Raw genomic sequence first — 144179 nt, forward strand, 5'->3', positions numbered from 1 at the left:
ATCATTAAAACAAAGCAGTAATTGCAATCACCAACTTTCTCCTCCGAACGCGTAAATATTTTGTTGACGCCGACCTACATAGGGAAAAATGATCATCATAATAAAATAAGGGAAATCAGAGCTCGCACCGAAAGGTATAGATGTTCGTTTTTTCCGCGGTCTGTTCGAGGTTGGTATAATAGAGAATCATTGTGAAGGTGGTTCGATGAAATCTCTGCCAGGCACTTGAGTGTGATTTGCAGAGTATCCGTGTAGATGTGGATGTAGAGGTATTACGGAATAGCTTCGTTAACTCAAACGGGAATCCCTTGAGTGAAGAAGTAGCACTTTACGTCCAATACTATTGAGAAAGTATATAGAGCAGGCATTTGTGACAGATTGCAGAACGATTCTAAAGTGCACTATGAACCGGGTTAGTTGTTACAGATTTGCACACCAGATGGAATCGTTTTGTCATGGCTAGTTCTCCCAAAGATCTCCATAATTCTGACAGATACGACCTCGAAAATAAGAATCGTTCTTGACAGAAATCTTCACAACCTCCCGAAAGGAACTGTTCCTGGTGACGTATCATACTATAGTTCCCAACAAGCTGAATTTCTATGTTATTTTATAGCGAGTATCCCTGGTCCGACCTTACTAGCTGCTTTGCGTTTCCGAACAACTGACTTCAGAATAATCCTTTTTTTAAAAAAAAAAAAAAAAGTCTTCTCGATCGCTTCTTTTTTCTTGGAATAACGATAGCAAAGCAGCAAGCGAGTGATTTAACAAACATTTTCGGGTTACTCGTAGAAGTAGTTACAGTTATCCAATCATATAGAAATTTTCTTGTATGAAAAGAAAAAGAAAGTAGGTAAGCCAGAAGTTTCAATTTCATGTCAACATCGAGTTCAACGGTCTGGACATTTACCTCCACTGATTATGGAAACACGTAAAAGAGTGCGGCCGGATGAGGATTTAAACCCTGCTCGTCCACAGTGCGAGCCCTGTAGGCAGTCTTAATCAGTGCGCCAATTCATTGGGTTTTCCCTGTGCCATACTTAGTTTGAAGTCTGTATTAGTTTCACTCTTTCGTGGTACTGAGTGGTATAGGTCGTTTCTTATCCATTTCTCAGCGTTGCCATGTCGTGCTATGAAGATACGAGATAACGAGTGTATACAGTATTTGATTTACGGCGCGAAACTTAAATTTTTGATTCGAAAATGGACAACAGATTTTTAAAAAATAACCTCGCTGTCAAGTCACCCTAGAAAAATTGCACGTTTTTTTATCATGATTGTCTAGTACGTCGACTTCTTACGGTCTATCGATTTGGCAATTGAGTAAGTAGTAAAGCAAAGAATTGTCTGTTTTATTTTAAAATTGTGTCAGTATTTCATATGACCAAACAGTTTATCAACAATGAATCATGACTTATCGAAACCTTGAAATGTACTGCACGATGTTTCCTGGTGTATGATCTATAGCAGCGTGAGAGTTCTGCAATATCAGCAAAATGAAATTACTTATATTTTCTTTTCGATAAGAAAGTGTAGTGTTGCCTTCATTACTTACCGTCTTAAACCCAATATATAGCGGTAGATTTCGTAAACTCCCCGTGGAATAATAAAAATTATGCGGTAGACATACGGGGGAAAAGCGCGCAATAACACATTACTACGTGTGTGGATATGCTTTTCGGACATAACCGCAACTGCAGGTGAAGTCTATGTCTCCGTCCTAAATACAAATGATAATCTTTTTAAGTTCAAAATATTGATGTGGTTTCTCGCTAGTTTAGGCGCACAAGTATGCACTGTACTACAGTGTAAAGTTATAATGACTGTAAAGAAATTATAGGTCCGCAAACTTTGGAAATTTAGTTTCATTCCTCAATACGCAGTTTGCAAATTAAGAGATGGGTTCTAGTATCCTGCGCTAGAAGTTGCTTACCGAACTCCAAATGAATCGAGCGTATTTTCAGCAATTTTTCATCGCACTCGGTTGCAAAGACATTCTTGGCTAACGCAATGTTGCAGTACTCATCCGTACTTGAGAGAGAGAGAGAGAGAGAGAGAGAGAGAGAGAGAGAGAGAGAGAGAGAGAGCGCAGCGCATTCGAGACCAGAAAGGCAGGCTGGATGGAGCGTGATATAGAGAGGCGAAAGAGAAGAGAATGTAGAGAGGAACTGGCCGAAGAAGGGGCGGGCAAACAAGCGGGAATGGAGGGGCTGAAACGAGAGAGATAGTGGGGGAAATGTATCTGGCCTGTGATTGGCTATTCCATGGAGCGCGTTCAGTAGCCCTCCATGGAGTCTACATATCGTGTGTAGTATAAAGTCGATAGCCGTCGTTTACAAATTACATTTTGCATGTAGTGATAACCATTCTACTTTTATAACATAGGGAAACAATTATCACAGAAAAAAATGAGCGCTAAGGTGAGCTCTGCGCACTGCGTCAAGGGCAGAAATTGTAGTTTTCTGTGTACTCTTCACTTTTTTTTATCTCCGCGTTCTCTCTCAGATCAGATTAGCGCATTTTAAGTTGTGTATGCATTACGACGATAAAAAAAAGTGTCTGGGTTTAAGAAAAATTATATAATGCTCCGGAAATTGGCTCTATTATACCATTATTGGTGTGAAGTTAGTGTGACAATTGTAGCACGTGATGGTTGATAGAGGTGTGGAATAATCTTTGACAATTTGCAGTACACTGAAGTATTGTACGTCTCACTCGCATAAGACTGAACAGTGTGTCGCAAGAACATATTACTGTGCCTGATTACTAAACCAAGTTGGCAGTAACATGAGTTGTGTTGTCTGTTTGCCTACAGGCAAACTACTTCTGTATTGAACCTTAACGATAGAAGTATTTTTGATGGAAACACCCAACAATGGTGTACACCTGGAACAGTCAGAATTCCCACAAGGATAATGGGAACTGCAGTACTGCTAAGTTCCATCCAGTTTCGTGAGTTTTCTGGAAATCTGTATACTATGGTTTCCTGCCTGGTAACTACCATCCAACAATGTTTTAGAAACGTATATAAGAATTCTTCAACAAAGGTGAAGCGCGTTCATTTGGCGCCAAGTGATCAGCACTTGTCACCCGAACTATAACGACAAAGCTTTTAGTAGGTTTCAAAATTAGATGCAATAATACATTTTATCACGTGATGAAAAAGTCTATAGATCATTGGACAAAAGACCCTCACTTATGTCTTGCGGGTACGTCACAGTACTAGGGTCACGTGACTCGTGGTCGCCATCTTGCCAGTTTCAGGTTGTTCAGGGTTAGTGACGTCGTGTCCTAACAAAAATTTGTAGTGGTAGCTTGTCACATTTTCGCAAAGTATGTGACGTTGAAATCGTAATGTATGGTGTAACAGAGATAGATGCTAACTTCTGATGAGTTGTGCAGCTCGCGTATTTTAATCCACGCCGTTGTTCTTGCGTATCTTTGCTTTACTCTTTCCCTGCTGGCGGCAGATGTCTTTTTAGGCGAGGAAATGGCGGGAGGTCAGAAATGTAACGCAGGCTTAGTGCAAGTGGACTAGTGCCTGTCATTCATCCCCCTAAAGGAGTAACTTTTAAAAACGGTAAGACATTCTGTAAGGCGGTGAACTATTAAGTGTGATGTATGAGCTAGTGCCATCTATTTGAAGTTGCAATGTGTACAACGTGTTGGGTGCAAAATAATAATAATAATAAAAACAACACCGCTGTGCTCTAGCGAGTCGCGATTCGAGTGGTGTCGGGAAGCAAAATAATGTTACTGACAGTCGCGAGGTGGTGAAATGTGATTCGAAAAACATTTTGACGAACAGTTGATTTACCTTTTTGTTTAATTAGTGCTCATTAACATTAGCCCATTGACAGAAAGAAATTTCAGTCCATAGAGTTCTGAAATTGTATTTTATTTAGACGGTGAGTACAATGGTGCCTGCGTGTTGTACTGTAAAACATGGTGATACCATAGTGATATTAATTTGACGAACCGTGACAAATTGTAATGTAGAAAATAACATTGTAGGTATTCGCTAACATCATTTGACGCATTGCAAATCAGAACGTCGCATACGACAGTTCTTGTATGAAAAAAATAGTTTCGTTCACACACACATACACACACACACAAAAATAGTCATGTATACATAAGGGCACGCCATCTTGAATAATCAGTAGAATATTATACGTAAGGTGTCACCTAACCAAGTAAACTAGTATACTTTGTTTAAGGTTAAGAGATACCTGACGTCTCCATGGAGGCTGTGATGGGAGAAGCAAATGAACTTCAGCCGGAGGATAATACTACGGCGTCCCGTGATATAGGTAACTGGAAACTTGTCATTTGTTGTATGAGTTGTTGTTTCGTATCTGATCATATAATTTTGTTATTTTGTGCTGATTTTGTATCATATTCCTGTATTTGTGGGTCTACGGTGTTATTAGGGTACTGTGCCCTAGCCGAATGAGATCGCGAAACACGGCGTGTTTCTTCCCTACGTACAGCATTTGTACTAAACTTACTCCTCTTGACGCCCTCGCAGAAGATCGTACGTACGGTGATACTACGTGTTCAAGTGATGACAAGTGCAGAATACTTTCGAGACGCCGCATTCCGTAGTTTGTCACGCCTGTGTGTGCCGATCTAGCCTTTCTTGGCATGTGCCAACCATATAGATCGTTAGCATGATTACAGAGGCGGAAATAGTTTTTGTTTATCTTTTAAGCGCACTAATAGATTTTAGAAATAGCTTGTCGCAGAGAAACATGTTACATGCCTTTGCAATATAGGCATGCATCTCATTGCAGTTCGATGGTTGCAGAGCACGAGTAATTATTTAAGAGCAGTTGTGAACCGCTTGTACTCATAATCAGCCAATAATGTGCAAAATCCTTAACACAGAGAATAGTGAAAGATTAGGCTTACACCTGCTATTCATCGCTCGTGAACTTCCTGTGTAAACATGGCCATGTTGTATTATTTTGTTTAATTTTTGCCTGTCAATGAAATAGTTAAAAGAGAAGGGACTAGATTACTTAAGAGTGGTATTATTAAGAATTATGGAAGATCTGTGACTGTGCTACACTCCGTGAAATTTGACCTGAAACTTTTGATACTCGGGTAAATACTAAGAAGAATGTGTAGGTCCTATGCTCTACCAGATTGCTATAGCACAGGAAACCCTAACATTCAACATATATAGTTTGACGAAACAAATTTATAGTTTTGTATTATGTGGCTAGTTGAATTTATTGTTTTTACTGTTTTGTTTTATTTTTCGGTTGTGGGTGTTCTAGAACTCTCAGCTTTTATGAATCATGTAGTTTAACTTGTATAGATTTAGTATTCTGTGTTAACAGCACCTATAAAATAGCTTCAGGATACACAATTCATGTACCATTTTTTTCCCTAGTGTTACAAGGATTGTCAGGAGCAGATGAAGCCAGTGCTGCTATGTCCCCACCCGCAGATTGCCCAAATCAGGGAGATCCATAGTGCATTGTCTTATAAGTTCTGCTTCAGTTTGACAGTGAGCTTTGATTTCTGAGAATGAGTTTGTCTGCAGTGCCCATGCATCAAGAGGATTATTTGATACTAATCATCAGCTTGAACCGTTGGTTTATCGTTAATGGCTGCTGTGTCATCACATTTTGGTGCAAATGTTCAGTTTTGTTAGTTGGCAGAATCAGTGTTTGTGGTGACAAATTGAGGGACTAGTGTAGCAGGGGATACAACCTGTCGGCTTTGGACAATGTCACAAGTGGCCAATCGAGAAGCGATTCTTCTTAGTGTTGTAGCTCCCTTCAGTGGCTGCTAAGTGTTTTTTGGCTTTTTTAAAAAAATCTCACGAGATAGAATAAACAGATCCACTTTATTAAGCAATCAGTAAAAAAACGAAACTGAAACATAACAGCAAAAGCGAAAATGGTAAACTGCTCTCTGGCGACGTGTGACGTCATTGTCCAAAGCCGACGGGTTGTATCCCCTGCTGCACTAGACCCCAAATTGATCTGTAGCCTAGCTTTAGTTTAAAAGGTGGCAGGTTATTTATTAGTTGAAGTCAACGAATATGAATAGAAGAACACTTGATTGTGGTGACAGATTGACCTGGTGGCTTAGCCTGTTTGAAAAAAATTATCATGTAAATAATGTTACAGTCTCCTTGTTGTTTATGCCATTTGTCGCATGTTTCCTCAAAGCCACAGACTTGGATCGAATATTCCTCTTTATTATTGCTTACAGCAGTCAAGCAACTGCTCCATCACCTATTTTACCACAGGTGAAAGCTGCCTGTAAAGAAGGGTTGCAGAAGTGATGTGCAAAACAATTGTCAAGTAGCTATCCTTGACACCCATTTGTTGTAGAATTTTGAGACATACTCTGAGATCAAACATAATGAGGTATCTTGAACAGAACGACCTCGTCCATGCCAACCAGCATGGATTTTGAAAACATAGATCACATGAAACTTAACTTGTATTTTTCTCGCATTACATCTTGAAACCCGTGAATCGAGGCAGTCCGGTAAGTGCAGTATTTCTTTGTTCTGAAAAGCATTTGGGTCAGTACCACGCCTAGGCCTATTATCAATAGACAATCCTATGTTGTTTCAGACAAAGTATGTGACTTGATTGAGGATTTCTTGGTATGGAGGACACGGCCTCAGGGAAGTGTATTGGGTCACTTGCTCTTCATATTGTATAAATGTTCTTGTGCATGATATAAATTGTAACCTCTTACTTTTAACCGATGATAACAGTTATCTATAACAAATTTTAGTCTGACTGAAACTGTATAAATATTCAGTCAGACTTTGACAAGATTTCAAAGTGGTTCAATGATTGGCAGTTTGCTAAGGGTGTTAATTATTTGAATATTAGTCCATATAAATTATAGATGTTCTGAAAACTCCAGCTAAACTACAGCCCCGAGGAAAGGAAAGTCGTTACGGGGAGTAGCTCAACGTAGTACTGAAAATTCTTCATCTCTCTATTGATACAGATCTAGTGAGTCATTTTCCAAGAAAAAGTATGTACATTGCAAATTAATTTGCTGCTTATGCATAGACTTAATCATTTCTGTTGACATGCAGAAAAATATGCTCGCTCTTTCTTCCACTTTCTTACAACCTGAAATTCCAGTTTTGTAATGAAGTGCCTCACGCATGGTGCATTTCGTAACTAGCAGTGTGTAATTTAGTTAGATGTCTTCTTGGTGTTTGTAATTTTCTTATCACACACTTAACTTGCATGTGTACGAAAGTGGTGGCAGACAATCAGTCTCTCGCAAATACCTGGTGGGTGCCTTGGAGGCATTAGTGAGATGTCTCACTAGTGCCTTTTTTTAGCTTCAACACTTAATTGTTATAGTGATGTGCGTGTAAAATGTTGGGTGGTGACATCTTGGCTTTGGGATTTTATGTTAGTGCTGATGTGGTGAGCCACTGTAGTGTTCATTGTGGTTATTATGAGCCAATCACAAGTGTTACATTAATAATGATAGCTGTAGTTTTGTAAGTGTATTAATTTTTAAGAGAGATTTGGAAATGAGAAGAATGTCCCTATGTATGGCATTTCCTAGTAATATCAGTTGCCTTGGGAACAACTGGAGCATGTCGTGCGGATCAGAGCTAGAGAATATGTGCTGGTTGACAGTGTTACATTGTACATCCTGCCCCCATTCCAATGAAGGAAATGCACTCGAACATTCCAGTTTCAGTCCATGCCAGCGAATGTAAATGTGTGATAAATGTTGAGTTAACAGTTTGATCTTGTATAACCTGATGTGTAAATTTGCACCATATTTAATGCTTTCTTCTTATTTTAAACAAATTTATTTAGAAAAAGAACTGCAAGGTGAATTCAGAAAACCTTTATTAGCTAATTCTAATTTCTGTCTAGTATTTTGATGTGTATTATGTAAATATATTATAGATTAACTATGGAAAATGCAAGGAGGTTCCAACTGTCTAATTTGACAGTGTTATGCTAGTGTCGCCTCAGGCTAACACAGTGGAAACCTGGGAACGTAGATCGAGATAGTGCAGTTTTGTGTGACTATATTGACGGCTGTTGCCATATGACATATGGCAGACATCAGTGACTTAAAGAGCTCCATACAAACAAGTTTTGGTGTGTTAAAACCATACTCAACATATTAGGAAAAACAGATCCCCCCACCTGACCATCCAGATTTATATTTGCCATTGTTTGTCTGATTTATTCACGGAAATTACAGGGATGGTTCCTGTGAAAATGACATGACTGTACTCCATCCATAATGACCTCCTCATCAATGATCTGTTAAACCCATAATTATAGATTTTGAAAAGGGCTTTTGTATGGAATATTCTCTTTATAAATCTGAGATAATAAGGCGTAACATACAGGGATTGAAAGATTATCTACAACTTGTGCAGAAATTAGTCTGCTGTTGTGTCAAAGGACATAAATGGGAAGCAGTAGTCAAGGAGAGCTTAAGATATGGTTGTGGCTAATATCTGATATTATTTAGTCTTTACATATATCCAACAATAAAGAAACCAGAGAGGAGAAATTTGGAAAAGGAGTAGCTCAGGAAGAAGAAGTCAAGACTATAAAACTAGCTGGGGACAAGAATTCTGTCAGAAACACCAAAGTACTTGGAAGATCAGTTGAATGGAATGGTAAGTGTCTTAATAAAGAGGCTATAAAATAAATACCATTGAAAGGGAAACAGGATTAACAGTATGTGATGCGGGTGGAAATGAGATCAGGGAATGAGACTCTTCAAGTGTACTATTTCTGTTATTTTCACTACAAAATAACTGATGATAGCTGTAGGAAAGACGATATAAAGTGCTAACTGGGAATAGCCAGAAAATTTTTCTGGAATAATAATAATATAAAAAACCTTTAACATTGAGTTAACTTAGAAGATGCAACAAACTCACTAAAGAGACAGCTTACATTACACTTGTCTGTCATTTGCTGGAATATTGCTGCGTGGTGTGGGATCCTTACCAGGTAGGATTGATGGAGGACATCGAAAAAGTGTAAAGAAGGGCAGCTCGTTTCATGTTATCGCGCAATAGGGGTGAGTGTCACTGACATGATATGCGAGTTGGGGTGGCAGTCACTGAAACAGAGGTGATTTTCTTTAAGAAATTTCAATCACCAACTTTCTCTTCCGAATGTGAAAATATTTTGTTGACACCCACTTACGTAGGAAGAAATGATCATCATAATAAAATAATAGAAATCAGAGCTCAAACAGAAAGATTTAGGTGTTCCTTTTTCCCACATGCCATTCGAGAGGGGAATGATTGGGAAGTAGTATGAAAATGGTTCGATGAACCCTCTGCTAGGCAGTTAAGTGTGAATTGCAGAGAAACCATGTAGATGTAGAGTATAAATTTAAGCCATAGGAATTGTTTCCAATGTTCATTTGTCTGGTGTGTAGCCTTGTATGAAAATGAAATGTTGGGCAGTAAATGCTACAAACTAGTTGAAAGTTGAAGTGCTACAAAATGATGCTGAAGATCAAATGGGTAAATCGGATAACTAATTGGAGGTACTGAAAATCAAACTGGAGAAACACAAATTTGTGCTCTAACTTGGCTTAAAGAAATTGGTTGTTAGAACGCATCTGGAGGCATCAAGTAATCATCAGTTGGATAATGGAGGGAGGTGGGGAGAGTAAAATCATGGAGGGGGATCAAGGCTTGAAAATAGAATGCAGGTGCAAATTGATGTAGGTAACAGTAATTACACAGATAAGGTGTCTTGTACTGGATAAAGCTAGAGCTGAAAGCAGCATCAGTCTGTCTTTGGACTGAATAGCACAGCACAGGTTGAAAAATGGTATGAGAGGGAGGTGAAGGAAGACATTCCTTAACTCATAGAAGAATTGCTTTGACTTGCATGACATTCACTTAAAGGAAGATAGATATTTCTGTTATGAAATCTGAACCATAAATTAACAATTCGAAATTTGCACTTTCACCTTGTGAGAATAAGTAATAAGACTTTATAAGTGCAGTATTGCATACATTGTTTGTATTTGTAGTTCATCCCACTCTTCTTTCTCGTTTAATTCTGTATACTTCTTGGTGAAAGTTTTATGTGATCCTCCATTTGAAATAAACATCCCCAAAAAGTGTATGATCTTATTTACTGATATTTTTTAGTTTGAAACATAAAATAATCTGTTGTTATTGTGTTCTGTTGGATAATGATTTTTTTTAAAAAAATAGTAGGTTTGAAATGGGGAATAAAAAACAAAGAACAACTTATGGGATAGTTGAGCTCATCTATCACATTTCAGCATGAAATCAGAATCATGTGACAACTTCGAATCTGTCGTATGCTATTTACTGTGTAGTGGGTACAGTGGGAATATAGAAAAGTGAACAGAAAAAGAAGAGGACACAAGGATATCATCAGCTGTAGAGGGTATAGTATTTCTGTTGATGCCGCCATGTTTTGGTGAAAAATTTTTATCGTTCCCTCTCCAAGGGTCTGTGGGTAAAGCAGTCATGGAATGATAAAAGTTTTGTGTGTGGCTTGGTTTTAAGTGGTTTCTTCTGTAAGAAGTAACAGTGAGAAAGCCGATAACTGGTTTGGAAAAAATTAGTTCGCTCACATTTCACATACTGCCTCCAGCTGTCTCATAGCAACTTCTGCCCATGTCCTACACAAAGATAAAATGGGAAGACAGTTTTAGATCAATAAGGAGCTGGTCGCAGAGGGGGAAAAAAATTCACAGAAACAAATGTAATGTATCTGTTTTGTTCATTGAACTCAAATTCCAGATATCTACTGGATCGGCAGTCTGCTTTTGCTCCTAGAGTGCATGCTCTCTCAAACTTCGCCGATCACGTAGATGACTGGAAATGAAATTAGAACTCTACACTCATGCACGGGAACACACGTGCAAACTCTTTCAAGCTTACCCAATTGGGAAAGTAACCTTTTTTTGATCATGAGGGATTACCAACTTGACTTCTAAGGTGTTGACCTCTATAAAACACAACATCCACACCATAAGGCCTATGATGTGCCACGTACACCCATCAAGGGCTACTGTCCGAGCCCTCAATTTATCAAGCCCCGAACCACTCCATGAAATTATTTTACATACATGCCATAATTCCAGTGCATTTCAGAATCGAGATACAGGCATTTCAGTGGACCATTGCCTGCTTCTCACTAATTGCTCTACTATGTAGAGTGCTGCTTCTGCTTCCTACCAGGACTTTCAGTAGTTTCTTTCCAACATATATTGGAAAAACACCTGAAGCGCAGTGTTCTATGTTGTTAAGTCTAAGTTAACTCATCAGGCAGTTGAATGTTCCCTACAAACATGTCTCTGTGAATCATGGTAACTGCCTCCATCGTTTGATGTTTCAAAGGAAAGAGCTCTGATTTGTGTTCTGTCTCTGATCTTAAATACAGTTCTCTTTTCTGCATTAACTTATATTGACAAAAAAAATATTGTTAGCCATGTACACTACAAAAATCATTTCCCAAAAATACTGAGAGAGTGACAAACTCTCCTCAGAAACTCCGGCCTTCCAAAAACAAATTTGTGAGGACTTTGGTTTCTACAGCATCCCACAAAATGAATAAAATGTAGTGTGTCCAGCAGATTCAGCACTTTCACAGATTGTAGCATGTTAGTATGTTGCTGATAATGTTGTACAAGACACTTGAAATGAAACTGTGTTATAACATCCATAATTCCTTGATCAGTGTGCTGAGTTTTGCTGGTTGTTTTGGAATGAAAACTAGTAGATTGTTTTGCAGTGAGACACCTATCAGGTGTTGTTTACGAGAAGTTCCTCTCATCATTTTGCGGTAAAACAATATCAGCCAATTCACTGATTGTACTCCTATCATCCAGGCACCTTAGAGATTCTTGCACATGTACGGTTTTGAAGCGATGTGGATTTGCAGATGGAAAGCAATTTCAGTTTCTCCTCTCTGTAAGCATTATTGGAAGCGGGTACTACACTGTCTTTGCTGAGCTTTCCATCACCAGAAATTTCTTTATAGGGTGCAAGACTTCGTAGGCACAAGTTTGAAACAACATGAAATTCATACCTATTAAGTATGATATGCTTTTCATACTGTGACATCAATCCTGCTAAAACGCCATTTGTCCTGTTAGTAAAAACATCTTTGTTTATGGATTTTTCAGTAAACAATTTCAGAACATTCCTCAAAACTATTGACGCAATCCATAGGCAAAACAAAATTTTCTATTCTTATCTCGCTGGAAGTTTATAGAGTCTTTGCTAGAGTTATTCATCCACTTAGAGTTATTCATAATGGGACCCCATTACTTATATGCACAGAACTAAATCCTTTTTTCAGATAATCATATATCCCAGCTTTCATTTGCTGGTACTTTGTTATCCCATCACGAGCAATATGGGGATATGTGCACATGTTTGCATGTTAGTGTAGAGATACAAGAGTAATTGCCAATGTAGCCAAACGAGATGACTAAGTTCTATCTTTGGAAAAACTAACACTGCTCAGCTCATACTGAGAACAAATGATAACTTGATACTCAGTGGAACTGTCTTTTACGTACTCACCATTAATACAAAAATTTAAGAAACTTAACTCCCATGATCAAATCATGGCAACAATCTTTTAGAAAGTGACATATCTTGTCGCATTTTTGCCTGAGACTGTAACTGCTGATGTCTACTGTGAAATATTACAAAAGCTGTGAGCTGTTCATAACAAATTGTAGAGATGTGTTATTGCTGTGAATTTGTTCACTCCATGATAATACACACTGCATGTGGCACACAGGATCTGATGTAATTCTCTAGGTAGGTAGCTTTGGTATTTATTTCACACATCCCATATCTTGTGCTAAGTGACTCTTGGTTGTTTCCAAAGTTAAGAGAAATTCTTGGTTGGGAAGGTGTTGTAGATAAGTGTTACAGGGGTCAGATGCAGCATTTCTGTGGTGATGTGCTTTGTACCTTTACCTTCCAAATATACTGCATCTTTTTTCCCAGTATCCGGCAGCAGAGCTACCTTTATCATCAAGTCTGGGGCAGTAATATCTCAGAGTGATAGCCCACAAAGGTCGCTCACTGCAACGTAAGTAGCCGGCCGGTGTGGCCATGCGGTTCTAGGCGCTTCAGTCTGGAACCGTGTGACCGCTACTGTCGCAGGTTCGAATCCTGCCTCGGGCATGGATGTGTGTGATGTCCTTGGGTTAGTTAGATTTAAGTAGTTCTAAGTTCTAGGGGACTGATGACCACAGATGTTAAGTCCCATAGTGCTCAGAGCCATTTTGCAATGTAAGTGGACACTGCTGTCTGAACTGGGAAAGTAACATTATCTGCTAAAACAGCCTAATGAGTTCCCTTTCCGGAAAACACATTTAATAACTGTATTAAATTTACAGGTAAACTGTCAGATGAAACTATATTTCACAAAATAGTGTTGTACAAAGTATTGAAATTTATTAGAGTAAGGAAATCTGAAGCAGAAATTATCCTGTGAAGAAATGTTAAATATATCTGTGGTTGTCACAGTTGAAGTGTGGTGCAAAATAAATGTTTGTGACAGTGAAGGAACTGAGTTCTGATGGTCACTGATCCATCTTTACTGAGCATGGTGCCACAATGGTAAGGCAGTGGTTTGAGCCCCCGTCTAGCCAGCCATATTTTTGTTTTCTGTGGCTTCTCGAAAACACTTTATAGCAAAGCTGGGATGTTAAATGAAACAACAAGTTTACTGTTACCAGTCACCGTGATGGTGGTAACAGCAAACTTGTTGTTTCATTTAAAGTCAATAACAGTCACGGTAAAGCCTAACCTAAAATGTTCGCATTTAAAGCTGGGAAGTTTGCTCCATGACTGATTTCGTTAAGTTCAAGTGTTAATATCTTGTCAGCCAAGTCTGGTATCAGCATCCGCATTAGACTGTCCATAAGATATTTTCAATATTACTGGCCTTTTATTTGCTGTTGACTGATACAGTGAGATGGAGTTGGAGAGAACCTGTGCTGAAGTATATCATTAACACATTGAGGCACAAATATGTCTGTGAGGCTGGTGCCAGTGCAAAACACTTGTCTGTAAATGAAACTTGTAGAACAAACAGTGAAAATTAAATAAATTACATATGGCAAGAATAACTGGGATTGGTGGACTTCCCTGCTAACCACCAGATTCACACACATTGGTCATAAAGAAATTCATAATAACCTAAAATAAATAGTGCAGAGTAGCCCATGTAGTAGTAGTAGTAGTAGTAGTAGTAGTGCGTGGTGACTTCAGCCTGTGCAGTATCAGTTGGTAAAACATAGCATACATTATCTATACGAAGGCAAGCAGTCCTGTAGATTAATAGTAAACAACTGCCTCTAACAACTAATCCCATAGCTCAAGTATGGAAAAACATTTTAGACAGGTTTAGTGACTATGATGTTATTATAGGAAGAACGATCACAAAAAGAAAACCATAAAGCAAGTTAGGAGCACATTTAGTGTAGATCTGGCAAACAGAACGGTTGTTGTTAAATTAAGTCATAAACTACTGTCTAGATAAATATTTACCAGACAAAGAAATAAAAAGCTGTAACAATTCACTGTAGATAAATGGCACCATTCAGAGAATGTTGTAAAAACAAACTACTACACTCTTGTTGTTACAAAAGAGACTACAGGAAGACTGATGTGGCAAAATTAATAGCACGTTCTGCGTCCTTAAGGACCATGCATGTGGCGTACATTAATTTTTAAGGCTATGGAAACAGGATCTGTCAGAAAATCTTCGGACATTGTGGTAGTACGTAAAGTCAGTGAACAGAAGCAAAACTTGCTTTTCAATCTCTTGTGGACCCATGTGGTGTTGAAATTGAATGCAACAGACATGAAACAGAAGTATTAAATTTTACATTTAAAGATGTATTTATGGATTAAGTTACTACAGTACCATTGTCTGAATGACACACAAAATCTTGAATAAGAGAAATTGATGTTTGTGCTACTCGAAATGAAGTCCCATTCTCCTTGACAGAGTGTAGGGGAACAATGCGGGAGACCTTCACTGCCATACTAGGCAAGGTCCTAATGGAAGTGGTTTACCGTTGCCTTCCTCCAATGGTAATGGGGAGGGGGGATGACGACGACACAGTAACACCCAGTCATCTCGGGGCATGTGAAAATCCCTGACCTCGCCGGGAATCGAACCCAGGACTCCGTGCTCAGGAAGTGAGAATGCTACCGTTAGACCACGAGTTGTGGACTATTCGCATTATTAGTATTGAAAAATAATCTCTGAAGAGAGTGCGAGGTCCTGACAAAATTCCAGTTAGACTTAATGTAGAGTGCCCTAAAGAATTAGGCCCTTTCCTAGCTCATCAGCAACAGGTAGTCCGAAATGACAGAAAGTTGTGTGACTTGCTCTCGTTTTAGAAGGAAAACAGAAGATGGAATGCGCAGGATTACAGGTTAATATTGGATGAGAGAAACAACAACAATGATTTGACAAGGCATTGAAAGACCTAAGCCAAAACATGGCCTCTGGAGTAGATAGTATTCAATCAGAATTATTGAGAGCCCACCATGGGAAGTATTCTTCCCACTGCCCTTCCTTGGAGTTAAATGACAAAAACAACTTTTTCAATATATGTCACATTTATTTGATAAATTTACTTCGTTTGTTACAATGATTGTTCACAATTACTTGCCATGAAATTTTCTGAAACATGGTTCTATGCAAAGTGGTATGTGACAGTATGTACAAACACAATGAGTGCGCTTTTCTGCAGCTTTGGTACTATAATGACGGCACCTTCTGTAGGTTTCTCCTAAAATGGGTTGATGCTCCCCTACAGCCACATGATGAACATCTTCAGGTACTTTACCCCTTTTTGCCAGAACGACAGGTTTTTGTCCACGCCTTTTTCGGGATGAGAAACCAACGATCAATTGTCTGTCTAGATGGATCCTGTATGTGAGTTGATCATGCTGTCCACTTTCTCTTTTACTTATTTTCCACCAGGAAATAAAATATTCTGTGCCACCATTTTACAGAACGTCTGCCAAAAGCATACCTTTCTCATAATTGATCAAACTTATGTTGTATTCTGCCACAACTTCAGGACAGGAAATCTTTGTACTAGTACCATCCTTGTTTTCCCTGTTCACTGTGGCTGTTTCTCTTGGGCCATGAATTGAGGACAGGAAAGTGACTGGATGGTTATCCACCCATTTTACTGCAGAAATGGCTCCTTTTGTTTCAAACTGGAATTCTCCTCATTCCAATTTTACGTTTTCCGTCATAAATTTGGGTAAATATTTCCTGTTAGTCTTCACTTCCACATCCATACACACCCCTCTTCAAAAGTGATTATGTATTTCCTTTGTTAGATTTACTACAACCCTTTGGCCCAATGTCAAGCTACTATCTGCCTTACACTTGCCTGTGTAAACGTCAAAGTTCGTTTTACATCCAGTGAGTGCATCTGACAAGCACCACATTTTGTAGCCTTGTTTCACTGGCTTCATTGGCATATACTGTTTCATAGATGATCAAGTAGGTAAAAAGGCGAGGGCTAATAGAAATCTTTGGGTAACAGAAGAAATATTGAATTTAATTGATGAAAGGAGAAAATATAAAAATGCAGTAAATGAAGCAGGCAAAAAGGATTACAAACGTCTCAAAAATGAGATCGACAGGAAGTGCAAAATGGCTAAGCAGGGATGGCTAGAGGACAAATGTAAGGATGTAGAGGCCTATCTCACTAGGGGTAAGATAGATACCGCCTACAGGAAAATTAAAGAGACCTTTGGAGATAAGAGAACGACTTGTATGAATATCAAGAGCTCAGATGGAAACCCAGTTCTAAGCATAGAAGGGAAAGCAGAAAGGTGGAAGGAGTATATAGAGGGTCTATACAAGGGCGATGTACTTGAGGACAATATTATGGAAATGGAAGAGGATGTAGATGAAGATGAAATGGGAGATACGATACTGCGTGAAGAGTTTGACAGAGCACATAAAGACCAGAGTCGAAACAAGGCCCCGGGAGTAGACAACATTCCATTAGAACTACTGATGGCCTTGGGAGAGCCAGTCATGACAGAACTCTACCATCTGGTGAGCAAGATGTATGAGACGGGCGAAATACCCTCAGACTTCAAGAAGAATATAATAATTCCAATCCCAAAGAAAGCAGGTGTTGACAGATGTGAAAATTACCGAACTATCAGTTTAATAAGTCACAGCTGCAAAATACTAACGCGAATTCTTTACAGACGAATGGAAAAACTGGTTGAAGTGGACCTCGGGGAAGATCAGTTTGGATTCCGTAGAAATGTTGGAACACGTGAGGCAATACTGACTTATCTTAGAAGAAAGATTAAGAAAAGGCAAACCTACGTTTCTAGCATTTGTAGACTTAGAGAAAGCTTTTGACAATGTTAACTGGAATGCTCTCTTTCAAATTCTGAAGGTGGCAGGTATAAAATACAGGGAGCGAAAGGCTATTTACAATTTGCACAGAAATCAGATGGCAGTTATAAGAGTCGAGGGGCATGAAAGGGAAGCAGTGGTTGGGAAAGGAGTGAGACAGGTTTCTGAATCACTTTCATCAGGTATTGAAAATAATACATTGTAAATTTCGTCAACATGTTTAGGATTGCTGAGGTCTAGGGAATGAGACATCTGAAAGGAAAGCAATGCAAAGAAATAGAAAACTGGAGGGTGTAAAAAACACTGCGTCAATTCAACAGAAGTAAGCACTTGGTTTGGTATGGTAAACTTGACATTCTTTAGTAACATAATGATCTGTGCATTATTTCTGAAACCCACTAAGTCAAAAATTTCAAATAAATGTGGCAAAATATAGAAATATTCGTTCTAGAGACATAAAACAATGGGCTATCAAAGAGGCGATGGGAAGGATCACAAAATCAAATACTGCAAGTAAAGTCCACAAGTAATGTCAGTAAAACACATTTTGCGACAAACAGGAAACACCAAACAATAAGACACCATAGCAAAAATCAAAAGTTTACCCTATACTATAGCTTTGAGGAAAAAAAATCACAAAATGTCACACAAACAGCACTGAAAGGCCCCTCTACAGAGCAACACTCAGCCATACAATGCCTCTGCACGAAGGTACAGCAAAAACGGCAGGAACTTCCGATTGAAAGTAGTACCCTAAACTGTTCTCTAGGTGGCAGCACCATACAGAGGTGGAGCTGTGAATCCCACGGGGCTAGGAGCGAGTTCATTGTAGTGGGAAGTATGTTTCCCATGGCTCATGAAAGGGTTAATAAGTCATAATTGTAAGATACTGAAATGAATTATGTAGAAGACTAGCAGAAATTGACTTTGGGTTCGGGAGAAATGTAAAAACACACAAGACGGAATTGAAACTATGATTTATTTTTAGAAAATATGGTAAAGAAAGGCAAACCAGCATTTATAGCACTTTTAGAAGTAGAGAATGCTTTTGATAATGTTGACTGGGATACATTCTTTGAAATTCTGAGAGTAGCAGGGGAAAAAATATAGGGAGTGAAATATTGTATACAGCCTGTGCAGAACAAGACTGCAGTTACAAGAGTCGAAGGACATGAAAGGGAAGCAGTGGTTGAGAAGGGAGTGAGACAGGGTTATAGCTTATCCTTTGTTATTTAATCTGTACATTGTGAGCAATCAGTAAAGGAAACAAGGAGAAATTTGTAAAGGGAATTAAAGTTCAGGTGCGAGAACTAAAAACTTAGAGGTTTCCCTATGACATTGCAATTCTGTCAAAGACAGCAAAGAACTTGGAAGATTAGTGTCTTGGAAGAGATTATAAGATGAACATCAACAAAAGTAAAACAATGATAATGGAAAGTTGTCAAATTAAATCAGGTGATGCGGAGAAAGTTAGATTAGGAAATGGTACTCTAAAATTTTGAGCATCAGAAGAAAAGAGGAATTTAACATCTAATATAATTTTGAGTGTTGGGAAGTCTTTTGTGAAGGTATTTGTCTGGAATGTAGCCTTGCACTGAAGGAAATACGGATGATAAGCAGTCAGATAAGAAGAGAACTGGGTGCTACAGAAGAATGCTGAAGATTAGTTGGGTAGATTGAGTAACTTCTGATGAAGTTGTAATGACCCAGTAAATTAGATACATTAACACAATTTAATTTTTCTTTCTTTTTAGTTATTAATTCAGTTAATAATTAACACTGAAGCAATTCAGTATGTGTGCCATTGTTTTTCGAAAATAACAACCAGTGTCACCTGTTATTTGAATGGGAATTTTTTTCACATTTTATATTGTCTGTGCAGAGTGATAATATTTTTTTATTACTTGACAGTGATTCACTAATAATTATTTTATCAGTGAATTAAATATGAAAATCTTAAGTCATTTATAAAAAAAAGGCTAACATTTGAGAGAGAGAGAGAGAGAGAGAGTTGCACTACTTAGATAAAAAATTGTTTTGTTATTGAACAAAGATGAATTGTTAGTAGTTATGAGTCAATGACCAGCAGGGTGCATACAAGGCCTGATTTGTGAATGGCGATGGATAGTGGCCAATACAGATATTAATTTTTGCGGAGGAAACCATTTCATACAAGGAGAGAGAACATTTGTTGTTATTGGTAAGTCTTTGAGGGAGTTGTTTAACTTTGTGGTGGACATCAACTATGCACTGAACTGCTTTACAGTTAAGCACCTAACATATTGTAAAGTCAGACCAATCTCACAGTTTTGTTTTGCCTAGAAATGAGTAATTACAACTGCTGACAACAAATTCATTTTTAAAGAATAACTGTTCCCGCATCGCCATTTCTTAACATTACATTGACAAAAAATATCTTTGTTAAGATACTGTTAATGATTTTTTTCTTTCTGGATTTGTGTTTGAATGTGACTGAGATACTGCCATGTTTTCATTATGTTATGTATCATGTGTAAATGAAGTGTTGATTACAGATAAAGGATTGACTTGATTAATATTAGACTACTAGAAACCAGTGTTATGCAACAAATGTTCTTCAGAAATGAAAGTATCACTGCATGTGCCCCAAGGAAACATAGCAGAACATCTAATACTATCAGTATACATATAACAACATTGACAAAATTATTTAATTGGATAGATGAAAAATCTACATCTTGGGATCGTGGTCTGAATTGGTTTGAGGTAGGGTTCAATGTCAGGTTTGCTGTTGGAAAGGTTTTGGGATTGGGTTGCAAACTGATATTTCCAATGGCTGACTTGTGAATGAAAGTAGGTCCTTCCAAGAATTCCTCGCATCGAGCATTGCTTCATCACCCTCCCTCAGGTCTCTACAACATAACCCTAACCTGTTCTCTGCAGAACTCCAAGCTCTATGTTCCTCCCAGTAGACAAAGGATCTACCACTGTAGTACTAGACTGAAAGGAGTATGTTAATGAAGGTTTACACCAGCTGTCTGACCCCGCTACGTACAGTGTGTGCCATCAAGATCCCATCCATGTGATTCAAACTGACCTGCAGTCCCTCCTTAAAACGGCAGACCCCTCACAAGGACTAACACTACAATCCACAGAACTTCTCACTCCACCCAAACTACACACCCCCATCTTTTACCTTCTTCCTAAGACCCACAAACTCAATCATCCACCAAACGTGTATCTGCCTTAGCTGATCAGCACCTGCAACCTGGAGTCAAAGACCTCCCTCCTATAACAAAGATATCTACCATTTCCTAGATCTTCTGAAATCCCTACCCGTCCTGCTCCCACCACACACCTTGCTGATCACCATTGATATGCCACCTCTGTCTATAGCAACATCCCCACGTACATGACCTGTCTGCTGCTGAACATTCCCTCAGCCAGCGCCTGCCTGATTCCAAACCTATGGCATCCTTCCTTCTCACCTTAATCAACTTTATACTCACCAACTACTACTTCACCTTTGAGGGGTAGACATACAAACAGATCAGGAGTATGGCCATGGGAACCAGGATGGCTCCTTCCTAAGCTAACCTTTCCATGGGTCGCTTGGAGGGGCCTTTCCGGTTCAGCCCCTGGTTTGGTTAGATACATTGATGACATCTTTACCATATGGACTCAGGGTGAGGCTGACCTGCTAAAATTCTTCAAATCTCTGAATACCTTCTCCCAAGTAAATTTCAAATGGTCCTATTCTGAATCCCATTCCACTTTCCTTGATCTCATCCTCACTGAGGGCCAGCTACACTCTTCCATCCATGTTAAACTGACAAACGACATTTTGACAGCTGCCATCCTTTGCGTGTCAAATGTTCCCTCTCATACTGCGTTGGGATCCAAGGCAAACATACTTGTTCGGATGGAGACACTTCACAGCAATACACCATTCTCACCACAGCCCTCACTGCATGTAATTACCCCACTAGGCTAATTAAAAAGTAGATTTTGTGGGCCATCACATCCAATCGTGGTACTGCTGATCCCTTCAAAAAACAGGTTTGGAGCACACCATTGGTGACTCAGTATTATCCTGGTCAGGAATGTGTTAAATCAGCTACTTTGACATGACCATGACTTCCTAAAATCATGCCCTGAAATGAGATCCATTCGGTCTGGAATTTTGCCCACTATGCCTAGAATAGCTTTCCTGTGCCCTCCCAATCTTTACAATATTCTTGTCTGACCCTATGCTCCTTCTGCACCCATCTCCCTACTCTATGGCGCTACCCTGTGATCGTCCCCGCTGCAAGACTTGCACTATGCACCCTCCTACCACTATCTATAATAGCCCTGTAACTGTCGAAACATATACTATCAAAGGGAGAGCCACCTGCGAAACAACATGTCATATACCAGCTGTTACGTAAACACTGTTTGGCTTTCTACATCAGCATGACCACTGTCAAAGTATCAATTAGGATGAATGGGCATAGGCAGAGGGTGTATACTGACAACTCGCAATATCCTGTTACAGAGCATGCTTTATAACATGACATTTGTGACCTCGGCACCGGTTTCACCACACACGCCATATAGATTTCTTCTGTCCCAGCATTTCTTCGCTGTAACTACTTTTTGCTTCACTCTGTTTTAACTAATGCATGATGTTTAAGCAGTAATCTCTGTCTGCATATTACCCTGTCTTCCAGCTTTAAGCTCTCAGGCTTTCAAATCGCACCTGATGCAGTCCCCAACAATCAGTCTTTCTTTCTCATCCTGTATGGTAAATCTCCCCTGACCTAGGGCTCTGGGTGACTTTTGTAAACTATCCGTTTTCCTAGACTTCTCCAGTCCCTTTCCTTCACCTCTTTTCTGTCATCTTCAACCCTTCTTTCTGACTTCTTTTAAGGGGTAGAGAAGTATGTGTAAAACAATATGTCCGTACAATGATTGCAAAATTATGCTATAGTAGAGTTGGAAGGTAAAATATAGATTATATGTGCTCAAGTGCTTGGTGTCGACATTGCCTATATCAGTCACTACTTGGCCCTGTGTTCATATAGGCATCTGAAGAATTTCTCAGGCAACTACCACCATCATTTCTTCTCATTGGGGATTTCAACTTACTTAACATATTGCCTCTGTTAACACTTGCCCCAAGGGTGAGTTATAAATGCTTCCTCTTTAGTCTGTGTACAGTGGGAAAGAGATCCACCTCAGCACTGCTGCAGATTTGATACCAGGCACTAGTCATTCCTGCTCTCCTATTCTTACTGCTCAGTGGAAAGGTCGTGGTGATTTGTTCTGGTGACCATATGCCAGTGTGGATTCACTCTCCTGAAAGTAGATCACTTTCTGAAGTGTGGCAAGATGAAATGGACACACAGCCATTGAAACAAGAAAGGATGTTGGACATAGTCGACCACAATACTGGGGTGATTCTTCAAGCATCCGTCCCAAGATCGGTAGGCCGAACAGGTGGCAGTGTATTCTATAGTGAAGTGGGCAGTGATATTCCAAAATCCAGGACAAGTGAGTGTTTTGTCTCGACAAATTGCAATCTTTAAACCCTGTCTTGGTCAGGTGTCCTGTTGTTCCTTCTTTCTTCATGTCACTTGGTCACAATTCTCAATGTCAGGCAAATATAAAATTCAGGAGATGGAAGCTGAATATCGAGATACAATGCCCAGTCACATTAATGAGACCACCTGCCGCAAACCGGAATAATCACCTTTTGCAGTGCGGGCCACTGCGAGATGTGCAGGAAGATAGTCAGCGAGGCTCTGGAAGGTATTGACAGCGATGCGGAGCTGTGCTAACACCAGCCCATGGCCAGCTGTGCTAGTTTCATGGTTGAGGATCCACGGTGCGTACAGCCTGATCGAGATGGCCCCACAGGTTCTCGAATGGGTTTAAATCCAGGAAGTTTGGTGGCCAGGGGAGTATGGTAAACTCATTTTGGTGCTCTTCGAACCACAGCTGCAAGCTGTTGTGCATTATCTTGTTGGTAAATGCCGCCATCTTGAGGAAAAACACATGTAGGAGAGGACAAGGTCCCCAAGGATAGATGCCTACTTACGTTGATCCATTGTGCCCTCCAGAATAACGAGATCACACAGGAAAGGAAAAAAAAAAAAATTCCCAGACCATAACACTCCCTCCTCTGCCCAGGACCCTTCCGATCATTCTTGCAGGGTGTTTGTTTTCAAATGGCCATCTGTCCGATGGAGCATGAAATATGATTCATCCAAAAAGGCCGCCAGTTGCTACTCATGGATGTCCAGTTGCGGTATTGGTGTGCTAATTCCAGCTTTTGTCGCATATGAACAGCAGTCAGCATGTGTGCACGAACCAGGCACCTTCTGGGTAGGCCCATATGCTGCAAAGTTTGCTGAATGATTGTTGAGGAGACACTGTTAGTAGCCTTTGTCTCATCTGGGCGACAGGTGCTTGACATTTGCACATCTGTTCACCCATACACATGTTTGCAGCTGACATTCCTCCTTATCAATGGCCTATGGAGCACCACAGTTGCCTTGGTGCCACTTTTGGTTAGCTCCATTTTGCCACACATGGGACATCAGTGCAGTACATACTCAGAATTCTGTTGTCAGACAGTACAATGATGGAGGAAACACAGTACCATCAGCAACTTCACTCTGAATTACTAGAGCAGCATATGAAAAACAGTGTCGTGATTCCATTTGCTCAGGAGGAAGTAAGGCTGACTGTAAAGAAGTTACAAAAGAAGAAAGCCCCAGGGTCTGTTAAGAATTATGGCAGAAGTGTTGCATCAGTTTGAGGATGAAATTGTACCATGTATAACAGTGTTAATCAATGAATATCTTCTGTGGGGACGTGTGCCCAGAAACCAGAAAATCTCGAATACGTTTATACTAAAAAAAAGGGAAGACAAAGACCCAAAGAAGCAAAATTTTAACTGGCTGATTTTGCCTGGTTAAAGCTTTAGCCAAGATTCTGTGTCATCATCTGAGGGACCACAGACAGGTAGGAGGCATGAGCCCCCTGTACTACAGTTTCAGGAAAGGGAAATCCACTGAGTATGCGATAGATCCCGCAATGAACATTGTGAAAAACTCAGTGTTTATAGGCATATCTATCAATATAGCTGGGGCATTAGGTAATTTGTAATGGCCTGCCCTGTTCAAGAGACTGAAACAGGTGGACCGTCACAGGTGTGTCTATAACAGCCTATAAGGTTATTGCACAGACAGGTACAATTACAACATCCCGGAAAGAAAATTGTGAAAAAACATCACCAATGGCTGCCCGCAGAGCTCCGTTTGCAGTCCTGAGTTCTGAGATGTTGGCGTAGAGCTGTTATTGAACCAGCTACAGAGTATAACAAACACTAGATACTGCATCGCCTACACAGGCAATCTCCTAATTATAATATATGCCAACTCAAGGGCTAAATACGATGAAAATTGTAAGTTTGTTCTTGAGGGACCAAATAACTGTTGTGTAGGAAACAAACAGTAGCAGCACACAAACCAACCTGTGTATTATTAAAAGGAACATTATCAAGGATGAGAAACCTCACAATTAGCATGGATGACCAACATGTCAAAAGAAGGAAGTATGTAGGAACCTTGGTATAAATATGGATGAAAAGCAAAATCTTTATTTTCTACAAGAGAGGCATTAAACTTGTGAACAAAATAGCAACAATTGGCCAAAGAAAATTTCAACTGCCGTTAAGTGCAACCAGAATGTACCACAACACAATCATAATCAGTGTAGAGTGTTACGGATCAAGCGCTTGGGGTCATAGTCAGAAAGGTGAGGACATCGCAGGCTCTACAGTGAGCACAGAGAATTTTACTCCTGCGCCTCTACATCAAATAAGGAAATAAAGGAGTGAGAATATTAAGAAAAGGATAAGTTGCCACTCACCAAGAGTGGAAATGTTGATTCGCAGATAGGCACAGCAGGAAGAATGTGAAGTAAGTAAGCATTTGGCCAAAAGGCCTTCTACTGGAGTAGACAGCAGGGGTACACACACAACTACACACACACAACTACTACCTGTGGCTGCCAAGGCCAGACTCAAATAAAGGCATGTGCTGATACAGAATGGCAAGAAATCTGGAACAGAGTGAAACAGGGAGAACTTCTCAGTTCCTTCCTAACACAAAAGAAAAGTTAAGAGCGTTTATACTTCCTTCTGAAGAAGGGATCTAGACACCAATTGTTGGGACATGGCCGATATCCTAGTTACTTACTGACAATACAACAACATATTACAGACAATTGTGAATGTGGAGCAGTTAGCACCCTGGACCATATCATCTGGGAATGTGCCATTAGACATGATGTTACAGACCAGCACAGGAATGTCTTTGCTAATATGACAGTTTATAGCATAATAAAGAATGGGGAACTGTGGCATGAGTTAAACTTGCTGACAGTTAAAACAACAGCTTATGAACTGCAAGCCTACATAGCTCAGAAACCACCAAGAAGAAGGCATACTTCGTGACAATGAAACACACAATGGCAGAACATTTACCTACAATGCCAAATGTGTGCAGAGTGAGAAGCGGGCTTAAAGGTACTGGATTTGCATTCAGGAGGTGTGTGGTTCAAATCCTCACCAGGCTGTCCAGGTTCAGGTGTTGCATGGTGTGAACGTCTTATTCAGTAGGTGGAAGTGGTTGTTGTTGTTGCTGTTGTCGTTATCTTATTAATATGTGGATCATTTTAACAAAAATATTGGACATGTCATGGTTTTACAATTTAAGAACAGCAAAGTAACATAATTTGTATGTACATATATTTATATACTTACATATATGTTTACATACTTAACATATAGTTGGACAAGGATGGGACAGATAATTGCCAATGGCCTTATAGTAAGGATCACCCGTAATTATCCCGACATAATTTAGGAAAACCACATAAAACCTAAATCAGGATGTCCAAATGAAGATTGGAGCCTCTATCCTTCCAAATACATTGCCTGGTTGATTTAAACAGTAGTACCTCATTTGGTTTATTCCTAGTATACAGTGCTGTCTTGGAACTAAGTTATGTGAAAGGCTTCTGATATACTGTTCATTTATTTCACACTACCAGTTAAATGCTCTCACTATTTCATAATCTTAACACGACTCACTGTAAGCTGTAGGTCCAAAGTTACTTTGGTTTTCATTTGATGTACTGCAACTTTCCATTTGCTAGCCTGGCAAATAGTCAGTGTTACGCTGTAAGCAATGAGATATTGAGTGCAGAAAGAGGATAAGATATTAGCTCTATCCATTGCAGAGCTTTGGTATAACGTCTTCCAGAAAAAGTAAGGGAAAAAAGTACAGTGTGAAATGACAAACATGTTTTGTTGTTGTTAATAGCCTTTGTTACATTTTTTCCCCAAGTAAGCCTTCACTTGTGTAGAATGTATTGCTTAAAAGATAATTTTTTACTGTCTTTTTAAATAAGTTTATTTTAGTAATCTCTTTTTTGCATTTTATTGTACAACTTTATTAGTAGAAAATGAGATTTTGAGTTTTACATTATTCTTTTTTGGTAATTGTAAGTTCAGTTCTGTGCTCATGGGAAGAGATTATTCATGCAGTAATCATCAATGTTATTTTTTAAGTGCTTACATGTGGCAGTTAAAATCCCCAGTATGTTGAAAGGATCTTTACAGTGAACTCAATTACAATTTTTGATTATTATTATTATTATTATTATTATTATTATTATTATGGCCCTTTTCTGTAGCTTGAAGACTGTTCATATTTTGTAAATTTGTTCTCCAGGAAAGAATTCTACAGGATGCTGAAACATCATAGGTATGTTCATTAATTGATGTATTAATGGAATTTGCTGAAAAAGTATTCCACTTTCTGCCAGAGGTAAAAATATGCTGTTGTAAGCTCTCAGAATCTAGTGTGGGTACAGGAAAAGGGGAGGAATGATCAAACACGGATAACTTTGTTGTTCTGGAACATTTATTAGGATATGGTCCCTGGTCACAACATGTATTCAATATAGTCTCCCAACTTGCAACATACTGCATCCATAACATAGCATGGTCGACATATCCAGTGTAATCATATGCTATCCTTCACATCAGGAAGATTCCAGATACATGCCTAATAGACATATCCTCACAACCAGAAGTCACATGGATTTAGGTCGGAGGATCTGGAAGGCCACACATCTTGAAATTGTCCAGTGATGCTGCGGTTGTTGCCAACGGTTTCCCAGAAGTAAATATTTCACTTGGTAAGCGCCTTGTGCTGTTGCACCAACTTGTGTGTGGACACAGTGTGGTGTGGACACAGTTGCATTCTTGCAAAACTGGAATGACATGTCACACAAGGACCTCCTTATAACATTCAGATGTAATTGCACACTTAACTTGTCCACAAGGTGTCATCCCCTTGAAGAAAAATGGACAAAGAACGAAGCAGCTAGTGAAACTATGCCACACAGTCACATAAGCAGAGAGCAGTGGATGTTCCTGCACAACATGTGGCAGAGTAAAACCCCATAGGCAACAATTTCGTGCATTCATGGCACCATGCAAAATAAACGTGCCTCATCCGTCCAAAGAATATTCCCTGGCCATGTATCATCCATTTCCATTCGTGCCAAAAAATGAAGGGCAAAGTTATGATGCAGCCTATCTTGGGACTTCATTTGGTGTACATTCAGAATCATGTGGAGATACCAATGTAAAATGCGCTGCTAAATCTGTTGAACTGTTGACTTGTGGGCAGAGTGGGGGGTGGGGGTCGGGGGTAGGACTCCTGTGTGACAGCTCGAGCACTGGTTTGCAGAAGAGGCACAGTCGACTATAGCTACAGCAACTTTGTCAACTGCCATGGGAATGGACCACTTCCCTTTACCAGCTGAACGACCTAATTTGTCTGTTTCGTCAGATTTCTCAATTTATTGTTTAGCTGATTTATTGACGTGAGGCCTCTACACAGCTGTTTCTGTTGGCAGTATTCCATCAATGCAGTGCTGTTATTGCTGCTTTTCCGATAAATCAATTTTACCAGCAGTGTATGGTCTTTCTTCTCAATAGCCATTGCATTTTGTGCTGAAAACTTCAGCCTTCTTAACTGTTTACACCGTCACTTCACAGAAGGAATCAACAAATGCTGCTAACCGACAAACAGCATACTGGCGTCAAAACAGAAAACATTGTACATTCTGATTCCTTCAATGATGTATTTTTTCTTGGTGGCTGAAACTGGAACTGTTATTTTTTTTGGTGCACCCTGTGAGCACACCAAATAGTGAATATACCTCTGATGTTTCAGCGTCCTGCGATGTATACAGCCCACACTGTAGCACTTGGAACACTGGTTAATTGTAACCACCCAGGGTGTGTGTGTGTGTGTGTGTGTGTGTGTTCCAGCTTCAAACTGAAATTCATGGCATTTTTTCTCTTTATGATCAGTGTAACTTTATTGCATATTGGCCAGTTGTAAACTACTTTGAGGTTTTCATTTCTTTATCTGCAAGGAGTTGTCTTAAATTTTTCTTATTAACTATAATATTTAATCCTGAAACATAATTTTGATGATCTAATTTGGCTTTTTACCATACCGTAGGTTCTTAGTTTTGTACCTTCATAATACGTTGCGTACTCATAATACGTAAAAGAAGGAATGTTCTTTTCTCTGATCCCGAAATAATACACATTTACTACAAATAATGAACGAGCAGTAAAGAAAGCCAAGGAGAAACTTCAAGGTTTGCTGAAGACGTTGTGCTCTTGTTAGAGACTGCAAAGGACTTTGAAAATCAGTTGAATGGCATCGATAGTGTCTTGAAAATAGGTTATAAGGTAAATATCATCAGCAAAGTTACTAGATTGTGCTTGAAGAAATAGTTTGGTGCAGGGGGGAGGTATTATATTTGGATAAGGAATCTTACAAGTTGACAAGTTTTGCTATTTGATCCACAATATGGCAGAAGTAAAGAGGATACAAAATGCTGTTGCCAAATTTAACACTGAATATAAGTGTAAGTGTTATGAAGTATGTTATGAAAGTATTAGTCTGGAGTGTAGACTGCTAAGGAAGTGATATGCGGATGATAAACACACAGACAAGAAGAAAATAGAAACTTTTGATATGAAGAATGCTGAAAATTAGATGGATTATTGGGTAATAAATGAAGGCTTGTATTGTATGTTAACTGTGGGCCTAGAAATGACAGAGAGGCTCCGTCTCCACTGCAGCCGCAGTGGTCCATAACCCCACGACGACTACCGCAGTCCACTTCAACCCTCCCCCGCCCCACACTGAACCACTCTTTCAGGGTTATTGTGCGGTTTGGCCCCCCCTCCCTCCCAAGGGAACGTCCATCTCACACCAGATGAGTGTTTGCTTGGTGGAATAATGGTGGTGTACGTGTACGTGGAGAACTTGTTGGCGCAGCAAATGCCGACATAGTGTAGCTGAGGCAGAATAAGGGGAACCAGCCTGCATTCACAGAGACAGATGGAAAGCCGCCTAAAAACCATCCACAGACTGGCCGGCTCACTGGACCTCGACACAAGTCTGCTGGGCGGATTTGTGCCGGGGACCAGGCACTTCTTCACAGTTTGGAAAGCCGTGCGCTAGACTGCACGACTAACCGGGCAGGCCAAAATGAAGACTTACTGAGTCAAATTGGGGAGAACAGAAATTTTGCTTGCATTTTTGCTTGGGGGGGGGGGGGGAGGAACAGTTGATAGGATATATTTTAAGCATGAAGAAATCGTCAGTTTGGTAAAGGATATAAGCTTAGGGAGTAAAAATCGTTGAAAAAGATCAAGACATAAAAATAAAAGCAGTTTCAGTTGGATATAAATTAGCAATGATGAAAAGGCTGCCACATGATAGCATTGCGAAGAGAGCTGCATCAGACCTCAACTACTACAATTACCTCTGATGTGCAGAAAAATTAAAATTTAAGTAGGTATTAGGGTTTTTCTGATAATTTACTCTTTGTATACGCAACACAGCACTCAATAGAGAGTCTGCTTTATATGATGGAATGTTTGTTATGTAAACACAAGGTTTATTTCCTCTATGTGGGAGTTACTGGAGTTAATAAAGCAAGATTTTACTCGTAAAATTATTTTTTTGCTGTGACTTGTTATGGCATCATAATGACGTCCATTCATAATGCGCTTTTCTCTTTCTACATTATACAACAGGGTTTTTCCTGTGATCTTCGAAAGATTTGCACTAAAAGACAACTATTCTGTAATAACAATGTTGTCTACCACTTTTATTACAAAATAGGGCTGAGTAAGTTTCCATTATTGACCTGAACTTGTGCGTTTGAACTGCAAATTTTAAATGCGGTCTGCTCTGTGCCTTAGAATTGAAAATTTTAAATGTGGTCTGCTCTGTGCCTTAGAATGCAGTCCTACCATGAATATAGCCCTGCCATTGGTACTGTACTGTTTCGTTTAGGGAAATTTAATATGGTCCATTAAATTCTGTTATCTAGTTGGCGGGCATGGTTGTAATTGCAATTTTTCTCTTGTTTGCAGATGTCCATGTTAATGGAGAAATGAATGGAGTTGAAGCAATGGAAGTATGCAGTATTCGTAGCCCAGAAAAGCTAATTTCAGCAAAGAAATTATCAGACATTTCTGATGACTGTATGGATGATAGTACACTGGCACCCAGTCCTGAAGAAAAAATGAACAACAGTGAAGAATGTGAACTGACGACAAAAGAAATCGACATTAAGGAAGATTCTGCATCAGAAGCTTCTTATGAAGGTAGTGGTGAAAGCCAGGAAGAAACTCAGCATGAAGAAGTTGGAGAGGACAAAAGTAATCAAAGGTCACTGTCATCTTTAGAAAATCCAATGCCCACGGAGAAGAATGTGCTCAGTCACCACCCATCTGAAGATAGTTTATACTGTGGAATTGATGCAGAAAATTCTTGTGAGTCTAGAGACGTTGACAATTTCCTTAATGGAACGGAAGAAGAGGATTGTAGTGAAGGGAACTTTGATAGCGAAACACCAATGGAATTGGGTGGTACAAGTGAAAATGAGAGGGAAATAAAAACCAGTGAAATTGAGGAGGATAATATTTCAGCAATGATTTTAGACAAGTCGTGTAATTCACAGGACAGTGACATTTCAAAAGAAGATAATGAAGACAATTTTTATCATATTTCAAGTGAAAGTAAAGCAGAACAAATTGTAGAGAATCTGAAAGAAGATTCTTGTACAGAAACTGTGAATAAAGTAAGTACAGCGAGTATCATTAGTGAAGATTCTGTGGCAGACAGTGTAGATAATAGTGTAAAAGAAATAGTTAATTCCAAAGATTCTCATCAGTCTGAGAATATTACCAGTAATTATGAAGTTCCTATGGAACATATGTCCAGCACAGAAGATACTGAGGAGAATCAGCCTGTAAGTATTGACAAAGACGACAGTAGAGATAGTGTCAATGCTGCAGATTTAAATATAAATGACAGTGCAACAAGTGTGTGTGATGATCAGCAAACAGGTAACAGTGCTTTAACAAGTGTTTCTGACAAGAGAGATACTGGGGATTTTAGAGGTGTGTCAGTTGAAGGTGCAGCTGTCATGTCAATCCAGGAGCAAGACAGTGGTAAGAATGATGAGAACTTTTGTGTTTCAAATGAGTGTGTCAGTGAACAAGAAAGTGCTCAAAGTGATTCTAAAGCACTCAGTGAAGATGATGAGGGTGTACAGTCTAGTGAGAACAAATTTGTGCAGAACAGCAGTGAAAGTGGAAATAGTTTAGATAAAGTGAGTGATAAGGAAGATCTTGAAAGCAAAACTGATGGGGACCCATTAGGAAAAAATAAGAAGAAAACCAAACCCATCGTGGCACCTCTAACACCACGGCGTAGTTCGCGTAATTTGAATAAGCAGAAAAGTTACATAGAGAAGGAGGACGATCCAGACATTCAGGAAATAGCACCTGTAGACCCATTGGCGATTACAGATCCCTTAAGAGATGACAAAGAAAACAGCAAATATAGGAACTCCAAGAAAACTACTATTGTTGTTAATGACACAAAACGTTTGGCAGAAATTGCTGCGGGTACAAAACACATTAAGGGTAAAAAAGAACCAACTTTGGTTATCATAGACACAAATTCAATACTAGCTGGTAAGGGGCCAGTACCTTTAACTCAGGAACCACCGCCTTTGGCAGGTCCTTCATCCAATTCTACTTACTCTGTTTTACCAGTTGCTATCCCTGCTCAGGGTATGTATCCTCGCATGAGCAATCCAATTATTTCTGCACATGCACCTCGGTTAACTACACCACTGCCTCCTCCGCAACTACCGCCACAGCCACAACCACAGCCTCAGCCACCACCACCACCACCACCCCCACCTCCCCCTCCTTCTACTCCGCTGCTACCTACTCTGACTGATGACATGTTTGTTGTAGAGGCACCATCATTTATTGTTCCTTATGTTTATGAAAAACCCCCACTCAAACCCTTGAAACAGTTCATTGCTCAGCTGAGAAAACAATTGGAAGAAGAGAACAATAAAGAGAAAAATGATATACCTGCCTCACACTCTAAAAGTGAAAAAGAGGCAGAAAAAGCTGGTGAGAGCATAAATACTGTTGGCACAGAAAAGTTGGCAAATGAAGAAACATGTGGAACAAATGAATCAAAGACCACAAAAATAAAAGATCAAGAAAATAAAATAAAAACTGAAACGTCTGAGACAAAGCTGGGCGCTGTTGAGGAAAGGAATCCTAAAGATCCTTTGACTGTAGAATCTGCTATAAAAAATGTGGACATGGAGAAAAAAGAAGAAAAAACTGATGAGGACAAGGAAAAACCTCATAGCTTTTTTGATGAACCTACAGGAAAATTTTTTATTGACATAGGAATGAGCCTCGTTCATGAATATGTGCAAACAGAACTGCTAAGAACTCAGAAACGAAGAAGGGATCGTGAAGGTGGAAGGCCGAACACAGAGACTCAATTTGCTATAAATTCTTTACTTAAGACACTGGAAAGTAGCAAAGAAAACAATGAACCATTTCATATGGAACTTAAAAAATGCGAATACTGTAGTTTTAAGACTGAATCATCTTTAGTTATGGCACAACATTTAGAAACTCCACATATGCGTAATTATGTATATAGGTGCAATTTTTGTCCATTGGAAGTTCGAAGCCCTCATGATATATTATTTCACATGGAGGCTGATCACAATGTACGGGGTCGCCTCGAACGAGCACCAGCATTTCATCAGTGCCCTAATTGTCCTTTTGAAGATAATCAGAAAGGAAAACTTTCTAGACACTTGCTATCCTGTGCAAAGAAACACAAACCTGAACGAAACCAGGAACCACCCATAGATTGGGAACCTCCAGCAAAAATACCCAAAGTTCCGAGAAGTCGTGCTGCTCCACCACTTGGGTTAGGTGCAGCTACATATCAAGCAGTACAAGGGAAAACTTATTCCCAACATCCATTGTTGCCCAAACTTGTTCAGGGTGCACCACTACCACCACCTGTTGGAGGACTTATGCGAAGGGGTAGACCACCTCTGCATAGCAGGTTCTACACACCACAAGATCTGAGGCCTGCGCCAGTGCAGCCACCGCCACAGCCACGTCATGTTGCACCAACACAGTTAAGACAAGGTGAGCACTCCGTCTAACAGCTGTTTTTTACCCAATGAAAATAAAACAATAGTGATGAAAATTTGCTTGTTATGCACAGTTCCACACATATATTAGTATGTGGTAATGTCAATGTAAGTAGTTGAAACATAAAAAGACTTGTGTGTTAATCTACACCTCTCATATGATCTGTTGAAATAGTGTGAAAAATGCTACACCCGAAATAAACTTAGGTAATTCATTTTGACAAAATGGAGGATCACCTATCAAATTCATGACCAATACAATTAGGCACATCATTCACTGACAGTCATTGTATTAACTCAATAGTGGAATCCAGTTTGAAATCACAGGATGTCTACCAGCAGTTTCTGGTGACATATCCTGCAAAGAATGTTTGTGTGCTGCGTACTGTAATTACTATCACTAACTCTTGATTACCAGCACTACAGACTGCACTGGGTGTGTTAATTGGTAACAGATAAACTTTTATAATACACTGCAGTTCACCATGTTAAAGCAGAAATATGTTGGTTATTGATAGAAAGAAATATACAGTGCAGTTGGCAACTTCATATCGGACAATTGCTGAGTTTAATTAAAAATTACATTTGATAACTTTAAGTGTGTTTTATAATATAAACGTTATCAATATAATGGAAGGAAACATTCCACGTGGGAAAAATTATATATAAAACCAAAGATGAGGTGACTTACCGAACAAAAGCGCTGGCAGGTCGATAGACACACAAACAAACACAAACATACACACAAAATTCAAGCTTTCGCAACAAACTGTTGCCTCATCAGGAAAGAGGGAAGGAGAGGGGAAGACGAAAGGAAGTGGGTTTTAAGGGAGAGGGTAAGGAGTCATTCCAATCCCGGGAGCGGAAAGACTTACCTTAGGGGGAAAAAAGGACAGGTATACACTCGCACACACGCACATATCCATCCACACATACAGACACAAGCAGACATATTTAAAGACAAAGAGTTTGGGCAGAGATGCCAGTCGAGGCAGAAGTGTAGAGGCAAAGAAGTTGTTGAAAGACAGGTGAGATATGAGTGGCGGCAACTTGAAATTAGCGGAGATTGAGGCCTGGCGGATGACGAGAAGAGAGGATATACTGAAGGGCAAGTTCCCATCTCCGGAGTTCGGATAGGTTGGTGTTGGTGGGAAGTATCCAGATAACCCGGACGGTGTAACACTGAGCCAAGATGTGCTGGCTGTGCACCAAGGCATGTTTAGCCACAGGGTGATCCTCATTACCAACAAACACTGTCTGCCTGTGTCCATTCATGCGAATGGACAGTTTGTTGCTGGTCATTCCCACATAGAATGCATCACAGTGTAGGCAGGTCAGTTGGTAAATCACGTGGGTGCTTTCACACGTGGCTCTGCCTCTGATCGTGTATACCTTCCGGGTTACAGGACTGGAGTAGGTGGTGGTGGGAGGGTGCATGGGACAGGTTTTGCATCGGGGGCGGTTACAAGGATAGGAGCCAGAGGGTAGGGAAGGTGGTTTGGGGATTTCATAGGGATGAACTAACAGGTTACGAAGGTTAGGTGGACGGCGGAAAGACACTCTTGGCGGAGTGGGGAGGATTTCATGAAGGATGGATCTCATTTCAGGGCAGGATTTGAGGAAATCGTATCCCTGCTGGAGAGCCACATTCAGAGTCTGGTCCAGTCCCGGAAAGTATCCTGTCACAAGTGGGGCACTTTTGTGGTTCTTCTGTGGGGGATTCTGGGTTTGAGGGGACGAGGAAGTGGCTCTGGTTATTTGCTTCTGTACCAGGTCGGGAGGGTAGTTGCGGGATGCGAAAGCTGTTTTCAGGTTGTTGGTGTAATGATTCAGGGATTCCGGACTGGAGCAGATTCGTTTGCCACGAAGACCTAGGCTGTAGGGAAGGGACCGTTAGATGTGGAATGGGTGGCAGCTGTCATAATGGAGGTACTGTTGCTTGTTGGTGGGTTTGATGTGGACGGACGTGTGAAGTTGGCCATTGGACAGGTGGAGGTCAACGTCAAGGAAAGTGGCATGGGATTTGGAGTAGGACCAGGTGAAACTGATGGAACCAAAGGAGTTGAGGTTGGAGAGGAAATTCTGGAGTTCTTCTTCACTGTGAGTCCAGATCATGAAGATGTCATCAATAAATCTGTACCAAACTTTGGGTTGGCAGACTTGGGTAACCAAGAAGGCTTCCTCTAAGCGACCCATGAATAGGTTGGCGTACGAGGGGGCCATCCTGGTGCCCATGGCTGTTCCCTTTAATTGTTGGTATGTCTGGCCCTCAAAAGTGAAGAAGTTGTGGGTCAGGATGAAGCTGGCTAAGGTGATGAGGAAAGAGGTTTTAGGTAGGGTGGCAGGTGATCGGCGTGAAAGGAAATGCTCCATCGCAGCGAGGCCCTGGACGTGCGAAATATTTGTGTATAAGGACATGGCATCAATGGTTACAAACCCAATCATCCCGGCCGCCCCATTGTAGCTGGTTACCAAGCCCCCACTGAACGTATCTCTGCCTACGTAGATCAACACCTTCAACCCATTACATGCAGTCTCCCATCCTTCGTCAAGGACACCAACCACTTCCTTGAACGCCTGGAATCCTTACCCAATCTGTTACCCCCGGAAACCATCCTTGTAACCATTGATGCCATGTCCTTATACACAAATATTCCGCACGTCCAGGGCCTCGCTGCGATGGAGCATTTCCTTTCACGCCGATCACCTGCCACCCTACCTAAAACCTCTTTCCTCATCACCTTAGCCTGCTTCATCCTGACCCACAACTTCTTCACTTTTGAGGGCCAGACATACCAACAATTAAAGGGAACAGCCATGGGCACCAGGATGGCCCCCTCGTACGCCAACCTATTCATGGGTCGCTTAGAGGAAGCCTTCTTGGTTACCCAAGTCTGCCAACCCAAAGTTTGGTACAGATTTATTGATGACATCTTCATGATCTGGACTCACAGTGAAGAAGAACTCCAGAATTTCCTCTCCAACCTCAACTCCTTTGGTTCCATCAGTTTCACCTGGTCCTACTCCAAATCCCATGCCACTTTCCTTGACGTTGACCTCCACCTGTCCAATGGCCAACTTCACACGTCCGTCCACATCAAACCCACCAACAAGCAACGGTACCTCCATTATGACAGCTGCCACCCATTCCACCTCAAACGGTCCCTTCCCTACAGCCTAGGTCTTCGTGGCAAACGAATCTGCTCCAGTCCGGAATCCCTGAATCATTACACCAACAACCTGAAAACAGCTTTCGCATCCCGCAACTACCCTCCCGACCTGGTACAGAAGCAAATAACCAGAGCCACTTCCTCGTCCCCTCAAACCCAGAATCCCCCACAGAAGAACCACAAAAGTGCCCCACTTGTGACAGGATACTTTCCGGGACTGGACCAGACTCTGAATGTGGCTCTCCAGCAGGGATACGATTTCCTCAAATCCTGCCCTGAAATGAGATCCATCCTTCATGAAATCCTCCCCACTCCGCCAAGAGTGTCTTTCCGCCGTCCACCTAACCTTCGTAACCTGTTAGTTCATCCCTATGAAATCCCCAAACCACCTTCCCTACCCTCTGGCTCCTATCCTTGTAACCGCCCCCGATGCAAAACCTGTCCCATGCACCCTCCCACCACCACCTACTCCAGTCCTGTAACCCGGAAGGTGTACACGATCAGAGGCAGAGCCACGTGTGAAAGCACCCACGTGATTTACCAACTGACCTGCCTACACTGTGATGCATTCTATGTGGGAATGACCAGCAACAAACTGTCCATTCGCATGAATGGACACAGGCAGACAGTGTTTGTTGGTAATGAGGATCACCCTGTGGCTAAACATGCCTTGGTGCACAGCCAGCACATCTTGGCTCAGTGTTACACCGTCCGGGTTATCTGGATACTTCCCACCGACACCAACCTATCCGAACTCCGGAGATGGGAACTTGCCCTTCAGTATATCCTCTCTTCTCGTCATCCGCCAGGCCTCAATCTCCGCTAATTTCAAGTTGCCGCCACTCATATCTCACCTGTCTTTCAACAACTTCTTTGCCTCTACACTTCTGCCTCGACTGACATCTCTGCCCAAACTCTTTGTCTTTAAATATGTCTGCTTGTGTCTGTATGTGTGGATGGATATGTGCGTGTGTGCGAGTGTATACCTGTCCTTTTTTCCCCCTAAGGTAAGTCTTTCCGCTCCCGGGATTGGAATGACTCCTTACCCTCTCCCTTAAAACCCACTTCCTTTCGTCTTCCCCTCTCCTTCCCTCTTTCCTGATGAGGCAACAGTTTGTTGCGAAAGCTTGAATTTTGTGTGTATGTTTGTGTTTGTTTGTGTGTCTATCGACCTGCCAGCGCTTTTGTTCGGTAAGTCACCTCATCTTTGGTTTTATATATAATTATAATATAAACGCATAGATAAAGAATCTACTCACCAAGTGGCGACAGGGGAACATACAAACAACAAGATTTAACTTTTATAAGCTTTAGGAGCCGGTGGCTCCTTCTTCTGGCCGAAGAGTTGAAGGGGAAGGAAAGAGGGGTGAAGAAAAGGACTAGAGAGGTTTAGCGAAAGGGAGGGGTACAGCTCAGAAAAGTCACCCAGAACCCCAGGATCAGGGGAGACTTACTGGGGTTCTGGGTGATATTTCTTAACTTCACCCATTTCCCTAAATCTCTCCAGTCCTTTTCCTTCACCGCTCTACCTTCCCCTTCAACTCTTCTGCCAAAAGAAATAGCCACTGGCTCCGAAAGCTTGTAAAAGTTAAATCCTTGTGTGTGTGTGTGTGTGTGTGTGTGTGTGTGTGTGTGTGTACATGCTTGTTCATCATTGCTATTATGAAACACATCTCTTCGGTTCAACAACTGCTCATATGTTGTAAGGTATGTATTAGAGCCCATGTTTAGCAAGCTTTTTTGCTTCAAATGATCTTTCCTGTCATATACCTGAATATTGACCATTCCTCCTCAAGACATCCTGTGTAAGTGTCGGGAAAGTTGCAGAACAGTATACACACACACACACACACACACACACGCACACACCTTACTGATATACGATTAGATGTAAATTTATAAAGATTTTGCTGTAATTCCGTGTTATTAACAATATTAAGTAACAATTTCAATCATGATGGCATTCGAGTTTATTTTCCATTTCCCCCTGTAAGCAATATAATAGATATTCTCTGATAACGTGTAAAAAACAGTGGTTGGGTATGGAATATCATATAATGTGCTTGTTTACTAAAAGTTTTTGTCTGTTAATTAGTGGATGAAATGACCCAAGTAAGCAAGCGTGAGATTGCTACGAGTGTAAAAGTATATTTTCTACTGTGGGCTTTGCATGAACAAAATAATCAAATTAAAGTTGATATAATGTTTTACATTGTAGCTGGTGTCAGTCTTGTATTTTTTTCACTGCTTGTATGTTTAATATCCTTGTAGGAATGCTCTACCGACAAGCAGTACCTCCGAACCAGTCTCAGGTGTTACTTCCAACTACATACCAGTTGAGTAACAGTCAGCTGTACCAGGTAAGCTACAAAACACAGTGCAAGTTTCGTACTTTCAGGATGTCTGAGAATATTTCTAATGATTTCCAGTTTTGCGTTTTAAGTATTTTGGAAAGAATGAAAAAAGCAGAGTGCTGTTTTGCTGGGTGTACTATATTGTATTTGATTTTTGGGTTTAACACATTATACCTAGCAGCCTTAGCTGTGTTCCTTTTGATTTTTGTGGGAATTATTGTATTTTAGGGTTTGATCCATTAGAGTGTTGCAGTCATGTGGAGGAGGATATCTGCAGTAGTAACTAGTTTGTGGACAAAAACCGCCGTGCGGAGTGGCCGCGTGGTTTGAGGCGGCGTGTCACGGATTGCGCGGCCACTCCCACCGGAGGTCCGAGTCCTCCCTCGGGTGTGTGTGTGTGTGTGTGTGTGTGTGTGTGTGTGTGTGTGTGTGTGTTGTCCATAGTGTAAGATAGTTTAAGTAGAGTGTAAGTCTATGGACCAATGACCTCAGCAGTTTGGTCCCTTAGAAATACCACACACATTTGAACAAAAGTCTGCGTCAGTGCTGTCTTCAGCAAGATTCTCTTTGGCTATCTGCAATAATAATTACTGTGTGGTTAAAAGTTACAGCACTGTTATTATTATGGTTTTTGTCTGTTTACATTATTTGTGATTTATAATACGTAAGTTTGTTTGAGTCACAGTTATTATTCATTAGGGGTAGAGTGCCACTGGCTAGATTGACATGGATGCTCAGTGTCCGTGGAAAGATAGATGCAGTCTCAAGACCTGCAGGAGCTTAAGATGTTGACATGTTCCTCCTGGTTTTCCACATAGTTGTATGTGCATCCTGATTTCATTGTACATATGTGTTCTTTTTGCTTCATTTATAATTACAGAGGCCATTTATGCAATCAGCGATAGCTATTACAAAGCTATCCAAAAGCTCTTGTAGGATACTCCACTCATTGTAATCTTTCCTTCATGGTGTGACTACTATATGTGTATCACGTTCAATACAAACAGTGTTCTGTATAAAATCAGCCTATCAATGCTCCTCTGAACTAACAAGTACTCAGGGCAGTGGGGGTCAAAAGGAACAAAAAGTATAAAATTAACTAGGCAAGAACCAAATGGAATGAAAATGAATTTGACCATATTTTATCAAACAATAAGGATTTTTTACATTGCATGATACTGCAAACTGCTTTCAGATTGTAAGAAGCAAGGTAAGAAAAAACACAAAGAAATAGTCATCAGGTGAGAAGTTGGAAATATCATTTGTGAATGGTGAAGCATACCAAATTAAAGTAGAAATGTTTCATATCTCAGGAAATTAAAATTGGACATAGATGAAAGGGGTAATTATTTGTATTTAACATAAGTGCATAGCCAAAAGCAAAAGATATTGCAAGTATAAACAAAGTAAATCTCAAAATGGAATAAATCAACTCAGAAGATGAGAATTTTGAGTTATTGATGATAGGAACGTGATAGAATATGCTGAGCTAAACAAAACTATTTCGAAATATCCGAGAGGGTGTGAGGAAATACAACAGAAAGTTGGGTAGAGAAGAGACTCAGAATAGTACAAAAAAGGCAAAAACAGAACCTTATGCTGGATTAAACACATTTGGATCTAGGCATCTTTCTTATAGTACTTACATTGACAATGATAACACTATTCCAGTGAATGTTTCTATTTAAAAGAAACAACTACGCCTTGAAAAGTATGCACTGGATTCTGACAAAAATATTTAACATATGTGTGTGTGTCATAACAGTGAAAACTGATAAGTGAAAGTATGTGATAAGACAAAAACATTTCAGTAAACATAAGTCTGCCAACGAGCTGCTTGGGAGCTAATTGTGAATGTGTGGTTATAAATCACTGACTTCATTATGAAATGGCATCCTAATGGTGTGCTTCAGACTATATAACTGAATTGTTGTTTCCATTTTATGCACAATATTTCGATGGCGGGCCCAATTGTCTTCAAGTGCTGAGAGTTATGCTGTTATTTGTATAAATTGTACATAAAATTGGAACAGCAATTTGGTTGGGCATCTGGAAGTGCGCACCATTTAATCAGTCACAGCAAGGGTGCCTGAGAGATCACAATAATGTCTACTAGTTAGTGCAGATATTGTTTGAAATGTTAACTTCTCAATTATGTCTCTGTCTAATTTTTCTTATATTATGTCTCTGTCTAATTTTTCTTATATTTCACCTGCGGTTAAAGGTTAGGGAATATGGTAGATCCATGATGGGGTACCAGCAGACATTGCTACTGCTGCTGTTAGACGAAATCATATGCACCAAGAGGGAGTGATTGAGCAAGGCCTGTACTTTGGCCTCCCACTCCACCTTAGTCATTTAGATTTTTGTGTTTGTGGTTATTTAAAGTGTATAGCGTGCCTGTTGAAACAGTTGAACTTAAGTGGCAAATTGCAACATCTTGTCAAGATTGTGAAATGATCTGTGGGTATTTCAAGAATTTGTAACTCAATGCAGATACAAGTGCAGTATTGGATCCATATATAAGAAAATTTATAAATTTAACATGTAACTTACTGAAGTGCTGAGCCCAATTAGACCAGGAAATTGACATTTCAAATATATTTACTAACTAGGACAATAATTCATAAGGAAATTAGTTGCAGTTTATAACCACATGTTTGTAGTTATAGCACAAACAGCTAATTGAGGATCCGTACTGATGGAAGTTTTTTGCTTCTATTATTGTACATTTTCTCTCATGTCACTTCTGGCACTTAAGCTTCTTGTGTGCGTCTTGACCAATAAATGAGGATCATTCAAAAAAGGCTGAGACTGGAGCTGAAGAAACTTTATTGCCAAATAATCAATGAAAATAGATGTTTTCCTCTTTAATAGTGTCACCATCTCATCATCTGCATCAGCTCTCGTACTTAATCAAATATCCAAAAATCTTGTCTGACACATCCATTACAAATTGATGCTGTATCATATACGTATATCATCCAGAAACACTTCTAAAATTTAATATCCGTTGCATTGTACATTTTCACTTTGCTATTGAAAAATTATATGTGGACACCAATTATAGAGCCAGTATTTCCAAGGAGTTTGTCTAGAGAGAAACCACATTGGGGACACTGTGAATGAGGAAAATGTTGTCATTTGCCAGGAAAGCTGTGTTGAAATACGTGTAATTGGTGGAAGTGATAAAACAGCGCAATTGCTTTTTGTCTCCAGTGAAAAATAGGTGGAAAAAGCACTAGAATCTTTGGAGTCTCTTTGATTGGTTAATCAAGAGACCTTTATTATATCATACAAGTCAGCTTTTGACAAATGACCATTGCACTTTAGATTTCAAGTGATTGTTGCCAACTACTGTTGTGTTTCAATGTGGAACTTTTGTGTTTTTGGGGCAAGTTATGCATGAAGAGTTTTACAGTGCATTTGTACTTTCTCCAAGAAAAAAGGGAAGTCAGAATTCCCTTTCAGCCCTTATACATAGAAAGTCTGAAGGTTGTTCAATATTCTGAAAAAAAATTCTCAAAGTGCTGACTTTTTTACAGTATTTTGAAATGTATTTTATGGGACACTGAACAAGGAAAATTGTATTTCACACTGTCGTGTTGTATCACAAATATTGTATGGAAGTGTCATAGTTCTGTAACAACAGTGCAGGATTTTAAGTGTCCAATATTTGTTTTGTTAATGGACAGATATGTATATTCATTAACATTGAAGCAAAGTTGAGTGTGGAAAATGGTTTCATTTTATAAAAGTGTAATGCTAGGCATGTGCTTAGTATACAGTAGTACTGTTTAATGCCATATGTAAGGTGTAAAGGAAAAACAGAAATAATTATGTGAAATTTGCTTACAGTCTTAAGATTTTCTACTTGTTTCCATTGAAGCAACTCCTTATACATGCCATGTAATTTCAGGGTTCAAAGTACCTACTTGCCAGCTCACCAATGGTGAGTCATTTTAATGTTTACTTGCAACAAGTTGGCTCGGTCTGTCTTTCCAAAATCTCCCTATCCTGACCCTTTCTGTATCTTTCCACTTGTAGTTATGTGGTATTTATTTTCAATATTGATGGTGTATAAGTTATATACAGTCCTTTTTCCTTTTTGTAACAACATTCTATTAGTTTTGCATAAGCATGGGAACTTTGCATGGTGGACAAAATAGCTTGGAAATTACAGACTTTAAAAGAAGCACTTCCAAAAAAAAAAAAAAAAAAAAAATCATGTCCGGTTTAAAAATTGAAACTGAATGGTAGGATCCTGTGATTTACTATATGTATAACCAGTTTTGTTACAGTTGATAGTAGCTCTGATTTTAAAAATTGTTTGCACACAATTTGAGGCTGTCTTTCATTTTGAAAAAAGTGTTACGTTAACTTGAAAAAAATTTCTACTTACATGACCTGCTGAGTGTTCATGTGCAGTGGAAAACTGTGAGAAGCAGAAGAGTCAAATAGACAGTGCAAGATCACATGAACAACAAAAACAATGCTAATGATCTTGATTGTTATCTTGGTGCTGTCCACCACTGCATTAGACAATTATTAATCCCTGACTACTTGAAATATATTAGATGTTTACATCAGTGAGATTGAATTGTATGCTGTGTTTGTTGTTTTAAGTAATAAGTTTAAAGTATTAGTGAATAAAGAATAGGCTTGTGAATATTTTCGATTGATAAGAAGTCTAGTGCTCATTTTGTTGTTTTAGTTGATTGAACTGTGCTGTAAAATATGAAATTGGTGCTGCAGTATTTTAATCAGTTTCTCACATGTTGATAGAGTGCAAAAACAAAAATTTCAGTATATCTCATTGTAAGTAAATTGTTCAGTGTTCAGTATTGTTTGTATTTGTGAAGAATCAAATCTTATTACGATATGCTTAGGAACAAAATTTTAATGCAAACCATTGGCGGAGGTACGGCTTGTCGCGATAGTGACGTTGTGAGAATCTGTGATAAATGTAAAGGTTGGGAAGTGTTTCTTTCATGCATGTGAACAGTTGTACAACATTGTTTCCGCATGTTGTGTAAAAGCACTAGATTTAATTTTTTGGACCTAAAACATGCTGGAAGTTACAGGAATTTTCTTGTAACTTGGGAATTGCTACAAGTATTAATGTATGAAGCATCTTTGTTCAGATAATGTCATTCTACATTTGCATATATACTCTGCAAACTACTGTGATGTGCGTGGCAGATTGTACTTCCCCTTGTACCACGTATTAGGGTTTCTTCTTGTTCCATTCGCATATGGAGCCTGGGAAGAATGACTGCTTAAATGCCTCTGTACACACTGTAATTCGTGTAATCTTGTTCTTGGGGTCACCAAGGTAGAAACGCCTAAGAGGCTGCATATGTTTCCAGATTCCTCATTTGATATTGTTTCATTAAACTTTGTAAGTAGACCTCTGTGAAGTAGTTAATGTCTGTCTTGAAGTTTATATCGGTTCAGGTATTCCTACATTTTTGTGAGCTTTCCTGTAAATCAGGCAAGCCTGTGACAATTCTTGTTGCTCTTCTTTGTATATTTGCTGTATCCCCTATTATTTATACTTGGTATTGATTATACACGCTTGAGTGATACTTATTGGTAGTTTGCATGATTATTTTGTAACCAAGCTGCCGAATTATGTGAGAAATTAATTCCTTTTAGTTCTTGCCGATAAGTGCTAGAGAGGTTTTGTTGTTTGGGAAGTCAGTCTGTAGTTGCTTTCAAATTTTGGTTCTTCATGTTTGTGTCTCTGTCTTGTTTCAAATATTGGAAATTCACGAGTGGAACAATATGTAAAATAAGGGAAAGACAGTCGCTCACCTGTAGTGGGCTGATGTGTGGAGCATAGAAACATTAACAGCAAAAAGTATTCTCTCTAGCTTTTGAGCTCTTGCTCTTTTTCCATTAAAAGTGTACACATTCACATGCAGGTGTGGGAGTGATAGTGTGGGTGTTCGCATGAATGTCGCTAGGAAAAAAAAGCAAGAGCTCAAAAGCTGATGTGAATACTATTTGCTGTTATGTGTGTCTTGTGTTCCACATTTCGGTTTGCTCTAGATGAGTGTTTACATCGCCCTTATTTTATGTGTTTTGAATATTGTTTGTTATTGGAGAAATAGAGAGAAAATAGATGTGGAAATTTTAGTAATGGAAATAGAGAGAAGGGCTTGTCTTTGTGATATGAGAACAGAATAGTTAAAGATCTGAAATTTGATGCTTATTGTTTCCAGATTTCAAAGAGCATTTAAGCACTAGTTAAAAGTTTCTTAGATCATTTGAAAGAGTCTTCGATCAAAATGATCAGGTACAATTCAGTTTACAGGCTATGTATACATGCGTAGTGCTATCCATAATGAACCCATTATTTTTTAGTCACACTCATTTGTTCATGGAATAAGAGTTGTTCAGGAGAATTAATTTTAGGTTAGATTTAAAACTTTGCTGCCTGTCAGACATATTATTGGGCAAGTGGTCAAAAATTGTTTTGCTATGTATTGAGCTCCTTTCTGAGGCAACAACAGCTTTAATAACGGGTAATAAAGATCACTTTTTCCTCTAGTGTTGTAGGTATGGACGTAGCTGTTCTTCTCAAATTGTGATGGATTATTCATGACGATTTTTATATATAACATTCCACGTGGGAAAATATCTAAAAACAAAGATGATGTAACCTACCCAACGTAAGTGTTGGTATGTTGATAGGAGACAATAAAAAAACACACACAAACACACACACAAATTTCAAGTTTTCGCAACCCACGGTTGCTTCATCAGGAAAGAGGGAAGGAGAGGGAAAGATGAAAGGATGTGGGTTTTAAGGGAGAGGGTAAGGAGTCATTGCAATCCCAGGAGCGGAAAAACACACACACACACACACACACACACACACACACACACACACATATATCCATCGGCACATATACAGACACAAGCAGACATATGTAAAGGCTCACATTTGTGCAAACAGTATTTTCTTTCTAAGCGGTGAGTTACCCCCAGAAAGTTATTTCATAACACATTATTTAGTGGAAATATGAAAAAAAAAGTCTGGAGGTTGACGTGTTTGTTTCAAAGGCAAGCACTTACCCAGAGAGCTGAAAAACGTCTGATAAGTATTCCTTTGTAGCAGTTCATAAGTAATTTATCACAGAATGCTGTTTAAATTGCAACTGAATTGGCTCATTACACAATTTTAATTAGAGAACTATTATCATTGCTGAGGTTTGAGAAATGTATACGTTTCTCGTTGGAATGTAAGACACTGTTTTGCCACAGTGCGGCAGTTGCAAATTACAGAGTAATGTTGTAATTCACATGAAATCCAGCAAGCCAGTATTTTTTTAAACATGCAAATTAATACAAATTGCAAATGTGTGAAAATTTGGTTGTTTGTAGAAAAAGAAATACCTAATTTCTTCACTAGATCGCTTAAACACGTGCAACAAGTGAATGGCTTTAACCATGAAATCACAGTGGCAACATACCTTCTTTCCTGGTACCAAAGAGGGTACAACATTTAGTCTGACCTTTGCTTTTTTTTTATGAAGAAAAGTTATAATGGCATTGGTTCATTAGTATTGTAGAAATAATGTCATATATTCAGTGTAGGCAATAACATAGATAAACAGTTAAATAGAATAGAAGCTTTATTGTCACATGACCTGTCACATTCAATCATTTGAATGACACATTGTTGACATGTCAGTATATCTACATAAGTACAGCATAACCCTGCTTTTATGTTCCTGGAGTTCATAAATATATTAACTCACTGTTTTATATTTTTTAATCATTTTGTCAAACACTCTATGTGCAGAATGATGATTTCCACCAGCTTTTGTGTTATAGTGTTTCCACCATTTAGATGTAATGAAAAAACATTAAATTGAGATATGATACAGGAAAAGCATAAGCTTTCAAGTAGTGCTTACAAACATTACACAATATATTTTCTTTAGCTTTCACACTTAGCAAGGTGGTGCTTTGGTTAGCACACTGGACTTTTATTCGAGAGGATGATGATTCAAACCTATGTCCGGCCCTCCTGATTTAGGTTTTCTATCATTTTCTCTAAATTGCTTCAGGCAAATGCGGGGATGGTTCCTTTGAAAGGGCATGGCTGATTTCCTTCTCCATCTTTCCCTGATCCTCCTCCTCCTCCTCCTCCTCCGCTTTCAGCTCCTTAGTTCTGAATTGGTAGAAGTTGTTAAAAGTGTGAACAGTTCCCAGTGTTAGTGCTTTATCTCCTAACAGTGCCAAACTAACAGAGACTATTCTGTGTGTAGTGTTGTTCATAGTTGCATTATTGAAAGAAGTGTTGGTTTTGGTTAAAACTACAATATTAGTCTGAATATAAAAAAAGCAATAACAATAAACAAGAGCTATGGTAGCCTCTCATTTAGCTAATATACAAAACTGCAGTCAAACTGTCACCGATGTGGCACATCTTGCAAGAAAACTGTGAAGCAGACTGGAAGTTTTGGCATATTATTTCATTAAAAGAATTTTTATATGCACCAACTTCAATTTGCAGTGACACATTATGAATTGATGTATGCTGCACTGGTGTTGTGTTTTTTTTTATGTGGTGATTTCCAAAACAGTGGTTAGTTTGGAAAATAATAGCAAGCAAAGCCTAAATGATTTAAAAACAATTATAATTGTCGCTCACTTTCGGTGCTTCTTTTGGAACAGGTTCCTTTTTCTGAGGTGTTGGTTAAGATGAGACCTGACTGCCGAGTTACATTTTAACTGCTAATTCCTCTCTGTATCATGTCCTGCAGAATTACATTTCTTTATACTGCCACATATCTTCATACTGATGTACATTTAACTTCGTGGTGATGTTTATAAGACAGAATTCTGTCATTGGGTCCACACACACACACACACACACACACACACACACACACACACACACACGAAAGTGTCTGCAGACAGTAAAATGTGTCAAAGGCCTTAGGATGAAAACTATTCAATACTTCACAGCAACAAACTGCTTTCAAAAAGTGTGACATCACAACTGTTTACATTAAGTTCGTTTGAGCACTTGTCAGTGGACTTGTGCACATGCACAGAGCTGAAGTCTGTATGAGTAACACCTTCTCCTGCTCTTGGTTACTTGAAGTGTAGCTGTTAGCTGTTTGAGTAGTTGCAGCAAGCAGCCAGATGCCATCCAGAACAATTTCACTGGAATATCCAACGTGCCAGATTCGTGCATCTGCAGAGCAGTCAAACATTGTAGTAGAGAGGGTCTATTTTGACGTGACGTGTATTCTCATGATTTTTTGCTGTTTTCTCTTCGTCTACAGCTCTCATATCAAATGAAAACAATACAGGTTTCTGTGACGGGAGCTATCAAGTGAATTAAAGTACATTCATATAATCATGAAAGACTAAAATATGTCACTAGTTTAAGTTTTAAGATTTTTTAAAATTTCCATGTCATTGGCAATCAAGCATTCATAGTCTTGCAGAAAAGTCATGTTATTCTCGTCAGTTTGCTAAAGAAATTTGGCTTTTATTAAGCTTTACTGCATGGGCAGTCAGTTTATTTGGAACAGTGTCATTCCACACTGTTGGCTAGTTTCAACTGTTCGCTGAATTTCAAGTGTATGTTTTCATCTTCTGATACATACGGCATTACGCCATAATAAAGAACCAAGTATGAGATAAGATACTAGAACTCCAAGAAAACTGACAACACAAAAACCACACTGAAAAGCTTAATACCAGGTAGGGGCCTACTTCAGTTTGAATCCGAATATAGGAATGTGTACGTTAAGCCCAATTATACATTTTAGTATGGCTTACAAGATTCCAATGCTCCTGGTGTATTGTCTGATATCCCGTTCCTTTTATAACATACTGTAAGATATCTTAATGCTATATATGTATGAACAGACGTAAATGTTCACTTGAAGATGACTAAACAGGCAGATTTGGTCAGTAGTATTGAACAAAATTTTTGGTTTCAAGTATATTGACAGCTTTAACAAAATTTTAAAAAGCTGCATTCCATGAAACACAATGTGTCATCATTTATGTGTTACCTGTTCTAGGCATAATGATGTTTCTTAATTTGTGTTGTTTACATCTTAAATTTACAGAATGCCAATATTTAGTAAATTATAGACTGGTAGTACACTTGTGTTTCATCATCATAACTACCCGCATGGGTTTATTCCAGGAAGGAATAGAAAAATCGGTTGTCCTTAGTTCTGATATATAAAGATAACTAATTTTTATTTTTTTTTAATTGTGAGAAATCTGTATTTCTTCTTACTAGCTTTTTGCTGCTATGAACAGTATTGCAGAGTGCAAATTTAAAAGAAAAAAACTCATAAAGTCACCCCATATCAAAACTTTTAGGGTACTTTGAGTTGTAGAGTCTAGCTTTGAAATGACTATTACGCCAAGGACTGCTTTCTTATTTCACATTCCTTATCTGGATATTATATTATAAAAAAGTTGTCCAAGTACAGAACTCCATACATCCCCTCAAAACAACATGCAGCTGTGCTGCGCATGTTCACATGGTCCTCCAGTGTGCACGAAATTCCAAACAGAAGTGCGATGAAAGGCGTATGAGTAGAGCAAACGCCAAATATGGGCTTCCTATGTCATCATAGTTGCACAAGCGCAGTAACGCCTGTTTCCTGGTGATTGCTCAAACAAACCTATTTCTAATAGATCAAGGGAAAAATATTTTGAATGACTGTTTGAGAGGCGTCACTTTCAACATAAATCTCCTTTTACTCAAGATAAATCATGTTGCGAGTGAGTGTGTTTGACTCTCGTTCAGAACTTAACACTTTTGAGACATTTCCACTCAGAAAAAATTCCTATTCTTCAGGAGAAAGGAAAAAAACGTTGTTTCACTAAGTGCCTAGCATCCAGTGTTCGTTGGTCTATCGATTATTCATATGATTTTGAAACGCGTCCTTGTTGATTTTTTAACATTTTTGAACATATTCTAAGTTGATTTTTGAATGCTTGCGTAGTGTACGTGATGTGTCTGCCAGAGGAATCCTGTTCTCATCTAGAAATATACTTTCCTGCAGACAAAAGGGGACAGGGCTATACGAGCTGAGTGGAATAAAGCCAAATGGGTGAATGCCAATAGCTATTGGTTATGTGGTTGACTGGGTTTGCGAATGATCAGCTTTTTTATAATTACTATCGAATTCCATAGATTCAGACTACCAGAGTTGAAATAAATGACAAACAGGAATAACAGATAAGAAACATTGTGTATTATCTTCACTGTGTGTCCAAGAAAATAAAATTCTGACAGAAAAGTTTTGGCCTGATTGCTACGCTAGTAAGAGTCAGTTGTACAGGCCCCAGCTAGCAGCCGCTTAAGTTCAATTCTCGGATTAGTGCAGAAAACGCGTTGTACGAACACGTAATAACGCCGAACAGGAGAATAAATGCAGGAGAACTAAACCAGTGATTGTGGCAGGGGTCGTGAAGTTTACCGGAGAATGAGTCTTGACACTGGCAGGAATAGTTACAGAATTAGTGATGACAAGATTGTTAGTTAGACCGAGGTAGGAGAAGAATCGGTGAAATCACACAAATTATGGAAGAATATGACGACCCCACATTTATACAAAAATTTCGTACTACTACTTTCCGATCTCATGCTTGAGAAGCTTGAGCATATGAATTAAATGTGAAACTACTTCCTAACATAAAGCTTTTTGCTTTTAGTAGGCCTAATAGGCATTTGATATTGGTACTTAGTGAATTATATTCTGTTGTGCTATAAAAATGACAATTTGTGCCAAAACAGTCTCGTTTATTTGCTGTGTGTTACTGCTGCAATATTAGACAGACCTATTTCACTTCATGTAGCAGACAGTGACAAAAAGACGTAATCAGATCGAGAAATATCACCAGTCTTGGATACTATTTGTATTAACAGCTTTTTCAGTATTAGACAACGACATTCTGATTTTTCATGTAGCAAAATGTTTGAAGAACTTTGAGGTAATAGATCCTTTTGCAGAAAGGAAAGCATGTCATGTAAAACTCTAGCAATATTAGAGAGAAAAAAATGCTAGGACCTAAGGATTGAAGAAATGTGTACTGTTATCTTGTCTCTGGTCTTTATGTATCCAATATTTGATTTTATGTCACACAAAACAGCACATTATTAGCTAATAGGCAATAAAGAGTGCAAATTTTCTGAAGAGTTCTTATTCTCACGGTTACAAATAATCCCATCCAGTATTAATTGTGAGGGCAAACCGGCTGACTGGGAGCAGGAGAGGCACCACAGGACATTTTAATTTACACTGTCATGAATATAATTTGATGGCATCCATTACAAAATATACATGTTTGAATGCCACAGAGCGTAATACAGTGATGTGCGATAGAAGAATGTTGTGTGAAGAGGTGTGGCACTGCACTTTGGCACACTTAAGACCAAATGACACGTCTTACATTTCCTTGAACATATGTGTTTTATGTATTGGACCGTTCAAAAAGATGTGTGCTACAAAATGAACATTTTTTGAAAAGTCGATTTTTTAAATTTTTGGTGTCTTATCTCTAACACTTGCTTTGGGGGGGGGGGGTGGTAATTCGGAATTATTGTAGATCTGGGGCAGATGCGCAGAGCAGTCTGGGTTATAGTGGGGAAGTGGGTAGTCTCCACATGACCCTTGGTTACATTTAGTGATTTTGCTGTTTCCTCTTTGTTTACTGCTCTGACTTCAAATGAAAACAAAACAGATTTCTGTGGCCGGGACCTACCAATTGAATTAAACTACATTCACGTAATTACGGATTAATTATTAGCTTCAGATCTTATTTTATTTCCACATTTCTGACAGTCAAGCATTAATCACTTTGCAAAACAATGAAGTTATTTTTGTCTGTTTGCTAAGGAAAGTTGACTTTGATCTTTTCTGTCAAGGCAGTCAATTTATTTGAAACAAAGTGTTTAATTCCGTGCTTTTAGCTTGTTTCCACTGTTCATTGCATTTCAAGTACACTTTTTATCTTCTAGCGCTTATGGCATTATGCCACAATAAAGAACCAAACATGAGATAATGCAGTACTGATACTCCCAAGAAAATTTACATCCTGAAAACCACACTGAAATGCTTGATATCAGATCGAGGCCTACTTCATTGGGAATCTGGACATGCGAATGTGCACTGTAAGCTGAATTATGCATTTTAGTATGGTTTAGGAAATTCCGATGCTCTTGGAGTATTTATGAAAATATCGTAAGATCTTGTAATGTTTTACACATTCAAACATACGGGCTTCCTACATCATTGTAGCTGCGCAAGCCCAGTGATGCATGTTAACTGGCGCTCTCTGGCAACTGCTGGAATGGACCTATTTCTAACAGGTCTCGGGAAAATATTGCGAATGGTGGTTTGAAAAGCGTTAAGCCTAGTTTACACGATGACTTTGGGTTGCGCAACTCATTGTGTTGAATGAGTTGCATGCAAATTGTTTCATATATCACTGTAGACGTGGCGAAGCCAGCATACACTTCAGTTTCATTGTTTGGTGGGTTTCCGAGTCGTGTCTGAAATGAAAGTTTTGGCAGCTGCATGTTGCATGAGTTGTGATGGAGTTAAAGTTTGTTGCGCGGAATCGCTGCATCAGGGAAAAAAAGAAACATTTTGATTCATGACTGGATGAAGAAAATATGTCAGCTCAGTTGCTCAGCAATCTTGCTGAAATAATTTATAATGGAAGACCCAAGAAGTTCCGTTAATTGTATTAGAATGTCACCAGAACTGTTCACATTTCTTCTAAATAGAGTTAATTGAACTGTTCACATTTCTTCTAAATAGAGTTAATTATGCGATACGCGAAAGATACTGCGATGCATGAAGCTCTGAAATTTCATAGCACATTATGTGCGTTACTATCTAGAACACTCGGCATGCTAAGAATATGCAGTTTTAGTTGGTGATGATGCTCGCTCATTAACACCAATAATTATCATCTTTAATACTAATAATTATTAACATTAACGGCAGTAATTATTCGAAGCAGGCCGCATGAAGAAGAGAATGGTTTGCAAACTACTGTCTTGAAGATAGATCTGTACAGTGGCACCATTTCAAAATTCAAACATATGTGAATGGGGAGCTTTGCTGCAATGTATTAAATAGATGAATATGGAATAAAGAATGCAGCTTTTTGATTTTTGTGCCCTTCCCTCATGTCAAAAATATTCCTTAAAAGAGTCGGCCAACTCAAACGATTGGATTTTAATCTTGTAGACGAGAGAATTTCTACTGCCAGAATTGTACTTGCTTGCATTTTTCTGAATTCAGTTGTATATGTGCTCTTAATTCAATAAATTTTGGCCTGCAGCACAGATATTGTCAAACCATCTATGTTCTGTGACCACACATTATGATCTCAGGTGCATCAATATGTTGCCTATTTTTGTAATCGACATCACTGAAATCCCACAACACCTATACAAAGCATAGGTATTCGAAAAGCGAACGTTATTCTCCGTTCCCCACTTCATATATCAGTTTGTCCACACACTATGAACACACGCAAACTCAAAGCTCGTGCAACTAGTGTCGCCAAAGTTTGAACACACCATAAGTGTTTAGCTGCACCAACAAGTTGGGCAAACGTGGCGCGCATGTGCAGTGGCCAGTAGCACAGTTGCCTGCAATCTAGTGTTGTCCTGTAAACTAGGCTTTACTTTCAAAGTAAATTTCTTTTACGCAAGATGAACTATGTGCGAGAATGTATGATGAATTTCGTAAATCGCAGAGCGTTTGACTCTCATTTAAAAATCAAGTCTTTGAGGGCAAGCCATTTAGAAGAATTCAAGCCCAGAAGATCGGACATTTTTGTTGCTATTAAAAATTTTACTGGTGCATTTGTGTGATGTATCTTAAATTGTATCACACACAAAAAAGGTCAACATTATATGTGAAAGCTTTGCTTCTCTTGCATTTTACTAATCTGTGGGTAGTGGAGAGCGGGCGTGGTAATTACAACGATAAATAATCACTTCCGTCAATTACTATGAATACTTTTAATTCTCACAGCGTATACACAATGCGTGTAGCATAGTGTGTGTACTACAGAGAACTGATCTGGTAGACACAGTTGTTCTCGCTGCGGTAGGGTAGCGATATTGTCACATAGAAGGTGTAATTAGATGAATGACGAACACTGACTTCACTTAATGAAGGTTTATTCAGCACTTGTACATAGAAGAGCGTCGAGCAAACTGCCTCTGGCCAGAACACATACAGTATATATAAAACTACAGAGCATTCCTGTACAATGATTCTTGACATTTGTGGATACTTCTAGAATGTACTCAAACCGAATGGAGAAATTAAAATTGTACAGTCCAGGTGAGTTTTGAACTCACGACACCCTCCATGCCTCAGTTTAGTATCATAACCACTACACCACAGTGCTACTCAGCTTCTTCTGCGACAATATTATTGGAGGGTGAGCCAGTGGTTCTACATCCTCACAAATCTTGGAGATCAATGTTATATGTGAATGCTTTGCTTTTCTTGTAGCAACACTATTTATATTAATTTAAACTATTAACTCGTCCTATTTGTGTGTTCGCGCTACTTAACAGTGATGTTGCTGTTGGCTGACCATTTCACTTGTCCTTTACTGTGAATATCCACTGTCATTGGCTGGTGAGATAACGTCACAAGCTGTGACTGGCTTACAAAAGCGCATCGTAATCTCGATTTCAATGCTTCTGAAAGTAACATGGCGGTGTTTGGTGGAATTCACATTTATACTTTCGTAATATGAAAATATGCAGCGAAAATGTTGCTGCACATCAAAGATCTTTCCAAAACTGTTTTTTCCCTGAGTTTCGTTTTCTAAAGCGCTGAGAAATTCTACGCCGGTATATAAAACGATAGCCATTCAAAGAATCGATAACTTTTAGAGTTCTGAGGGAAAGTATACCGTCACTTAACATGGAAAAAGTGTATTTTCACCCAGGAAAAAATGTGTTTTTAATCGGGAAAAGTACAGGAAGTTTTTTTCCTTGTCCGCGTGTACATCGTGCTGGAGAAAAAATGGCGATACTTCCCAACCCCACCCCTCCCCTCAGGGCTCTGTATATATTAATTTCAACAATTAACTGTTCCTGTTTGTTTGTTTGCGCTGCTTGAGAGTGATGTTGCTTTTTACTGACATCATCACGTTAGCTGTGTTGGTTGACAAAAGTGCATAGCAATCAAGATTTCACTGCTTTGGAAGCTACCATGTTGTGCTAGGTGGAATTTGTCTTTATACTTTCATAGTATGAAAATATGAAAAGTACATGTTTCTGTGGATCAAGGATATTTTCAAAACACATTGTTTTTTGCAGGGTTTTGGATCATGAAATGCCAAGAATTTCTACACCTGTGTATAAAATCTTTACCTTTAAAAGGATTGATAAGTTTTACAGCTCCAAGGAAAAGTATACTGTCACTTAATATGGAAGTGTATTTTCACCTGGGAAAAATTTATTTTTATATGGGGGAAAAGTCAAGGATATGTTTTCTTGCCCTGTATGTACTGTGTATACTGAGGCACAGAAGAAATACAAGCACAACATACTGCAGATATGACCATCAATTACCCTAACATCATGACTGTCACTCCCCCAAACCGTCTCACTACCGTGCTCTCCCGTGGTTCCTACGTTCTTCGGGAACCACTTTCTGCACCTGGCTGGAGAAACGTTGTTTTGTGACATGTACCTGTGACAGTGCTCCCACTTGGGATCGATCTTCCCAATAACCCGCAGATTGGAGGCCCAATGCCAAGCAATAGCTGAAGGAGCTATGGCCTGTGCGTTCCATTGCTGCCCGCTCTTCATTTGTCCCCACACGCAATGCAGACAGCACCTTGAATGAATCTTGCCCACCAAAGGGCACCGAGGAAAAGAAGAAGAATTGGTACAATGCTCCTCTGGTGCCCATGTTTGTGGATATGATTCATCTCCACTGGTGAGCAGTGATCCTGCAGTGTGACCGCCTCTCCTGGCCCCTTCCCACCTAATCTGGCCACCAATTATTCAGTGAAATTGTAATGGTTACTGCTGTTACCTGCCGGACTGCAACACTTTTCTTCTTCTTCTTCTTCTTCTTCTTCTTCTTCTTCTTCTTCTTCTTAAGTTTGCATTGTTCGCCAAGAAATGCACTTCAGTGATGACAATCCTCCAATTCTCTCTAGTTATTGTGTGTTCTTTTGGAATTGCACTGGTCTCGAGGGGTCATCTGGAGGGGTCTGTACTTTGGTTTGTACAAATGACATTAGTGAATGGAAGCTCCTTCAGACCTCATTGGAGACAATAGCGGTTCTGGTGCAAATGAGTTCAGCAATTAACAATTGTAACATTTACCTACCTCCAGGTAGGCCACTTTGATATGTTGAGTTGACCACATTAATCCAACAACTTTTTCTCTATGTGTTCTCAGTGAAGTTTCTTGTACCCACTTCAGTGCTGCCCATGTCACCTTTTCAGCTATCGATCTAATGATCTCTTCCCTTAATTTTGTTGCTTCACTGCAGTGGTCACTGCACAGTGATCTATGTGACAGTGAACACTTTCTGGCAATCCTGTTGTTTTCTTGCAACCACCAGACAGAGTGACCCCCACGCTTGACATTTACAGAGCCAACTAGCCTTTACACACGTCTTCTATTACATTCGCTGCCCCTCTATCGGATTGTAGTGATGGAGGTGTGTAAGGTCTCTTGGAAGCAATCATTCACGATGTTGTATTGCTGTTCCCCTTTCTATAGGAGGTAACTCCCCCCCCCCCCCCCTCACACACACACACACACACACACACACACACACACACACTCACACACACACACAAGCAGCAGCAGCAGCAGCAGCAACAACATCATTAACCAGTGCAATGATAGACCAAAGACACTGCAATAGCAAGTCAAGATCGCTGACGAGCCCTACAGTGATCCAAACAACATCCTTTGCAGACAAACCTTATCACTTTTTAGTGACTACACACTAAGGCTATTTAATCAAGCACAGTAAGAAAGACTGCTGGTAGCCCTATGTATCCTCTCTGGGAATGCATCTCTTCATCTCAGAAGTGGGCCTAGCTCCTTGGTCTTACTGGGCTGCCAATGTTCAACAGCTGTTACAAGTCTTCTTGTACAGGATGGTCTTCGTACCGATTCATCCATTCTTGCAGGCTCTTATCTCATCCCACGACCCAGCCAGAGGCTCAGATTCAATTCACAATCAGATGATAAAACACTTCACTAAAGCGAGGTAGCATAGTTGTCCTAGTTCTTAAGCTAGGCAGGAACTTAATGTCTCTCAATAATTATTTGGTGATTATCCTGACCAGTGCACTCTGTAAGCTACCAGAAAGGATAGTTGTCTGCAGATTAAGTTGGGTTGTTGAATCTCAGTACTTTTCGTCTGCCTATCAGTGTGGTTTTTGGGAAGGACGATCCACTACCAGCCATCTGTTTAGATTCGAAGCAGTAATCCGACAGGCTTTTTCTAAATGCCAGCAACTTGTTGCAGTCCTCCTTGTCCTGTGTAAGGCATATGACATCACCGTGCGTCATCACATTTTGCTCACCTTCCATGACTGGGGCTTCCAAGACCTCTATCAATTTTTATTCATCAGTTTTTATCCCACTGGTTGTTTCAGGCTAGAGTTGACAGTGTAGTCAGCTCCCTGCAGGTCCAAGAGAATGGCATCCCAAAAGGCTCTGTCTTAAGTGTCACTCTTTCCTTGTTGCCTTTAATGGGTTTGTGAACTGTGTTGGGCTGCTGGTCACCCGTGCCTTGTATGTCAATGATTTTTGCATTTGGTACAGCTTCCAGTAGGTATCCTCTCATGAACACAACCTCCAGGGTGCCAGCATGGGCTCTTTCCCATAGTTTATAATTCTCTCCTCAGAAATCGGGTCATGGATTTTTGCCATTGTACCACAGTCCATCCTGACCTGGGACTCTACTTAGGCATCTTGCTCCTGGAGGATGTTAATGTATGGTCCCATTTCTTTTGCCTCGTTTTTGATAGAAAGCTGACCTGGCTGTCCAGTATTTGTCACCTGAAGACTAACTGCGTGCAGAAGCTTAACATTCTCTGCTTCCTTGCCTCCATGTCGTGTGGTGAGGATCGTGCTACCCTTATCCGTATTTACTGGGACCTGGCTTCATCTTTACTGGGCTATGGTTGCCAGGTTTATGGCATAATGGCTCCTCCAGCTTCACAACTGGTAGATCCAGTCCACCATTGTGGCATGTGTCTAGCCAGTGCTGCCTTCCGGACAGGCCCCACAGAAAACTTTCTTGGTGAAAGGGATACCTCATCTTCAGTGGTAGCAGCTCTTGGACTCATATGCAATCACCATTAAAAAATTCCCTGATCATCCCAAGTGTCCCATTCTCTTTACTTATGATGGGTGTCATCTTCCTGATATCTGTCCTGCATGGGCGCTGTCGGATGAGATATGCTTTCACATCTGCCGGTATGGAATGTCATTTGCTGCCAGGAACATGTAGTGTGTGTGTATGCCACAGTTGACACCCACAAGCAGAACCCTCCATTTTATTAAATTAATACGTACCAACTCAGTGAGCAGTCTCCAGGCTATTGACTGATGCTATGCTTGCCAACGCTTTGGTTACAGCTATTTGTGATCTCACTGATCTTTGTCATGTTGTCTGCTCAGTTGTCTTTGGTTGGGTTGATTTGATGGAAGAGACCAAACAGCGAGGTCATCGGTCTCGTCAAATTAGGGAAGGATGGGGAAGGAAGTCGGCCGTGCCCTTGTAAAGGAACCATCCCTGCATTTGCCTGAAGCAATTTAAGGAAATCACGGAAAACTTAACTCAGGATGGCTGGACACAGAATTGAACCGTCGTCCTCCTAAATGAGAGTCCAGTGTGCTAACTGCTGCGCCACCTCTCTCTGTCAGTTGTCTTTCTCTGCCTCCAAAGTTATGTGGGTATCCCAAGGAATGAAGTGGCAGACAGTTTGATCAGTGGAGCACTTACTTACACCCCGTTTGCTTTGTTGACACTATTGTGGATTTGTGGATGCACACATGATCTCTGCTTGCTCGGAAATTGAACAACATCTGGTGGGTTATTGTGCTCCCCTTCCAATTCTCCCAGCAGGAATCAACAGTCTTATGTTGTCCCCATATAGATAATACCAGGTTAACCAATAGTTTTTCGTGTGTAACAGGCCACCCCCACATTGTGGTTATGGAGCATTACAGACATTAGCTTATTTCTTGGTGGAGTGCCCCCTCCTTTTGGCTCTCTGTGCCAAGTACGGTCTTCCACACTCATTGCCTCTAATATTGGCCGATGATTCACGGTTGGATGAACTGGTTCTCAGTTTTCTCCGTGAAAGTTTTTTATTCTCAGTTAAAAGGTTTTAATCTACCTCTAGAGCGTGGCCTGGATGGTCGAGAATGGGGCGTCTCGCATTATGTGCTAGGTCTCGTGGATTCCCAACCCTATTTTGTTGACTAATCCTTCATCCCTCTCGTCCTCATTAATCACTTTTAGATTCTGTTTGCCTCCATTCTACTACCGCACCCAATTTTCTATTCCGGGTGTTGCAGTTCTGTTGCATAGGGTGCACGCTTGACTGTAACCTACATGATTACTCTGTAATTCACATTTAAGTGCTTGGAAGAGGGTTCATCAAACCACAATCATACTATCTCTCTACCATTCCTCTCCAGAACAGCGTGCGGGAAAAACGAACACCTAAACCTTTCTGTTCGAGCTCTGATTTCTCTTATTTTATTTTGATTATCATTCCTACCTATGTAGGTTGGGCTCAACAAAATATTTTCCCATTCGAAAGAGAAAGTTGGTGACTGAAATTTCATAAATAGATCTTGCTGCGATGAAAAACGTCTTTGCTTTAATGACTTCCATCCCAACTCGCGTATCATATCTGCCACACTCTCTCCCTTATTACGTGATAATACAAAACGAGCTGCCCTTTTTTGCACCCTTTTGATGTCCTCCGTCAATCCCACCTGGTAAGGATCCCACACCGCGCAGCAATATTCTAACAGAGGACGAACGAGTGTAGTGTAAGCTGTCTCTTTAGTAGACTTGTCGCATCTTCTAAGTGTCCTGCCAATGAAAAGCAACCTTTGGCCCGCCTTCCCCACAATATTATCTGTGTGGTCTTTCCAACTGAAGTTGTTCGTAATTTTAACACCTAGGTACTTAGTTGAATTGACAGCCTTGAGAATTGTACTATTTATCGAGTAACCGAATTCCAACGGATTTCTTTTGGAACTCATGTGGATCACCTCACACTTTTCGTTATTTAGCGTCAACTGCCACCTGCCACACCATACAGCAATCTTTTCTAAATCGCTTTGCAACTGATACTGGTCTTCGGATGATCTTACTAGACGGTAAATTACAGCATCATCTGCGAACATCCTAAGAGAACTGCTCAGATTGTCACCCAGGTCATTTATGTAGATCAGGAACAGCAGAGGTCCCAGGACACTTCCCTGGGGAACACCTGATATCACTTCAGTTTTACTCGATGATTTGCCGTCTATGACTACGAACTGCGACCTTCATGACAGGAAATCACAAATCCAGTCGCACAACTGAGTAGATACCCCATAGGCCCGCAGCTTGATTAGAAGTCGCTTGTGAGCAACGGTGTCAAAAGCCTTCCGGAAATCTAGAAATACGGAATCAACTTGAGATCCCCTGTCGATAGCGGCCATTACTTTGTGCAAATAAAGAGCTAGCTGTGTGATGTTTTCTGAAACCATGCTGATTACGTATCAATAAATTGTTCCCTTTGAAGTGATTCATAATGTTTGAATACAGTATATGCTCCAAAACCCTACTGCAAACCGACGTCAATGATATAGGTCTGTAGTTCGATGGATTACTCCTACTACCCTTCTTAAACACTGGTGCAACCTGTGCAATTTTCCAATCTGTAGGTACAGATCTATCGGTGAATGAGCGGTTGTATATGATTGCTAAGTAGGGAGCTATTGTATCAGTGTAATCTGAAAGGAACCTATTCGGTATACGATCTGGACCTGAAGACTTGCCCATATCAAGCGATTTGAGTTGCTTCGCAGCCCCTAAGGTATCTACTTCTAAGAGAGTCAGGCTAGCAGCTGTTCGTGTTTCTAATTCTGGAATATTCCATTTGTCTTCCCTGGTGAAGGAATTTCGGAAAACTGCGTTCGATAACTCCACTTTAGCGGCACAGTCGTCAGTAACAGTACCATCGGCACTGCGCAGCGAAGGTATTGACAGCGTCTTGCCGCTTGTGTACTTTACATACGACCAGAATTTCTTCGGTTTTTCTACCAAATTTAGAGACAATGTTTCGTTGTGGAACCTATTAAAGGCATCTCACATTGAAGTCCGTGCCAAATTTCGCGTGTCTGTAAATTTTAGCCAGTCTTCGGGATTTCGTGTTCTTCTGAACTTCGCATGCTTTTTCCATTGCCTCTGCAACAGTGTTCGGACCTGTTTTGTGTACCATGGGGGCATTTGCATAGTCAGTTCAGAAGGAATGGAGATTGTCTCTTAGGAAGGCTTCTAGTGACACTTTATCCACTTTTTTTAAATGAAATTATTTTGCGTTTGTTTCTGGTGGATTTGGAAGAAACGATATTGAGCCTAGCTACAACGACCTTGTGATCACTAATCCCTGTATCAGTCATGATGCTCTTTATTAGCTCTGGATTGTTTGTGGCTAAGGGCTCAAGTGTGTTTTCGCAACCATTTACAATTTGCGTGGGTTCGTGGACTAACCACTCAAAATAATTTTCGGAGAAAGCATTTAGGACAATCTCGGAAGATGTTTCTGCCTACCACCGGTTTTGAACAAGTATTTTTGCCAACATATCGAGGGAAGGTTAAAGTCCCCACCAACTATAACCGTATGATTTGGGTATTTATTTGTTACGAGACTCTAATTTTCTCTGAACTGTTCAGCAACTATATCATCGGAGTCTGGGGGTCGGTAGGAGGAGCCAATTATTAACTTACTTCGGCTGTTAAGTATAACCTCCACCCATACCAATTCGCACGGAGTGTCTACTTCGACTTCACTACAAGATAAACCACTACTGACAGAGACAAACGCTCCACCACCAATTATGCCTAATCTATCTTTTCTGAACACCGTCTGAGACTTTGTAAAAATATCTGCAGAACTTATTTCAGGCTTTAGCCAGCTTTCTGTACCTATAATGATTTCAGCTTCTGTGCTTTCTATTAGCGCTTGAAGCTCAGGGACTTTCCCAGCACAACTACAACAATTTACAACTACAATTCTAACCGTTCCTTGATCCAAGCACGTCCTGTATTTGCCATGCACTCTTTGAGATTGCAGCCCACCCCATACTTTCCCGAGGCCTTCTAACCTAAAAAACCACCCAGTCCACGCCACACAGCCTCCGCTATCCTTGTAGCTGCCAGCTGAGTGTGGTGAACTCCTGACCTATTCAGCGGAACCCGAAACCCCACCACCCTATGGTGCAAGTCAAGGAATCTGCAAAACACGAGCGGGACAACTGTGAGTGGGATGTTTCTTGTCATATGCAGAGGCCTGGGGATGCCCACCTCTTGACTTCTTTATCTTCTTCATTTTACTTTTATTATTGACAGTACAAAAAATATCCATTACATTTTTACTCTCCCGCTATGAATCTCCCGACTAGACCAGAAAATGTTCTCAGTGGACGTCTCTGCTCCCAGATGCACCACTCTTGGATTGAGGGACTGATGACCTCATTGTTTGGTCCCTTACCATCCCCTCCCCCACCCCAAATCAGCCAGCCAGCCAACCAACCAACAGAAATGCTGAACAAACTGCACTGGAATTCATTGGGCCCCCATACGTATTGCTCCCATAGTGATTATGAGGACGAGATTAGATTAATCTACACTAGTGTTTTCTGTACAGAATTTGAATAGTTGTGCAGAATTTTTGGGAAGAATTGTATTTGGGAGAACATTAATCATGTAAAAAATTAGTTACCTGATTTGTGAAAAAAATGATCATCACAATTCTGAATAGATCCCCAAGAGTTCTACAGAAAATCCTAATGATGCTTTTTTATACAGATAATAGCTTATGAGGTTATTACAATAATGAGAAGCTTATTTTCGCTACGTAAAATACACACGGTCACATTAGGATGAGAGACCCACTTCACTAACATGCAGCCTTTTGATCAGAAAAGTGAGTTGATACAAATCTACGCACTTGCAACATTAGCAACACGTACTCCCCCCCCCCCCCCCCCCCCCCCCACACACACACACACACACACACACACACACAAATTCATGTGTGTCTAGACAGTACAAGTACTTTTTGTACACTGACAGTGTTGGAAGATAGGGATAACAACAGGTCTTCTTTGTTCAGAGGAGGTAAAAGAATAACCAGTTCATGCAGTTAATTTAATTACTTTACATCAGTTCTGAAACATACAGTTAATGGAGCACCAGTAATCAGTAGTTGGAAATAATCTGTTTTACAGGAGGGTGAGCATTATCGTGGTTGAGATAACTTGGACCAGATTTTTGGATGTGAGCATGCCGCCCCCCCCCCCCCCCCCCCCCCCCCCCTCCCCACCCTACACGCGCGCGCGCGCGCGCACACACACACACACACACACACACACACACACACACACACACACACACACCACACAAGTTTTGGAGACATGTTATCCAGATCTTTGCCTTTGTTTTACCAGAATTTCAGATATCCTGGAGTTGTTGTATGGTCATGATAATCTTCCATACATTAAAAATTTTACTGCTTCCAGTAGGTAAATGTAAAGAGCACTGCAGTTCTTACCAGAACGTCTCCATAGTATGTCAAATTCTAGAACCTTCACTCTGAAAATTTTGCCCTCGGCTAACAAGAACACACAGTCCGACCCTCAACTGGTTAGCAATCTGCACAATATTAGGTAGTGTTTTTGTTTTTTAAGTTAGCCGTTTACAGTAAAAATTGTGGCAAAGGTAGATTTTGTAGCATTTTTAATGATCGTGGTAATGTACATTTAATTTGCAGTGCAAAGCCTTGTGGACTTAGAAGAACAATGGAAATGCTGTAGTGAGAATTCACAGTGCTGTTTTAATCCATTGACTGGAGGCAGTGAAGACTTATTTTCATGTTCGGAAGATGAACGTGATCTCACACTAGTTCCAGTATACTCATTTAAATAATAATAAAAAAATCATAGAGTTCTGTAAAAACAAGACAAAGATTTGGATGATATGTCTTTGAACCTTGTTATTCACAATGAAATTAGACTAAGAAGGAAGACATGTAGCTTGTTCTAGGGTCTGACCTATGTGACTAAGAACAAGGAAGGAGCAAAAGAAAGAAAAATTATGTTTTGCTAAAGTAAGTTGTGAAGAGTTGGCAGTGACACAAATGTCACATGAAACTTTATTAGCATTAGCAGAACGCAGCATGTCATTCTCAATGGAGAGAAGTCTTCCGAAGTAAGAGTGATTTGAGGTGTGCCGCAGGAGAGTGTTGTAGGACTGTTGCTATCCACAATATATATAAATGACCTTGTGGATAACATCGGAAGTTCACTGAGGCTTTTTGTGGATGATGCTGTTGTATATTGAGAGGTTGTAACAATGGAAAATTGTACTGAAGTGCAGGAGGATCAGCAGTGAATTGATGCATGGTGCAGGGAATGGCAATTGAATCTCAATGTGGACAAGTTTAATGTGCTGTGAATACATAGAAAGAAAGATCCTTTATCATTTAGCTACAATATAGCAGGTCAGCAACTAGAAGCAGTTAATTCCATAAATTATCTGGGAGTAGGCATGGAATGACCATATAAAGTTAATCGTTGGTAAAGCAGACGCCAGACTGAGATTCATTGGAAGAATCCTAAGTAAATGCAGTCCGAAAACAAAGGAAGTAGGTTACAGTACACTTGTTCACCGACTGCTTGAATACTACTCACCGGTGTGGGATCCGTACCAGATAGGGTTGATAGAAGAGATAAAGATCCAAGAGAGCAGCGCACTTCGTTACAGGATCATTTAGTAGTCGTGAAAGCATTACGGAGATGAAAGATAAACTCCAGTGGAAGACTCTGTAAGAGAGACACTCAGTAGCTCAGTATGGGCTTTTGTTGAAGTTTCGAGAACATGCCTTCACCAAGGAGTCAATCTTGCGAAGAGACCCTGAGGATAAAATCAGAGATTAGAGCCCACACAGAGGCATACTGACAATCTTTCTTTCCACAAACAATACAAGACTAGAATAGAAGGGAGAACCGATAGAGGTACAGAAGCTAGCCTCCGCCACACACTGTCAGGTGGCTTGTAGAGTATGGATGTAGATGTAGATAAGATAAACCTTTTTCTGATGTGGAAGAAATTGTTAAACTTGCTCTCCAACTATCTGCATGCCCTTTTAATAATAAGGCTATTTTAAAAGACAAGCTAAAAAGGAAAGGGGGAGGGGGGTGCTGTATCAGGGCAAATAGTTAAAACAAAACTAGGAACACTCTCAGGATGTATCTCTGGAAGACCTTGTCCATGCTTGCACTTCTTTTTTCTAACTTTAGATTAATTAACTGACATGTGATGTTGCCCAGTTTGCTGCTTTTATAACAGGCATTGATGTTAATTTTAACATAATCGAAAAACTTGCTAGGCTGGAGACACTTTGTGCTAAAGCAGGAGGATGAGAAATATTTGAGAAAGTCAAACTATGCCTACCAAAATTTAGAACTAGATGACAGTTATGTCATCAGTATATATATACTGACAGGTAAGGTGTCAATGATAGGTACAAATCAACTGCACTGCAACTTCGGTTGAAAACTTTTTAAATTGTCCTGTTCTATAACATTACTGCATTATACACTGAGAGACACTGTGTGGAAAAACCTTAAAATCTGAAATATACAGCATTTTATGCCATCGGTTCAGAAATATGTGAATAAAATTAGAGCTAGGGCATGAACTATACGAGAATTCTGAGGGTACTGTGAATAGTTGGATTTAAAGTTTGGTGAACTTGTGTTTTATTTGGACCTGCAGCATTTCTAAAGAAAAGCTTCTGAATATATTTTGGCAATTGAAAAAAGATGTTTCAACAATGTCATGAAAAGAATAGTTTGCTACTCACTGTAAAGATGACATGTTGGGTTGCAACAGGCGCATGAAAAAACAGTTACGCACTGAGCTTTTGGCCACAGCCTTGGTCAGAAAGGAAAGGAAAATACACATTCACACAAGCAGGCAAACCTCATGCACACTGGACTTTTATCTCAGGACAGTCTGCTCAGAGTGGCCGGAAATAGTGGTCATGTGTGTGAGGTGTACCTGCTTGTGAATGTGTGTGTTTTCTTTTCTGAGGAAGACTTTGACCAAAAACTCAGTGTTAAGTCTTTCCATTCTGTCTGTCCCAACACCACGTGTCATTTTTACTGTGAGTAGCAGTGCATCTTCATAATATTGTTTATATTCCAACCATGTCTTAACATTGCTTAAAAATGCTGTTTCTGGCTTTTTTTTTAACAGAAAAATATGCTACCTGAAGAAAGAATCCTGTTATGACAAACACTTTGTTTTTGCATATTTAGTTGAAGTTAGTTGGCATCCCAGAGCCTAGTTTTAAAAAAAGAAGGCGGAAGCATCAGTTCATTTAAAATTATATTAAAACTGATCATCTCTGACTTAGATAACTAGAATTTGTGTCAATTTATATTCCCACAAGAACAAGGTGAATGTGCTGTGGAAGCAGCACTTTCACCAAACATACTGAAAAACCTTAATATTGCACAGAGGTCAATTAAAGTCATTTCCATAAGTTTTAAACCTGGTTTTACATAGTGAACGAAATGTAAAGTAGATCCCTGGTGACATAGAAACATGGCTGATTAGTTTAAAAACAAAACCATTATTAAGAAGGAAATTTGTAAGCTTTTTTATACAGAAATGATTGTGCAGTAATTAATTTTGGGCATTCATTACATAGTGAACATTTACTAAAGTGAAGGACATTTGCTTGTAGTTATTTAAGCCAAAGTCTCTTTGGGACAACATACAAAGAAAGAAGAGACTAACTTTATTAAAGTCGAAACGAGATCACAGATATCTGCATCAGATTTATGGTAAACAAGGTACGTGTGCTGTAATGGATATTGTTGAGTGCAGTGTTAGTGTGAAATGGATGAACTGGTGAAGAATATCCAGTATGATTGAAATATATTGTAGAAGATATAATTCATCTTTCTAAATTATTGAAATGCGGTCTTGTGTATTGTGAAGAGATTTTTGCTTTTATGATGCTGCTGCCTTTTGCATTTTCAAATTCGTATTCAGGAATCACGTGTGAATGAAATGTCTAGTTTTGATGAACAGTTTTGGACAGCAGCACAATTTGTTTTTGCTGTTTTTGTTTCTTTTGAAACATTCTCCAAACCAGTAAATTTGTTAAAAATAAATTCCAACTGAACATTTATGCAAACCGTCATCTGTAAGAACTGTGAGGCCACCACAAGACAGGACTTCATTCCAACCAGAATGTTCTATATCTGTAGGAGGACATTTTATAACACTGGATGATGTTCCCAGTTGTTGTCAGTTCTTTGTGCATTATGCAACGTAGCCAGCCAGGTTGAGAAATTCTTCTGCCGAGAAGTCACACCTTCTTTTACAGCAGATTTTTTTGGTGCATGTTGAAGAGGAAAGTTAATATCCTGCAGCTCTCTTTCACGGTGGAGAGTGTTCCTCGTACCACTACTAATTGATTTCTTTCCTGTTCAATTCACAAATAGAATGAAGTAAGTCTGTATGAGCCCTAATTTCTTTTATATTCATGGTCCTTACGTAAAACGTACGTTGATAGCAGTAAAATTATTCTCCAGTCAGCTTTAAATGCTCGTTCTAAAAATTTTCTCAGTAGTGTTTTTTGATTTCCCTCCAAGAATTCTCATTTTAGTTAGTGAAGAATTTCCATAACACTATCTTGTTGATCAGATCCACCAGTAACATATCTAGCAGTTCACATTGCTTCAGTGCCCTTCTTTAATACGACCTGGTTGGGATCCCAAACACTTGAGCAGTGCTCAAGAATGGGCCTCACTAGTGTTCTGTACGTGCTCTCCTTAATGCTGCATTTGGACATTATGGGATTGTTTTTCCCACTCTTCTGCATTAATTTATATTTTTGTGCACTTAGAACAAGCTAGCTAGCATTCACCACACTAACTATAAATTCTGTGTGTCATCTTGTATTGTCTTAGAGTCTTTCAGTGATGACATCTTCCCCTATGGCCAAGCGTCATGAGCAAACAACTGTGGATCGCTGCTACCATGTCAGTCAGATCGTTAATGTATGTTGAGAAGAAGAGCGGTCCTGTCGCATTTACTTAGGTCGCTCCTGATGATACCCTGGTTTCTAAACACTTGCTGTTGAGGAAGTGTACTGGGTTCTATTGCATCAGAAGTCCTCAAAGCCCATACATATCTGGGAACCAAATCCATATGCTCGGACTTATGTCGAGCCTGCTGTGGGGCACCATGTCAAACACTTTCCGGAAATCTAGGATTATGGAATCTGGCAGTTGCCCTTCATCTATGACTCACAGAATTTAATGTGAGGAAAAGGCGAGCAGAGTTTTTCAGGAGCAATGCTTTCTAAAATGGTACTGATTTGTGGACAGGTGCTTTTCTGTCTCAAGGAAATTTGATGTATTTGAACTCATAATATGGTCAAGAATTCTGCAGCAAACAGATGTTGAGTATATTTGCCTGTAACTTTTTGGCTCCATTCTTTACCCTTCTTATATATGGGGGTCACCTGTGCTTTTTCCCAGATGCTAGGGACTTTATGATAGGCGGATAATTCATGATAAATGCCACAGAGTACTCTCTGTAAAACTGAATTGGGATTCTATCCAGACCTGGTGACTTATTTGTTTTCAATTCTTTCAGTTGCTTTACTGTGCCAAGAATGCCTGTCCACCATATAGCAGTCTGTGCAAATATGAAACAGCAGTATGTTTGTACAGTACTCCTGCATGGATGATTAGCTGTTGCTATACCATGCTGGTCAACAAGTGACAAGATACAAGCCCTTGATCCATTTAGCGATTTTACACAAGACCAGAATTTTTTTGGGTTCTTGGCAAGATATTTTGCTAAGCTGTCGTCATTTGTGTTTTTTCTTTTGAGGAGAGTGCAACTGTCACTGCTTCCTCAACATTTTCTGAGTTTTGTTTTTAAACTACAGTGGGCCTTTTCTGTCCTTAATCCAGTTGCTCGGCACACTTTTTCAGAGGGTGATTTGCTGTCAGTTTAAAAATTGTCCAATCTTCTACATCCTTCATATTCTAGCAAAATGATGTCCATTCATTGTTTAAATGAGATTCCAAAAACTGCTTAGTTGCTGTTTCTATTAAAAATGCTCTCCTAGCCTCATTCGGTTTATTAACATTAGCAACCATCATTGCTATGATGACCCCATGATCACTAATCCGTCTCTATACCGACACTGTCAATAAGGCAGGTTTGTTTGCAGCTATGAGCTTAGAAATTAATTCCATTGTGAGTGGGCTGTCGAACTAGCTTCTCAAGACATGTTTTCAAAAACATGTTCAAAACTACTGTAAAAGACTGCCTGTCCATACCAGCTGCAATGAATTTGTCGACATTCCAGTCTATACTTGGTAGGTTAGTCACTTTCAAGTAATATTGCATAATCTAGGAACTTCTATGCTATACAGTGTAGATTACTTTTGAATGATTCTCCATCTGTCACAGTGGGATTTAGTGGATGGTAAAATTATCCAATAACTTAAATTCACATAGGCCTGTTTCTCGCATCCAGAAAACTTGCAGCTACACTCAATTTTGACAATATTTTTGTGACTGCAATGAACACTACTCCTGTGGTGTCTATTCTGGCTTTTCAGGATACGTTCTATTCTTCGCTAAATATTTCAGAGCTTTCTACTTCAGGTTTCAACCAGTTATAGGTTCCGAGAATAATTTGAGTGCAATAACTTCAGTTACTTTACTGTGTTTCTCTCCATACTGAGGATTGGGAAATTAGGAATTCGTTCCCATCTTATTGAGCCGTTTCCAAACATATCAATTTTTTTGTGCTGCGGTTGAATACTACTGCAACAACATTGTTGCCAACATTATGTATGGAGCAGGTAAATTGTGTTTACCTGTAAGTCAAAAATGTAGTGGATTGGTTGCTTTCGTCTTGAAAGTAAACTGTGTACCATTAAAAATGACATGTTATTGTTTGATCTTACAACATAATCTTCAACAGAATTGTGTTTGTATGTAATACTACTGCCTAAATTTATTTTGTCAAATAAGAGCGCACACACACAGTTTAAACTTTTGATGATACAGATGACTGGGAGCACACCAGGAAAGCATCTGAAAGGACGTGATGTCCATGTTTTCAGTGTTGATAATCCTGGAAGTGGGAAACCAACTTAATCTGTGAGAACAAATAACACTTCTTAAATGCAGCACGAAGTGTAACAGCTGTGCAAATGTCTTTTCTTCCACTGCACTAGCTTCTTTCGATAGTTTGCTGTTGTTTTAATTTCTAAACACAATGTTTCAACATTAGTTTTAAGGACTTTTCACTATACATCGTGTTTGTAAACACAGCTGTCTGTGTTTTGTTCCTACAGATTTGTTTACTATCAATCTCAAACTCGTCTGTAGCTGTTGTCTCTCTTTTTTTGGGGGGGGGGGGAGGGGGGGGAGGAGGGAGGACATTAACCAAGTGAGGGAAACATTCCACGTGTGTGTGTGTGTGTGTGTGTGTGTGTGTGTGTGTGTGTGTGTCTATATATATATATATATATATTGGGGGGGGGGGGGGGCATTAACCAAGTGCCCAAGAGCATATTTCATTGTCTTCCTTGCATGCAACCTGCCTGCCCTATTTGGTGAACTGTACCATCAGCAATTGTATTACAGCTTGCACCGAGAACACTTCGTTGTATGCTTACACTTGGCACTGTGTCTGGCCCTAAACATTTTTGTCAGCGATAGACTAAGAAGTTCTGCTTTCAAGTCACATACATAATCATCAGGCTTGAAATATAATGGACACATGGTTTGTGTCCTTACATTGAAGGAATATTTTCGATGGCGATTCATAATCCAGACTTCCTGCTGTATGAAAGGCATGCTGTTAGTGCACAGCTAGACATTTTAAGACAAAACTTCTGTTGAGTACCATAACACCGCCACAAACAAAAAAACTCTGTTACGTGTGTTGATAACAAATTGAAGCCGTATGCTCTTGTTACTACATAATTGCACAGCACAACAAAATGTTGAGCAATTTGTTTGTTTCATTTGGGCATGGGCTCGGGCTCTCTTGGCTAATAACTAGTTTAAAAAAATGGTGTAGGTGATATCTGCAGTTTGTAATAGTAACATTCCTGTTAAAGGTAAAAGCAGTTTGACACTTAGCAAGAAAACAAGATATGAAAGACAAAAATGGCACTATTTGCTGTGTCCTAGATATTGTTTGATGTGTTTGCAAGTACATATTTTCTCGAGCAGATAAAATTTATATGTTCTGAAATGTTTGATGACACATTTCCAGCCCTATCAATTCTCTGGAGAGTAAAGAATTTATCACACGACATTTGACAAGAATTTCTACTACGAACTCTGCTTTGCTTATGAATAAACTCTATCATCATTGCTTATTACTACATTGTATTATTATATTTAAATTTTTTTCATAAAAAGAATAGTCTCTCGTAAGCTCACTTTCACAGTTCAGAAGCCAATTGCTTGGCAGACAGCTCTCACAACACTCTCACGGACGTGTAGACGAAAATGACGACTCAAAACAGACAAGACTCACAAGGCGAGGCCCCCAGTAGTGGGACTGACTTTTTGAAATAATCTATGAAGTGATGTATGTTAGTGTGTCAGTTATCACACCGTACAGCCACTCTCCCTGGTGAGGCTTTGCTTGCAAGTAATTGATGAACTTGGAAAAAGAGAAGAAAAAAATTGCATGACACTCTGCAGCTTTAAAGAAGGGACGTTCAATGGGCTGGTTCCGCAGAGGAACGGTCAAGGTACAGAACTCTCATGGAAAAGATTTGCATCTTGCCAGGTGCTCTGAATTTTTTATTGTGAAATCTTTACCAAAATGACTTTGAGCATTATTGTTATGGATTAAATGTATTTTTTTTTATTTCTATTGTCATGTCATTTTAATCATCACATTAACTTCTTCAGGTACTCTCATTTTTTTATCATTCTTCGTTCATTCTGAATCCGCGTGCATGTGAATTAATTCTTTTTATTTATCTATGTTTGCTATTAAACACTTGAAATTGCCAATGTATTGGTTAAAAACCCAGAGTCGAAATAATATATTTACATTGACTGTCCCGATGTGTCAAAAATGCGTTTTTTATTGCAAGATGAAAAGTTTTTTGGATAGCAATCGTTATACAGAAATTTAAAATCTAAATTATTATTGCACTGTGCACAAAAAATGCAGATGAAGATCTAAAAGAAAGAAATGATTCAAACAGTACTAAATTCAAGCAAAATGAGAAACAGAGTTGAGTTAATGAATGCAATTTATTAATTGTTCAGCTAATTCAATCTATACAAGATGTAGCCTCTTTAAGTTATTAAATACGTTTTTAAGATGTTTTTCCATGCATCTCTGTCCGCTGCTGTCTTCTGCCAGTTGAAGCCCGCAACTCTCTAGAGTTCCTTATCCCAGCGATCAGGTGGTCTCCCTGGTGGTCTTAGTTGTTCTCTGGGACTCCACTCTAAAACTGATTTTGTTCATCTTCCATTCTTCGTTTGTGCAATATGTCCTGCCCACTGCCATTTTAGAGTCTTAACACATTGTATAATATCTTTTACTCCTGTTATTGCTCGAATGTCTTCACTTTTCTGTCGATCTTTCTTAGTGAGACCTAACATTGGCCTTTCCATAGTTCTCTGAGCAGTTCTAAGAAATTAATTTAAAGTCCAAGTTTCACAACCGTACGTTAAAACCGGTAGGACACACTGATCAAAAACTGTCTTTTTTAAGTAGACTGGCATGTTAGATTTGAAAACTGTTGCATTCCTTCCATAATCCCTTCAACCCAGTTTAATTCGACAAAAAATTTCAGGTTTCAAACCCCCTTTTGTGTCAATTAATTGCCCCAGATAAACGTATTCTGTAACATTTGTCCTGCAGCTGCCCACTTACTGTAACATTTGTCCTGCAGCTGCCCACTTACTATGCATAACCTTAGTTTTAGAGTGATTCATTTTAGTCCAACTTCCTGACAATGATCAGTTAAGTCTTTTGTAGAGGACTGCATTTCCATCTTACTGTTAGCTAGGACCACTATATTGTCAGCAAATCTCAGGTTGGTGAGCCTTTTACCATTTATCCTTATCCCTCTGTTGTTCCAAATAATTTTGGACATAGCCATCTCGAGAACTGCTATAAATAACTTCGGGGATATAGGATCGCCCTGCTTTACTCCTTTTCCAATGGGAAATTCCCACTTGTTTTTTCCTATGTTGATAGATGCCACATAGGTGTCATAAATGTTGCACAATATGTTTCACAATATGTTTATATATTTTGTTTCCACTCCTTGCTTGGCCATTGCTTGTTTGACTGCAGTGAGGCTGACAGAACCTAAAGCTTCTTTGAACTCAGTGAAAGCTATGCATAGTGGCATTTCATACTCATTGGCTCGACTAATTACCTCACGTAGTGTGTTTATATGGTCAATTGTACTGAAACCACTGTGGAATCCAGCTTGTTCTATGGGCTGTGCAGTCTTCGTCTACCATTTTAATGTGACTTATCAGGACTTTAGTGAACACTTTATATATAAACAGAAAGTAAAATAATGGGGTGGTAGTTCTTCAGATTGTGAATACTTCCTTTCTTATGTAGTAAGATTATGTTCACTTTGTTCCAGCAGGTTGGTATGCTGCCATTCTGTATACACGAAGTAAAGACTTTAGCCAGATGTTTTTCTGTTTCCGCCCCTGTATGAATGCAATAACGTGAATTAAAAAAGCTTGATAAAATGGTAAAAATTAAATCTAAGATAAAACACTGATTACAACAATATGACAAGGCAATGGAAATAAAAATATTTTTTAAACCAATAAATCAAATTAAAAATAATGACCAATGTCATTGTGATAAAGGTCAAAAAATAAAAATTTTCAGAGCGTCTGATGACACGAATCCACAACCTTTTGCGTGTGGAGCCTGTATATCAACCATTATGCTGAGCAAGTAGTCTGTTAAACACCCCTTTCTTAAAGCTGTAGAGCATCACAAGATTTGGAAATCTTTTTTCATCTATTACTTGCAAATGATGACCCACCAAAGTGAATGGCTGCAGGGTGTTAATACCTGGGACCTTAACCCTAGGACGCCCAAGCCTTTTTTTCTAACTTGGATGCCTAAGGGGGGGGGGGGGGGGTTGGCGAGCCCACAGGTATTAAATAAGTTTACTGACGAAAAATTACAAGTTTCAGAATGGTTTATGTATTTTAACTAAGGCATCGGTTTATAAATGTTGTTAATTGTTATAAATATCAGATTGAGTGAATAAAAAATTGACATATTACAATACAAAATAGAGATGTGTTCATATACAATAGACTACTCTGAGTCCTCAACTTCAAGGCAAGAGACACACTTCACAATTTTTTCTGAATGTGTGTTGCACACGTTTATGACACTGTTCAAAATACTGTTTTGGTTTACTTAGATTGTTGTACTTCTGCTTCTTTCTTCTGGCTTTTCTTACACAAATATGGCACCGACCTTTCCCTGCAGGAGGCTGACGTGCTTCTGTTGTCACTTCTTGGATTTTCTTTTGTAGAATAGTCTTCATTGATTGAACAATTTGGTTAGATAACCCTCTTGCATTGGCACTTATTTCTTCTACCTGCAATTTCACTAGTTCCATCCCAGCTTGCAGAAGATAGTTTTCGTTTGTTTTTGTGTGTGTGTGTGTGTGTGTGTGTGTGTGTGTGTGGTTTTTTCCATCTTGGATGTTGCTGGATGAATATGGTGGTTGCATTGATAGTATAAATGTCGACGAGAGAGTAAAATACAGATAGAGGCCATCTCTTTGTTCCCCTCTTGCAGGTATACATACGCACCATTTGATGAATGGTATCAATTCCACCTTTAGTGGAATTATAATATCCATTTATCTCGGTTTTACTCTTCTCTCCTACAAGAGTGCCTTTATCTTGGTGCATTGTTGACAACATCAGCAAGTTTTTACTTGGTTTTGTTTTTGCTGTGTAGGACACCAAAGTTACTGGAGGCCTACATGTTGGGAACTGCACTAAATCACTGCAAGTTTACAAGATAAATAACAGCTGACTGACATCAACAACTACTTCCTCTGAAAGTAAACCGATTGTTGTGAATATCAAGAATACCAACCATCAAGAAATTAACCTGCATTGTTGTAGAGATCAGAAATGCGAAATCCTACTAAGGGAAATTTTCTATAGCTTGGAAGCCTAAAGGGGGGGGGGGGGGTGTTGGACCCATAATAAGTTTATTTATTTTTTTCTTTCAAAGCAGGAATTTTCTATAAAATATATTGACACTAACGTTTCATAAAATAGCCAACAAACAATAACTTAAAGGGAAAATGTAGTATGAAAGTAACTTGGGCAAAAGCAGGGGACATAAAAAAAGTGGGTTCAACGCCCCCCCCCCCCCCCTTAGGCGTCCTAGGGTTAACTTACATCAGTGCCTATGTTGTTGCAAAAAGTGGGTCCTGCATCTATGATCCTCTCCTTGTCAGTACAGGAATAAAATGCCAGACACACTTGTCTTGAGCAGTCAGTTACAACAAGAAAGGGGCTTAAATGCAGAGTCCCATCAATGCCTTCCAGGGTGTGTTGGTGCCAAAGGAGATAACTTCAAAGGATTTTCAAACATTGATATCAAAACCTCTACCTCCAAGGTGACGACATCAAGTGAAGAGGACCTGACAACAAGTACTTAAAACATTGCTCCTGCCATGGTTTTCTGTAGAGCACACAAGTTAGAGCTCATTGTCTGTGCTGTGTGGATACTGTGAAGTGGGAGAAATGAAAGAGATTCAGTCTTCAAAGTTATTTTATAGCCAAATCGTACATTTCTGGACATGCATTCCTTATAAAAACTGTGTCCACTAAGCATTCCTTATAAAAACTATGTCCACTAAGTCGCCACTGCAACTGCTAGAAGCCAGTAGCAGGAATTGTGAAACACCCTGTATATATTAATAATTTCATGCAGTTGTGTAAATCCGTCAGAAACTAAGAATTTTGGGGGTAAACGTTGTCAACCGCAATATTGTTATGGACAGTTTCAGAGCGAGCAGAGTTTAACAATATGATCGTTTGTAAAGTCCTTGTTGATATTACAGAGAAATTTTTATTTTCCAAAAAGGTTGTAATATGCAAATATAAAAAATTTTCCTTAATTTTGCTGTAAATTGATGTCAGCGGTCTAGACCTGTATAATAAGCATCTGTTGCGCAACCTTTCTTGAAGAAGAGAATAACCTGCTACTTTTTCCAATTGCATGGTACCCTTCATGGCTTGCAGAACATATTAAGTTCTTTCACAAAATTGGTATATAATCATAAAGCTATCACACAAAGTCCAGAATCTGTGGTAAAGCTAATTATACTTTTATGATGTCTTTCTACCTTACCTGTTGAACCACTGTGATGTTTCCATCCTTAACATTGCTTGGCAGTTATACAGGGTGAATCATCTAAAACTTGCACCACAAATATTGCAGAAATGGGAAGTGTTGTGATGTGCAGTTTACACAGAATGGATTGACAGTCAGGGGCTCATGTTATTCGCCAGTAAACAGATTGTAATAATACTTCGAAAGTGTATTTTTTGCACAAACATACTTTTGAAAATGGAGTAATGCCTATTGACATTAACGGACTGAAAGTAGAGTAAAATACAGTGTTGGTGGTTTTTGTTGCACTGATTGCGTCTAAGTATCACAACCTCCTAACAGACTACCTTCCATGGATGCTAGAAAACATTCCTCTGCAGACTAGGAGGAGCCTGTGTTACCAGCATGATGGCTGTCCAACCGAAAGTGCATGAAGTACTACAGCATGTCTTTACAAATTGTTTCCAGATAGTTTGATTGGATGCAGAGGACCTGTATTTTTGCTGGCATGTTCCCCAGATTTGATGCCTGTAGACTTTCTCTGTGCGAAAAGCTGAAAGACGCTCTCTAAAAGAACATACCAACTACACCCAATGATATGCAACAGTGTGTTACTGCAGCCTGCTCAAACATCTCCATTGAAATGCTAGCACGTTTGCAGCAGTTATTCCATATCAGACTGGGAGCGTGTATTGCCGCTACCAGTGGTCTTTTGAACACAACCTGTGAATATCAATTGCCTCTTTACTGGTCAGAATCCACATAACTAGTGTATACACTTGTTGTATTCTTTAGTGTGTGCTGCCACAGGTATTGAAGAACTGTCAGTGTGGGAACTTTTCAAGATATGGTGTCTCGTAAACAACTCCCACAAGAATTCTGCAACAAACACCTCTGACATTCTAATTTACCCTACTTTTAGTTTGTTAATGTTGAGTGGCATTGTTCCATTTAAAAAAGTGTATCTTTGCACAAAAAATGCACTTTTTCAGGATTATTACAATCTGTTGATTGGATAATAATACGAGCCCCTGACTACCAACCCATTCTGTGAAAACCACACATCAATAGCACTTCACATTTACACAATACTTGCAGTGCAAATTTTAGGTGGTTCACCCTGTATTCCTCAAATGTCCTGTACAGTGTGATATGCTGCCTTATTTATGCCCAGAATTGAATATTTTCTGTTCAATGTTAAAATAATATGCCGTCTGTTTTCTAGTACACTTGCATAGCAGTGTCATTGACCCCATCATCTACACCTTGACTCTGCAAACCACCGTGAAGTGCATGGCAGAGGGTATGTCCCATTGTACCAGATATTATGGTTTCTTCCTGTTCCATTCATGCATAGAGTGTGGGAAGAATGATTGATTGAATGCCTCTCTCTCTCTCTCTCTCTCTCTCTCTCTCTCTGTGTGTGTGTGTGTGTGTGTGTGTGTGTGTGTGTGTGTGTGTGTGTGTCAATTATTGTGATCTCATCCTCACGATCCCTATATATGTGATATGTAGGGGATTGTAGTATATTCGTAGAGTCATCATTTGAAGCTGGTTCTTGAAATAGGTACAGGTCCAACGTACTTTGTGTGGTATACTAGAACTGCTCGCACGAGTGTAGAACCGCTCACACGAGTGATTTGTAAGCTATCTCCTTCGTAGACTGATTGCGGTTCCCCAGTATTCAACCAATAAACTGAAGACTACCACCTGCTTTACCCACAACTTAGCTGTGTGATCATTCCATTTCATATCATGACAAAGCGGTACACTCATGTATTTGTATGAATTGGCCAGTTCTAGCAGTGACTCATTGTTCATATAGTCATCCAGAATCTGATTCAAAAAGTTCTGGCAGTTAGTTACTGGCAGACTGAAAACATTGTAGTGCGTACAGGATCTCCTCATATATTGTTGTGACACAGAGAAAAAATGTCATTCTGCTTCATATCGGGCCACATTGAAATTTAGAGAAATCGGCAATTTTATCTGACTGCAAGACTTGCTTACAGTTAAAATAATTTATTAAAGTATTTACTATATTTCACTGAAAGATAAGGTTTGCTAGTCAGAATGATTTGTGCTAAATGTTATTTTTCAGCTCTAAAAGTATTTGGTGTGGACAGTGTTTATTTACAATGAAGTAGAGAGCACAGAGCCCGCCTTCCTCTTCGATTTGATACTCCATTTGACACAAAGGATTTGTTGTGGAGGACAGCAGCAAATGAGCTTGAAACATTAAACCAGTAGATGAGATGTTAGTGTTTTTCGAACTTCTGTGGTTCTATAATCTCCATTGCGATAGGTTCTGCAACTGTGATTAATCTTTTGAATGATTTCGTGATGATGCCTTGAGGAGCTGCCATTCTCTTTATTTTATGTACAGTTGTAAAATTGTGGCCTTAAGCCATTTCCAAGTACTTTATGAATGGTTCTTAAATAGTATATTTTGTGACACTAACACAGTCATAGTAGCAATGACATACAGGGCATAGTATACCAATAAAGAATCGTCCACAAAATATTAGGTTGGTGCACAAGTTCACTGTGTTTTTGTTTTGTGTATTGGTTATTTCAGTTGCTATGGGTTTATTTGATTTATTGTCATTGTACGTCTACATGGATACTCTATTAATCACGTTTAAGTGCGTGACAGGGGGTTCATTGAACAGTCTTCACAGTTCTTTTACTCCAATCTCGTATAACACACAGAAAAAAATTGACTCCTATATATCTCCGTGTGAACTCTGATTTCCCTTATTTTATTATGATCGTTTCTCCCTATGTATGTCGGTGTCAACAAAATATTTTCGCATTTGGAGGAGAAAGTTGCTGATTGAAATTTCTTGAGAAGATTCTGCCACAATGAAAAATGCCTTTGTTTTAATTATGTCCATCCCAAATCCTGTATCATTTCAGTAACATTCTCTCCCCTATTTAGTGATAATACAAAACGTGTTGCCCTTCTTTGAACTTTTTCGCTGTACTCCGTCAATCCTATCTGGTAAGGATCCCATACCGCACAGCAGTATTCTAAAAGAGGATGGACAAGTGTAGTGTAGGCAGTCTCTTTATTAGATCTGTTACATTGTGTAAGTGTCTTGCCATAAAACGCAGTCTTGGATAGCTTTCCACACATCATTTGATATGTGTTCCTTCCAATTTAAGTTTTTCGTAATTCTAATTCCTAGGTATTTAGTTGAATTTACGGCCTTTAGATTTGACTGATTTATCATGTAACTGAAGTTTAACAGATTCCTTTTACCACTCATGTCAATGACCTCACACTTTCATTATTTAGGGTCAGTTGCCAATTTTTGCACCATACAGATATCTTTTCTAAATCATATTGCAATTTGTTTTGATCTTATGACGACTTCACTAGTCGATAAATGACAGCGTTGTCTGCAAACAACCTAAGATGGCTGCTCAGATCTTCTCCCAAATTGTTTATATAGATAAGGAACAGCAGCCCATAACACTACCTTGGGGAATACCAGAAATCACTTCTGTTTTACTCAGTGAGTTTCCGTCAATTGCTACGAACTGTGACTCCTCTGACAGGAAGTCATGAGTCCAGTCACATAACTGGTACAATATTCCATAAGCACGCAATTTCACTACAAGCCGCTTGTGTGGTACAGTGTCAAAAGCCTTCCAGAAATACAGAATTAATTTGAAATTCCTTGTCAATAGCACTCGACACTTCATGTGAGCAAAGAGCTAGTTTTTCACAAGAATGATTTTTTCTAAATCCATGTTGACTGTGTGTCAGTAGATCATTTTCTTCGAGGTAATCTATAATGTTCAAACACAATATGCATTCCAAACTCAACATTAATGATACGGGCCTGTAATTCGGTGGATTACTCCTACTACCTTTCTTAAATATTGGTATGATCTGTGCAACTTTCCAGTCTTTGGGTATAGGTCTTTCATCGAACGAACGGTTGTATATTATTATTATTATTATTATTATTATTATTATTATTATTATTATTAAATATGAAGCTATTGTGTCAGCATACTCTGAAAGGAACCTAACTGGTATACAATCTGAACCGGAAGACTTGCTTGACTGCTCAGAGGATATCTACTTCTTCATTATTCGTGTTGGCTTCTGTTCTTGATTCGAATTCTGGAATATTTACTTCGTCTCCTATTGTGAAGGCATTTTGGAAGGCTGTGTTTAGTAACTCTGCTTTGGCAACACTGTCTTAGATAGTATCTCTATTAATATTGCTCAGAGATTTTTTTTGTTTGTAGTTCACTGTTGCTATTTGAATTTGCGTATTGTCGTTTGGAGATAGTGAGTGGAGCTGTGAACTTGGAGATAGTGAGTGGAGCTGTGAACACTAGAAAATGGTGTGCCAAATAAAGCAATTAGAACATGTCCGACACGTCTTTCTGTTATTGAGTGTGATAGAGCAGGGTGTATACGACTCTGGGACCACCGGGAGATCCGGGAAAACCCCAGGAATTTTTTCATCCTGGAGAAAACCAGGAAAAACCCAGGAATTGATTAGAATTCCGGGAATTTTTCACTGTTTTCGTTTTCAGCTAAATTTTGTGCGATTTTGACTGGTATGAACCAATACTCTTAATAAAGGATGTTACTGTACCCACTACTGCAGAATAATACTGCAGCAACGAAACATGAACAAAAATAAAACTTAAGTTGCAAAGGAAATGCTCTGTATACAACAACAAAACAGTGCTCATACAAGCATCTGCCAAGAGCAAAGCGTGTCTAAGGTTTTAGGAAGACTATGCAATGCTTCATAACAACAAATTGCCTCCAATGAGCGTGACGTGACAACTGTTTAAATTAGTTTCGTTTGAGCAGTTGTGGGCGGGCTCTTGCACATGCGCAGTTGAGTCTCGTATGAGTAGAACCTTCTTCTGGTTACAGAAGTATAACTGGGCACCACTACTTAATATTGCCCGGTTCGGAAATGTAGTAAATGTGGGGCTGATGCACAGAGCAGTCTGAGTTGTGGTGGGGAGGTGAGTCGTCTTCACTTGACCTGTGCTTACGTTCAGTGATGTTTTTGTTTCCTATTCGTTTATTGCTCTTACGTTAAATGATAACAAAATGGATTTTTGTGGCCTGGAGCTATCAAATGAATTAAAATGCATTCGCATAATTACGGAAGGCTAAAATATGTTATTAGTTTCAGATTTCATTTCCATGTTTCTGACAGTCAAGCATTAATTGCCTTGCAGATCAATGAAGTTATTTTTGCCGGTTTGCTAAAAAGATTTGGCTTTTATTAATATCTTCTGCTGAGGCAGTCAATTTATTTGAAACGAAGTGTTTAATTTCACACTATTGGCTAGTTTCAACTCTTCGCTGCATTTAAGTGAACGTATGGCATTATGCCATAATAAAGAACCAAACATGAGATAATACAGTACTGGTAATCCAAGAAAATTTACATACAAATGTGCATTTTAAGCTGAATTATGCATTGTAGTATGGTTCACGAAATCCGGATGCTCTTGGAGTATCCTCTGATGTCTTGTTTCTTTTATGACATAATGATCTTTTAATGTTTTACATGTACGAACATATGGGCTTCCTGCGTCATTGTAACTGCGCAAGCACAGTGACGCCTGTAATCTGGCACTCTCTTGCAACTGCTGAAACGTACCTATTTCTAACAGGTCGCGAGAAAACATTGCGAATGGTGATTTGAAAAGAGTTACATTCAAAGCAGATTTCCTTTTACGCAAGATGACCTATGTGCGAGAATGTACAATGAATTTCTTAAATCGCAAAATGTTTGACTCTCATTTAAAAATCAACTCGTTGAGGACGACCATTTAGAAGAATTTCGAGCCGAGATCATCAGACATTTACGTCGTTATTAAAAATTTTACTAGCACATTTGTGTTATGTATCTTAAAGTGTAATGCGCAAAAAAGATGAACATTATATGTGGAAGCTTAGCTTCTCTTCCAGCTTATTAATCTTAAAAGACCAATATTATATGTGAATGCTATGTATATTAATTTAAACCATCAACTTTTCTTATTTGTGTGTTTGTGCTACTTAAGAGTGATCTTGCTATTGGCTGACTACATCACGTGTCCTATATTGTCATCAGCTGGCTAGATCACGTGTCATGAGCTATGACTGGCTTACAGAAGCTCATCGCAGTCTTGATTTCAATGCTTTGGAAAGTGACATTCAGTGTTTGGTGGAATTCAAATTTTTGAAAATGATGAGATAATTCACATAACTCTACGATTGAGCTTATGGCTGTTGCCTATTCATGTGTGATATTGGCAGGATATAATCAATTATTATTGAAGTAAGGTACTAAATTATATACAAAAAGTGGAAACATCACTGAAATTAACATTTATATTATTTTGACATACTTCAAATAAATATTTTCAATAACATCCTTTGAGATGCAACTGTTCCTAAGCCTGGTGGTGAATGTTAGGAACACTTATTTCTTCAGACAGCTTCTGTGATATAGAATAAGACCTCCCAGCTGCTGTGGTAAGTTCAAGCACTGAAAGTTTCGTTGAAACATTTTTCATTGGTATCCAAACTTTGTCACTAGTAGATTTCTTGAATGATGTTCTTGGGCCAGCATGGTGGTAAAAATTCACAAAAACATCATTGTTTTACAAACTCATTCTTTCAACCTCTACAAGCCACAACTGTCCATCAACTGGATGCACTGTTGTCTGGTCATTGGCCCAGTACCGAGCGAGGTGGCGCAGTGGTTAGACACTGGACTCGCATTCGGGAGGACGATGGTTCAATCCCGCGTCCGGCCATCCTGATTTAGGTTTTCCGTGATTTCCCTAAATCGCTCCAGGCAAATGCCGGGATGGTTCCTTTCAAAGGGCACGGCCGACTTCCTTCCCCGTCCTTCCCTAATCCGATGAGACCGATGACCTCGCTGTCTGGTCTCCTTCCCCGAAACAACCAACCAACCATTGGCCCAGTGGTACCCTTGTATTGTATCCTGAATCACAAATGTAAAATTTTCTGCAAAATCAGTGAGCACTATGCATTCAGTTTCATGAAGTTGTGCTTTTTTGTCCTTCAAAAACGTACTTTGGATTTTAGAAACATAGTGGTGAGTTTTTGTAAGTTATCAGTTAAAGATTCCAAGTACTCTTCCTGAGACTTAACCACTGTTATCATTTCTGCCCAGTTGTGACCACTGTTTGAACGTAATACTGTCTGGCTCATATTTGTGAAACAATTCAGTAACGGTTTTCTTACCAGGGCATTTATTACACAAACTCATCATGCATTCATAATTGTTGGTGTCACAGACCATTAAATCTAGTAACTCTTTGCAGTGAAGATCACTGGGTTTTGCACCTGCAATCATCAGTTTGAAATTTTGATGATATAAACACATACAGTGTGTGTGTCCCTGAGGATTCAGCCAAAATACACCACTTGACGCAGAGGTCACAAAATTTTGACTTTCAAATTTTGCATTCAGGATGAGAATTTTTGAAAGCTACATCAAGTTCATTTAAATGTGACAGCACTAGTTGTTTCTGCTTTGTTACTTTAACTCCATTTGTAACAACTCTTTTGCTATCTTTGCAACCTGGGCACATTCAACTGTTTTCGCCATTTTCAAAAAACTGATGGATCTTTTTAATTGTTTCTTCACTTATACCCACTCCTTTCTTCTTTCTTAAAATTGCAAGAATGCTCTTTCACTAATTTTCGGCTTAGTTTAACCAAACGATGAGAAACATTGAATTCTTGAATTATTTTTTCTCTCAACCATGAATCAGGGAGCAAACTTAAAATTTTTAACTTTTGCCTTTTTACATGTCATGGAACATTTAATTTTTAATTTCTCTGTTAAGCCCAAATATTAAGTGTCAGATGATGCTGGTGGTAGGTTTTCTTCTCCTTTAGAAAATATGTTAGTATGTGTATTATTAAAGCATGATTCCAAGTCTTCTAATTTTGTCTGAAATTTGTTGTACCTTATTTTCAACAGCTGCTTTTCTTTTTCTGCTACTTAATTTTATTATTTTCGAAGCAGGAGATATGTCTAACTTAGAACAAGCAAAATCCAATATGCTAACAGCTTCCTCATTAGGAATATAAATGTCATTAACAATGTTACATGTTACATGATTCTGGTTCTGGATTCACAACAAATATTTTTGAGTAATGATTTGGGCTCAGGGAATTATTACGTTTCATTTGGGAAGTTGTTTCACTCTCATATAACAAGGACAAATGTTCCAGGTTTTGGCCGGCCAGTGTGGCCACGTGGTTAAAGGCGCTTCAGTCTGGAACCGTGCGACCGCTACGGTCTGCCTCGGGCATGGATGTGTGTGATGTCCTTAGGTTGGTTAGGTTTAAGTAGTTCTAAGTTCTAGGGGACTGATGACCTCAGATGTTAAGTCCCATAGTGCTCAGAGCCATTTGAACCATTTTTGTTCCAGGTTTTATTTACCTCAAACCTTTAGTAATAGGCTTTTTAAGAACTTTAAGTGGATCACAGCACTTCCTTCCAAAAACGTGGTTGTACTTCAGAATATATTTCTTCTCATGATACTCAAACACTGATGTTACAGAAGAACTTACTCGAAATTTTGTCTAGCTTCATCAAAGTCATTGACATTTTTCAAGTTTTTTGAAACTGAACTGTAAACTGTTTTGTGACACACTTCACTTGCTAACTGTCCAACAGAGCACCGTTCATCCATGTTATTCCATTCCAGTAAATCTCTCAAAATTAATTACCAATTACACACAGAACAAAGCGCATAACACATTCTACACTCTACAAGTATGTACATCCACTCTAACAGAGGTTTCAGAACAGACTGACTACAACAGTGCCACACCCAGCAATAATGTACTTCTACAATGCCACACCCAGCAATAATGTATTTCTTTATAAACAATAAACCTAAACGTAAATGGGCATTTAATTACCACAGAACAAAAGCAAAAGCTCCTATTGTTTAATATTGCATTATTAAAAATAAATAAACTAAATAAATATTGGGTGATAGTGTTAACTAAATACATGTCAAAAATTTTATTACAATTAAACAATAAACCACTTAAATAGGCAACAGCCATAAGATCATTTGTAGAGTAATGTGTATTATTTCCTCATTTTCAAAAATTCATATCTTTGTTCACAGTCAGATACTCCCATAAATCACTCTTTGTTTGTTATTTTTCAGCCTAAAGAGTAGATTTTTGAAAATTTGGATACCAAAATTAGGTCATTTTGATTGGTTATTTTTTAATTTAATGTATTTTGTGTAATAGACAACATTGTAGAGGACACTTTTCTGAAAACAATCATGTCAACTGCAATGTTGTAACCTAACCCAGTGCAGAGATATTAAAATTTTCGCTAATGTCTCCAGACTTAAAAATTGTCGCGAGCCCACAAATAAAAATGGCCACCATCCAGTAAAGGTGCAAGATAAATTATTTTAAAAAACTGTTAGAATTTCTCAAATATAGGGCAATCGCACATAAAAAAATTAAAATATTTAAAAATCGTCAAGCAACCAACTTCATATGGATTGACTCCTTTCCTGCTCCCTATTGAACAACCTTCAAGGAATTTCCTTCCCAAATGAAAATTCACTCTGAATATGGCTCGACGAGTTCTTCGTCTCAAAACCACGTGATTTCTACAGTCACAGAATCAAAAAAAATTATCCCAGTATTGGCATACTATTGTAAATAGTGAAGGTGAATATATTATTGATAACTGAAGTCACTGTTATGTGTACCAGTTGTGCAGTAAAACTCTATAAACTTAGGCAGCAACCTAATACATGAAAAAGAGCTAAAGTTGAAAATGTACAGTCATACATCAAATAAAGAGAATAGCAGCTGAAAGCATCACAAAATCATTCAAAAAATTCCACGGTGCTGGTGTACTATATAATCATTCTGCCTGTGAGTAGTGTTGTATGTTTATTGTTTAGTACTGTTAGCTCACTCATAATGTACATGCGACAGTTTAGGACCAATATTTAACGAATCCTTTTACTACACAACTTTTGCTGTCATTTTACATTATGCTTCACACACTCTTGACTGTTACTCCATTGTATCATGTGCATGTATCACATGTAAGCATGCCCTTTAACAAGTCTATATGGCTTTGTCATTGAATGTGGTTGCCTTATTTATCACATCTTAAGCTTACTCTGTTTAAAATAGTTTATTAGTGTAGTACTTTTAATGCCTATAAAGTTTATACAGTTGCCACCACCTGTTACTCGTAGGTTATATATATATGCAAACTACATATGCTGTGCGTTACTGTAGTCAATATCCTGACTATACTTCTCACATTTATTCCCTCTTCTCCTTTTCATGCATTGTATGGCTCCTTCATTTATGATGCATATAGTGTATAATATTTTATTCCCTTTTTTTTATCTTGCCTCTCTCTCATTTACATTCAAGATTGTTAAATATTTAACGTATTATTGATACAGTTTCATTTATTCATAGCTGTCACCCAGTGCTGGACTCACATTTCATTAGTTCTGTTATTTTGAGTGAAGCTGAACAAGTGAGCTATTGTGCTCCAAGAACATCAGCTGCCTTGACGTATTTCCCTGTTCAGATAAGCATAGCTCGTGGTGTGCCATGCACAATAGCTATACACTATACAGCATGTACATTGTGCAACAGATTTAATAATTTTTTTATCATGGTTACAAAAAAAAAAGATACTCCATTCTCTGCTGTACCCTTTTAGGGGACAATTCTTTATTGGTGTTTTGTTTATTTATTTATTTAACTTGCTAAAGTGGCTATGTTCTTCATCAGGATTAGAGCTATCGCCATACCAAATTTTGCCAAAAACAGTTTCTTTCACACTTTAGAAATATGTATTAAACACACTGAGGATTGTATAAACCTTGTGTTCATTACCTTCAATTGTATTACATAGGAAATATCAAGCAATAAGTGTGTTCAAAAGTCAAAGAGTAAATAGTTTTCCAAAGAGTTTATATTTTTCCGTAAGTCATTCAACATTCTTCAGATCAATAAATATCTTGTACCACACACCTTCTAAAGTAGCCTGTGTTCTTTCTCAGTATTCAGTCTAACCCCATATCAAATTGTATAAAAAACAGTTCAGCAGTTTTGTCGGAAAAGGTAACATAGATCAAACAATGGAAAATCCAGGATGGAATGTAACAAGGTAACACAGAGTTACCTTTTGCATTTATGATGGTAGAATGGTTGTATCTTGGATATTATACGAGACTTCCCTTCTTCTATTTGCAGTTTTTTAATGAAGTTATTTTAATACCTACGCATTGTAAATGGATGGACTAACAGCCCTTTTTTGTGGAATTTTATGGTACTGTCCGTGATTCGTATTGGTTCATGTTTGGTGTATGCACTGTCACGCCCTTCTAGCCCCTTGGCAGATCGAACTACACAGTGCCTTGATTGCCTCAGTGACGTCCTCTGCTGGGTGCTCATAGGATAAATGTTGGTTATATTTGCCTTTTATATGCCACTTGCCTTCTGGTCTTCGGCTGCTAAACTCTTGGTTTTTTCAGCTCACTACACATGAGAGTGCATGTGCTTGACTCAACATACTGACTGACCCAACCACCATGCATGTGTGATTTTTTTTTAATTGAGTGAGCCAGCTTTATGCAGACTGTCATTTTTTGTAATTCTTTGTGTGGACTTTAAACTAGCCTTTCCGTCCAGTCTGTTCTGTAGTTAGCACCTGAGGATGGATCTCTAATGCTTTGAAACCAGTTGTGCAATAGAATAATAGATTCTTAGTGCAGTTAGAGGAGCATATTCTTACTTCATGGACTGTGTGTTTGGCTTAAAAAGTAGTTGGATGCTGTAGCAATTGATTGTGTTTTTAAGATTACAATTGGTAATCTCCCAGACATGAATTTTACACTAGATAGGAGTGAAAGCATTTGTTACACATTATTTTAATACCAATTTTATTTACTAATGTTGTGCAGCACTAGCAGAGCCTGTATACACACTACATTAACTGGAACATCTGTAAACTCAACATTCCTGGGACACATTAGTTTCTGCTCATTTAGCATTGTCACAAAGAAGTAATTTTTTATTTATTTTTTGCAGATGGTTGGAAGTCCGGGCCAGATGATGCCAATGATGCCTGCTGGCATCCCATCTGTACCACGTCTTACAATAATGCCACCAAGCACTGCAAGTGCAGTGGCTTCCGTTCCAGCCCCCGTAGCTTTGGTTCCAAACATCTCTGCTGCAAGCAATTCCATTACTATACAGGTAAAGTGTCATACAATAATACAATATTATTGGGTAAATGTTATGATGTGGACCATGTCATAATACAAAAGTCACTTGTCTAAAGACCGACATTGCTGGCCTTCAGATCAAAGAGAATTATATATGCATCACATATGCTTCAAGTAAGACTTGCAGCTCAGTACAGAATTTGTGACATAACCTAGAATACTTCACATTTAATAGATATAAAGGACTAACAAAGGAAATGTTCATAGCTAAAGTGTGTAATTATGTAAGAGCTGGGCACATTCGGAGCAGATAGGTTCTAATTTACAGTATGGATTGTTTTAAACTCCTATGGACAACAGAAAACTCGTTTCTGTGATTAGCTAAGCAGGTCTTTTGCTGATATGTGATTGAAATGACGTAGTTTGAAAAGTGTTTAAATTTTATGGTAGCGTGTCATTACAGAATAATTGTAATTTAGGCTACTCATGAATTCTGTGAAGCCTTGCAAGGTGACTTTTGAGACAAGTACAAGTTTTGACTTCTTCCCAACCCTGGAGTACCATCTCTGATGAGTGTGTTAGTGAAGTATTCTAAACCGTGGTTTGTTACACAAAAACTAGCAGAGCTTGTCACTATGAATAAAATAACAACTGTTACTTTACCACGATAGATTTATTGACATTAACCAGACCTCAGTTTTTAACTTCATTAAGAGTGATATCGTCCTCTTTACTGGTTGACCCTGACTGCTCATCCCTCCTAGTCCATGGTGTTTAACACAATCACACCAGTCGCATACCAGCGGTAGCTTGCACTCAGCTCTCTTATTGGTCGGCACGTGCCCCGCTATGACTCTCACCAGAGTCACCCATCAGGCCACATGTACCAGCAGTGACTCATGCAGGAGTCATCATATCTTGGCGTGTACCATCGGTGGCTCACTTTGTTTAACATAAGTTAGTGAAAAAGAATAAGTGTTATTTTATTTCATCTGAAAAATATAACTAACAAAATTTCTATAGTAAGAAAACACAATTCAGTGTCATAAAGTTAACTAAATACAATACACACATCAAAATAAGTTTTGCATCACCTCAGTTGCAAGAGTTTCGTAAACTGTACAGAAATTTGGAATAGAGATCAACATAAACACCATTTCCACCCTTTTTATTGCTCATGAAAACCACACATTGCATGTTGTACCACGATGCAGCGAGACCTTCAGAGGGAGTAGTCCAGATTGCTGGACACACCTGTACCTGTAATACCCAGTAGCACTTCCTCTTGCATTGATGTATGCCTGTATTCCTCATGGCATACTATCCACAAGTTCATCAGGGCACCGTTGGTCCAGATGTCCCACTCCTCGGCAGTTCGGCGTGGATTCCTCAGAGTGGTTTGTGGGTCATGTCGTCCATAAACAGCCCTTTTCAGTCTATCCCAGGCATGGTCGATAGGGTTCATATCTGGAGAACATGGTGGCCACTCTAGTCGAGCGATGCCGTTATCCTGAAGTAAGTCATTCACAAGATGTGCATGGTGGGGGTGCGAATTGTCGTCAATGAAGACGAATGCCTCACTATTATGCTGACGATATGGTTGCACTATCGGTTGGAGGATGGCATTCACATATCGTACAGCCGTTACAGTGCCTTCCATGTCCACCAGCGGTGTACGCTGGCCCCACATAATGCCACCCAAAAACAGCAGGGAACCCCAACTGTGCTGCACTCGCTATACAGTGTATGTAAGGTGTTCAGCCTGACCGGGTTGTGTCCAAACACGTCTCTGACGATTTTCTGGTTGAAGGCTGCACGAAAAGTGTTATTCGACATGGAGGCATTGCTGTCAGGGTAGCAGTCATCCACTGCAGTAGTAGCCCTTGGGCAGCCTGAGCGAGGCGGGTCATCATCAGTTCCTGTCTCTGTGTCCGAACAACATTGCTTTGGTTCACTCCGAGACACCTGGACGCTTCCCTTGTCTGTCTTCAGGAGTTCTGGGAACTGGGCTGATGCAAAACCATTTTTGATGTGTGTATTATAATAAACAGAAATTTAGCTGTAAAAACATAATACTTAAAAATATTACAAACTTGGTTTTTCCATGGAATTAAGGCCATTCGTAACATTCCTTGCATTTTTTCCTTGACTTTTTGCAGGCTGTCTGTATGATTCAAGAAAATGTCACTCTTTTTTAAAGTATTTCTTTCAGTATTTATTTGTTCAATGCAGTGAACTCAAAGATGATCAATAATTTTTTCTCTAACAAGGTGTATATGACCCGGGACAAACGGGAAATCCGGGAAAAACCTGGGAATTTTTTGGAATTGCGGGAATTTTTCATTGTTTTAGCTTTCAGTTAAATTTTTGTAATTTTGACTGCAGAATTCATTCTCTAGCAAAGAATGCTATTGTATCCTGCTACTGGAGAATGATACTGCAGCAATAAAATATAAAAGAGAGGGAAAAAAATAAAACTTCAGTGGCAAAGGAAATGTGCAATTTACAACAACAAAAAACCGTGCACACACAAGTGTCGGAAAATAGCAAAAATATGTCAAAGGCCGTAGGGCGCAGACTGTAATTCTTCGTAACAATAAACTGCTTGCTATGAGCATGACGTCACAACTGTTCACATTAGGTTCATTTGAGCAATTGCCAGCGGTCTGTTGCGCATGCACATTTGATTCACGTATAAGCAGTACCTTCTGCCACTACTTGAAGTTTGGCTGTTAGCTGTATCGGTAGTAGCAGCAAGCAGCCAGATGCAAACGAGAAAAATTTTTCTCGCGCACTCTAGCTGCCAGATTCACGCTTTCACAGAGTTGTCTGAGTTGTAGTGGGGACGGGGTTAACCTCCACGTGACCCGTGTTTACATTAAGTGATTTCGCTGCTTCTCTTCGTGTACAGCTCCCATGTAAAATGAAAACAAAATGGATTTCTGTGGCCGGGAGCTATCAAAGTGAATTAAAATACATTCACATAATTACGGAGGGCAAAAATATATTATTAATTTCAATTTTCTGATTTTATTTTATTTCCAAGTTAATAGCAGTCAAGCTTAAGCCTTGCAGAACAGTGAAGTTATTTTTGCAAGTTTGCTAAAGAAATTTGGCTTTATTAATCTTTCCGCCAAGGCAATCATTTTATTTGAAACGAAGTGTTTCATTCCACAGTATTGGCTAGTTCCAACTGTCCGCTGAATTTCAAGTGCACGTTATCATCTTCTGCCATATATGGCATTATGCCATTATACAGAACCAAAAATGAGATCGTAGAGTACTGGTACTCCAAGAAAATTTACATCCCAAAAACCACACTGAAAAGCTTAATATCAGATGGGACCTACTTCATTGTGAATCTGGAAAAAGCCAATTTGTACTTCAAGCCGAATTATGCATTTTAGTATGGTTTACAAAATTCCGATGCTCTGTGGAGTATCCTCTGATGTCCTGTTTCTTTTATGGTGTAATGTAAGCTCTCTTAGTGCTTTATACACACAAACATATGGACTTCCTACACCACTGCAGTTGCACACGCACAATAGTGCCTGTTTTCTGACGCTCTCTGGCAACTGGTAACTCGAACCTATTTCTAACAATCTCCGGATAGTATTGCGAACGGTGGTTATAAAAGCGTTACTTTCAAAGTAAATTTCTTTTTACGCAAGATGAACTATGTTACGTGTGAGAAAGTGGGATGGATATCTAAATCACAGAGCGTTCGAACTGAACAGTTTGAGGACCAGCCACTTACACGAATTTCGAGCCGAGACATTAATGGCATAATTTTAAATTTACTGACACATTTGTGTGATGTGTCTTAAAGTATAACACACGCGAAAAAAAGATCAATATTAAATGTGAAAGCTTAACTTCCGTTGTAGCGTATTAATCTTAGAGACTAATGTTATACATGAAAGCTTAGCTTTTCTTGTAGATATACGGTACTGTGTACATTAATGTAAACCGTTAGCGTGAACTGATCTTGCTGTTGGCTGACCATAACATGTGTCCTATGCTCTGAATAGCTGCTGTCATCGGCTGGCGAGATCTCTTGGCTTGAGCTATGACTCGCTTACAAAAGGACATCGCAACCTCGGTTTCAACGCTCCGGAAACTAACGCACTGTGTTTGGTGCAATTTGAATTTAGACTTTCGTAATACGAAAATATGCAGTGTATATGTTGCTGCAAATCAAAGGTCTTTCCAAAACTTCTCTCTCTCTCTCTCTCTCTTTTTTTTTTTTTAAAGTCTCTCCAAAACTTCTTTGCCCTGTCTCTTCTTTTTTTTCCGAGAAGTTCTATGCGATTGTATAAAACGTTAACCATTCAAAGGATTGATAAGTTTTACAGTTCCGAGGGAAAATCTACGTAAAACCTACTGTCACTTAGCACAGAAAAAGTGTATTTTCACTCGGGAAGAAGCATATTTTTTAAACGGGATATCCGGGAGAAATCTGGGAATTTTTTTCCCTTGTCCCCGTATACACCCTGTCTAAATTTTAATGTAGTTTTGTTTGTTACACAGTCTTTGATTTATACGGGGTGTTCCAAAAATTTACAGCAAAACTTCAGGAATGGATTTCTCATCTAACAACAAGGAAAAAAGCTAGTATACCTCTGCTCTGAAATGCACACCTTAAGAGCTATGAGCACCTCTTTGTCTTTGATGCTCTGATACAAATCTCTTGTTCTGCAAGCTCTTTGCTCTGCTTACTTTTTTGGGGGGGGGCTCTAAAATGCATACCTTAAGAGTTATGAGCAATTTTCAGTAGAAGAAAAGTGTTTCACAGTAGTGAAGATCGAGTGTTCATACCTCTTAATGTGTGTATTTTAGAGTGCATGTCTACTGGACATTTTTTCTTATTTTATTTCATACTACCTCCTCCAAAAATATGGAAAGCAAAGAGTTTGCAGTAGAAAGGAATTTTTTTCACAGTATTGAAGATTAAGTGCTCATAGCTCTTAAATATGCATTTTAGAGTCCAGTTTAACTAGACGTTTTTTCATCTTGTTAGATGAGGATTCTGTTCCTGACGTTTTGCTGTTGATTTTTGGAACATCATGTATACTGTGCATTTATTAATCAATTCCCATGCATAAATTGTGTAACAGTTTTTCTATACCATTTAATGGCTGCAGTAACACTTAGTTTGTCAGATTAATTGACACTCTTTTGTATGTGTTAATATTTCAAAAATAATAATAATAATCATCATCATCATCATTGTGCTTCAGTTTACCTATCCCTTGGCCAATTGTACTAATGTGATTCTCGCATGTAGTTAACATACACACTAGTCTTTTGTCAGTCCATTTAAAAATTCAGCTTTCATACATCCATTATTTCGCTCTGTACTTCGTTTGCCTATGTCAGTAGGAATCTTTTGTTTATTTTGACAGCACCACAAATAAATTAACAAAAAGCTTCAGTCAAAGGGACACTCACGTAATAGTTGCTTATAAATAATTTACAGCTCTTGAATAATAATCCATTTACAACATCATTTTAATGTTGTTTTCTCAATTGTTGCATTTCCTTTGGTGTATGTGTCGGTAAGTGTAACCTTCAAGAAGACACAGTTTATATACTTCTGACCATACTTACAGTGCTCGCCTGATTATTGGCAAAAACCAAGTCATCTTCTCCTTGAAACTATACTTTTGCCAATAGGTGTTTTTGCAAGATTTAACGGCATTTTTGAAAGTATCAGCAATTGCTTGTACAATATTCCAAGTTTTGTTCAATTGATCTTCTGATTTAGCTAATTTATTGCCCAAAACCCGTATAAATTTCCATATGGATATTTTTCAGTTGTGTGCCATGGCATTTTTTGTGTGTGTGTACGTATAGATGTCCTTTTTAGAACAATATAATGTGTTTTCTGGTGTGGCACTATACCCATAATAAGCAGTATGCCAACAAAAGTATTCATTTTGCCTTTCACCACAGGCTGCTAGGCATGTTGGCATCTTCTGCTGCTAGATAAACAATTTAAACATTGCCCTGCATATTTGTTTCATCAGGTATCATTCAAAATATATCATAAGTGAAGAACAATTTGTACAAAGGAAGAGTTACTGCGGTCAACATTTTCAACTAACAGTTCTTCCTATAAGAATGAATCGGACTTGGAATCCTCCTCGGTGGTAGATTGTTCACTTCATTAACTAATTATTCATCTTCATTTCACACATGAACAAAATCCTTGCCACAAGAGATTAGAGTATTCTTGGTGTTCTACTTTTTTTCTTCTTGTAATTACATATTCATAATATGAATCATTTACACAAACGAACAAAAGAAACTGGTACACTTGCCTAATATTGTGTAGGGCCCCCACAAGCACGCAGAAGTGCCACAACACGATGTGGCATTGTTTCGACTAATGTCTGAAGTAGTGCTGGAGGGAATTAGACACAATGAGTCCTGCAGGGCTGTCCATAAATCCGTAAGAGTAAAAGGGGGCGGAGATGTCTTCTGAACAGCACTTTGCAAGGCATCCCAGGTATGCTCAATAATGATCATGTCTGAGGAGTTGGGTGGCCAAGGGAAGTGTTTAAACTCAGAAGAGTGTTCCTGGAGCCACTCTGTAGCAATTCTGGATGTGTGTGGTGTCACATTGTCCTGCTGTAATTGCTCAAGTCCATCAGAATGCACTAGGGACATGAATGGATGCAGGTGACCAGACAGGATGCTTATGTACGTGTCACTTGTCAGAGGCATATCTAAATGTATCAGGGTTCCCACATGACTCCAACTGCACACGCCCCACACAATTACAGAGCATCCACCAGCTTGAACAGACCTGTGCAGACTTGCAAGGTCCAGGGGTTCATGAGGTTGTCTCCATACCCATACACGTACACCTGCTCGATACAATTTGAAAAGAGACTCTTCCAAGCAGACAACATGTTTCCACTCATCAACAAGCCATTATCGTTGTTCACAGGCCCAGGCGAGGCGTAAAGCTTTGTGTCGTGCAGAGTCATCAAGGGTATACGAGTGAGCCTTCAGCTTTGAAAGCTCATATCAATGATGTTTCGTTGAATGGTTCTCATGCTGACACTTCTTGATAGCCCAACATTGAAATCTGGAGCAGTTTGTGGAAGGATTATATTTCAGTCATGTTGAATGATTCTCTTCAGTTGTCGTTGATCCTGTTCCTGCAGTACCTTTTTCTGGCCACAGCGATGCCGGAGATCGGATGTTTTACTGGATTCCTGATATTCACGATACGCTCATGAAATAGTTTTATTTGGAGATCCCCACTTCATCGCTGCCTCGGAGATGATGTGTCCCATCACTTGTGCGTCGACTATAACACCACATTCACATTCATTAAATCTTGATAACCTGCCATTGTAGGAACAATAACCGTTCTAACAACTGTGCCACTAACTTGTTGGCATTTATAGGCATTGCCGACTGCAGCGCCCTATTCTGCCTGTTTACATATCTGTATTTGAACACACATGGCTACACCAGTTTCTTTGACGCTAAATTGTATTTCCACATCCATATTATCTCTTATTGATGTGGGCATAAATTAAAAGAAGGAAAATTCCAACCACGTCTCTAGTTACGCGTACTGTAAAAATGTGTGGTCAGGGTGAACAAGCAGCATGAGTATTCCATAGCTTCCAACATGTGATGGTCCAGTATGAATCATAATGAGTATAATTAAATAAGTTACTGCAACACATTAAATGCAGTTAGTTTCGATGTCCCATCAAAATGTCTGTTCACGATCAATATCTCTGACAACTCTTTACAATGATCGTTCTAAACAACAGTACACTCACGCAATCGAGTACAGGCCTTATTCTGGACTGTTTATTTTGAAGATGGAGTAAGTCCATAAACAAATGAGGTCACTTAATCTGTGATTAAATTAGATTAAACTTTTTCTGTCAGATGATATCTCGTGTGGGTTTTTTGTTTTTTAAATTATTATTATTATTATTATTATTATTATTATTATTATTATTATTAAAGAGATGGACTTAAACAACTTTGAAAATAGTTATCAGTACAAGCATGAACATGTTAATAAAGTCAAGAGGCAGCAACACATTTAATCTGTATTTTACTAGTATCATGCTAGCCTTAATCTAAAGATTTGATCCTATTAAGTACTCTGTCGTCTTATACTATACCATTTTATTGCTGCCACCAACAGACTCCCACTCCTTTCCCACAATAAATAAAAAAAAATTAAAGCAGTGAGCTCACTGAGGGAGGGCAGGTGGCAGTGTATTGAGTTTCATCTACATTTGTTACGTTTCAGTTATTGGTATGTTTGCAGTTGAAGCTCTGGTTCCAGAACAACCTTATTGATCATAATCTTTAATCATGATGTGAGTTATTTGTCACTCTATATGGATAAACCATGATCCGTAATATAAGGCAATTACATTTAAGGTTATGCAATCCTTTTTGTAAAAATAGAAAATTGCACTTACCAGTTAACGATGCTAGTGCCTGTCGATGTAGTACCTTGGCTAGCTACACGCTGTTGCCAGTGTTTCTGGAGGTCTTGGAAGCAAACAGGGAAATTTTCAACTGCAGTGCTTGTAAGCTCATTTGCCACAGCTCGTTGGATGTCCACAATTTTCTCGCAGAAACAAGATAAAATCGTAAGGCGAGAGGTCAGGTGTATATGGGATTGCAATAAAACTTCTGGCTAGATTAACAGATTAAGCAGTATGGGGTCCTGCATTGTCATGCAGTAAGAACCAGTCTCAAGAGTGCCACAAGTCAGGGTGGCAACATCTATCTACATCTACATCTGCATGGATACTCTGCAAATCACATTTAAGTGCCTGGTAGAGGGTTCATCGAAGCACCTTCACAATTCTCTTATTATTCCAATCTCGTATAGCGCGTGGGGAGAATGAACACCTATATCTTTCCGTACGAGCTCTGATTTCCCTTATTTGATCTTGGTGATTGTTCCTCCCTATGTAAGTCCGTGTCTACAAAATATTTTCGCATTCAGACGAGAAAGTTGGTGATTGGAATTTCGTGATAAGATATCGTCGCAACGAAAAACGGCTTTCTTTTAATGATGTCCATCCCAAATCCTGTATCATTTCTGTGACACTCTCTCCTATATTTCGCGATAATATAAAACGTGCTGTCTTTCTGTGAACATACTTATCGGATATAATCGAGAGGTGAGTTTGTGAACAGAATCCTGCACCAGCAACACCTTCACAGTTATGGGCATCTGTAGAGACAGTGTGGCTCAATATTTCTGCAGGGGACTTGCAATGATTTGTTGAGTCCATGCCACATCAAGTTGCTGCACTGTGCCGGGCAAGAGGTGATCCGACACAATATCAGCAGGTATCCCGTGACTTTTGTCACCTCAGTGTAATAGTGTTAATTGTTCATTTTAATCTGATAGCAACATTTGGTGTGTTTCTGGTCAGTTGGACACGGCCATCCCGGGCAGATATAATAGATCTGTAGAACTTCTTTTTCTAAAATCTTTGTGTTCCAGCACGGCTTTACTATTGAACAGGAAGGTGGTAGATAGCAATACATATGGAATTGTGTTTGTAAAACTGATAGTTGAGAGGATATTAATTTACTTACAAAATCTTTTCCGCTCTGTTAGGTAGTTCCTCTGTCAAAACCATACTTTTTGTGTACTAAATTAATTGCCATTTATTTGTAGCTACCGGTACTTGTGTGTTGGCTCTCTTTAATTTTGGGGGGAGAGTCCTTTTTCCTTGGTTCTGAGTCATTTCTTTTTCCTTTCATTGATTTCAGAGTGCAAATAGCAAGAATCCAGCAGCAAAGCTTCTTCAGCAGCCCAGTATATCAATTACTCCATTACCTCGACAGACAACTGGAGTGTCCCAAGGAAATACTCAAAATTCTAAACATCCTGGTCTGCCAGGTCATCCAGGAACACCGGGTGCGAAACCCACATTTGTAATTTGTGAAATATGTGATGGTTATATAAAGGTATGTAAACCATGAAAGAAGTTCCCAGCTTTCGAGAATTTTGTCTCATTGTTGCCTTACAAATAAAATGTTACATTTCTATTTTAGGATCTGGAGCAGCTTAGGAATCATATGCAGTGGATTCACAAAGTGAAAATTCATCCGAAGATGATATATAATCGGCCACCATTGAACTGTCAAAAATGTCAATTCAGATTTTTCACTGATCAGGGCCTGGAACGTCACTTACTCGGTTCGCATGGGCTTGTTACTTCTAGTATGCAGGACGCATCAAACAAAGGAAAAGATAGTGGCCGGTGTCCAGTCTGTGGACGGGTGAGTGATGCTATCATTTCTTGTGAATATCTTATGTTAAAATAATTAACTTGGCTGTGGTATTGACATTCGTTGATAAGTGATGTAGTCGTGCGACTTGAGCGCCATGTCACAGATTGCACGGCCCCTCCCGCTGGAGGTTGAAGTCCTCCCTCGGGCGTGGGTGTGTGTATTGTTCTTAGCATAAGTTAGTTTAAGTAGTGTAAGTCTAGGGACTGATGACTTTAGCAGTTTGGTCCCTTAGGAATTCATGCAAATTTGAACATTTTTTGAGTGATGTAGTTCAACTGTTGCCTTATGACAGATTCAGGGTGAAGGAGACATCTTGAAATAATGTAATGTTTTCATGATTGAACCTTCATATAAGGTTAAACTGTGTCCCAGACTAGAACACAGACCACTATACCATTTTCTGGTACTATTTTTCTTACCTGACATGCCCCAAGATTTATGGGAAGTAGTCACTGATATTGTTCATTTGTTACTGTTCGACTCTAATGGAATTGTGGGAGTTCATATGTCATGGTGGAAATTACTGTGTTTCCATTAGCATGCTTTATGTTGTGACAGGTATCCATATAATAGTTATTTGACAATTAGATTCACCGATTGTAATTGGAGGTACAATAGACATTGATTTTCTGTTCCTTGTGTATGTCTGATAATGTGTTGAATCTTCTTTGCCCAGCCAAATTTTTGTGTTTGATAAATAATTTCAACCAATGGAAAATTCAAGGTGGAATATAACAATATTATGAAAAGGAAACTTGCCACTCACCAAATAGTGGAGGTGCTGAATCGCCGATTGGCACAACAAAAAAGGCTGTCACAAATAAGCTTCAGGTCGGCAAGGCTTTCGTCAAATAGACCCCCACCCCCCACACACACACACACATGACTGCAGTCTGTCAACTGAAGCCACACTGTGAGCAGCAGCAGCAGCAGCAGCACTGCGTGATGGGAGTGGTGACTGCGTAGGGTAAGGAGGAGACTGGGGCGGGCAGGTGGTGGGATAGTATGGTAGAGGTGGGGGATGTGAAGTTCTGATGGGGGAGTGCGCGGGAATGATGTGATGGGAGGGTTGGGCAGCTATGTGCAGTCAGGAGGTTAGATAGAGGGCAGGGGAGAAATGGAGTGGAGGAGGTAGTGGCAAAGGATAGGAGTAAAAAGACTGGGTGCGATGGTGGGATGAGGGCTGTGTAGTGCTGGAATGGGAACAGGAAAGGGGCTGGATGGGTGAGGACAATGACGAACGAAGGTTGAGTCCAGAAGGATTATGGGAATGTCAGGCCAGAAGGATTACCTGAATGTCAGATATGTTGCAGGGAAAGTTACCACCTGCACAATTCAGAAAAGCTGGTGTTTGTGGGAAGGATCCATATGGCACAGGCTGTGAAGCAGTCATTGAAATGAAGGATATCGTGTTGGGAAGTGTGCTCTGCAACAGGGTGGTCCACTTGTTTTTTGACTGCAGTTTGTCAGTGGCCATCCATGCAGACAGACAGCTTGTTGGTTGTCATGCCCACATAGAATGCAGCACAGTGGTTGCAGCTGAGCTTGTGGATTACATGATTGGTTTCACAGGTAGCACTGCCTTGGATGGAATAGGTGATATTTGTGACTGGACTGGAGTAGATGGTGGAGGGAGGATGCGTGGGATAGGTCTTGCATCTAGGTCTGTTACAGGGATATGAGCCATGAGGTAAGGGGATGGGAGCAGGAGTTCGGTAGGGATGGATGAGTATGTTGTGTGGGTTCGGTGGACAGCAGAATATCACTGTAAGAGGGGTGGGAAGGGTATTGGGCAAGATATTTCTCATTTCAGGGCACAATGAGAGGTAGTCATAACCCTGGCAGATAATGCAATTGCTACTAGAGCCCTGGGTGGCACTGATTTATGAAGGGGAATGCTCCTCTGTGGCTGGATAGTGAGACTTTGGGAGGTGGTGGGAAACTGGAGAGATAACGTAATGGAAGATTTGTTTTTGTACAAGGTTATCCTCCCAACTTTGTACAAAAACAAATCACCCGTGCCTTATCTTTCCAGTCTCCCTCCATCTCCCAAAAGTCTCACCGTCAGGCCACAATGGAACATTTCCCTCATAACTCAATACCATCCAGGACTGGAGCAACTGAATTAAATTCTCCGCCAGAACTTCAACTACCTTTAATCGTACCCAGAAATGAGAAACATCTTGCCCACTATCCTTCCCACCCCTCCCACAGTGATATTCTGCCATCCACCGAATCTACATAATATACTCTTCTCTCTCTACACAACTCTGCTTCCAGTCCCTTATGTCATAGCTCATATCCCTTTAATAGACCTAGATGCAAGACCAGTCCCATAAATCCTCCCACCACCACCGCCACCACCACCACCACGTACTCCAGTCCAGTCACAAAGATCACCTATCCCATCAAAGGCAGGGCTACCTGTGAAACCAGTCATGTGAGCAACAAGCTGACTGACCGCATTGAATGGCCACCAACAAAATGTGGCCAAAAAACGAGTGGACCAACCTGTTGCTGAGAACGCTGTCAAACATGACATCCTTCATTTCAGTGACTGCTTCACAGGCTGTGCCATATGGTTCCTTCCCACCAACACCAGTTTTCCTGAATTGTGCAGGTGCGAACTTTCCTTGCAATACATCCCGTGTTCCCGTAACACTGTCCTCGCCCATCCAGACCCTTCCCTCTTCGTATTCCGCTACTACACAGCCCTCATTCCACCATCGCATCCAGTCCTTTTACTTCTCTCCTTTAGCCGCTACCCCCTCCACCGCTACCCTGCCCTCCGTCTAACCTCCTGACTGCACATAGCTGCCCAACCCTCCCTCCACCTCATTCCCGCGCACTCCCCCATCAGCACTTCATGTCCCCCACCCCTACCTTACTATTCCACCACCTGTCCGCCCCAGCGTCCACCTTATCCCTACCCAGCGTCCACCTTATCCCCACCCAGTCACCACTCCCATCATGCACTGGTGCAGCTGCTGCTCACAGTGTGGCTTCAGTTGCCAATGACTGCAGTCTCGTGTGTGTGTGTGTGTGTGTGTGTGTGTGTGTGTGTGTGTGTGTGTGTGTGTGGGTGGTCTATTCTTGGCGAAGGCCTTGCTGGCCTGAAGCTTATTTGTAACAGCTTTTTTGTTGTGGCTACCTGCAACTCAGCATCTCTGCTACATGGTCAATGGCAACTTTCCTTTTCATAATATTGTTAAATAATTTCATTATTTGCATATATTGTGCTAAATTTGAAGCATATAGTGCTTCCAGCAGTGTACGTCAGTAATAGTTGTGATCAACTGACTTCTGTTGTGCATCTCTTTGCCATTAGTTCTATATATCCATGAACTGAGGTTGTAAATTATTGGTGTGTAGTACATGCTGTTTCACATCATGCCTAATTATGTACATCATGTGGAAATCTTAAGTTATGAATTTATTCTTCCCGAGTCCTATTTTTAGTGTCGTGTGTTGTGCTTTCTCTCTGTAGTTTGTATGAAATAAAATAATTTATTTACAAGAATGCTGTATAATTACATAGGTTTCTTTCATTCCAGGTTTATCAATGGAAACTTCTTAGTCATGTTGCAAGGGATCACAATATGTCTCTAAAACCAGCACACCTGTCATACAAATGCACAGTATGCACGGCAACATTTGGAATGTATAAACAGTTTGAGAACCACGTGTATTCTGCTCACAGTGTAGTTGCAAAGAGAGGTGTCGTGGACAAGAAAACTACGCAGCCACCAAGATTGCAGTCAGGTGACACCATACTGAAGCCATTGAAAATTAATGACGAGATAACAATAATTCCACAGCCAGCAAGACCACGCCCAGGTCCTGCAAGTAGAACAGGTGCAATACCGGCAGCAATGCAGCAAAAACAGGAAAAGGTCTATTACTGTGAACAGTGTGAGGCAACATTTGATGGTCCGTCAGGTTATATTATGTATGTGGGCCACATGAAACGCCGACACCTGCGATTGTGTAATGTGAAAGTGTGTAGGTTGGAAGACTGTCCAACTTGTAGTCAGCATGTGTCACAGGAGGTACTTGACCATATAGCAGATAATAAGAGTGGTGTTGATGTTATTGAACTCTCTGATGATGAATTATTAATAGCAGGTCAGGGTCGGAATGAAATAACTATAACTAAAGTACCCTGTGCCCCAGGACCAAAGAGATTCAAGCATAAGCTTCAGCAGAGAAGTAATGTACAAGTAATAGAACTAGAAGATAGCCCAGCAAAAAACAAAACTAATGATGACACTCCATTCCGAGAAAATGGGGAAGACTCACTGCATGCAGTAAAAGAACGGTTACGAAGAAGGAAGAGCCTAGAGATAAGTCAGGTTGATTCTGAATGCTCATCTCCCATTTCTGGTGATGATATACCTTCGAAGAGACGCAAATTAGATGATGAATAGTTACTATATCTTGCTATAAGTATGGATTGCTCTTTAGTTGTCTTGCTTAATGTCTTAGCTGTTATTTCGATGGGTAGGAAAAGTATGATACTGAGTTAAAAGTAAGTAAAAATTTCTTCATGTGGAAATTACAGTAATTCTGTATAATTTATAATAGCTCATAATGGTCTGAATCAGTGGTTAGTAAGACTGTTCTCAATTCTGAAATTGTACAGACTGATTATATATATATATATATTTGTGTGTGTGTGTGTGTGTGTGTGTGTGTGTGTGTGTGTGTGTGTGTGTGTGTGTTTTAAGGAAGGAGCAGACGGAAAACAATAGGTAGTATAAATACTTAACAGTGGAATTTGTGCAGTGTTCTATTTATTTCTGGACACATGTAATAAAAAGAAGCCATCATCTGTATAACAGGGCAACAAATCTGTGTAATCTAAAGAAAGACAGCCACTTTTTTAAGTTTAACCAAAGTGGATTCTATGGTTGTGTTTGTAGAATGTGGTGAAGTTGTATGTGTAAATGTGTAAGCTGCATATTTGCTGACCATATGTGGCTTCTGTAAATCTTATAACTTTATGAACATTTAGCTGATCTGTGAAAGTGGCTGGAAATGTGTTATTAGGAAGGAAAGTATCATACTAAAATAAACAGGCAGCCAAGTAATACCCGATAAATCAACTGAACTGAGACTCTCTTCAAATTTTGAATTGTATATTTGTTTTACGACTTTCAGTTGTAAGTCAATAGTAGTCGCCTTTTTGTGAGTATACTGTTTCTTGTGTTAACTGTTAAATGAAACAATATTCACAATGTAATTTTCCACACAATGTTGTATTTTCGTGCCACAACTATTAAAAAGTAATTTTACACGACTACACTTCAGCGAAGCTTGTAGATCTTATTTTTGTTTACATTATATCATCAACTGCAAATGTGCTGAGGGTCAAGTATCCTGGCAAAACAGCTATTGTGTATGAAGTATGCCAAATTAGCCATGAAATCTTCAGCTTTTGATTCTGATATTTGGTGTATGTATTATGTAAACTATTGGAATTTTGTTTTGATGTGAAATAGCTACAAGCTCTTGTGTTTTTCTTATAATCAGGTACATAGAATTTCCTCTCAGGATGGTGTACAGTCTGCAAATTCAGAAATCATATTTGATTTCTAGCCTGAGAATTATGCTTAAGAAGCAACTGCTCTTTAGAATAACTGTGTACTAATCCCTTGAGTGCTTTTATAAATACTGCATATGTGAGCGAATGTAGGTTACCTATGTAAAATATTTATTAGTCTGTGCATCCTCTATTTGTGAAAATATTTTAAACAGTGAAGTGGGAGCATGACATACTGTTTCGGATAAGTGCATTCCATCAGACACAGTGTATTTGTGTGAAACTATTAAGCCAAACTTTGTTTGGGCCTTCATTAAATATTTACATATTTATTTTTTCTTTAATGTAATGTACAGTTTTTATTCTGGAACAAGGAGTATTGAAAAATGATTGCAATGTTGCTTAAGTGATACTGACTTCCTAATAGGCATAGTTCAATTTTGTTCTTGGACAGAAGATTAACAAGGTAAGTACATAATAAAATATTAGTAAAAGACACAATAAATCTAACAGAGGTGGGTAACTAATGCTTTGTCCTAGACATGAGAGGCTGGTGTGGCAAATATGCAAAGATTTAGATTTGGATGTGCAAAGATTTAGATTTGGATGAAAAGGGGAGGGATCCTTGACAGGTTGAAGCTTTGACTCTGTTGGTGGGGTGTGCTCATTGCTCATTTTGAGTGATGACTGTAGTTGCATTGATGTACTGGAAGGACTGTAACTCCTTTTATGAATGGGAATGTTAGCCTTTCCTGATCAACAGATGTAACCAATCAGTCACCAAACCTTCACCTGATAGTGGCAGGCCTGTTGTGCAGAGATTCAGAACTATGTTGTGTGGCAGATGGCTGAACTGGTTACTGCATTCTCATAAGTTATATGTTAAAGGCCCTGTCTCTCACTGATAATGAAACAGAGCTCACAGTATGTTCAAACAGCAGATTCTTTCAAAGTCCAGGTAAAGACAGAAGAAAGGATGAGTTGTTAATTGTAGGCTTTTCAGTTGCTAGTATATGGAAACATTTACAATAAGTAGACGAATGTAATGTGCATGTGCATTTTCCTTGTGCAGAATAATCTCTCATAGAAAAGAGGCCATCAAAAGCAGTTACTCTCACATAATATTACGAACTAAAATGGTTGAAAACTGGAGTAGTATTTTGGAAACTTTTCGTAAATACATGGTACATATAGGAAGGAAACATTTAAAAGAGTTTATGAGAAGCTAAAACATATAAGTCCAGTAAGTTTACAGTTGCAAAATAGCACTGACAAAAGTAATAAGCGAGTGTGGGATCAGATGTTTGTATCGGCCATGGAAACAGTCGAATTATTTAATGGTAGCTGAGGGTCACATTAATGTGTGTAAGATTTACTGGATAAATTACACATACCTTACCAGCAGATAGGGATGGTCTTTTGGACTAATACTGAACACGTTATAAAATAGTTGCCTTCAATAATTAGGTCAACAGCCAACAAACAAGACAAATATTTTAGCTCATCTGGCTACTAACAGACCCAGATTGTAATTGAAGACCTAAAGGTTAGAAATCATAAGGCCATTACAGCAATGATACTCACTGAAGCAAGAAGTTTGTGAAAAGCAGAGTGTATTTGTGCATGTTGGAATTGATACAAACATCTTGTTTAGAAGACAAATTAAAATACTGGTAGTTCAGCTCTTAACAAACTTGAAAGAGCAGTACTCAAACATGAAACAGTCAAGATTGATGAATGTCTACCCAGTAAGATAATACAAGATGGTCTCACACACACACACACACACACACACACACACACAAACACAAACTTATAATGTTGATAGGAGCACTTGAGGTATTAAAAAATCTATTGAAACTACCTGAAGTAAACAAGGAACCAATCCATGGATAGTTTTACCATAACCATATACAGTAAAAATCTGCCCAAAATAATACTAAAATATGGTCAGTACATGAGCATCATTTCTTTTACATTTGGTGTTATTGGTTTTTCCTCATATGTATGGAAGGTACTAATGTGTTTGGTAAAGTGAAGTCCTGTTTGTAGTTCAGCATGAGCTAAAAACTACATGATAGTGAGCCTTCAATCTCTTCTGAGAACAGTTTCACAAAACTGCACAGTTAAAATTGATTTACTTAGTGCATAGTCTATATTGTGTACTTCAGCATCTATGTCAGTAGTTTGCAAACCACAGTGTAGTTCAGGGCAGAGGCTACTTCCCATTGTGTCAGTTAGTAGGGCTTCTTCCTGTTCCATTCACATATGGTACACGGGAAGAGTGATGACCTCTGCGTGTGCTGTAATTAATCTAATCTGGTCCTCACAATCCATATGGAAGTGATGGTGTGTAGGGATTGCAGTGTATTTTTAGAGTCATTGTTTAAAGCTGTTTCTTGAAACTTTTTAAGCAAGCCTTCTGGGATAGACACAATCTATCTTCTTAAGGTGTCCTTCAGTTCAGATTCTTCAGCATCTCTGTGACACTATCCTACATGTCTTACAAACCTGTGACCATTTGTGTTACCCTTTTCTGCATACATTTAGAATCCCATTAGTTCTACATGTTATGGGTCCCAGATACTTAAGAAATATTCTAGGATAGGTTGCAAAAGTGATTTTTAAGCAATTTCCTTTCTTAAATGATTGCACTTCCATAGTATTCCACCAGGTCTGTCACCTGCATTACCTATGACTGAGGCTATGTGATAGTTCCATTTCATAAGTCTACAAAACGTTACACACAAGGCATGAGTTGACTGATTCCAAATACGAGTCATTAATACTGCAGTCTTAGGGCCCTCCAAGATGAGCCACTTTTGGGATTCTCCAAAGAGAGAAAATATTTTGTGGCTGTCAGTCATAAATTTATCATTTCCTTAGTAACATTGACGACAGTGCTCCATTGTGCAAATAGTTCCTTTGTTAGTAACTTGAGGATTTGTGGATTCTATTGCAGATGCAAATATAGTGCAGTAACCATAGATAGTACATTTGTTAAAAGCATAAACAACAATGTTAGAGAAGCAATGCCAATCACCAAACCTGCAGCCCTCCCACAAATTTTCCCTGTGTGTAAGATGAGTGCAGATATGTCTAAGTAGCAGCTTTTGAGCAGGAGCTTTTTTCCAAACCACCAAGTAGAACAAAAGGACAAAATTGATTGATAATTTTAAATAGGTTAATTTCACTGCTTTATTTTCTATTTCATTGTCAATATTTTTATTTGCCATTCTGTAAGCCTCCTTAATGGTATGACACTTAATGGCGCCACACCCCACCCCCCTTTCCAAAATTAAGTCTTCCAGGTGCATCTCTCCCATCAAAAGGTCAATGATCTCTATAGAAAAACTTTTTGATACATTTAGACTACTGTTTTGTGAGGTGTTTTGCTTGTGCTGTCTTGAAGTGATTTCTACATATATATTTCTACATATATACTCTGCAGGTCATTATAAAGTGCATGGTTGAGGGTAAAGTTTATCAATAGTAGAGATTTTATTTTAACCCACTTGCACATTGAGCAAGGGAAAAAAGATTGTCGATGTGCTTGTGTAGCTGCTCTAATCTCTTATCCTCTTGATTCTTACGTGAGATACACAATTTACAGAACTTGATTTCAGGAAAGTTATATCATCTTTGTTCTGCAGATTTAGAGTTTGTTTCCTGGCATTTGTGCGGGTTGTCTGACATATTACAGTTCTAGCACAGTGTGTCTTTTTAATTTGTTCAATGTCTGTTGTCATGAGAGGGACTCCAAAGACTGAGACAGTACTCTAGAATAAGTTTCATCTTGTATGCATTTTATTTACAGATGCACTGCACTTGAGCAGAACCCTTCCAGCAAAAGTCTTCAATTCATCTTCCTCAATGCTGATTTTATGTGATCAGCCAATTCATATACTGGGTTATATTAGTCATATTCCTCAGACCAGTCACATATTTGCTAAGATATCCCGTATAATCACATATTTTAGTTAGCAGTCAACGATTTGTTGTAGTGTCAATCATCTTTTGCAAACATAGGAAGACACAAGTTACCTGTTCATTTGCATCTATTGTTTGCAAGGCGTACGAATAAAGCAATCTGTGTTTCACATGACTGGTTTTTCTGAAGCCATCCCGACATTTTGAGAGAAACTTATTTTCTTCTACATATCATCCTAAAACATGTAGATGTCAGTATTACTTTTCTGTAATTCTGTGTATCCTATTTTGTGTCCTGTTTGCAAAATTAGTAGTGGTGACCTGCACTCTTCCTCCAGTCTCGACCTTATTCAGTGTGTTCATTCAATGCAAAACCAAACTTGAATTGTGTCAGGATCTGTTGTCTCTTTCATATTCACCACTCGTATTTCGTTTTCGGTATTCATTACTTATGTCTGTGCAGTGGTCAAACTTTGGTACATGAATACATCTTTAAATGAGGTGTTTAAAATTTCTGCCTTTAATATCAACAGCAGGTATATCCACAACATATTGATTGACTTAACATGTGACTAAAACTTCTGAGAATTTAATGGTTCTGCCAGGATATGACTGTAAAAGTAATTGTAGGCTTCATACTGGTGAATCTAAGCACTTTGCATTTTCACCAGCACTGTCAAAGTACACTGGGATGAGCAGGGGAGAAAATGATAAAGCCTGTAGAATATATATTTCCCAAGCTAGATGTGCCCTCTGGATTGTGCTAAATGACGAGCACTTAAGGGAGACAAATCAGTAATGGCAGGAGTCAGATTTGGCAAAGATCTGATTCAAGAACTTGGATTAGCCTGTTCAATCTTTCCTCTATTTGGAGAGCATCATTGAGTATGAGATGTGTAATAATAATGACGACTTCATGATGGGATCATGTTGGATGGATGGTTATCTAAGCTAAACTGTCTAGAGTGATCAGCCCCCATGCTTCTGCCACACCTTATTTGTGGTGCTTTCATGTAGCAATATGTCCCATGCCTGGGCAGACTATAATTAGCTTTTTGGGGATGCAAGTATTCCAAACAAAACATTCTCCAAAAGAAGAAAAAATCACCAGCAACTTTGGCTGGTTATAAGGTTTTAACCGAAGAAAGCCATTGAAACTAGTTGTCCTGCAAAACTTTTAGAAACCATATATTTGAACAGGGTAAGAACTTACTTTGAATTTGGGCATTATTATTCAAATAAGAGGGATGCAAATTTCAGGTCTTGGAAATACATCTTGTATCTCCTTAAATTAAAGAGTTGCTTTACCATTTAAAACTAAAAAATTAGACACAAATGAATCACTTCTGGCCTAAGAAAATCATTGGCTTGGAGTGTATACCTCTCGGGAGTTCCCAAATACTTAACTGACCACCTGAATTTTAGAGAATGTTATAAACTATAAGCCAATACTGAGGACACTAATAATACTAAAATGTTGGAAAATTAGTACCTGGAAAAATAAATGTTTGTGATGAATTGAAAGTTGTTTGAAATACCTTAGGAAAGCAACAAGAATAAAAATTAATGAGAAGTGCATAAATTGTTGCAAATTATCAGGAACACGAAGTACTTTGACTTAAGTTGCTCATTTTTGCCACTCGAAGAACCGCTTGTAGCAGCAGTTTATAAAGCCCTTTCAGCCTAGCTACAAACTGGCGAAAGAGGAGGCATAGTCGTGACGAGAGTGTAGCGCCACATAGCAAAAAATTCCTGAGAACATACACGCGAAGTCTGATCACCTAAAACATGTGTATCCTTAACTATCGAGTTACTTGCATTTCATACTTTCCGAGTGACTGTTGCAAATGTAATTCCTTTAAAGGTGGCTAACAGAGAAAAGATAATTAAGGCAGTTTTTGACGTTATATTATAAACGAGTTCTGTCGGTTGGGACTTCAATGTATTGAAATTAAATAATAATTACACGTACGTCGTTCCCAATCATTAGAGTCCCATACCTCAACGGCTAAATACTTATAGGATCACTTCGTTGTCTTCTGTCTACCTGACTTAAGAATCCTTTTTTTCAGGAATAGGTAGACGTACCAAGTTAAAATTGTCACCAAGTCAATGCAATCGAAAGATACGGTCGTTTGTCGCCTATTTTGAGACAAGCTCATCAAAACTTAACAGGATTCTTCCTGTTTACCTAGAATATTGAAAGTTGGCAAGAAGCAAGGGCTCATAGTATAACCAAAGGAAAAATTGTTATTTTACAATCGCATCAAAGGAGAAAAAACTTATTTCTATGAGACCCTCTTTTTTCATAGGATCGGGCAGTTGGATTAAGTTAAAATTTTTGACACATCCTATGTTTCCCTGGCGGTGTAACAAACGTAAGCTTCGAGGTCAATGCAACTAAAAGATAACGGCTGTTTAGGTCACGTACGGTATTTTGATTCTCGCAAACTCGCTCATCAAAACCTACAAGGTATTAGTACTACCCACTGGTCTAGAATCATAAAATTTGGGAAGAAGTTTCACAGTACAAGTAAAGGAAAAAAAAAATCATAAAATGCTAATTTGTAATGTAACACGAAAAATAATTCTTTTCTTATTTGTTATTCGATTACAAGCTTGAAATTGAAACAATTCTCGAAAGTCTAGGAATCCGTGGGAGCGATATCAGGCGAGTATCAAGGTGGGTAAACGGCAAAAATCTTAAAGATTCTCTATTCGCTGAATCAATTGAATTGTATACATTCATAAGTAAGTCTGCACGGAGCATCGGGCCTTCTTTATTTTTTAAAATAATGTATTTTTTATTAACAGTATAACATTTACTTGTTTATTCCCTATAGTCGACACAGAAATACGGAAGTGTCTGTTCAACAAAAAAAGCAAACATTTTTCCTATACCAAGCATATCTGATAGAAGAAAATGAGGCAAAAAATTGTCCCAGCCGTTGTTCTTCCTTTTTTTTTCTTACGTATAAGGTATACTTCACCCAATTTATAAAATGTGGCAATGCGAATGATAGTCTGTGATATGACTGGAATTTAGGGATCCTGTTCTTCTGATAAACCTGAAATAGCAAAGAGCTATCGAAAATTGTACTGTAGATTTCCGGAAATATATTTCAACTGTAAAAAATGTAGAAAATTACACTTCACCATTTTTCCAGATTTTGTTTCATCGCTTACTACATATCTGTAGCTTAACAGTCCTCTATTTTAGGCCCTGATTTGCCTTGAGGTTTTTGAGGACAGATGTAAGTCAGCGGAAACAGAACTTCCCTCACGCTTATCACTGGCGCTGTTGTACACGAATGTTTCATAGGAATGATAGTGCTATTTGCATGCAGTTCTTTCACGAAACCTGGCTGATCAGCGTTATACACATCACAGCGGGGATAATAACTTAGTCTTTGTCAGTTATGAGTTTTTGTCATTGGCATCTCTACATGTTTACTTACTGCAAACGTCGTAATTTTCGTCTTCATATGCCGTACAGTTACATGAATTTGCATAACTAGGTCGAATAAGCCTTGGACAGCGATGTTAGCAGCCGAATAAGCCTGTAAATCAATAGTTTTCATCAACATATAGTTTGGAGGAACAATCTCGCAGTTCTCCATCGGTAATGGTGCACGGTCTCTCACGAGCAGTCTTTCAAATAGGTTTTCTTTCGCACTTCTGTGAGTTTCAGTGATAGGCATCTTTCTTACTTCATATAATTATTTATACAATTCATATTCAGATTTTACGAAACTAAACTGGCTTTGCACACTCCTGAAGCTTTTCTCCCTCCTTCGTTTAACAAAAACTACACAGCCTTTTCTTTGGCAGGAGAAAGCTATTACTACACGTTTCCTTAGGACTGGGAAGGTATTCTTGTTCCACTCCTATTGGGACAACCATCATTGTTCGTACCACAGCTCACGGAATTGTCAAGACTTCTAATGTTTCCACAGTTTCTAACGAAATATTGATGCCATTCAAATTAATGGCCGAGAAATTAACAAATAACACATATGTAAGTCTTCAGGAGAAGTAGGTGATTTCGGTTGGACACCATGTTCTTTATATTTCATCTTTGCAACTTTGAGAACATAAAATGGATTCCACATTGCTGTGAAACCCTGAAGCTTGTGTGATGACAGGTGCTATTAGCAGATGTACATGAAGAAAACACAATGAATATGGTTCGACTTTGTTTCCATTGTTAAACAGATTCCACAAAACCAACTGGCAACTGGTAGTTAGTATAGACGTTAAATGAGTTGCAGCGAATAGGAACTGTGAACAACGGTGTCAGAAACTATCAACGGCAACTGTAATTCGCTTAACACTATATAACTTGAGTTGTGGCTATGTACACTCTTTGACATAAAACTCGACCGGCGGCCGGCCGCTTCAGAGGCTAAGTCCGCGCCGATCGCAACATGGGAAATAAAACTGGCCAACTCGCTAATTCTCTAAGTCCGGTTATCTGCACACTCTGGCAACACTGCAGACTGCGGCACTTCCTGGAGGAAAACTTGTCCCATGATAGAGAAACACTAGGCTGATTACGCCTGTGGTCTAGCGGTAGCGTGCGTTGTTTCTGTTCGAAATGTCAGTGGATCGAGAGCAGCTGGCATAAAATATTTTTATAGCCTCTTCTGTCTGAATGCTGAAGACGTGAATGTAATGGTAGCGCAGATTCAATCTATTTCGCTTTCTGACACACCGATATCAAAATTTTATCCAGTAACGATTTTGCGGCAGATTTCCTGCAGACTGTCCTCCTGTGGAAGCCGTATGCGTCAAAGCTCCGGGATCCACTTGTCGGCTACCGGCAGCGGCCGTGGCGACAGCAGCGGCGCTGCACTCCCCCGTTCTTTATCGAAAGCGCCTGCTCCCGCTCATCGCTTTTGATGATTTAAAACGCTTTATTATTAAATGTTGCTCCACAGAAAATTTCTACGATTTCCATTCACGCTCAAAAGCAACGGAGACAGACGCCCTGATTAGTAGGCGGGTATTATATTACATTAATCGGCAAGAGTTGAGTATGGCCCGAAATTAATTTTATAGACTGGGACGAAATTAAACCACCTCGCTACATTCGATGAATTTATAAATGCTTCATACCTCGTTTCTTTTCCTTTCAAACTCAATTATTTGTGCAACTTTTGGTCAATGTTCGGATGTTTTCGTCAAGCCGGGGTGAGCGTCTGTGGTGTAAAGTGTATTACAGTTCTTGTTTCATTCCTTATGGTAACTCTATGCGATAAACTGTGTGAATACCTTGCAATGCATGCTCTGTAGCAGTGCAGGAACACTGCACATTTGGAGTTCCATGTATGGGTTCATGAAGTATTTAATGTTGATCGGAAGTGATAGTTAAGGTCATCAGATTTAGACCAGAAAAATATGTCGTTTTGGAGGTTTCGGAGAACGGTAAGGAATTGCTAACGCCGCTGTTAGAAAACTTCTACAGTTAAATGCTATTGCAAAAATTTAGAAGAGGGGAAATATATTAATCAACATGTGCACTTCATAAACAACCTTCTGACATGTTAAACCTATATGACGAACAAAACTCAAATTTATATCGTTGACAGTCGCTTTGAATCTTTTCAGGATCTATTTTACAGTGAAGCACCTTGGCATTTGCAAAGCAGACATCCATGATATTAACTTAATTTACTAAGTCGAATCGGACGAAGATTGATGTTTAAAGGCATTCTTCAGATTTCGTATAAAGAATTTTTACTAGCCGTTTGCAACTCCATTAATTAAAATGGAAAATAAAAGGTTGTAGTCAGCGGCTTCCACCGAGATTGGAACTGCTATGTCATACAGTACGACCACCGCAGCGCACAAGGAAACTCCTTTTTTTTTAAATTTGCTTTTTTCTTTTACTTTTTTTGACGATTACCCCTTTTTTTCTCTCTTATTTTAAAGCCTCTTAGGAAAATGCCAATAATAAAAACTAAGTGCCACCGCCACTTTTCATCCTATAACAAAAAAAAAAAAAAAAATCTGGTCCACTTCAGGCGTTGGCTCCTGACTAAACCTACCCCAAGAGCTGCCTATATACCAGGGGAAATATGGGAATTCAAGGTTAGGGCTATCATTACAAACAAAACAAAATCTTCCTTTTTCTGAATTTTATTTTGATTTTGATTTTTGTTTTGTTTATTTTTGTTGTGTAATTGATCAGACGCTTTCTGCACCCCGCTGGTAATATGTTGAGTCACGTCTTCTCGAAATTGGTGTGTTCCGTTCAGTAGTTAAGAAATGTTCATTGGTTCAAACTGGAAACCTTCTTCACTCTTGGCTTAACACATTCCAGCTGTGAGGCGGGTCGTGGAAAGCACTCCCAAGGAAGTTCGAGAAAAATTGTCTGTATTTTGGGTGGCGGACAACGACATAATGACGGTCGTTGAGGTATGTCCAAAAATCGAGTACAGAGTCTACAGTTTGACAAAATAGGTAGTTCTCCCCTGATGGTTTCTGACGTCGCCTTGTGAGCTATGTCTACATTTGAGACATTCAATTATCATTAATCCAGAATGATACAAGTTTCAGCTTCCGGCGTGGAAGAAGGCTGTTGACGCCGACATTATATCATTTCAACGTAGGGAAAGCAAAACGGGTCATTCAATGTTTCTCATTCAACATAAAGCATGTGAGATAATTTTCCGTAACGTTCATAATCATCTAAAAATACAAACGAAGTAAAAATACATCTGAAGCTTACTCGAATTGAATATAATGCAAGATACCAAACGCTTTGCACCTCGATGTCGAATTTGTCCACGTGCAATCTTTTGCAGCATACAAAAAGAATGTCATGATTACCACGAGAATGAAGAAATATGTTGGTATGGATGGAAGCAAGAAGAGGCGCAGTCAACAAATATTCGATTCCTCATGGCATTCATTTCATTTGAGACGTAAGAAGAGTTAAAGCGGGATATTACTTTCGTTAACACGAAAGATATGCCGCACATATTGATAACGAGGAAGTCTGCGTCTTCATACGTTTCCTCCTCGAAATCTGTATGCTCTCTTATATACTTAGTAGCCTGATCATTCTTTCAGTAATGTTACCCTCTTGTTTAACCCCGTAACGATGAACACATTCCAAATGCATGTCTCTGCATGAAAGTAGCTGTTTGAACCCTTCCTGGGTTGCTTTTTGTGTTTTATTGCTTGGAATTCCTGAAGCAGACCACTGTGCCTTCTCCCCTTGTGGGTTAGGTCTCAAAACTAAACCGCTTTTTATCCAATGGAATATTTTATTCAGACAGCATCAGCACAAGACTGTCAAACAAAGCCTTCCATTTACAGTTGCAACACACTAACCAGCACTGACCGAAGTGTAATCTACGGTCATGGTCCGAAATTAGCAGCTGTCTGCTACTGTGGCAAAGTCCGTACTACACTTTCGATTCCGCAGCACCATTTTATCTGGTAACACTGTGTAGTTGCAAAGTTGTGCCAGCATGTCTGTCCTCACACTTTCAACTTTATGTATCTCACTTCTCCTGCAGCGTTGATCACGAGGAGCAGAAGTAAATGAGTGTATTCTGCATGACGTAACATTCAGTATTCCCTTCTTTCATAGCCACTCTTCATGTGCATCGATACCAAACAGGAATGTGAAAACTCTTGCGAGTGAGAGAACGACAATAATCGTAACAAGAACAATCAAATAATGAATAATGTTTATTCCAACGCAGAACGAGAATGGCCTTAAATATAAAAATCCATATCTATATCCATATCTATTGATCTTTGAGTTGGCACAATGCAAGTATATTCTTAGCATTTAGTTACTGAATTTAGTTCGGGATGTTTGCAGAGAAAAGGAAAAGTCGGTACTTCTCGCTAGTGTAATATAATGTGAACCAGCAACTACCCTTTCCTTAGAACACGACTCAAGCAGGTCCCCAAGTAGGTACCAAGGCTCTGCTGCATTCTGTTCCCTGACATTGCTCTGATGACGGTTAATGCAGATAGTTCCGATTATGAAATACAAAACGTATTGCAGGTTAGTTCCTAGCATAGTAACATTAAATTTGCGTTGTAAACGGCACATGAACGTGACGACTATCCATATTACTCATCAATATAAAAAGACAATATTATGGGAATTTAGCAGGATTACTCAACATGAATTCTGAAATTGGTTGACTGACCGCACAGGTGCTAAACGTCGTCAAGAGTATACTATGTCCTAATCGCATTAGGAATACGAAGATCGTCTTCGACAGCTCGCAACTTTCACATTGCTATATCCACCCTACTCCAGACAGCCCTCGGTGGAGTTGCACTAAGTTGCCGATGCAATGTAAGGCCTTCAAACCGACAACAGACCACATATTGAAAAATACAAGCGATTCCTCTTGCAGCGTAAGCTTATTGTAACTAATCTAAAAATTATTGGACAGGAACATTGTCCTACTCAAAAAAAGCTGTCCAGCAGGTCCTCTAATCGCTCCTTGGTACAGTCGTTTGACTATTGAAAATGGTTCCAACAAGTCACCACTAGAAAACACTGCTCTGTACCGCAATAACTCAAGATGTAAAGTAATACCACGGTACTACAAATATCAGGGAACACCTTATCACAGATAAGACTGTCCTTAAGGCCTGTAAGCTCACATTTATTACAATAAATGACATACCTGAAATGTTACCACTCTCATTATTACGTCAGATTGGTAATGCACGTAGTAAGTTCGTCGTATTCATGATTTCCTCTTCAAAGTAACATACCGTACTTATTATTTAACACAAAATGACATTAAAAATTTAAGTTATTCACGAGCAGCTAGTTGAGAATATGTATGAACTTCAAATGACACGACGAACCGTCTTGTTCCGCATATGGATTGAAACCCAGCTCATGCAGACTAAGCAAAGATTTCGTTACTGACGGAAACTAACAGTCATTCCTGATTTAGCATACATATACCTCGAGTTTAGACGGTATCAGTTAGCAAATATCAACTTTAAATTGCATAACGCAAACATGTTTAACAGACGCGAATTCCTACCCATCATCTATTGTCCCTGTTAACGAACTACGAGAGATGTTAAATATTTCTTCTTCACAAGTAACTTACTTGAAATGCCGTGAGGTAAAGCTTTGTGTTGGACACGGATTCGAACCCAGAACCTAATCGGATTGCTATCGAAGCACAGTCAAATGTGACATATCGGATTTTCGTGGCAGTAGCAAGATGTTTTAAATGAAATGACGAGACGAAACATTAATTTTTTCCTTCCCAGGACTCCTGCCCGGCACCTATCGCTGTTATATTCTAGAGAAAACGAACGTTAAATATGGGTTTGTTGCGCCAGCAGTGATATGTGAGCATGTTTGAACTAGAAATAATATGACGAAGAGTCAGCGCTCACTGGGAATAGAGCCCCACATATATCGTTGTTGATTACACACAAAGAGACGTCAGCTACCGAATTCTTCTCCACCAGCTGCTCAGAATAACATCTTGAACTTACAGTCATCTCGCAAATAGTTCTGTGTCTCACTGGGAGTTAAAAACGTCAGATATTGTTAGTGTTGACAACGAATGAAAATACATTAAAAATCAAAATTCTTATCCACCAGCAGATAGGTGTCTCATGCTAGAGCTTGATAATACATAATTAAATCTTTAGTGCCGGGCCAGGATTCGATCCCATTCACGCGTAATATGTGGAGATGTTGAGGAATCTGCAGTTTTGAACAAACAACAAATTGTAGCCGAGCTGTATTGTCACGAAGGTATCAAATTCCGCGTTAAGGACGGTCTGAGTTGCATTCCCAGTTCAGAACCAATGACTTCCGCCATGTCATTTCCCAACGTAAACTGGCTCTGCCCAGTTGGTAATGAAGGAACGTGATGCTTAATGCTGAGTCTGGATTATAACGTCTTTCTCTTGAGGTTACCAGAGGTAAAATAAATCTGTTTGTGCCTCTTAAAAGCAAATGCCTCAGCCCACGCATTGCACCTGTGATAGTTCGTTCCACCAGACCATTGTGGCCACATTTCCCAGCCCCTGGAGTGTGCTGTAACGGATGATGTGCTTAGCTTACAAAATTAATCACGGTGGAAAAAATGCGAGTCTATTAAATGGTTAAGAAGAAGCATGCTTCTGACGCAGAGATTATGCTATTCTCATGTCAGCAGGATGTAAAGACTCTTCTAGGTATCATAGGCTGGATGTGAAGCCCTTTTTGACTTTTCACAAATTCAGCAAATTTCTTAGTTCGAGAAAATCCACTGTGAAGTGTGAAGTTGCCGGATAATTCGATTATTACTGTTATTATTACTATCATTTTATTCATACCGCTGCTGGAACACAAGTGCTTGAAGATCATTTAATGCCTTTTGGTTACTATAGAAGTAGTTTCCCAAGAACAGGTTCTTTCCCTGTCTACGGAATCCTGTTCATGTTAATATCAAACATCAGCAATTACTCTTAGATTACATTAAAACTAAAGTAATTGACGAAGACGTTACTTGACGACGAAAACGCGCTGCCTTTCGTCATTTACTTGCACCTAGAAATGGCTATCGAGTACTGACATACCAAAAGGCAAGAGATCTTACTGCCTTCCGATATACGTCGCTGTCAGTTCTTCCACATGATTTGGTCGACATGACCTGTTTCAAGTTGTGTATGACAGACAATGTTTTAGAAATCTATTGTTTCCCTTTGAAATAAACAGAAGTATTTTCATTCTAAGCTGTCCAAGTACAAAATTTTCGCAATATTAGTTCAAATTTAATATTCGCTTCTATAATGTAGGAAAGTATTTCACAGTTGCAAAACTCGCATCCGAAACATTGACCTGACCATAAATTCTAGCTCAGAGTGACACCAGTTTAAATAACCTCACGTAGCGAAGACTGTTTGCCAGTGCTCTTTCTCACCGGAAAATACGCAATCCACTCATTTGGCTCCATAAGTACACTGTAACAATAATTTCTGTCTGAAATTTGTCAGTAAGCTTTTGCCTTCCAACCGGCGAAATACGGCAGAGTGCGGCCGGTAAACAATTCACAAATCACGAGTTAGTGCCGATAAGACGATTTCTTTAAACATTATCGAAGCTGAGGGAATTTAGTTTCTGCTTAAGTCGTCTTAAGCAGCAAAGTTCACAGATATCTCAAATAGGAAAAAGCTCATTATCCAGGTACGAAAGTTGTTTCACAAACTTCCCACAGTTTGTGTCAGGTTGATCTTTTCGTCTGATAACACAGCTTAAGTATTTTGTCTAAGAGGTATCACAAGTAGTGTTCCTGTAGCTATGGGAATCATTGGTTGAAAACGAGTTTAACACCAATTGGTACAGTGCTGCTAAATATTCAAAATTATTATCAACCTAAGTCTGAGTTCATCCACAAAGTGAGGCGTATTTATAATATTGAAGCTAGACTGTGTTTCCTTGTCTTCCTTGAGTGGTCATTGGAAGGCGTTTCCACACACGTATACAATACTATGAATACTTCGAACGCTATGGTTAACGTTGCTCTCATAAACTACTTTTATTTTTTTAATTCTTCTGGGTCTTCAGCGTGCAATATGTGTTGTAGATACAGTCTTAGACCAAAAAATTGACCGTCGAGTCGTTCACGTAAGGTGGACAATACAGTCGTGCTCCTCTCAGAATTCTATGTCTGGCAACATGCTCGATCTGGCAACATGTAGACTGCGGCACTTCCCAGAGGAAGTCTTGACTCCAGTCTTAGTACATTACTCTTCACTACTACCGTAGTCATGAGGTAAAACGCGAGACCAGATAATATTATACAGTAGATTCGCTTGAATTACACTCATAGCTTCAGCACCGAGAGGAAAGGGGCGATAAAAATTTTGTCGATATGTGCTTTCGGTCGCCAGACGTCATATTAGCTGGTCTCGCGTTTTACCTCAAGACTACGGTCGTGTTCCAGCAGCGGTATGAATTAAATGATAGTAATAATAACAGTAATAATCGAAATATCCGGCAACTTCACACTTCACAGTGGATTTTCTCGAACTAAGAAATTTGCTGAATTTGTGAAAAATCAAAATGGCTTCACATCCAGCCTATGATGCCTAGAAGAGTCTTTACATCCTGCTGACATGAGAATAGCATAATCTCTGCGTCAGAAGCTTGCCTCTGCTAAACCATTTAATAGACTCGCATTTTTTCCAGCGTGATTAATTTTGTAAGCTAAGCACATCATCCGTTACAGCACACTCCAGGGGCTGGGAAATGTGGCCACAATGGTCTGGTGGAACGAACTATCACAGGTGCAGTGCGTGGGTTCAGGCATTTGCTTTTAAGAGGCACAAACAGATTTATTTTACCTCTGGTAACCTCAAGAGAAAGACGTTATAATCCAGACTCAGCATTAAGCATCACGTTCCTTCATTACCAACTGGGCAGAGCCAGTTTACGTTGGGAAATGACATAGCGGAAGTCATTGTAAACAGAAATACAGTCGCCAGTAAGCTTACTTACATTAGCAAATTTTATTTTATTTGATGAACCGATAGCCATTGAAAGGGACAGGGCTCTTACTTTACTTGTACTTGATTGAACTAGAGACGTTGAAAAATTTGGTGCTGGACTGTGATTCGCATTCGTATCTCCTCTTTCGAGGATCTGAATCTCTCGGAACAGTATAGTTCAATCATTTCGTTCCTTTCCCCAAGACTGCAGTCTTCTCTAGGTCTCCTCCAAAGGTAAATATGTGGGTCCGAACCCTGATCCAGTACAAAAATATTCATAATTTCATTTCCAGCTCTATCAAGTGCACACCCACCTGCTAGTGAAAATTAACGCGCATTTTTAATGTCTGTTCATGTGTTGCCAACAATTGCAATAGGTGTCGTTATTTCTGGTCAAACACGCACACATCTTACTGTTCGTGAGTAAGAAACTGATACTTAAGCTACGTTCGTGGATGCACGGTAGGTGTGCAGTTCGATTGTCTCTTAGGCACAAAAGTTTTTATCCTTATTTTACATTCAGACACCTAGCGGTTCGTAAGAAAAACCGATACGTAACATTTGATTTTTCTTAGTTAACAATCCGATTACGTGTTTGGTTTGTATCTCCGTCACAGAACTTTACATCATGCACTTCATCTTTAAATGCATGCACACTTTGTTGCCTCAGAATGGAGGTATATCAGACATCTTTCGTGTTTAGATAACAGGGACGAAAGGGTCTTGATAGGAGTCACGGTTTATTACAAAACTTGTCGTCTTTTATTTTCAAGTTTAGATTTGGTTACTGGTATTGGCAAAAATTTCGGTAATTCATGACTCTTTATGGCTAGTCATCAATATGATGTGATTAGATTATATTACATTACATTAGATTACTTCTTGTTCCATAGATCATGAATACAACATTTCGTAATGATGTGGAACGTGTCATTACAATGAAAGATTTCTTTAAATACCATGATTCAATTTCTTTACAACAATTTTTTACACTCTCTCTCATTCTTTTTTATCTCTCTCTCTCTCTCTCTCTCTCTCTCTCTCTCACACACACACACACACACACACACACACACAAACACATATAAACATTCTTTTTTATTTTTATTTGTTTGTTGTGCTCGACTATCGGCGAGGCACGAAAACGCCTGTGAATGAGTTTCTTAGTTTTGAGTACACTTACTAAAGAAATATAAAAACAACAATGAGAGTTACTGATTTATGATGCTTAGTTTGCAGTCAGTTCTGAGTATTATTAGTAACTACGCTCCAGTCCCTAAACCTAGTTACAGTAAGCGAGTCAGACGCATTACGTATTCCAGGCCGTAGCAGCCGCGACTTGGAGACACCAGCTATGGTCACTTCCCAGCCCGCTGTAGGATCACATCGGTTCGTCTTCTTCCTGCTGGTACTGTAACTGAGATTTGGCAACAAGGCAACGTATGTTTGGCAACTCTGTGATCGACGAGTTACTTCCTGGTGTGCACGGAATTAAGCCTCAAAGCTCACTTGATTTTACCTGTCATTTCCATTGAATAATCTGAGTTGTTATCGCTTGAAGGGTAACAAAAGATTGTAAATTTACGGTTTTCAGCCCAGGAAAGTCGTTGCAGGTGGAAATCGCAACTAATCTCGACCTTTAAATAGCGGTTTACGAGTTCTAGACACTATTGCCGTCGCAAGAGGACGCTCAGACCCATACCTCTTCGCCAGCTCTGTGGTAACGTGCTGACCTGTGGAAAAGCGTCCGTTATGGTTCGCAGTTCCAGTCTCACTGACTGCAACGTTTTTATCTCTTCTGTGAAAGAGCTACAAGGAGTCAGATCAAACATCAATAAGGAAATCACAAGAAAATACTTTCGGCTCATAGTGCAAAGTTGAAAAACTTACAATGCTGCACAACAGGTAACGCCTCTTTCCACTGCTGACAAGCGAATTTTGGGTTTCTAGGAATACGTAACTACATTTATGAAATACCACATTTGCATACCTCTTGAGTACGACACAGCATACCAATGAAACACAGACCCAATCAAAATCTAAGTGAGTAGTATTTTACTAATTCGTGTCGATAGAGGCACATTTGTGTACAGATACTCGGTTTTATTAAAACATACTTTCGTTGTAAGGTTATCGTGGTTAGTTTTATTTCATTTCTTATAATACAGTACACAATTTTCGTAAGGTTCCCTTTAGTGTTGTTAAAACAATAGTAAACATGAGAGAGAAATTAATCATCAACGATATATGCGAATTCTCTGATGTTATCTATGACAGTATGACAATGCACGTGCAATTTATTGATTACATGCATGTAGAAAACTTGTTCTGAATTGAAGCTGTCAAACAAAGTTTGAAGAAGAATAAAATCTCACTACCACACGACAGCTAATGTAGAAAATACTTTTCTGACATATTACGGCACGATGCGCTCTCCCTACACAACTTCGAGATGCATCTGCTGCCTGCTGTCTATTAAACCTGAACAGAACAAAATGTCACAGTAGTTAGCCATTTATCCACATGCGACTACTTTGGGTTGAGAAGTGAAGGGAAGTATGTTCAAAGTTCCATTAGATTGACAACTTCAGCAGACAGCAGAATTACGTTTTAAAAAATGTAGCACTGAATGTATTCGAACTCGCGACATCTTATCTACGCTACTAGCTGACACGTAGCTACAACAGCTCCAGAGCTCGGCAACTATCCCTCCAGAACTTTTGGATTCCACAGCACTGTGAGATTATGCATATGACCAGGTCTTGACTTCTGAGAGACAAACAGTTACAGCTTTTCTTTTTTTTTTTACTGAACGACGTTTTCTACAAACAGATAGCGCAATAGAATAGCTCAAGTGGAAAGGAACACTTCCTATTTAAACTTCTGCATCCTACACTGTTGGCAGTTCTGTGTAGGTGGCAGTTACGTGATTTTATTTCGGTGATTACAAAATATAGAGTGGAATGTATGCACAGGGTAGCCGAGGCAGCTAGTTCATGGTGATTCGGTCAACCAAGTAAATGAATTTACTGAACATGGTGCAAATTACTACAGACGCCCGAGTGTCAGAATTCTCATCCAGTGTGGCGCAACGGCGTTACGATAGAAAAATGAGAGAAGAGGATTTCGTGGTCTGTTGGACGGATGGTAAATTGTTATACCTATGGTCTGGGTTGGATTCCCACTTCTGTCAATGATTTTAGATAGGGAGAGACAGAGTCCATTCTCTCCTGGCTTCACCAAGTGAAGAAGGTGTAATGGCAGTGTGGTCTGAAAATTCACATTAAAGATGATTTTCCTTCTCTACCAAGTAGACGGTAGGTTGAACCACAATAAAGTCTGGAGTGGCGACATGTAGAAACTCTATCGGCAGTAACCTTTCTTATACTAGTTATTTATTTCAAGTGACGAAACAAACGCTATGTATGGTCACAGGACACTTATTCCATCTTTTATCTGAGCTTCTGTATGTCGATAAGATTGGTTCTGAACTGGGAATGCAACTCAGACCGTCCTTAACGCGGAATTTGATACCTTCGTGACAATACAGCTCGGCTACAATTTGTTGTTTGTTCAAAACAGCAGATTCCTCAACATCTCCACATATTACGCGTGAATGGGATCGAATCCTGGCCCGGCACTAAAGATTTAATTATGTATTATCAAGCTCTAGCATGAGACACCTATCTGCTGGTGGATAAGAATTTTGATTTTTAATGTATTTTCAGTCGTTGTCAACACTAACAATATCTGACGTTTTTAACTCCCAGTGAGACACAGAACTATTTGCGAGATGACTGTAAGTTCAAGATGTTATTCTGAGCAGCTGGTGGAGAAGAATTCGGTAGCTGACGTCTCTTTGTGTGTAATCAACAACGATATATGTGGGGCTCTATTCCCAGTGAGCGCTGACTCTTCGTCATATTATTTCTAGTTCAAACATGCTCACATATCACTGCTGGCGCAACAAACCCATATTTAACGTTCGTTTTCTCTAGAATATAACAGCGATAGGTGCCGGGCAGGAGTCCTGGGAAGGAAAAAATTAATGTTTCGTCTCGTCATTTCATTTAAAACATCTTGCTACTGCCACGAAAATCCGATATGTCACATTTGACTGTGCTTCGATAGCAATCCGATTAGGTTCTGGGTTCGAATCCGTGTCCAACACAAAGCTTTACCTCACGGCATTTCAAGTAAGTTACTTGTGAAGAAGAAATATTTAACATCTCTCGTAGTTCGTTAACAGGGACAATAGATGATGGGTAGGAATTCGCGTCTGTTAAACATGTTTGCGTTATGCAATTTAAAGTTGATATTTGCTAACTGATACCGTCTAAACTCGAGGTATATGTATGCTAAATCAGGAATGACTGTTAGTTTCCGTCAGTAACGAAATCTTTGCTTAGTCTGCATGAGCTGGGTTTGAATCCATATGCGGAACAAGACGGTTCGTCGTGTCATTTGAAGTTCATACATATTCTCAACTAGCTGCTCGTGAATAACTTAAATTTTTAATGTCATTTTGTGTTAAATAATAAGTACGGTATGTTACTTTGAAGAGGAAATCATGAATACGACGAACTTACTACGTGCATTACCAATCTGACGTAATAATGAGAGTGGTAACATTTCAGGTATGTCATTTATTGTAATAAATGTGAGCTTACAGGCCTTAAGGACAGTCTTATCTGTGATACGGTGTTCCCTGATATTTGTAGTACCGTGGTATTACTTTACATCTTGAGTTATTGCGGTACAGAGCAGTGTTTTCTAGTGGTGACTTGTTGGAACCATTTTCAATAGTCAAACGACTGTACCAAGGAGCGATTAGAGGACCTGCTGGACAGCTTTTTTTGAATAGGACAATGTTCCTGTCCAATAATTTTTAGATTAGTTACAATAAGCTTACGCTGCAAGAGGAATCGCTTGTATTTTTCAATATGTGGTCTGTTGTCGGTTTGAAGGCCTTACATTGCATCAGCAACTTAGTGCAACTCCACCGAGGGCTGTCTGGAGTAGGGTGGATATAGCAATGTGAAAGTTGCGAGCTGTCGAAGACGATCTGCGTATTCCTAATGCGATTAGGACATAGTATACTCTTGACGACGTTTAGCACCTGTGCGGTCAGTCAACCAATTTCAGAATTCATGTTGAGTAATCCTGCTAAATTCCCATAATATTGTCTTTTTATATTGATGAGTAATATGGATAGTCGTCACGTTCATGTGCCGTTTACAACGCAAATTTAATGTTACTATGCTAGGAACTAACCTGCAATACGTTTTGTATTTCATAATCGGAACTATCTGCATTAACCGTCATCAGAGCAATGTCAGGGAACAGAATGCAGCAGAGCCTTGGTACCTACTTGGGGACCTGCTTGAGTCGTGTTCTAAGGAAAGGGTAGTTGCTGGTTCACATTATATTACACTAGCGAGAAGTACCGACTTTTCCTTTTCTCTGCAAACATCCCGAACTAAATTCAGTAACTAAATGCTAAGAATATACTTGCATTGTGCCAACTCAAAGATCAATAGATATGGATATAGATATGGATTTTTATATTTAAGGCCATTCTCGTTCTGCGTTGGAATAAACATTATTCAGTATTTGATTGTTCTTGTTACGATTATTGTCATTCTCTCACTCGCAAAAGTTTTCACATTCCTGTTTGGTATCGATGCACTTGAAGAGTGGCTATGAAAGAAGGGAATACTGAATATTACGTCATGCAGAATACACTCATTTACTTCTGCTCCTCGTGATCAACGCTGCAGGAGAAGTGAGATACATAAAGTTGACAGTGTGAGGACAGACATGCTGGCACAACTCTGCAACTACACAGTGTTACCAGATAAAATGGTGCTGCAGAATCGAAAGTGTAGTACGGACTTTGCCACAGTAGCAGACAGCTGCTAATTTCGGACCATGACCGTAGATTACACTTCGGTCAGTGCTGGTTAGAGTGTTGCAACTGTAAATGGAAGGCTTTGTTTGACAGTCTTGTGCTGATGCTGTCTGAATAAAATATTCCATTGGATAAAAAGCGGTTTAGTTTTGAGACCTAACCCACAAGGGGAGAAGGCACAGTGGTCTGCTTCAGGAATTCCAAGCAATAAAACACAAAAAGCAACCCAGGAAGGGTTCAAACAGCTACTTTCATGCAGAGACATGCATTTGGAATGTGTTCATCGTTACGGGGTCAAACAAGAGGGTAACATTACTGAAAGAATGATCAGGCTACTAAGTATATAAGAGAGCATACAGATTTCAAGGAGGAAACGTATGAAGACGCAGACTTCCTCGTTATCAATATGTGCGGCATATCTTTCGTGTTAACGAAAGTAATATCCCGCTTTAACTCTTCTTACGTCTCAAATGAAATGAATGCCATGAGGAATCGAATATTTGTTGACTGCGTCTCTTCTTGCTTCCATCCATACCAACATATTTCTTCATTCTCGTGGTAATCATGACATTCTTTTTGTATGCTGCAAAAGATTGCACGTGGACAAATTCGACATCGAGGTGCAAAGCATTTGGTATCTTACATTATATTCAATTCGAATAAGCCTCAGATGTATTTTTACTTCGTTTGTATTTTTAGATGATTATGAACGTTACGGAAAATTATCTCACATGCTTTATGTTGAATGAGAAACATTGAATGACCCGTTTTGCTTTCCCTACGTTGAAATGATATAATGTCGGCGTCAACAGCCTTCTTCCACGCCGGAAGCTGAAACTTGTATCATTCTGGATTAATGATAATTGAATGTCTCAAATGTAGACATAGCTCACAAGGCGACGTCAGAAACCATCAGGGGAGAACTACCTATTTTGTCAAACTGTAGACTCTGTACTCGATTTTTGGACATACCTCAACGACCGTCATTATGTCGTTGTCCGCCACCCAAAATACAGACAATTTTTCTCGAACTTCCTTGGGAGTGCTTTCCACGACCCGCCTCGCAGCTGGAATGTGTTAAGCCAAGAGTGAAGAAGGTTTCCAGTTTGAACCAATGAACATTTCTGAACTACTGAACGGAACACACCAATTTCGAGAAGACGTGACTCAACATATTACCAGCGGGGTGCAGAAGGCGTCTGATCAATTACACAACAAAAATAAACAAAACAAAAATCAAAATAAAAATAAAATTCAGAAAAAGGAAGATTTTGTTTTGTTTGTAATGATAGCCCTAACCTTGAATTCCCATATTTCCCCTGGTATATAGGCAGCTCTTGGGGTAGGTTTAGTCAGGAGCCAACGCCTGAAGTGGACCAGATTTTTTTTTTTTTTTGTTATAGGATGAAAAGTGGCGGTGGCACTTAGTTTGTTTTTATTGCCATTTTCCTAAGAGGCTTTAAAATAAGAGAGAAAAAAGGGGTAATCGTCAAAAAAAGTAAAAGAAAAAAAGCAAATTTAAAAAAAAAGAAGTTTCCTTGTGCGTTGCGGTGGTCGTACTGTATGACATAGCAGTTCCAATCTCGGTGGAAGCCGCTGACTACAACCTTTTATTTTCCATTTTAATTAATGGAGTTGCAAATGGCTAGTAAAAATTCTTTACACGAAATCTGAAGAATGCCTTTAAACATCAATCTTCGTCCGATTCGACTTAGTAAATTAAGTTAATATCATGGATGTCTGCTTTGCAAATGCCAAGGTGCTTCACTGTAAAATAGATCCTGAAAAGACTCAAAGCGACTGTCAACGATATAAATTTGAGTTTTGTTCGTCATATAGGTTTAACATGTCAGAAGGTTGTTTATGAAGTGCACGTGTTGATTAATATAGTTCCCCTCTTCTAAATTTTTGCAATAGCATTTAACTGTAGACGTTTTCTAACAGCGGCGTTAGCAATTCCTTTCCGTTCTCTGAAACCTCCAAAACGACATATTTTTCTGGTCTAAATCTGATGACCTTAACTATCACTTCCGATCAACATTAAATACTTCATGAACCCATACATGGAACTCCAAATGTGCAGTGTTCCTGCACTGCTACAGAGCATGCATTGCAAGGTATTCACACAGTTTATCGCATAGAGTTACCATAAGGAATGAAACAAGAACTGTAATACACTTTACACCACAGACGCTCACCCCGGCTTGACGAAAACATCCGAACATTGACCAAAAGTTGCACAAATAATTGAGTTTGAAAGGAAAAGAAACGAGGTATGAAGCATTTATAAATTCATCGAATGTAGCGAGGTGGTTTAATTTCGTCCCAGTCTATAAAATTAATTTCGGGCCATACTCAACTCTTGCCGATTAATGTAATATAATACCCGCCTACTAATCAGGGCGTCTGTCTCCGTTGCTTTTGAGCGTGAATGGAAATCGTAGAAATTTTCTGTGGAGCAACATTTAATAATAAAGCGTTTTAAATTGTCAAAAGCGATGAGCGGGAGCAGGCGCTTTCGATAAAGAACGGGAGAGTGCAGCGCCGCTGCTGTCGCCACGGCCGCTGCCGGTAGCCAGCAAATGGATCCCGGAGCTTTGACGCATACGGCTTCCAGAGGAGGACAGTCTGCAGGAAATCTGCCGCAAAATCGTTACTGGATAAAATTTTGATATCGGTGTGTCAGATCCACTGACATTTCGAACAGAAACAACGCACGCTACCGCTAGACCACAGGCGTAATCAGCCTAGTGTTTCTCTATCATGGGACAAGTTTTCCTCCAGGAAGTGCCGCAGTCTGCAGTGTTGCCAGATTGTGCAGATAACCGGACTTAGAGAATTAGCGAGTTGGCCAGTTTTATTTCCCATGTTGCGATCGGCGCGGACTTAGCCTCTGAAGCGGCCGGCCGCCGGTCGAGTTTTATATCATAGAGTGTACCTGCTGTGTTGCGCGAGCCCAATCTGCCAGAGCTCCAATAGGGGTGTACATTCCTCCAGGTGCCTACCAGGGTACAAATTTGGCAGTTCCAACATTTTTAAAACATACTTTACAGCTAAAATTTTGAGATTTTCTTCTTGTGTATTCTTAATGTATAAAAAATTCCAGGGTAAGGTTCGACATGTTGGATTGGACCCATTCCTTTGTTAGATGGGGGTATTATTTATTTACAATAAATTATATATAATTTTCAAGTCTGAACATTTTTCTATTTTTTCGATGTAATCGCCATGTCGAGCGATGCACTGTAGCAGTTTTTGTATGCCCATGTCATACCAGTCCAGCACTATGCCATTGCAGAAGCATGCGACCTCATCTTTGACGCCACCGTCATCACTGAAACGCCTTCCAGTCAAATGTTGTTTCAACTAGGGAAACAAGTGGTAGTTACTGGGCGCCAAGTCCAGACTATAAGGTGAATTGGTCCCATCCAAACTGTTACAGAAGATCCAGGATTTGAAGGGCGACTTTAGGTGGGGGCGGGCGGCCGCGAGAGGGTGAGCGTTGTTGTGGAGAAGGCTTATGCTCTTGCTCAACATTTCTCTTCTTTGCTTCTGAATCTCCCACCTGAGTTTTTTTAATGCCTGACAATACCTGTCCCAAAAAACCATGAAGTCGACCAGCAATATCTCCCTTCGATCCCAAAACACGGTTTCCATGACTATACTAGCAGAAAGTGTTCTTTTAAATTTCCGCACATGACTAGCGGTTGGTGTCAAGTGTGCACTGGAAATCCCAGATTCCATCACCCATGACTATTGATTCCATAAGGTTGTCCTATTCATCTGCATAGTGTAGAAGAAACTTGTTGGAAGTTTCGCTGCATTGCTGTGTGTGGTAGTCTGTCAGCATTCTTGGGACATAGCACACCATCAGAAATTTCAACATTTCAGTCAAGGTCCACTGAATGGTGCTTCGAGAAACGTCAGGAACAACATTTCAGAGCTCATCAAGTGTGATCCAGCGATCTTGAGGCATGATTTGTTCAACCTTTGCAATTGTCAATGAATGTCAATTGGTTTAACGCCTTTCGCTCTCAAAACCGAAAAACTGTGCGAACTTTGCACCTGATGTTAGTGGCTAACAGGAGCTCCATTACAACTGGCTCGCAAGTCAAAACTGGAAGCTCCAGCAGATGTGCAATGGTTTCTGTAGAGTGTGGAGGGAGCAAGGGGAACACAATGTGGCCAAACAGCCACAAAAACAGTTTTTCTATTGGCCCAGCGCGTCGGAAACCTCACTTATGGGATCACCTTCACATAAATTTTATATGGATTAACTATATTAAAGAAATGTGACAAATTTACTGTACATATATTTTTTTGCCTTGTGTAGCCATAATTCAATGATTGAAGCGTAACAGTGGAAAAAGTGATTTTTCATAGTATTTCAGAGTGAAAATGGTGCAGTCCCAATGTTGTTCCACATGTCAATGTAAAATTGTGACACCGACTGAGGGCATTTATGAAAATTGCAATGTTCATAAAATAGAATACTACTATCCATATTTGGATAGGTCAATTTTTTTGCACTACAGATCAAATCTTAAAAGTGTACTGAGTTGTTAGGCATTGACAAGAACATCTGAAACTGCCCCAAAGTTATCTTGTTTCACAGTATGAGTGAGCACAATGACACAAAAAGTCAGCGTATGGTACCGGTAACAATGATAAAGTTTATTGATGGCAAACCCAAAAGCTATGAAGTATCGTAATGGAAATTTTAGCTCAGTTCCTGTGCTTGCAGAAAATAATGATGAAAGAATGGTGAGCACACCTCTTCGCAAATACACAGTTATCGTTAATATCCAGACCTGGTTCACCAACCACCAAAACAGAGAACACACAAGATGAAGAAAATTGGAAAACTTGTCACAAACTGACATGTGACAACAAAGTAACACAGAGCAAGAACCATGAAAAAATGGGACAGAGGACCTCACTGTTTTTCGCCTCCCTCTAAATCATCCAATCATCCTTGAGGAAACAAGGTACATGTGCAGCATATAGAACAAGCAACACACTGCAAAAAAGATTGAAAAATACCTAACACCACCATAGACAATTCAACAATGCAGGAACATACCAGCTATTCTGCAAAGACTATTACTCTGTATATATATGAGACAGACTTGTAGAAATTTCTGGATAAGATACCTGTAATGAAAGCAAAACAGTGAAACAAATGAAAGTCAAAAGTGCATCCAAAACCTAAATTGGACAGTGAAACATGTGTCCAAGCCACATCAAACAAACAAGACGCAGTACTCGAAAATAAGGAGAAAACGTGAGTAAATGCTGTTGAAATACGAAACATGAACCATGAATACCGAACCATACCAAAGTCGTGCAAAATAATTACCAATGTCCACAAGTCATTCCAACTTGATGCATTTAAATTCCGGTTGCACAAAAACATGTTTGGCACATAAATACAAACCTGTCATAGCTCAGGACAAGCCAAATACAGCAATAGTACGGCCAGAAAGGGACATAAGCCATGACTTTTACCGGAATGTATACTTTAAATTTGGATTGCAAACAAAAATTCAGTGCAGACGATATCCTAACATCCATTACCTTTGCAGATAATATGTTGTACAAATTGAGATCTGTGCCTGATTTCCATTGGCAGCCACAGGACCCACACAATGTAAAATAGAGGGTAAAATGCATATATAATTTCAATAACAACAATGGTGTAACAAATTTCCTGATCTATGTAATCTGTATGTATATATTTCAGAAAAAGAAAAAAAAGCCTACTGAAGATGATATAATTATAGCAAAGCTTGTTTGAGTATTAAAGAAAAACTATATTTGTGTACTTTCAAAAAGGAAGTCCCATCCTTAATACGTTATTCATAAAAAAATTCTTGATCAGCTTTGTAAGGTAAAGTGCGAGTAGTGAAATAATATTTTAAGACATCAACATTTGTTTGCTAGCAGACATATATATACATACAAATACATCAAAATATGAGGGGATAAACAGAGCCTGTTACTGTATCCATATTTGTCTCACACACTTAATAATGTCATAAACAACCGTATTTTTCTCCTTCATTAGAGATGAATTTTTCACTTAGCATGTTATTTAATGAAAATTGCATTATCAACTTATGTCTTTAGGTGCCAGTTCCGTGCTGTTATTGTAAAACCTAAATAATTTTTCGCTTTCGAATATCTGACCTTGCTTGTGGAAGAATACTCAGTATCCAAGTCGTTCTACAGCATTTGCTATTAGCCACGAAAGCAACATAACAATAATAATTATTAATAATAAAAAGCTGACACAAAAGGACGCAATCCACAACTCTAGAATCAGTGTGCACAGTGAAAATACGTTAACTTCCGGAGTTAGCAGACGACGACACTGCCGTAACTTTCTTCTCTCTCGAAACCATGATGTAGCGTGACGGCCAATGTGAATTGGCCTTTGTTGTGATATAGTTCTTGATTTTTCAGCGAATTACGCTTTGGTTGCAAACTTGCTGTTTCGAAAAGGAGCTTCTTTATGTAAATTTCTAAAATGTTCCGTCAAAATTGATAATTGCTAAATGGCGCTACACCTGCAACAATCGACCGACTAACCAACTTTGTTTGCAGTCTACACACAAACAGTTGTGAAACTCCCACAGCTTTTTCCAACTGCCGCTGGAGCGTTGCAAGTTGCTGGCATTTATAAATGCACTACGTAACAATGGTCTATTTTATATATGGAGTGTAGAATAACACTCAAAAGGCAAATGATGTCGTCTTTCGGTGTTAATTGCGCTGCTGTAAATAAATTATAGCAGTATTAAAACCTCCAAGATTATAAAAATCTTACCTAATTTTGAATAAATTAAAATGAGTCTGAAATCTACGAAGAAACTCGTGAAGCGAACTGCAATCGACACAAATCATCAAAAAGTAGATACCAAGCATGTTGATGTAGGTCTACTCACAAACAGTTCCTATTGAACCCAAAACACATTCATTACTAGTCTTAAACGATTTTCCAGTGATGCTACTGCAACTCTGCTTCTGTGAACCATACTCATATGTGTTACGTCTTAAAAATGAAATCGACAGGAAGTGCAAAATGGCTAAGCAGGGATGGCTAGAGGATAAATGTAAGGATGTAGAGGCTTATCTCACTAGGGGTAAGATAGATACTGCCTACAGGAAAATTAAGGAGACCTTTGGAGAAAAGAGAACCACTTGTATGAATATCAAGAGCTCAGATGGAAACCCAGTTCTAAGCAAAGAAGGGAAAGCAGAAAGGTGGAAGGAGTATATAGAGGGTCTATACAAGGGCGATGTACTTGAGGACAATATTATGGAAATGGAAGAGGATGTAGATGAAGATGAAATGGGAGATATGATACTGCGTGAAGAGTTCGACAGAGCACATAAAGACCTGAGTCGAAACAAGGCCACCGGAGTAGACAACATTCCATTAGAACTACTGACGGCCTTGGGAGAGCCAGTCCTGACGAAACTCTACCATCTGGTGAGCAAGATGTACGAGACAGGCGAAATACCCTCAGACTTCAAGAAGAATATAATAATCCCAATCCCAAAGAAATCAGGTGTTGACAGATGCGAAAATTACCAAACTATCAGTTTAATAAGTCACGGCTGCAAAAAAATTCTAACGCGAATTCTTTACAGACAAATGGAAAAACCAGTAGAAACCGACCTTGGGGAAGATCAGTTTGGATTCCGTAGAAATATTGGAACATGTGAGGCAATACTGACCCTATGGCTTATCTTAGAAGCTAGATTAAGGAAAGCAAAGCTACATTTCTAGCATTTGTAGACTTAGAGAAAGCTTTTGACAATGTTGACTGTAATACTCTCTTTCAAATTCTGAAGGTGGCAGGGGTAAAATACAGGGAGCGAAAGGTTATTTACAATTTGTACAAAAACCAGATGGCAGTTATAAGAGTCGAGGGACATGAAAGGGAAGCAGTGGTTGGGAAGGGAGTGAGACAGGGTTGTAGCCTATCCCCAATGTTATTCAATCTGTATATTGAGCAAGCAGTGAAGGAAACAAAAGAAAAATTTGGTGTAGGTATTAAAATCCATGGAGAAGTAATAAAAACTTTGAGGTTCGCCGATGACATTGTAATTCTGTCAGAGACAGCAAAGGACTTGGAAGAGCAGTTGAACGGAATGGTTGGTGTCTTGAAAGGAGGATATAAGATGAACGCCAACAAAAGCAAAACGAGGATAATGGAATGTAGTCGAATTAAGTCGGGTGATGTTGAGGGTATTAGATTAGGAAATGAGACACGTAAAGTAGTAAAGGAGTTTTGTTATTGACAAAGATGTGCTCAGAATAATCCTTGAGTAGAGAACTTTCCTGCAAGTCAGCTAAATGCAAAAGTTTTGATTACTGACCCACATAGTCGGACATTGACTGTAGATTCGCCAATGGAAACAAATTCTTTTCAGAAAGAACAAATACATGGTACATCTTCAATGTGTAGCAACAACAGAAATAATACAGGAAGTAAGCATCAGATATCTCAGTCAGCTATTCCTCCTCCATCAAAAAAATGTAAATGGTATTCTTTTTCAAAACCCAATTCTAGGAAAAAAGAAAGGTGTAACTGGACAAAAGACAGCATTCCTGAATCAACTGTAGAATGACCTGTAATGAATACTGTATCTAACAAAAAAGGTAGGAGTGCTTAAGAATAGAATGAATTTTTTTTATGAAGAGGTTATTAGCCTGATGGTTACATACACCAATCAGCATACTGCCAAAAAAAAAAAAAAAATTGACATACTGCACTGAAAATAAATTGCGGGTTTTTATAGCTGTTCTTCTCTTTAGTGGGTATGTTGTGATCCCGAGGAGGGAGATGTACTGGCAAGGAGAAACTGACAGCCATAATGAACTTGTCTTCAGTGCCATATCAAGTGTAATAGGATAACTGGAGTGGGTGACGTGGTTGGGGTTGTAAGGTGTGGCTGGGTAGAAGAAGGTGGCTGTTTTTAGCAATCTTCGTCTTTATTGTTGGTTCTCCCAATACATTTTCCGGTAGCTCAGCCCCACCGCTCGTGTTGTGGTGGAGACGGGGTGATGCACGCAGTCTGGGGAACGCGACGCCACGCTCGGTCAGTGGCTGCGCAGGCGGTAGGAGGTTAGCGGCCCGAGGCCTGGCCCAGCTCGCCTCCTGCAGACGCGGCGGCTCGTGACGACGCTGGGAGTCGCCGGTGTAGCAGTGGGCAACGCCCCCCGCCGACCGGTCCTCGGGGACAGCGTCACTGATGACGACGACGTGACAGCGACCGAACGCCCAATCGGTCGAACTGCATCCCGACGCCCACCTCTGATGCCCTTAAATAGTGCAGACCGCTGCTGAATCCGCTGGTTACGCGGCGGTGTGTTTATTAGAATGTTCTCGATGAGTTGGCTAACACAACCGCGCCACACGCGGCCCGCGCCTGCATAATTCTGCTAACGCTGCGTTCTGATGGCTGCCGTGCATGTACACACATACCGACGCTCGTTGCAAAACTGTGTCACTTGCATAACGCGCTGATCAGCCTTCGCCCTCAGTTTGCCGTGAGGCTGGCGTAACGCACAGTGAAACACACAAAATTACAATTTCGCACCATATTTCCTAACAATTACCCCTTGTCCTCTACAATTCCTCTCTTTTGCGAAAAGAGATGTCGTTCCCGAATTCAACCAAAAAGTCAAAACAAGTTCAGTTCACTTCACAAACACCGCAAAATGCGATTGATTCACTGTTTACGCTGTGTTCTTTCACTTCTATCCTCAGTATAATCTTTGTCCATAAACATTACTCAGGGTTCTGCTGCAGTGCATCACAACTGTTCAGTGATTTTGTCTGGACCCTTAGGTTAAAGGTTGGAAGGGGCGGGATTTGGGCTACCTTCCTCTTGAGCCGATAGTATACTAATCCTACGACAAAGATAAAAAAAAAAGGTGGCGGTGGTTGATGATCCAATAACTAGTAAGCGTTGCTTATGCTCATTATGGTACTCATGCACCTGTTGAAAAAGATGTTCCATAGTTATACATCCATCCTCAGCTGCTAACATCCAGTCCAAAGAGGCGAGCAAAGTCGGGTCTCATGTGCTATTCAAAAGAGTTACATTTTCTTTCGTGGCGAATAGCACCGGTTGGTCGGGGACGTAGATCAATGTGTGTGTTATGTTCATGATTGTAGCTCCAGTAATCACGGCTGGTAAACGGAAAGTTGGCCCTGAAATGTCACACTGTGTGCCGTTAATTAACAGTCCCTGCCCCTGCAATTCTATTCTTTGCCTACTCCCTTGCTTACCCTACTCGTAACAAACTCAAACAACGACTGTGTTTTCCATTACTGAAAATACCCAATGTGGACCCACTTGCTGAAAGAACTGCACCGTGCGTGATATAATTTCCTTAGGGCACTCTGCAACTGGTTCTTGAGAGCGGAATAGAGAACACTCACAAGATTTGGGAACAGTGTGTAACAGTTTCGTGTGGCAGATGGTAACTGGACCTGTTCGACAACGCAGCAGGTGTTGTGTAGTGAGGAACGCATGAGCTTGTATGTTACGCGCCACTAACAGTATTTCCCGTACGATTAATTGTACGAATTTCTGCAGAATTTCCCACTTCACTGGATACGTATGCAAGGCATAACATACAAATTTACAATCCTTACATGTTAATGGTATTATCATATGAATTCTCAGCAGGGCAACCGTCCGCGTACTGGTAACAGTGGCCATTTTGTAGTACAGAGATAAGTGTTCGTCTGTTAATGTCATCAGTAGTTCCAGGGATGCAGGCAGTTCTGATTGAACTTTCCGTAATCCTTCCCGATGTTGTTCCGAAGGTAACAGTACCGGGGTTAGGTGCCCGCGCATTGCGTGCAACAAAGCCTCCTGTAGTTCCGTGGCTTCTATGAGTGCTTCCGTAATACTATCAGCAAGAAAACGGAGCAGCTTAGCGATTATCAGCTGTGAATCGATGTTATCCAACCGGTACTTGATTATACCCAAGTCGTGATTGGTTGTGCCGGCTGTGGCCTTAATGTGGGACATCAAGGTCGCGACCAAAGCTCGCAATTGGCGCGTATTATTAACTACATCTTTCTCCAAACTCTCTAATTGGGTTGTGTGAAGATCTAGCATTCCCTGGTTGCTATTCACATTATCCTGTATCTGCTGTAGCGTTTCATTAATACTTTTAATATCTTTCGCGTCAGCGGTCCCAAAAACAGTTTTTAGGATACGGTCACCTGCGTCTAACCATCCTCTTTTACTAAGGACGTGCGAGATTAACCCTGCAGTTTGCCGCAACTGAGCTTGTAAGCGTGCAAAAGCTGATCGTAGTAGCTGATATTCCCCCCGTGTGTCATAAAACGTTGACTGATTAGCCACCATGGAATGAAGTTCATTAAATGTAACCTCTAATTTACAGATTTCGTCTTCAACCGCCCACATATTACAGTCCACTCTTAAGGTTCATTGACGTTCAGACATAATTACGTCCGCTTGTCGCGAGAACAACACACCACTTTATATAGGACGTACCTTCAAGGTTTCAGCTAAGTTGCAACAGCAAAACAGAATAACTATGCTGAGAGATAGTGCACACCTTCCCTCTTCCCTCTTCAGCGCAACCCATGACGCTGGAACTGCTGGTCTACCAGAACGTCACGCCTTCTGAGAAACAAAAGAAAAAAAACACATTAGCTCTTCCTTTTTACGCGTGGCCTAAGAGCATAATAGCATACCTGATCGCTTCCACAATTAACTTGGTTCTCTTGTGTATCTACTCCTTTCTTAGATTCATCTTTCTCTTCACTAGAAGTTACTGCAGAAAAAGAAGGAAGTTCCTCATAATTCCCCTTGAAAGGCCTAATTCGGCTCACATGCACAATAGAAGGGCGAGTTGGAAGCTGTAATTTTACATTCACCGGCGATGTCATCTCGATCGCCTAGAAAGGACCTTGATAACGGAATACCAATTTTTTCGTTTTGCCTTTTGGCACATACGGATTAGTCATCATCACTCATTGTCCTACATGATATTTGTGTAAAGCCGCATTTCTATTGTGAACTTTGTCCTGTCTCTCTAACGCTTTAGTGTTCATTTTTTTCAACTTTGTGGATAAATCCTTAACAGCCGAAATGTCGGTTCCCGGTGGGGTCTTGAGCAAATCAAACGGAGATGGCATCTTCCGACCGAACAGTACTTCATACGGAGACAGTCCTGTACTTTCATGCACTTTTGAGTTATACAACGTGGTTACAAACGCCAATAGGGTATCCCAATTGTTGTGTTGCGAATTTACATAATAACTTAACATCTTAGCTATTGTACGATGAACTCTCTTGGTCCGACCATTAGCCTGCGGGTGTAACGCGCTCATTCTCAATTTCTTTATATGCAACAACTTGCATCACTGTTTCATCAAATCGGACATAAAGTTTGACCCTTGATCTGTAATTATAGTTTCAAGTGTTCCGAATTTCAATATCCATTGATGTACCATGGCGTAAGCCACTGTTTTGGCTCGCTGGTCCGGAATAGCTGTCATAGACACGTAGCGCGAAAAATGATCTATTATTGTTAAAATATAGCGATTACCCGCTGGTGTTTGTACAAACGGTCCTAGGACGTCTATGCCCAGTAATTGTAGAGGTCTATCCACTTCCGGTAGTCGTTGCAACATAATTTTCTGACTCAATTCCACCCATTGAGCACACAGAATGCAATTCTTCACGTACTGATCGTCGTCTTGCCTACGTGTTGACCACCGGTAACTCCGTGCTACCCTCCTTTCCGTTGCTCTTCGACTCAAATGACCAGAAAACATTGAATCATGTGCTTGCCTTAAAATTTCGCTTCGCAATTTTTCTGGTACGACTATGCATAGACCATTCCTAGTTTTGCAGTACAATATCCCATCTTCCACGACGAACTGTCGCTGTGAGGTAAATCGTTGACAATCTGTGTCGGCGGTGCCTCTACTCATTCGTTCTGATTTATTCCTGTGCATTCCATGGTGTATACTTTACAACTGAGACCATCCGCGTTTCTGTGCGATTTACCCGGTCGATGAATCACTTCAAAATCCTACTCACTAAGACACAAAGCCCACTTAGTTAATCTACTCATTGAGTCTTTAAGCCCTAACAACCACTTAAGTGCTGCATGGTCAGTAATCACCTTGAAACGTCATCCATACAAATAACACCGGAAATAGGTTATTCCGAAAGTTAATGCCAATAACTCCTTCTCGGTTGTTGAGTAATTTTTTTCTGCATTGTTTAGCTGTCTGGAAGCAAATGCTATCGGGGGTTCCTGTCCATCTATTTCCTGAGATAATACAATACTCAAAGCAAAATTGCTAGAGTCACAAGATAATATAAACTGTTTACTAAAATCTGGAAAAGCCAAAACCAGACTAGATGTTAACAAATTTTTTAACTTTTGAAAAGCCTCTTCGCATTCTGCTGACCAGTGAAATTTTGCTCCCTTCTTCAACAACTGCGTGAGGGGCCTTGCAATTTCCGCAAATTTTGGAATATACCTCCTGTAAAAATTGGCGAGACCTAAATAAGACTGCAACTCTTTTACTTTTTTAGGTGTCGGAAAATTCATTACCGCCTCTACAAGTTTTGGATCCGTGCGGACAGCCTCCTGTCCTATAATATGACCTAAATAACGGACTTCTTGCAACAAAAAAATGACATTTTTCCATTTGTAGAGTTAACCGTGCTGCTTTCAGACGATCGAAAACTTCGCGCAAACGGCGCACGTTCTTGCACGTCCTTTGAGAAAACAATTATGTCGTCCAAATATATCATACACTGATTAGGTTTCAGCTCTCGTAACACGCTATCTAGTAATTGCTCACCAGTACCATGGACCAACGAACTTACGAGACTCAAACAAGACGCAAGACGCAAACGAAAATTATATCAATGGGCGATAGCCGATAGGGACCGACGAATAAGACTTAAAGCATATAGGCATGCACAAGACTTATACAGACAGACCATATACAACACGCGTAGACAACAATGGGAGCTATTTGTAACAACACAAACAGAGCAAAATATATGGGGGGAACCATACAAAATACTGACAGAGAAGATAAAAACCCCACTAGTTCTGGGAACGCTAAGGCAGGATGACGGCACGATGACGAGGGGATGGAGGAATACAGCGGAGTTTCTGCTGTATAAACTACTCCCTGACGACTTTATCGATACAGACACACAATATCATGCAACACTAAGAGAAAACCTACACACACCATACAACACTGCAACTGTCACCTGTCCTTTTGCGCAAGAAGAGGTTGCGCTAGCAATCTCAGAGCTCAAAAACAAAAAAGCACCTGGACCAGAGGGTATCCACTCGGAAACACTGAAAAAACTAGCACCGCAGATCACCCCGTTCCTAACAACGTTACTGAACGATGCCTTACGGCTGGGCAGGGTACCTACAGTATGGAAAACCTCCAAAGCAGTCATTATTAAGAAATCAGCGGACAGGGATCCTTCAGATCCAAAGACGTACAGGCCAATATGCCTAATAAACACCCTAGCAAAGATTCAGGAGAAGCTACTGTGTAAGCGCCTGCAAACACACAGAGCTCTCAGGGGTATGAGCCAACACCAGTTCGGTTTCAGATCTGGCAGATCAATAGATGATGCCATCAACCAGGCCCTGCACATAGTTAACACCACAAAACAGAAATACGCCATGGCAATAATGATTGACATTGCCGGAGCATTTGATAATCTTTGGTGGCCAGCACTGTTTCAGAGGCTAAGACATCTGGAGGTACTGCAATCACTGTACAACAGTTTTCTGGACTACTGTAAAGACCGAGTAGTCGAATGGCAGATGGACAGCCGGAAAGTAATTAAAAGAATTACCAAAGGCTGTCCTCAAGGGTCGATCTGCGGACCCATCTTCTGGGACATAACAATCGAACCCCTCCTACAACTTCTGGATGGGGATGACAGGTCAGACGCAATTGTCGCCTACGCAGATGACCTATTAGTTGTAGTCACTGTAAACAACAGAGCCCAGTTAGAAGAGAAAGCCAGTGGATTACTACAAACAATTACTCAGTGGTGTCACGACAACAAACTCAGGATAGCCGAAAACAAAACAACATACACTTTACTGAAAGGATCACTCCAAAGGAATCCTTCGGTTAAAATTGCGGACACAAACATCAAACGAGCACGCATTACGCGCTATCTTGGGGTACACATAGATGAAAAATTGAATTTCCACGAACACATAAGGCTGACAACAGACAAAGCAGAAAAAATACTCCACAAACTGGTGAGGCTAAATTCAAAACAATACAGACTACCTCTACCAGTCATACGTACATACCATGTGCGCTCTTCGAATCAGTACTCAGCTTTGCAGCTAGCACGTGGGCACATAGACTGAACGTGGTCACCAACAAAGCATCCGTCAGACGAGGGCAGAGAAGTGTCCTACTTAGGCTATCTGGAGCCTTCGGTACCACCTCAGCGGATGCACTGTGTGTGGTGCTCGGAATATGCCCCATAGATATCACGATCAAATACAGAGCTGCAAGGTACTGGTTAAAGGTGGGGAGACTAGATAAGGTACACACAATAACCGGTGTGTCCATAGAGACGATACGTCACCTTAAAAGTTGGCGTTTGGATACATGGCACGGTGAGTGAGATGTAAGTGATAAGGGACGTAGGCTGCACGACTTCCTCCCTGACATAAGGGAGCGGTTGAGAATGAGACATATCGATCCCAGCCGCGGTATGGTACATTTCTTAACCGGACGCGGACCTTATCCCACGCACTTAAACCGCGTGAGTCTGAGGCAGACACCTACATGCACATGCGGGGAAGAAGGTTCCCCAGAACACATTGTCTTTTTCTGAGGGCAATGCGCGAACAATAGACATACACTATACTTAGATTACACAGATACAGACATAGATATACACACAGCAATAAGAGACGAAGAACAATGGGCACAATTAAACGCAATGACAAACAGTATTTCAAAAACAACGCATGAAGAGTATATGCGGACACGACATCACAGACATGTCTATGTGCAGCGTAACAGAAATCTCCAGAGGATGGACAGCAATATCCACAGTGACAGCGAAAATAGTGAAAATGAGGAGGAACAGGAGGAGGAAGCTGAGATGTGACAGTAAATAAGCAAATTGCTGGCAATCTAGCCAAGAAAACACCAAATGCTGTACAAGGATGCGCACCTAATGTAGTTAATACGTAGGATTAGTAACAAATAGGATAAGAAACATTATTTCTCTACTAATAACCATTTGTGTGTGTGTGTGACTGGCAGTCAACGGCTCGATGAAACCATTCCGAGGTATTCACCGTCAATCACACTCGG

The 144179-nt window shown here is 39.5% G+C and overlaps 1 protein-coding gene across 2 annotated transcripts; it reads left to right on the forward strand.

Moving 5' to 3' along the window:
* The first annotated feature begins 3251 nt into the window (after positions 1–3251).
* LOC124796237 (MOG interacting and ectopic P-granules protein 1) lies at positions 3252–105830 on the forward strand. Of its 2 annotated transcripts, XM_047260328.1 has the most exons (9): positions 3252–3580; positions 4221–4313; positions 30934–34050; positions 39497–39585; positions 43499–43531; positions 89454–89621; positions 99374–99571; positions 99659–99886; positions 103453–105830. In XM_047260328.1, exons 2-9 carry the CDS (start codon positions 4244–4246, stop codon positions 104323–104325), a joined length of 4776 nt encoding a protein of 1591 aa, XP_047116284.1. In that variant the 5' UTR covers positions 3252–3580; positions 4221–4243; the 3' UTR covers positions 104326–105830. The 2 variants fall into 2 exon arrangements, with proteins under 2 accessions (XP_047116284.1, XP_047116293.1); XM_047260337.1 differs by lacking the exon at positions 43499–43531.
* Positions 105831–144179: the final 38349 nt, after the last annotated feature.

This window comes from Schistocerca piceifrons, chromosome 1 (assembly GCF_021461385.2).
Source record: "Schistocerca piceifrons isolate TAMUIC-IGC-003096 chromosome 1, iqSchPice1.1, whole genome shotgun sequence".
Taxonomy (NCBI): Eukaryota; Metazoa; Arthropoda; class Insecta; order Orthoptera; family Acrididae; genus Schistocerca; species Schistocerca piceifrons.

Bases quoted from the DNA above. Each gene is read 5' to 3' on its own strand.
- LOC124796237 (XM_047260328.1), top strand. From the start codon at position 4,244: ATGGAGGCTGTGATGGGAGAAGCAAATGAACTTCAGCCGGAGGATAAT. The intron at 4,314-30,933 runs GTAACTGGAAAC...TCTTGTTTGCAG, and splicing joins TACGGCGTCCCGTGATATAG to ATGTCCATGTTAATGGAGAA. The intron at 89,622-99,373 runs GTAAAGTGTCAT...CATTGATTTCAG, and splicing joins GCAATTCCATTACTATACAG to AGTGCAAATAGCAAGAATCC.